Consider the following 104,217-nt stretch of genomic DNA (forward strand, 5'->3'; position numbering starts at 1 on the left):
CCAACCAAACAATGGAGGTGCTAATGGTTCTTATCAGCCTTTCATAACTATTTAGTCTTTAAGGTGCCACTAGACTATTTGTTGTTTTTTAAGTTTTTCCTGTTACTGACTAACTCGACTAACCCTCTCAAGCTTATCTACTCACTGTCTCTGTTTTTTCTTCCTCCCCTCCTTTTTTCCCCCTTCCCCCTCTCCTCCCGTTATTTATTCTTGAATCTGGACTTCTCACACTCCTGTCATCTGACAAAATGGGTTGTGCCCTCAAAAGCTCATGGTACCATCTACATGTTTTGTTAGTCTTTAAGGTGCTACTAGACTATTTCTTGTTTTTTAAGTTTTTCCTGTTACAGACTAACTCAGCTACCCCTGAAGCTTTAGAAATTAATGTGTTGGACATTAGGCCTAACTGGATACAACCTTTTGGGTGGACTTCGAGAATTAAAACGGCAAGTAGAGTTGACTCCTAGGAATGTCCCATTCAAGAGATTGTGTCCTTCATTGGTGACCCTCAGTCATCAGGACATCCAGACCTGCCCATAAGTAACACCACCCTGTTATCTTTAATGGACCAGGAAGTACCCCAGCCTGATGCATGAAAAATCCTGCTTTCTTCCCTTCCTATCTCTCATTATTTTACTCCGGTCCCTTTCCCTGTTTTTCCACCTGATCCAGAGAACAACAGCACTACAAAGCACCAGTATGATGGGATGAGAGTTCACCCAGCTCTGTCCAGCCTGAGAAGGACCTGTAAGAAAGGTACTTGACTAGACAACCCAGGTAGGATCCCAGACTGGGAAAGTAAACTAGGTTTAAGAGCAACAGCTGTAGTAGCTGATCTTCCAGCCCAGAGTACCCATCTATATCTGAGATCAACAAAAACAGTATGCATTTCCCTTACCATTTTGCTATCCTTTCTTCTCCCTATTTGACCGTCTTGTCAAAAAAACAAGAAAAGTAGTAATCGCTCAGAGCAATCCCCATGGAATTCAACAAGACTTTACTGTTTTCTTCCCCACTAAAAAGGATTGCTTGACAGAATAAGAAACTAGTAGTTATTCTCTCTGAAAAAGGGCCTTTGATAGATTTGTAAATGTTTTGCATAATCCATTTCCATATGCTTTTTAAAAGAATTTTCTTCTTGTGTATCCTACTCAAATTTTCCAAACACTTGTAATAATTTTCTAACTTGCTTGCCATAGAATGGTCAATGTTCTTGTACTTTAAACCTCAAATCATGATTAACAGTGTACAGTGCCAGGATCATGCTATCTTTTTACACTCTAGTCGAGACCCCCTTTATTACATTGACATTAATACAACATACCCCACGCCTATCTCTGCTCTTCCACATTAGTTCTATCTTAGAAGCAGGTTTAATAATGTCTCAATGACTTATGGATAAAACTTCATTATACATAAAGGCAAAGAGTTTGAACTTGGCTGCAAACTGATTATACCATACATCATCTTCACCTTACAAAGTCCCTTCAACTACTCATATAGAAAAAGGGTAATGAGGTAATATACATGCTACATAACAGTAATACCATTAGAGAGGCTACTGTAACAGAACCATGAGAAATAATGTAGCTAAATGCTACCACATAGATGCACTGTGGATAGTGGCAATGTAGAAAGAGGAAAGAGAGACAAGAATCAGAGTTTGAATGTACTGTAAAAGAGTAAAAAAAGGACTTCTAAGAGATTAAGAAATCAGCCGTGCTGTAAAATACTCCTGTTGACAGCAGTATAATATTTCCCAAGGCCTACACTATTGCACATTTCCTAGCAATAGGTGCTTAGGAGGTGGAGGAGGAAACATCAGCCCTTAAACAAGTCATCACTAATACGGCATTCAATATCTGACTATAGATCTATTCCAGCCATGGCTCTCATCCTGCCAAGGCTCAAATGTACAAACAAGAACCAGAGTAAGGGACACAACAATACAGAAGGGAGCTGGAGAAAATCAGGCAAATTTAATTTCTTTATCATGTAAAAAGTACTGCTTAATCTCAAATCAAGATACAACTTTCTGATGACCTATTACAGTGCTACATCATAAATTGTAAGGATCAGAGATTTGGTGGGAAGACATACCAAAATCTGCATTTGACTTTTTATACATAAAACAGAATACAAGATTAACAATGGATAAGAATTTCATATAAAATTGTCCCTCATTCATTTTATGTAGGTATTATGCCTTCCATGAGATCCAGGTGAGATTTATTATGTTAATACAAGTACTTTTGGAGATTTCCTTCTCCCCCAAAATTAAGCAGCTGTGTGTATCTTCTTACTGAGTGCTAGAATTATGACATCAGAGGCAATAGCTAAACTGACTAGTTTATATAATGTTCTACTATAATAGTATATATATTTTATATAGTTAAACTATAATAATTTCCTTTTTAAATTTCTCTTGCTTTATGATATTTGTAGCTATTGTACCTTCTGACAACAGTGATTAGAAATGGCTTAGTAGATGCAATGAAATTTTGTTACAGAACATAAAATATGTAACATACAGACAAATGCAGAGCTGTATAGATGCAAGCAAAGATTTACAGGTATTACTGAGCAGCGGGGTTGACATTTATTACATTATATTCAAGTGGCAAAGCAGGAAGACATTTAGTCAAGTATGTCCAAAATCACCTTGTATGTAAAAATAAATGTCAAATGTGATAGCACAGCAACTGGTTATGTGGTTCTTCCCGTCTATGTAATTTTAATTTCTGAGGAGTTACAGTTTGAATGAACCTGACAATCTTAGCATTTTGATATTTTTTTATTTCAACACTAACTAAAAATCATTAACAATGCATTAGTTTACAATCACAGCTCAAGTAGGTTTGTACTGTATATGTTTCCAGAAGGGACTGCACTTGTATCAAGGAATTTAACTGTCATCAAGCCAGTGTAAGCTATACAATGATAATGCCCATTACCTCTGACCTTTCTGGATTCTATTTTCAAACGTAATCCTTGAACACAAAGGAGTGACATTCTAAGGTGCATTTTTTTAAGAAAAAGTTTTACAGAACCCAGCCACTCTGATCAAGAAAAGTTACACATTTAATTAATTACAAAGGAGTTAAAAGTGTATAATAAATTATAAGTGTAGAGACAGATTACTTACATTATACAGTCTGGAAAACAAAATCTTGAACACCAAACCAGTGGCTCATGTAAGTAAGAACACTTTTAGTTAACACCAGATTTCTTAAGAAGATTATTTAAGAGACCTATAAGCCAAACCAGCCATTTGTTGAAAAGAATCCTATTCTCAAGTCTGAGAACTTCTGCTTTTAAAAGTTTAATGCAATTAATATTAATTCTTTATATTACAATAGATTTGCTATAGCCACATGCACCATAATACTCTTGAAGTAAACTTAAACTAGTGAATTTACTATCAGAACAGCTGATTGGGTGCACCACTCATACAAAGTCTGTGTCATACAGACATGTCTCATATCAGGACAAATATTTCTTTGCTGTATTTTCTCTGGAGTTATTAATTCCCACACACTACACAGCAGTTAGTAAAGAGAAGGAAGCTGTCCAAAGGAAAAACAATGGTCCAAAACCCGGTGTTCAGTTCAAAATTTCCAGCCAAGAGCATAGCTCTGAATTTCAGTAAAGTATTACTGATTTGATATTCATTTGATTTTGTCCCTACTTCCATGTGGTGAGCACATGCTTTACTGAATCTCTTGCTCTATTCCCTTTTAGTCCAATGGATTGTCCAGAACGGCTTCTCAAATCACGATCAGCTCCATCGCTTTGTGCCATCTCTTCATCATACCTAAAATAAGATAATTTTTCAGTGTCTCAATCTCCTAATCACTGTATAACAGAGATGATAAAAATGACCTTTCCTAACTTTTTTTGTTTAATATTGAGCATTCACATGTTTAAAGTATCCTATTCCATAAACACTCACCACATGAGTGTGTTGTTGTAAGATGCAATTCCTCACATAAGTTATTCATTTGGTTAAGTGTTCACAGGACTGGACCCTATAACACTATAATAAAATTAACCTTATTATACTTCAGTAGCTATTTATGAAAAACAGGCACCACCATCAGCAACATTTCTACTGTAGCAGGCAAAAATAACTGTAGAGCTTTCAAAACTATTTGAGGCTTATATTTCTGCATTGCTTTTCTTAGCATTTTAATAGATTTGTGTGTAAATAGAAATATTAACTTGCTGATTATTCAGCAATGTTACAATCCAACATATCAAACACAGAAACATTTGTAACATCAGAAAAAACTAGACTCTGGCACCAGTTAACTGAAATAAACAAGAAAAGTGGTCTGATTAAAATAGTCAAGATACAAGATTCAATCTGAATACAAATCTATCAACACCAGAAGTACAGCACATCAATTTAATGTATTCTTGCTGATACAAATTTTGTAAAGTTTGCCACAGTCATGAGTACACCTTTAAATGTACAAACTTAATATGGCCTGAGATAATCTCACTATCCATTGATTTAACAGTTTCTGGATGCATCCAAATGCAGAATTTGACTCTAAATACATAAACATCAATAATCAAAATAGAAAGATACAGCTACTATATTTTTCAGTCAAACAGGATTCCCTCTGTCCTTTTTAACTAATATTAAATGCAGATCTTCATAGTGATCACAAAGCTAATAATAATTATAAATGTATGCTTCAATCTTGCAAACATACATAAATGTTTGCAGAATTGGGGCCCTATATAAAACAGATGGCATGGATTAGTGGGTTAGCTAACATACCCTACTTCAGAACCATTAATTACTGATGAGGGTCTCAAACCTTTATCTTTTGAAACTGATTCCAAATGGAATAGGGAATTTTGATTACAAGTTCAGCATCCCCCTATATGCATAAGCCCGTATCATGCTAACCCATTACATATATTAAAACAGGGGAGCTCTTTTTCTAACTTCCTCCATCACACATTCATTATACCAGGTTAAAAACATCATGCAATTAACTATTTTAACATCCCATCACTAAATCACAACAGTTGGGTAACATCATTCCGATGAATTAAGAGAGTTTTCAAAAATTTTCTTGGGACATATAATGCATTTAATGGTTACTTAGGCCTTATACTCAGTCTAAAATAAATACTATATATATATTATCTATATAGTTAAGAGTGAAATTCATTTAATCATATACCCTAAATAAACCAATCTTTTTGCAGGTGAAGTGTAGGACCTCATCAGAAGGGGACAACTACCCACAACTAAGGCCTAAGTCAGGAATGCAAACTCTTGGGCTGCGTCTAGACTGGCATGATTTTGCGGAAATACTTTTAACGGAAAAGTTTTTCTGTTAAAAGTATTTCCGCAAATGTGCGTCTAGATCGGCAAGTGCCTTTGTGTAAAAGATTTGCTTTTGCGCAAAAGCATCCGTGGCCAGTCTAGACGCGATTTTGCGCAAGAAAGTCCCGATCGCCATTTTAGCCATCGGGGCTTTTTTGCGCAAAACAGTTCTTCCTTGTCTACTCTGGCCCTCTTGCGCAAATATTCTTGCGCAAGAGGGCTTTTTTCCCCAAGTGGGAGCGTGAAAGTATTTGCACAAGAAGCATTGATTTTGTACATTACAAAGTCAGTGCTCTTGCACAAATTCAAGCAGCCAGTGTAGACAACTAGCAAGTTTTTGCACAAAATCTTGCCAGTCTAGACGCAGCCTTGGAAGCAGCTATTCCAGCCTTAACATGGTGATTAAGTAGCACTTTGTTTTTTCTCCCCAGTTGGATGAATTTCATCACATCTACATGATTCTAAATTAATCTTCTCTCAAAAAGAAAAAAATGTTCATATTTACATAGGACACTGCTAAAACTTACAAAATTTCATAATTTCCAAGAACTTCTTTTGGTGGAGATTTGTTCCATTTACAGTCTGGAATTTCACCATTAGGGACAGCAATGTTAAGCGTGTCGTTAATAAGATTATATTTAAGGATACGATCATTGGCTGTACTGGAGGTAAGAGAAGGGGAAGCATTGACCTGTTAAAAACAAAGACATTTCATTTTAAACAACTTCTATGTGTGAGAGATATGGTCCTACAGACAAATGTACAAGGACAATGACTGTTATCCTATAAACTAATCAATATTTCAACACATTGCCTTTTCTTTGAACAAAACCATTGCAAGGAATCTGTGTGTTTCCTTCAGATTTTATTTTTTAAGAATCATTAATTCTCTTTGGAGTCTAAGAGTTTATTTTTGTTGGAAGCAGGTTCATCTATGCTAATCCCCAGATGCTGCTTGATTCATACCTTTAGTTCACACAAAATAAAGAGGAGGCTTTGCTCCTTCCTAACAGTAGTTACACATGGACTTGTGTGGCCAGATCTGCGGAGAGTAATTTCGGGCCCTGGGGAAGAACAGTCAATGGCCCCCATGCAGACACAAACTGTGTCTGCATAGTTACTACCCCCCCCCAACATTTAGGCAGTACTGCACCTGCAGTGGTTGGTGCCCAGTGAGCTACGGGCTATGCTGCAGCCTGTGATTTTCTGGCACAGACAGGGTTTCCACCTATCCACCTGGTAGGGTTGCCAATTGTCTAATCATGCAAACCCAAAGACACTTGCCCTGTCCCTTTTATTAGGCCACTCCCCTTTCCTGCTTCTTCTCTGAAGCCCCTCCCTCACTCCATTCCTCCATCCTCACTCACTTTTCCAGGCTGGAGCAGGGGATAGACTGGAAAGGAGGTGTGGGCTCTGGGAGGGAGTTTGGGTATGGAAGGGGATGTGGGTGCAGGCTCTGGGCTGGGGCAGGAGGTTATGGTGTAGGAGAGCGTGTGGTGTTCAGGCGCTGGGAGGGTGTCTGGATACTGGCTTTGGACTGGGGCAGGAGCGTAGGAAAGGCTGTGAGCTTTGGGAGGAAGTATGGGTATGCCACGCAGATTCAGGAGCCCCCCTCACCCTGTAAGGACCGGCAAGTCTTCAGCTGGCAACATAGGTAAGAAGTCTCACCACAAGCCTCTAAATTGTACTGCATTATTAAGGATCCTCTACTTCATTCAGATCCAAATTTACATGCATCTTACATAAATCTGGTCATGTTTTATGATTACAGGCAGTCCCCAACTTACGTGGATCCGACTTATGTCGGATCCGCACTTACGAACGGGGCTTTCTCGCCCCGGAAGTCGGGGCGAGAAAGCCCCGTTCGTAAGCTGCTCCGGTGCCCCTGGTCTGCTGGAGACCGTCTCCAGCAGACCAGGGCACCGGGCGGGTTCCCGTGCTTCTGAGGCTTTGCCAGAGCAAAGCCTCAGAGGCGCGGGGAACCGCCGCTGCTGCCGCTTCAGTCTGGGTGCCTGTGGTCTGCTGGAGACCGTCTCCAGCAGACCAGGGGCACCGGGCGGGTTCCCGCGCTTCTGAGGCTTTGCCAGAGCAAAGCCTCAGAGGCGCGGGGAACCGCCGCTGCTGCCGCTTCAGTCTGGGTGCCTGTGGTCTGCTGGGGACCGTCCCCAGCAGATCACAGGCTCCCGGACTGAAGCCGCAGCCGCGGGGGGGTCCCGCGCCTCTGAGGCTTTGCCCCGCTGCCGCTGCGGCTCTGCTCCCCGTGTCCCTGGTCTGCTGGGGGAGGGGGGGCGCAGCTAGTGTGCTCCCCCCCCCCCCCAGCAGACCAGGCTTTTGTTTTGGACTCTGGGGCAGAGCAGCTGGGGCGCTGCCGATTGGTCCTGCAGCGCCCGCTCTGGGCACTCCTGGACCAACCCGGCAGCACCCCAGCTGCTCTGCCCCAGGTCCTGATTCAGCCGCTGCTGGTCAGTTTCAGCAGCGGCTGAATCAGGACGCCTGGGGCAGAGCAGATGGGGTGCTGCTGGGTTGGTCCAGTAGCACCGAGGAGCGGCGCTACTGGAGCAACCCAGCAGCACCCCAGCTGCTCTGCCCCAGGCGTCCCCAAGTCAGCTTCTGCTGAAACTGACCAGCGCTGACTACAGGAAGCCCCAGGCAGAGTTGCTCTGCCCCGGGCTTCCTGGAATCATTTGCTGATCAGTTTCAGCAGCAGCTGACTTGGGGACGCCTGGGGTTCTTAAGTTGATTCTGTATGTAAGTCAGAACTGGCGGTCAGTTTCAGCAGTGTCTGAATCTGGACGCCAGTTCCGACTTACATACAGATTCAACTTAAGAACAAACCTACAGTCCCTATCTTGTACGTAACCCGGGGACTGCCTGTACCACTATAAATTCACATCAGAATAATGAACCCATATATACAAAAATAAGATGTAGGGAAACGAATAAGGAAATGATACATTAGATTTGGAGTTTGGATAGGAGTCAACATACCAGAGAAGTTTGTAGAATCACACAATAAATGTATACAATCCTGAACTACTTCAAGCTTATTCTTCTATGATGTTGATCCCTTATTTTCTAGCTTTCTTACTGTTTCAGCTGTGTTATGCACAATTCCTGAGCTTAAGCAAAGGTTAGATTTACGCTGCACTAAGTCAGTGCCAGTCCTCCAGCTACTGGAGCACTAAGGTAGGGATGCTGGCATTCAGACTGTTCCTTGAGTCCAAATGCACCTGCATTTGATTTTTGCTCACCAGACCAAAACACAGGTTTCACCTGAAATCTGATACCCTGCAACTCCCACAACCCATTTTGTTGCCTGTTCCAAGACCCTTCCCAAGTCACTTTCATACAGAAAAGGGAAAACTCAAAATCAAGCTTCAAAGAGCAAATATATACACTGTGAAATGAAACAGTGAGGAGAGCTGTTTACAAAAACATGAATGTTTTACCTCAATAAGCCATGGTTTAAGCTTGTCATCAATAATAATATCATATCCATAGCACTCAAAGCAGTGTTTATCATTGTTCATTACAGGCTGAAACAAGTTGAGAAGAAATGTATATATATTAATTGACTAAGTAACTTGAAAGATTATAAATTATTATATTTCTCTAGGTAACATGTACAAATATAACAATTGTTTATGGCAGTTTTGTTTGTGCAAGTTTTCTGCTCTGACTCTCAATACAATCTCTCTCTCTCGCTCTCTCTCTCGTTTTTCTGTGGCAAAGCTCCATCTATTCCCCATGAGTCTCACGCTACTGGCAGATAACATTAGCCTCACAGGCTTGCCATGGCCCTCCACACAGCCTCTTTCTCTCTACTAGAGGGAGGAGCCACAGCCTACTGAGCCACACTGATCACAAGCTAGTTCATAAGTTTGAGATAAAATTCCCTCTGGAGTCCAGATCTCCCTTCTCAAGACAGAGACTGAGATGTTGTGGGGAAACCCAGGCCCACCTGCTACTCCAGGTTCCGACCCAGGGACCCTAAGGCAGCAGCAACAGGCAGGGATACTACCACTCACAATCTGACAGTTTTTCCCTGGGCCAGTTCCTCAAATAATCCATCCTAGTACCTTTCGTTTGGTACCTGTTCGACTGTCCTTGGCTCACACCCACACAGCACTTCCTGTCCTTCACCCTTTTCTTTCCCCCCTTCCTTGTCTGGGGGGGGAGCCCTTTTAAATTAGCACCAGAGGCCTTAATTGTCTGCAAGTGTCTAATCAATCTGTAGCTTCTAGCAAGCTCTAACTGACCGCAGGTGCCTGCCTGATTATGCTGCAGTTAGGTTATAGGCTTTCCTTTACTCAGGGAAAAGAAAGTGGTTCACCCAAGTCCCAGAATGTCTTCCCTCCATCAATGTGCGGCAGCCAGCTACTCTTGGTCTGTCACAATATATATATATATATATAAAATGTGTAAGTATTATCATACTAATCAGTGTATTAACAGAACATATTTGACTACTTAGTTTCCATTTAATTTCACCTGTGCATCCTACAGCATGTGGAGAGTATGAAAACAGGAATGTTAAGTCTTTCATGCCATAGGTGAAATTAAAAATACACTTGAACCTCCTTAATCTGGGTGTCCATGATCCAGGAACACCTGTGGTTCGGGCCTCCTGCATAGCCCTCACAGATCCCACCCCTACACCATAACTACCTTCCAGACCCCACAGCTTCACCCCTCAATAACAACTGAAATACAGTGCATTAAGGATTTACCTTACATGTTATACTTGTACAGTACTCTACTATACACAAAAGCTTTCGTAATAGACTTTGATTAATCTTCATTCTGGTGAATATCCATGGTCTGGAAAATTTCATAATCTGGCATAGCCTACTTCCCAAGGTTGCCAGATTAAAGAGGTTCAAGTGTACTCATATTTTTAGATATAAAAGTACAAATTTACCTTTCACCGTCAAATTAAATGTGACTTATTTGAAGACACTTGTTTATTATCCCAATTATTGACTAGCTTCTTGTATTTAAAATACTTTATTACTACATCATTATATTTAGCTCAAATCCACTGGGGTCATGAAAACTAAGGGACTGGGATGAAAATTCTCAAGAGAATCACTCAGGCTGCAGCTGCACTGCACTCGTAGCTCGAAATAAGTTACACAATTTGAGCTACACAAATTGCATAGCATATTTCGAGTCAAATTTGAAATGTCCCTTACTCCTCATGGAATGAGGTTTACAGGGACATCGGAATAGTGAGCCCGTTATATTTCGAAATAATGGGCGTGCTCAAAAGACGCAGAATAGCTATTTCAGGCTACCTCTGGTATCCCGAAATAGTGCTGCAGTGTAGTTGTAGCCTCATTGTCCAGCATCAGCTCAGAACGAATATCAGGGCACCTCTCCTGTATAACACTTACCAGATCATTTAAAGCAGTGGTTCTCAACAATAAGTACACACACCCCTGGGGTATGCAGAGGTCTTCCAGGGGGTGCATCAACTCATCTAGATATTTGCCTAGTTTTACAATAGGCTACATAAAAAGCACAAGCAAAGTCAGTACAAACTAAAATTTCATACAATGATTTATTTATACTGCTCTATGTATTACACACTGAAATAGAAATACAATAGTTATATTCCAATTTATTTACTCTCTCATTTTTACCATATAATTATCAAGTAAGAAATTTTCCAGTAACAGTGTACAGTGACACTTTTGCATCTGATTTTCTAAGCAAGTTCTTTTTAAGTGAGATGAAACTTTGGGATACACAAGACAAACCAGACACCTGAAAGGGGTACAATAGTCTAGAGAAGTTGAGAACCACCAATTTAAAGGACCCTTTGGAAAGTTAGTGGAGATTGGTTCCAAAAATTAATATTGAAAGTTTTTCTATCTTGCAGGACATGAGGAAGGAAGGAAAAGCATGTCTCTCATTACGTATAGGAAACAGAACGGGGCACTGAAGCTATCACAACACTTCCTCCTCTGTACATTGTTTATTTTCCTTCTGCTTTTCACATTGTTTCTCTTCTCTTTTACAATTGGGATGAGCTGCCTTTTCTTTTTGCATCTAATTTGGCACTTTGGGAAACTACTATCTGTAAATGCCTACAGTTACCCATATACTATATAGTTCTGTCAAGCTATTCAGGAGGAAAGGAGATACTTGATGGTGCCATAGTTTTTTGGCATGAATTTGGGATAACTATATAACTCACATATCAGAGAGCTGAAAGTAAGTTACACAAATTCTCTAAACAAATGGAAGAAAGAATCCTAACACCTTTGCATTTTGTTTAGCAAATTGTCTTCCCAGGTTATTTCCTCCATTACTACTGAAACAACACAGGTCTGGAGAGTTGTTTGGGCAATACATAATGGCAATATTAATTGACTTTAAATGAGAGTAAGTGTTTGTGATGAATTCAGCACCTCATATATTAATTTATTCATTTAATATACACACAGTTTGCCCACCCAGTCAGGTTTCTCGAAGGGCTCTAGGCTTTACAGGGACACTGAGAAGTAACAGAGTTTTTAAAGGCAACGAAACAACAACAAAATAGCATGAGAATTCAAAGCAACAATCTCCTGATGGGAAACAAATTGCTTTGGTTTTTTTCTTTACTGTAAAATTTCATGACTACTGAAAGCTCGCAATTATGATGATGGCACTGGCCATATTCTATTAGCACTACTCACTGCAACGGCCTTCAGCGACTGCACAATTATCCAATGAATTTCATCAAACAGTTTGCTGGTGACTTCCTTTCCACGTGTACTCTCTAGATACAAGCGCAAGTTACTCACTGTCCATTTGCCTCCGTGGATATGATTGTAGTCGTCCTACAGAATTAAGGAGTTAATTCAGTTTCAGAGTTTGCAATTCATCAGCCCTTGCATTCTTGTCCATATAAACTTACATTTGTTTTTAACCACAATTTTTTAAAACTATTTTGGCTGTATGACATTTTGCAGGATCTGTAAGGCCCAGAAGTCAAAGTAAGGGGATGTGCCTGGCGCGCTGCTTGGCAAGCACCAGCTGAGCTCCGGCAAGACGGTACCCAGAGTGGGGAGGGACAAATTGGTCTCTGTTTGGCCTCAACAGCCCAGCCCTGGTCCCAATCCTGGGGCAGGCCACATGCTCTGGCCCCGATTTGCCACAGGAGGGGCTGGCGGTGGCCCCCATCTGGCTGCAGCAGCCTAGTCCTGCCACGATGAGGGTAGGAAGGGAAGAGGAATTGGCCATGACGATACTGGCTTGGCCCCTATCCGGCAAGCCCCAAGGCCCCTGCCATACACTCTCACCCCTAACCCAAGCCCTCTGTCCTGCCTCCTGCACACACACCCCAGCCCAACTTCCTACCCCGAGTCCCTCATACATGCCAAACTTGACTCCTGCACCTCTCACGCCCCCATCCCCGACTCTGGCACCCCCTATACCTCAATCCTCTGCTCTGAGCCCCCCATGCTCCATCCCGCTCTTAAATTTCTTAAGGTACAGCGGTATCACAACATCTCCCCTGCCCTGAGGCACCCTCTCAAGCAGGGATAGGTTGTGATAATACAGTACGGCTGTGTCTACACTGGGCCACTTATTCCGGAAAATCAGCAGCTTTTCTGGAATAAGCTGCGAGCTGTCTACACTGGCCCTTGAATTTCCGGAAAAGCAATGATGCTCTACTGTACAAAATCAGCCACTATTCCGGAAAAACTATTCTGCTCCCGCTCGGGCATAAGTCCTTATTCCAGAACACTGTTCCGGAAAAGGGCCAGTGTAGACAGCCCAGTAGTCTTTTCCGGAAAAAAGCCCCGATCGCGAAAATGACTCTTGGGGGCTCTTTTCCAGAAAAGCGCATCTACATTGGCCACGGACGCTTTTCCGGAAAAGGGCTTTTCCGGAAAAGCAGCCTGCCAATGTAGACGCTCCTTTTCCGGAAAAACTTAAAACGGAATACTATTCCGTTTTAAGCAGTTCCGGAAATTCATGCCAGTGTAGACGTAGCCTACCTGTAAGAAATGTAAGTGACTTTCACACCCCTGCTAAGATCCCAATTTTTACTTGGCATTGTCTATTATGTAACACAGAACACATTTTAAATCACTTAAATCCAATTACATAGCAAATCACAAAAACAAGTGTTAAAACTTGTCTTATGGTACCTACAATTACACAAGTACAACAATCAAACAGAAGCTGCATTTTGATAGCTAACAATATAAAGAGGACACAGGAAATGTAGCTTGGGATTGGAATGACTGGGCAATCATATATTCAAGACTAAAAGGAAAGGATTACATAAGGGGTTGTTTCACTGAAGAGGAGAAATAGAAAAGTGGTTAATTTAACCATGGCTAAACCATGGTTAAATTAAACTTTAAAAAAATGTAGCACTGAAGTTTAAAAAAATCTATGAAATACATGAAATATGACCAGTCATTTCTAGTGTGAGTAATTAGTCTTTTTCCCAACCGTATTCACTCAGCGACACTAGGGATGTAAAATCATGGTTAATGCCCATGGTATAAATGGTTAACTAATTGAAAGCAGGATGACCGCTCCAGTCCCGCTAGAACAGACCCCAGCCCATGAGGCATCCATCTCCGCTGCCAGATATCAATGCAATGCAGGATGTCAATATGTATAAAGTTCTAAATAACTTTGGACCCAGTTACTTCCAAGACTAATTCTCTTTATGTTCCACCTTATTAGTTAGCTCGCTGGAATATTTTTGGGAGCTAAGTTCTCAGATAACAAGGAATATTCAAGTACTAGAAAAAATTATTAATTGGTGAGTCTTTCAAAATTTACTCCTGCTTATAGCCACTAAAGCCAGAATTAAACTGAAAATATCCACGATATCGCTGCATTATGTTCCATCTATTATCTCATGTGCTTTTAAAGTAACATAAATCAATTTTGTTTTACAAATAAAATACAGAACAAATATTTAGCTCAAGGGACTTAATGAGGAGGAGGGTGAAGAACAGAACAAAATGCACAAACACTTACATTCCATTTATATGCCATTTAAAATAATCCAGTTTACTACTTAATTATCATTTTTAAAGCTCACTTACCCCATGTTTCTGAATGGCAACATTTGTAAGATGTACAAACATATTATCTAATTCACTTGTACTGGGTGTATATTTTACTGTGCAAAACCGGCAAAATCCAAGCTTATACCTTAAACAAAAAAAGGTATTTAATTTGTTAAATAGAACTAGAATAGGGGAAAACAGCATCCTAAAATACTTCATGCTTGAGAAATTTTTCAGTACACTGAGCACAGAATCTTTTGGCTGAGTACATCTTCACTTTTTTTGTTTTTAAGAGCTAGAAATCAGTATGATCTTACATGTAACACCTCAGTGGACGATATGTAGACACTAAAACATACAAACGCAGGTCAAATTTCTTCCCACCAATCAGTAATGGGTTGTTGATATAGAGAGAAATCACATATGCTTCTTTAGAAGATTGAGATACAAACCTAGAAAAAGTAAATATTTTATGTTTCAGAATATGCCGATTAAATGTTAATGTTTTCCCTTCATTAAAAGAAATCTCTCAAAAAGTAATGAAGTTCTAATTTTACTAAAATCCTATATCACCTTTTCACACCAAAGAGCCAAACTACATCAAAATTCAGAGCACATGGTCAACAAAGAGCCCTATAAGAATGCCCATTTGCATGACAGAAAATATACAATGTAATATTATTGATAATTGAAATGATTAATAGCATAAATTAAATATTGTACTCACACACTTTATTTAATGAGATTTCTGCTGCTACATCTTCTTGCACATTTGACTTTTCCAGCCCTGGCCCCCAAGGCTGCTGTGAACAGTTGGCTTCAGCTGCGGCAGCTGCCCACCACATGGTGGCTGCCAGAGCTGAAGTTGGCTGCTGTGCAGTGGCTCAGGGGGATGGAGCTAGAGTACACCCCAGCCCACTGAGCCACTGAACAGCAGCCAGCTTCCGCCCCAGAGCCGCTGCGAACAGCTGGCATCAGTTCCAGCAGCTGAGGGCCACGCATTCGGGGTTCAGCTGAGGATGGGGTTGTGCACTGTCAAACAACCTTCCTCAGGCTGAAAATGAAGTCACTGACTAGAAATGAAAGCTTTCCTCTAACTCATAATTCAACATTATTCCAGTCTGCCCATGCAAATTTATTCTTCACATAGCTAGGTATACAAACACTTCCCCCCCCTCCCATCGTCCTCACAGAAAGTGTATTTATATATTTGTAGCTCACTGAATTAGTGGTTGTGCCACATGGCACCAAATGCAATAACTGGCACTAAACGCTGTTTGAAGCAGGAAGACATTAAATAAGAAATAGCAACTATAATGAAGTAATGCTAAATGATCTGGTGTACAGAAAGAATTATTCATTAGCGAGTTGAAAGAATGCTCCTTTAGCAAGCATGAAAGAATTAGGGCTGCTGATTAACTGCCATTCACCCAAAAAATTAATCACAATTATACTATTAAACAATAGAATCCCAATTAAAATTTAATAAATATTTCTGGATTTTTCTACATTTTCAAATATATTGACTTCAATTACAACATAGAATACAAAGTGTACAGTAATGCCTTGATATTTTTAATAAAAAATGTTCACATTGTAAAAAAAGGAAACAGTATTTTTCAATTTGCCTCACATGTATGGTAGTGTACTCTTTTTATCTTAAAAGCGCAACTTACAAATGTAGGGGGGGTTTTTTGGTTACATAACTGCACTCAAAACCAAAACAGATTAAAATTGTAGAACCTACCAGTCCACTCAGTCCTACTAAAACAAACAAGTTTGTTTATATTTATAGGAGAGAATGCTGCCTGCTTCTTATTTACAATGTCACCTTTTGAAGCCAGCACTGTAAGGTATTAACATGCCGGATATGCTAAACATTTGTATGCCCCTTCATGCTTTGGCCTGCATTCCACAGGACATAATGATGCTCATTAAAAAAAATGTGTTAATTAAATTTGTTACTGAACATCTGGGGTAGAACTGTGCGCCTTCTGTTGTTTTCTACCTACATTCTGCCATATATTTCTTGTTAGAGCAGCCTTACATGATGAATCAGTACTTGTTGTTCATTTTAAGAATTCTTTCACTATAGCTCTGACAAAATGCAAAGAAGGTACCAATGTGAGATTTGTAAAGATAGATTCAGCACTGACCCCCAGGTTTAAGAATCTTAAGTGCACTCCAAAATCCAAAAGGCACATGATGTGAAGCATGCTTTCAGAAGTCTTAAAAGAGCAAGACTCCAGTGCAGAAACTACAGAACCCAAACCACCAAAATATAAAACCATCTGCTAGTGGCATCTGACTCAAATGATAAACATGTATTTGCTACTGGTCCACAATGTTTGGATAGTTACTGAGCAGAACCCATCATCAGCATGGACATAAGTCCTCTGGAATGGTAGTTGAAGCATGAAGGAGCATATGGATCTTTTGTGCATCTGGCATATAAATATCTTGCAACACTGGCTAGGACAGTGCCATGTGAATATCTATTCTCCCTTACAAGTGACATGTAAACAAGAAGTGGGCAGCATTATCTCCTGCAAACATAAACAAACTTGTTTATCTGAGCAACTAGCTGAACAAGAAGTAGGACTAAGAAGTTCCTTTATTGACATGAAGGAACTTAAGTTTTACACTGTTTTATTTTCAAATGCAATGTCGGGGGTAGGAGGTGTTATATACGGTTTTATTTTCAAATGCAGCGCTGGGCTTTTTTTTTTTTTTTTTTTTTAAACTTAACTTCACCTTTATAAGTTCAACTTTCAGATTGCACTACAGTACTTGTAATGGGGGAATTAAAAATACTATTTCTTTGTTTTTTACAGTGCAAATATTTGCAATAAAAACTAAGCATAAAGTGAGCATGTACATTTTGTATTTTGTGTTGTAATAGAAATCAATATATTTTAAAATGTAAGAAACATCCAAAAATGTTTAAATGAATGGTATAGTATTATTTAACAGCATTATTAATCACATGATTAATCACGATCATTTTTTAAATCACTTGACAGTCCTACATATAAAATTACGAAATACAGAAAAACTGGAGAGAAGGAGGTTAAACTTACGAAGATGTTTTACTGTCTCGAGACCACTTTTTAATTTGAGAGAGTTTATTGATGAGAAATATTCCCTTTCCTTGAGCTTTCCCACAAGGTTTCATAATCCAGGTGCTAGATGGATTTTTTCTGAATTCTTCAACAAATAAGTTGTAATCGGCAGGAAGCATAAAGGTGACAGGAACAAAATCTAAATAGGTAAACAAAAAGTAAGATTTAGAACACTAGATATAGCCAGGATACAATGTCTTTGTATTGTTCAGCACAGATTGATTACTGTCCCCCCTTATCAGATTTATCCCTTCCGATATGAGAGAACATAAGACCATAACATAAGAACGGCCGTGTTGTGGAAGACCAAAAGTCCATCTAGCCCAGTATCTTGATTTTCTAGAACAGAACAGCAATAACTATGAATGATCAGTCCAGTATAATCCATTCCAGGATTCTGGCAGTCAAAAATTTAAAGACACGAAGAGCATGGGGTTGCATTCCTGAACATATTGGCCAATAGCTATTGATGGACCTAACCTCTGTGGACTTATCTAATTTTTATTTTAACCCAGTTATAATTTTGGTCTTTACAATGTTCTCTAGCAACAAGTTTCACAGATTTACTGTGTGTTGTGTGAAGTACATCCTTTTTTTTTTTTTTTAATGCCTGCTGCCCATTAATTTAATTGGGTTACCCTCATTTATGTGATACAGGCAGTCCCCGGGTTACATACAAGATAAGGACTATAGGTTTGTTCTTAAGTTGAATTTGTATGTAAGTCGGAACTGGCTCCAGATTCAACTGCTGCCACTGAAACTGACCAGGGGCTGACTACAGGAAGCTGGAGGCAGAGTTGCTCTGCCCCCAGCTTCCTGGAATCAGCCTGATCAGTTTCAACAGCTGCTGAATCTGGAGCCTGGGACAGAACAGTTGGGGCGCTGCTGGGTAGATTCCCACAGGACCAACCCGGCAGCACCCCAGCTGCTCTACCCAAGGCGTCCCGCAACAAAAGCCTGGACTGCTGGGGGGGGCGCACTAGCTGCGCCCCCTTCCCCCCAGAAGACCAGGGAGACCCGAGCAAAGCCGCCCAGGCGGCGGGGGTCCCGCTGCCTGGGCGGCTTTGCTCCCGGGCAAACGAGCAAAGCCACCCAGGTGGCGGCTTTGCTCGGGTGTCCCTGGTCTGCTGGGGGAGTCCAGCGGCTTTGCTGGACCCCCCCCAGCAGACCAGGGAGACAGGGAGAAGCTTTTCTCGCCCCGGAGGACACGGGTGGCGACCCGCCGCCCGTGAGCTCTGGGGCGAGAAAAGCCCCGTTCGTAAGTGCGGATCCGACTTAAGTCGGGGACTGCCTGTATATGAAGGGGTAAATACTTCCTTAGATTCAGGTGCCCATAATTAACCTGAGCTAAGGACTTTCACTTCACAGGAGAAAGGCTTTAATTATACTATTACTGATATATCTGCCTTCAACCACACTCCTGGAAGACCTTTGAGGAGCAGTGGGCGCTGTCCAGGGTTCTCTGCTAGGTGTCCCTATCCGGTTCTCTTGTTTTAGCCCTTTAACCCTCACACCCGTCCCTGTTTTTCTTTTTCCCTTGAATCAGTTGGTGTCTAGGGCTCTTTAGATCCTCCTTGTAAGCTGGGAGGGGTGGGGGTCCTTTAGATGTGGATAAGCTAACACCTGCCCACTTCCCAAAATCCAATAGGACCACACTCCTAGAACTGAAGGGTCTAGTTATGACTAAAAAGTGAGAAAATTCTTGATCTCAATAAAAGGGAAATAATGGCGCTCTCTGACAGTGATTCAGAGCAACATTTAAAAAGAGACTACACAAAGTATTTCTATTTAAAATAATGTTAGCTTTGTTATCAGCACCAGTTTAGAAGCTTAGAACATGTGTCTGCAAATTGGATTTGTTTTGATCTGTACATGTGACTATTAATATACAAGAGGGGCATATGGTTCAGTACTCTGATTTTAGGACCAGCGAACAGAAACACGCAAGTGTTAATCCCAACTATTAACTACCTTTGAAGCACTGAGCAAATTACAGCCTCTTTCTCTGTGTAGAAGATTTATCCACTAACTTTCAAGGCAATGTTTGAGAAGAGGTTTGAAAATTCAATATGCTATTTAAAATACTAAAAGTTATTTGTGTTGTTCTTGCTTGTTGAGTTAACCATGAAAATTTTTACTCCCTATTTTACATGCAAGAATGTAACTATATCTAGGGTAGCCAGGTGTTCGGTATTGTACTGGACAGTCCGGTATTTGCGCGCTTTGTCTGCTAAAAAAATCAGAAAATACCAGACACGTGCAATGTCTGGTATTTTCTGATTTTTCCGGCTGCGCACCGGATGGAAGCCTGGCATGGGCGAGGGGAGTGGCTTTGAGTCCCAGCTAGGAGGCGGGGCCACGATTGCCACCGGGAGCCCTCATCGGTTGAGTGTGAGGAGGAGGGGAAGCCTCCTCCTCGCTCGTGCATCACCGGGAGCCTGCGCGGGACAGGCAGCAAGTGCCCAGGTCAGTCCTGCTCCCTGCCAGCCCATTTGCTCACCCCCACCCCTGGCTAGCTGGTTCTCCGCCACTTCCCCTCCTGATTTTCCCCAGCCAGCCCCTCTGCATCCCTTCCCCCAGCTCTGCTTCCTGCCAGCCCGTTCCTCTTACTGATCTCCCCAGGCCAGCGACACTGCACCTCCCAACCCTGCCAGTTCTGCTTCCCGCCCACCCTTCCTCCCGGCCACTGATCCCCCCCCAGCTGTGCTTCCCGCCCCCCCCTTACTCCCGGCCAGCCCTGCCCCGTCCCATCCAATCCCCTTCCCCCGATATCCCATGGCCAGCCCCGTTCCGACTGACACCACCCCCCCCATGACCAGCCCTGCTTCCCACTGGTTCCCCCATCTCCCCTGGCCAGCCCCGTTCCCCCCCTCCCTTCCTGACTGGTACCCCCTCCCCTCAATGAAGCGTGTCCGGGTATTTGATTTTTTTAAAAAATGACTACCTGGTAACCCCTAGCAGTGATCCAGGTTCCCCCCCATCAACTTTGGTCTCCTCCCCCCCCTTTTTGCTTCAACAAATTTTTTTCCCAGTGGTTTATTTTTTTTTGGGGGGGGGGGGGGGAAGTGTTCGGTATTTTTGTTTCAGCCATCTGCAACCCTAATCATCACATGCTGCCATAGAAATATTTTTGTTATTGTTGCTCTCTTCGATGGTACGTAGGGAATTTAGTGTATTGTCGTCTGAAGTGGCAGCAGTACAGGGGCTGGGGGGCAGGTGGGAATGGGTACATGTGGGAAGCCGGCTTTCAAGCTGGCTCCCTGAACATGTTGGCTCACGTGGAGCTGCCTGCCCTGTCCTGCTGTCTTTATATCAGAGGCAGCAGCATGGCAGGGGGAAGCAGACAGGATGCCGAGCAGCTGTATCAGAGGCAACAGCTCAGGGAGACAGGTGGGAGACGGTCTGCATGGGGAGCCGATTTTTAAACTGGCTCCCTTGCCACCTCATGCTGGATGCCAGGAGGCTCCCCCAGGAGTAGGGATGGGAACCAGGAGCACACTTGCTATAACCACGTAACCAGTAATTTTTTTTGCAACTACACAATTACTAAACTAAATGTTAACTAAAATCTCTAGTGACACGGGGAAGGTTTTTGGGCTGCCATGTTTTCAGGGGTTAACTAAATTAATGTAGTACACTTAATGGTATGCAAACATCAAAAACCTATTTTAAAAATCTGGGGGATTCTTGTTTTTATTTTGCAATTTTGTGCACGCACGCACACACACAAACACACAAAATGAACCCTATAGCTCTCCTGGTAAACCATTCCCAAACACCAACCAGATCCCAGTCCTTTAAAAAAAAATTAAAAAAAAAAAAAAAAAAGCTCCAACTGAATTACCTTCCATCTAATGATTTAACATATCAAACTTTAGATACAGCCACAAAAGCACCACAGATCCAACCCAAACTCTGACATAATTAATCATCAACCAAATACAATATCATAGACACTGGAATGGAGGCTTAGCAGTGAAGCAGTGCAGGGGGAGAAAGTTACAGGATAAATGAATAGGTGATGAAGCCTTTTAACCAAGACACTGGTTCAAAAAAAATCCATCAACCAAAGCGGTATCCTACATCTGTTACCATCTGATGGCCGTTTGAGAACAAAGAAAGAGGAACTGAGTTATTGATTTCAGCTCTGTCACATCACTGAACCACTACTATAAATGTACTATTGATAAGATACTAGCAAAGATATGAATATTGAATTATGGATTCCTTAAAATAGTCTTTAAAGAGCAGCACTGAGGCACTTTGACAGATAATTTGGTGATGCTTGCATTTTTATTGCCCATGCCAAACCTACTCTGCAGATAAAAAAAATATGCAATTTTAGTTTCCACGACTGACACCTTTGAGCATAAATTTTGTGAATACATCATGCTCAAGTTGTGACTTACAAATTTATCTATCTTAGGCAAGAATCCTAGACTGATTCCAACATCCAGTACTGCTTTTGTTTAAAATGCATTAATCTGAAGTTTTAGCCTACTATTATCACAACATCAATTTTCTCACATATAATCCCATACATAATCTATGTGTGTTAATAAAAAGAATAATGCTGGTAGTTAGAAATACATACCTAAATAAATATATTTTCCATTCTCATCTCTCTCAGCAAGTGGACTCCCTTCTTTTTCTAATTCCTTCCTATACCTCTTGATATTTTTCACCATCAAGTCCTTCCTGGTCAGCTCATAGTGGTTCGGGAAATGATTGACAATTTGGTCATCAGAAAGGCGGTAGCCAGTTTCTACACTGAAAACATTTCGGATAGTTTGTACACTCATCCTGAAAGGTGAAACAAATGTCAGATGATTTCCTGCCAACCAACAGCATTCAAAAGGACAATCAAGTTGTTGTCTTCTTTATTTTCTAATTCCACTTTGGTTAATGTACTGAATTTGGAAGATTTAATTAAAAAAAAAAAAAAGGGACTTAACATACCATAATATTAAGGAATACTATTATGTTAAGGCAATCTGTGCCCTCGCTCTGTCTTTAATATTTCTCTTTATAGAATGGATACTTTAGTTATTACTGAAACTTCAACAGACCCTGAACTAATGTTAGTTAGTGAAACCAGATGAAAGTCCACCAAACAAGACTGCAGGCCTATAGGCACTGTTAATTTCCACAACAGGTCTGAAGCCAGGGCTTGGACAGGAAGGAGTCAACTTTTACTCCTCCTATCCTGGCACTATCCGTGGCCAATCAGTGCCCAACAGGGCTTGGAAGTACCCAATATATGGTCGTATGCAAAGGATGGGCAATAAATTTTGGATGGAGTGCCTCGCCAAGATTCTGGTAAATGGGCAAGGGACGCATTTTTCTATGGAGGGGCTGTGGGTTCTGGGACAGAGGTGGGGTGTGGAAGGGAGCTTGGGGTAGGGAACTGGGGTGCAGGAGAGGGTGTGGGGTCAGAGAGTTTGGGTGAAGGGAGGGGGCTGTGACCTGAGGCAGGGAGTTGGGGTTCGGGGTCCAGGAGGGGGGTATGGATGCAGGAGAAGGATTCTGGCCTGAGGGAGGGTTTACGAGGGGTGCAGGGTCTGGGACGGAGTTGGGGAGAGGGAGGGACTGAGGTGCCAGAGGCAGTCTGTGGCTGAGAGGTGCTTACCGAAGCAGTTCCCAACCAGCAGCACTCTTAGGCAGGCTTCCCCACAGCAGTCCCAGACTGCTAGCTAGCCATGCCTGTGGCTCTTTGAGCTATCGGAAGGGGGGAGGTTGGGAGAGGCTTCACATGCTGCCCCCACTCTCAGCAAAATCTTTCAGCTCCCACTGGCTGGTTTCCGGCCAACAGGAACTGAGAGAATTTGCTGTGGGGCAGGAGCAATGTGCTGAAGCCTCTCTCTCCCTGCAGCACAGAGAGAAACATGGAGTAGCTAGCTGCTTTTATTGGGGCTGCTCCCTGCTGCAGGAGTGGGCATGGGTTGGATCTAAAGGCTTGGTGGGCCACATTCAGCCCACCAGCCATATCTTGCCTGCCTCTGCCATATGCCACAGCAGCACCTCTCTGGAGCTAATATGTTCTTCAGAATCTCAACTGCCTTTTTCTATAAAAGGAAAGGAAATCTAATTTATGGTTTGAAGGAAACTTCAAAAATATTAATATTATTCAGAGATATCTGCTTGTCTGCAAAAAACATAAAACAATAGCTTTGAGAGGCGTGAATTTCACATTTCATCTCAGTAAGGTGTGGGTCCCATTTTGACAGCCAGATAGCTAATTATTTCATTCCTGAATTGAAAAATGAGAATTCTTACATGTACTTACCAGTAAAAATTCCAGTCTTCATTTTCTGCCACCTGAATCCAGCCTCTCTTTTCAAAGTTATTTATTAGCACAGACTTTTCTATGTCGGTTACCCATTTCACTTTTCCTGCCATTATCCTAAAGAAAAAAAACTTCTAGTGTTGCATAGTTTCAAGATTTCCTCTTTCGTTTTGTACTTGACACAGATCAGGTAAAACCAAATGGGGAAATGAAAGTGTATCCACATGGTAATTTGCCTTTAACTTTTTTAGATAAAGAAGAATACATTCATTCAGTGTTTGAGAAAGATGGCTCATTTGCACCAGACATTGAAGTCCTATATTTATTCCCAGGATATAGCACTAGCAGCAGTAGTTGCAAGCTTCTTACATACTGCCCTAACAGTGTCCCTCAAATCTCACCTAAGGGACCACATTTAGGAATGAGACAATAATTAAAGTCTTTATGGGCTCTCCATGACTATGAGCAAGAGTAATAATTAGCATTCACTGTGCCAGTTAGGGTACATCTATTCAGCAACATTATTTTGAAATAACTAGCATTATTTCAAAATAACTTAGTCTGCGTCTACACAGCAGGCAGTTATTTCGAAATCATGTCGAAATACTGTCAAGCTGGAGGACTTCTCTGACTCCTGTAACCATTGTAAGGGAGTAAGGGAAGTAAGAGGAAGAGTGCTCTGTTTTGAAATGAGTGCTGTGTAGATGCTCCCAATTTTGAAATAAGCTACACAACTGATGTAGCTCAATTTGTGTAGCTTATTTTGAGTTAAGCCCTACTGTGTAGGCACACCCTTAGAGATCATCTGTCCACTGAACTGACACAACAACCTTGCCTTTATCTTGTGTAATGTTTATAAAATATAGAGCACTTTAAATGTTATCACTTATAAACAATACTTAAGTAAAAATATGTCTCTTAAATGGCAGATATTTCCTGCCCCATCTTACGCAGAAACTATGTAAAGCAGGGGTCTCAAACTCAATGCCCATGAGCATCTGTGGCTCATGCAAGTCCCTAAGGCTCTGGGGGCAGCGTATGTTCCTTTCCCCTCAGTCTAGCCCCTGCTCTGCCCCTCCCTCTTCCACCCCACCTCACCCCTTCCCTCAAGCCCTGCCTCAAGGGACACAACTTTGGGAATTACCACAGGGCCTGTTGAAGGATGGCAGCAGGAGTCGGGCCCCTCGTATTCAATGCAGTGGCAAGAGCTGTGGGAAAGCCAAGTGACACCGTAGTCTCTGCTCTTCTCCACTGCTATCTCCCAGGCCAGTCCCATTGCTCCACTTCACCATAGCAGCGGAAAGCTGAGCACCCCAACCAACCCCAGTTCAGGCTGGCTTGGGAGATAGCAGCAGAGCAGAGCAGGATGATGCCTAACTCGGCTTTCCTGCAGCTCCCACCGCCACACTGAGCGTGAGGGCCCCAATCCCTTTAGCTGGCCCCAGCCCACCAAGGGCCTCATGGGCTAACCTGAGTACAGGGGACCATCCTGTCTATAGGATGGTTGGGGCGGCTGCTGTGGGGCCCAGGAGGGCTACACCTGAGCCATCCTAGACAGGATGACTATGCACACACCTCTCCTGGGCCACAAGGACATATTGGCAGTAGCGCAGAGCTAGCAGCTGGAAGCCAGTCTAGTCCCACTTCACTACCAGTAGTGGTGCCAGGGAGTGAGTGAGTGAATGAGTATGTGTATGAATTGGGAGGGGCAGGGGGCAAATGTTTAACCGGTTAACTGACTAAAAGCAGGATCTGGGCCGGGGACCACTCCAGCCCAGCTGGAGCAGCCCTCAGGCTGGGCGGCCTCCTGTTCCCAGGCACTGTGCTGGGGCTGCCTCCAGTTCCCAGCTCCCAGCCCACTGCCAAAACAGCACCTGACTGTGAAGCGCCTGGGCCCGCTGCGGACTGGGACTGCTCTGGATGGGAGCAGCCCATATCCGCAGTGGTCTCCCTGCACATCTAGAGCAGCCCCCTGCCCACAGAAAGCCTGGGAACTGCTTCAACCCCCACTGGTTACCAGTTAAGCAGAACTGGTAAGCATCACCTGTTTCACATCCTTTGTATTGAGAGATCCTCCTTACTGTAGTATCTGAGTACTTCACAAATGTAGGTGAATTTATCCTTACATCACTATTATGAAGACGGGAAACATCCCTACCAGGAGAAGAGAGATGAGGGAACTTTTTGAAGGTCATAGGGCAAGTGTGTGGGAAAATCAAGCACTTAATTTAACCCCCAGTATCTCAACCACAACACCATCCTTCCTCTTATTTAGGAACATGGGATCACAATGTCCCTATTTTTAAAGGACTCAAGATGCAATGGGAGAGCACTATTACAAGAGATTCACATTAATCTCTCAGGATATTTGGATGATTTCATTATCCTCAAGGATGTGAAATTACCCTGTTTAAAGCTTTGTATTTTTTATCATTTATTTACAAATAACTACAGGCAAACTTATTTACAATTAACTGGTTAACTAATGAAAGGGGATTTTACATCCCTAATTAAAAGGCATAGCATTACCCACATGCAATTAAAAAAAATCAGCTCCAAGATATTAAAGTGAGCGGGCCCTTCAGCGGTGTCTATCTACATAGATAAAATATATTTAGATGTCTATTGTTATCAAATAGGTCACTTAGGATATACCAGGAGTCCAGAGAGAGTGGATGTAGACGCCTCACTATACAGCCCCGTGACGGGGGTTATCGCGACTGCAGCACTGTGGGTGGGGTGGGGCAGAATCTCCCCTCTGCCACTCAGGGATGGAGGAATCAGTAGGGGAGGGGAGGGGAGGGGAGGGGAGGGCTAATCCCCCCCCCCAGGCGGGCCGGGCTGGCGTGGCTGTCCCCGAGAAGTGAGGGGGGGTGCAGGGGAAGACACGCCCCACCCCCAGCCCGCCGCGATGGGCCCCTCCCCTGAAGGCCCCGCGGAGTCTCCGGCTCTCACCTGCCCGCGGGAAGGGCTGCGCCCCCGGCTCCTCCTCACACCCCGCCCGCCGCCGCCGCCCGCCGGCCCCATGCGCCCCGCTGCAGCCTGTGCGGCCGGGAGGCGCCAGCCGGCCGGGAGCATCCCGCGCTGCGGGGGAGGGGAGAGCGGGAGCCGCCGCCCCTACCGCTTCCGGCCCTGCACCCTGGTAACGGGAGACGCGGCCACCCCGCCGGGGGGGTGAACTTCCGGGCTGGGAGGCTTCTAGAGCCCCAGTGAGACAGACCCAGCCACCCCCAACCACCGAGACATCAGAGACCCCCTGGGCCCTGCCTCGCAGCCACCCCCCTCCCACACAGCCACCCCCAAACTGCTGAGTCCCCACAGACTGCTGCCTCCATTACTACCCCTGAACCCCTCACCCTGACCTGCCACCCCTGGATCTCTCTCTCACACACTCACTCCCACATTCATCCTTAGACCAGCAAGACTCCTGGATCCACAGAGCCACCCCTGAACCTCTGAGATCTCACATTGCACAGCCACCCCCTGAACCATAGCAACCTCCAAAGACCCCTGTAACCCACAGCCATCCACTGAATCACAGAAACCTGACACTCCAGCACTGCATCACTTGACCTCCAGGGCTATCCCTAGGGTATGGTGAATCACGGTGACCACTCTAGGCCCCACGCTTTGATGGGCCCCGTGGACTAGCACAATTGGCCAGTGTGGTCAGTCCCCAAAGTGATAGATATGTCACTTCTGCCCCTGCTGACAACCCCCTGCTGAGACCCTCTGCACTGGGGAACTGTCAGATCCCTACATCCCTCAGAACCACTCTCTCACCCTATTTTTTTAAAGTATGCACTTATAAGCCACAGTCACAGACAAGGACCTCATTGTGTTAGGCTCCATAAAAACACAGAACAAAAGACAGTCCTTGCCCCTAAAGAGCTTGCAAAGTGTATGTCAAGATAACAGGAGAAGACAACCAGGCAAATGGGAGAGCTGTCTATCTGCCACCATGATAGGCCACAATCTCTGCGCAATGCTGCTACACTGATTATTTTCAGGAATAATGGCATTGCGCAAGAGGGTTTTTCTTGCGCAAGAAGGGGCAGTGTAGACAGGTCCTTCTGGCGCAAAATCTTCTGCAAAAATGGTGGCTCATTAGGTATGCAAATGAGGCTCAGCAATCTTCCATGCTTAGCCTCATTTGCATATTTCTTGTGCAAGAAGCTGCAAGTGTAGACATAGGCAGGGCTCGACAAATAATACAATCTACTCGCCACGGGAAGAGCTGGGTTCGGGCGATCTGCGCATGCGCAGAATGATTTGCACATGCGCAGATCACCGGCGCAGCTGGCGAGCGGGGCTTGCCGCGGTTCGGCAAGCCCTGGACATAGGCATACAGCCCTTCCTCCCCCCCTCCCGTTACCTCCATGGAAAAAAAGCAATATGTAATAATGTAATTAAAGATTATATCATAATTAAGATTAATATTTTGCATGATTATTTTTAGTAAAAGGGACAGGTCACAGGCCATAAACAAAAATTCACAGAAGCCTGTGATGTAGCCTATCAGGCTAACCTGCTTGCTTGCCTCTATATAACATTTCTTACAAGTTTGACCACTCATTATAGGTTTGTTAATTGTTATTAGAATAGGTTTATCAAGTTGTATTAAAGTATTTTGTCTGTATTTGATTATTTTAGCTGCAATGCAAGAACATTATAGGTCACATCCTGTATGCTGAGCTAGAGCAAGTTAGCATACACATATCTAAGAGAGACAAGGATGAGCTAGAACAGTGGTCACCAACTGGTAGATTGCAATTTAGCTGGAAATCTCCTAAAATTAGGCTTGATTTCAAGGAAGCTCCTGCAGCCAAACTGGGAGATGGGCCACTAATGTCTGGCAGGTCAGTGGAGCTAACGAAGGGGTGGGCAATAATTTTTAACTGGTCTGCCCCAGAAAGGGCGGGGCCTCAGGCAGAAGAGGCGGGGCCAGGACAATTCTGTGCTTCCCCAACCACAGACCCTGATTGGTCTGGGGGTGGGGAAGCATGCAGTGTAGACAGCTCCTTTTTGCGCAAGAGCCTCTTCTGCAAAAATGGTGGCTCATTAGCTATGCAAAGGAGGCTCGGCAATATTCCATGTTTAGCCTCATTTGCATAGTTCTGGTGCAAGATCGCGCCAGTATAGACATAGCCCCAGACATGCCACCACTTAATGGAGTGAACTGGGGCCTTAATCCACTGCACTGCCATCCAGGAAATGTCTGAGGTAAGAGGCACCCGGCTACAACCCATACCCCAAACTCCTACTGCACTCCGACACCCTGCCCCAGTCCTAAGCCCCTCTGTACCCAAACTCTCAGGGCCTATGCCTTGCACCCCAAACCTGTGACTCCTCTCCCAGAGACGCCCCCCAGCTGCTTGTCCTGAGGCCCCTGACAGAGCTCACACCCTGTTATTTCTACATTTTCTTTTAAGTAGATCCTATGTTACACTTAAATTCAAAAAGTGATCTTGTGCTGAAAAATGTTGCCGGTCACTGAGTTACAGCATGCAGTATATATCCTTGGGACCTTTAACGGAGTTAAGCTGGCAAGCTAAAGCAAGATGTCAGATAAAGCCACCCAAGTTCATGGCCTTTTTCAGACTGAATAGACACACCACAAAGAACATGGAAACAACTGTAAAGTCAGAAATAACACAGGTGAGGAAGAGTTAATGGTCACTAATACTAAGAGCCATCCCATCCATAAGATGGTCCAGGAAAGCGACACCGGGCCCCATGGCGACCACCTCAACAGTCCTATAGATGGGAACTAAGGAGCCCAAGTCACCTGGGCAATTACTTGGGGAGAGAAGGGGGGCTGTGCGGGGTGCCAGCAGCAGGGGTCACCCTCTCCTGCACTCACCATGGTGGCAGGAGCCAGACCAACATAGCAGCTCCGCTCTGCTCCCTTCTCCCCGCCTGCTGTGCTCTGCTTCACCATGGTGGTGGCAAGCAGAGCAACCCGGTCTCAGCCCCAGCCCACTTTGCTCCCGCAAGCGAGGCAGGACTTGAGGAAGCAGAGGGGAGCAGGCTGGAGCCAGGTTGCCTGTTGTCTACCGCTGCACTGACGGGTGGGGGAGTGAAGCAGGCTGGTGTGTCGCTTGGACTCCTGCTGACACAAAGAGTGGAGGGGGGGGGACCTCTGCCAGGCCCCCCAGGTAATCCTCTGGATTGTGTAGCTCGGGGAGAGGTCTTTGTGGAAGGGGTGCAATGGGGGCAAGAGGGAGAGGAGCAGGGGCAGGGTTTGGAGAAAGTAGTGAAGTGGGGTCAGGAAGGGACCTTAGCTGAGGCAGTGGGAGGTTGTGCCAGGCCTCCAGGAACAGCCTTGCTAATACTTATATGTCACTAATACGTACAAACATACCCAAAATAATATTTAACCCTAACATTGTTGTGGGTGAGGAAATTACATTTGGACATGGAAGGAGGGCACATAAGGCTCCCACCATGTAGGGTAGGTTCAGCTCATTCATTGTTAGATTCTATAGTTTTTCTATAGCTTTTAATCCTAGCTTCTTCTAAGTTCTTCACCTCTCCTTCAAAAATTCAGGGACCTGGAACATCAATCTTTTGACATGCCAGATCTGTGATCAGCAGGTAATCTGGGAAGGGTGTGTTTTTTAAACCACAGAAAATTATATTAAATTACAGGGTTTATTTTCACGAGAACAGGAACAGTTACATCCCTGACATTAAAGCAGCCCTAGATAAATTTCAAGTCCCCACTCCAAGGCATGAATGCATTAGAGCTTCTAAAAAACAGTTTAAGTAAATTTTGAACATGACCAAAAAATTGCATTTTTCCTGAATCTTGTTCTGAGAAATGGCTGAAGCATTTGGACTGAAATATTAAACAAATAAACTCAGCCTGAGGTGAACACTCTGTCTGGAAAATTTCAGTCCACATGGTCAAAGTTCAGCAAATGTATTGCAACTGAAAACATGGTTTTACACTGAAAGGGTCACTACATGTTCCTCTTCCTCCTTCAATATATTAATTAGATACTGCTTTGTATTATCTAACATAGAATATTTTGCTACTTACATCCATTAGCTGGCCATCTTAGAAATATTTACATTTCAGATGAAAGAAGTGGGTTGTGCCCATGAAAGCTCATGATACCATATAGATTTTTGTTAATCTCTAAGGCTACGTCTACACTGCCCAGTCTTGTGCAAGAACATATGCAAATGAGCCACCATCTTGCACGAGAGCCGTTCTGCCTGAAAATAAGCAGCAGACCAGCTCTTGCGCAAGAGGGGGATTTTGCGCAAAATGGCGGCTCATTAAGTATGCAAATGAGGCATGGCGATACTCATTGCTGGGGCTCATTTGCATATGTTCTTGCGCAAGACTGGGCAGTGTAGATGTAGCCTAAGATGCTACAGGACCATTCCTTGTTTTTTTAGTTACAGACTAACATGGCTACCCCTCTGAGACTTTTAAACAAATAAAGAATAACACACGCACTTGCTGACATGAATAGTCAGCTGTGCTATGGAGGACCGTGAAAGAAAAGATGCCAGTAAATGGGTGAGTCATGCAGCTAACAGATTAGTGGCACCAGTGCCAGCATATGGCAAGCAACATCTATTTTAAGATTAGACGCTATATAGTGGACCTCCTTGTCAGAATGTCAGTAGAATGATAAAGAATCTGACCTCCAGTGATAAGGTTAATAGAAAACTAAGCAGATAAAACATAACAGACTGTAAAGGCTTGAAGAGTTATAGTGGAAATAAAGGGGGAAATTAATCATTAATAGTAATGGATGTAGACAGTTGATCACATTTAAAAATAGAATATCCTGGCAATAGCTGAAATAAGTTAATTGCAGTATGCTGGAATTGAACAGCTACACTACTAGATAAATAACAATTTCTAAATTCATAAATTAATCTGAATTTAATATTTTTACTTTTTGTTCAGGTGATAAGGTCAGTCCAGGGATGCAATTGTGAAGCAATAATTGAGTCCAATTATATGAATTTTTGGAAGACACAAATAATACTCCATATTTTTTTTAGAATCTACGGGTCTACAGCTTACAAAGCACTTTATTTTCTTGGTTGTGTCGTATGCAGTAAAAATGACATGATACAACAGTCCTGGGAAGCGGGTATCAAAGGCTAGGGCAGCTAAACCTCCCCTAATCTAGGTTGTGGCCCCACCCATGCTATATACCCTGGGGCCTCATGGTGCCTTCCTCTTTACCCTCAAGCCAGCTGGGGCTTACTCAGCTCTAGCCAGCAGCCTAAATCTCGGGAATGCTGGAGGCCAGCAGTGGCCCAAGGTAGCTCTGGGGCTGGCACTGAGGCCAGTGGCTTGATTCAGTCCTGGGGCTGGCAGTAGGGCTAATGGCTCAGCTGGCCCTTCAGGCCAGCCTGGTGCTGGCAAACTAGCTGTGGAATGCTTGGTCAAAAAAAGTCTGGTTGATGGTGCAGTGGAGCTAAGACAGGCTCCCTGCCTGTCCTGGCTCCACGTGTCCAGCATGTCCAGCTCCTAGGTGTAGGGGGAGCTACATGTATTGCCCCTATCTCAAGCAGCAGCTCTGTAGCTCCAGGAACAGTGCTTGTGGGCTGTCCCCTGGCACCGCTGCATAGGAGTCAGACATGCTGGTCACTTACAGGAGTTGCCTGAGGTAAGTGCTGTCTGGTCAGAGCCCTCACTCCAAACCCTCTCCCACATCTAAACCCCCTACTCCAGCCCTGAGCTCTTCCTGCATCCAAACTCCCTCCTGAAGTGTACACCCCACACCTCTTCCTGAACCCCAACTCCTCATCCCTCAACCCACACCGGAGTTCGCACTCCAACCCCCTAACCAGCCCTGAGGCCCTGCCTATACTCCAAACCTCTCAGCCCCAGCCCAGGCCCCCTCCTGTACCCCAAGGCTCACAGCCCACCCTGGAGCCTACACCTCCAGCTAGATCCCTTGCCCACTCCCACACCCCAGCCCTCTACCCCAATCCATCAAAAGTGACCAGATAGTGACTGGGTAAGGGTGTTTGGTTTTGTGTGATTAGTAAATTGGCAACCCTAGGTGGGGCCTGGTTAGAAAGGGCAGTCCTCACAGGCTAGCCTCCCCAAAGGGGAGGGCTTTATCTGCCACCCATGACAACAGTAACTCTAGCAAGGAGTGATAACAGTCCTGGAGAGGAAGTCCTCTTAACCATTAAAAAATCTCTACTGTGCTTCAAGACAGAAGCAGACTGTGAGGGACTCCAAGAAGATCGCACCAAACTGAGTGATTGGGCAACAAAATGGCAAATGAAATTTAATGTGGATAAGTGTAAAGTAATGCACATCGGGAAAAATAACCCCAACTATACGTACAGTATGATGGGGGCTAATTTGGCTACGACAAATCAGGAAAGAGATCTTGGAGTTATCGTGGACAGTTCTCTGAAAACTTCCACGCAGTGTGCAGCGGCGGTCAAAAGGCAAATAGGATGCTAGGAATTATTAGGAAAGGGATAGAAAATAAGACCCAGAATATCTTACTGCCCCTGTATAAAACTATGGTACGCCCACATCTGGAATACTGTGTACAGATGTGGTCTCCTCACCTCAAAAAAGATATTTTGGCCTTGGAAAGGGTTCAGAAAAGGGCAACTAAAATGATTAGGGGTTTGGAACGGGTCCCATATGAGGATCATAGAATCATAGAATAATAGGACTAGAAGGGACCTTGAGAGGTCATCGAGTCCAGCCCCCCGCCCTCAAGGCAGGACCAAGCTCCGTCTACACCATCCCTGACAGATGTCTATCTAACCTGTTCTTAAATATCTCTAGAGAGGGAGATTTCACCACCTCCCTTGGCAATTTATTCCAATATTTGACCACCCTGACAGTTAGGAATTTTTTCCTAATGTCCAATCTAAACCTCCCCTGCTGCACTATAAGCCCATTACTCCTTGTCCTGTCCTCAGTAACCAAGAGGAACAAATTTTCTCCTTCCTCCTTGTGACACCCTTTTAGATATTTGAAAACCGCTATCATGTCCCCCCTTAATCTTCTTTTTTCCAAACTAAACAAGCCCAGTTCATGAAGCCTGGCTTCATAGGTCATGTTCTCTAAACCTTTAATCATTCTTGTCACTCTTCTCTGTACCCTTTCCAATTTCTCCACATCTTTCTTGAAATGTGGCGCCCAGAACTGGACACAGTACTCCAGCTGAGGCCTAACTAGTGCAGAGTAGAGCGGCAGAATGACTTCACGAGTTTTGCTTACAACACACCTGTTGATACAACCTAGAATCATATTTGCTTTTTTTGCAACAGCATCACACTGTTGACTCATATTCAACTTGTGGTCCACTATGACCCCTAGATCCCTTTCCGCCATGCTCCTTCATAGACAGTCGCTTCCCATCTTGTATGTATGGAACTGATTGTTCCTTCCTAAGTGGAGCACTTTGCATTTCTCTTTATTAAACCTCATCCTGTTTACCTCTGACCATTTCTCTAACTTGCTAAGGTCATTTTGAATTATGTCCCTATCCTCCAAAGAAGTTGCAACCCCACCCAGTTTGGTATCATCTGCAAACTTAATAAGCGTACTCTCAGAGAGTTAAAGCAACTGGGACTTTTCAGTTTAGAAAGGAGGAGACTGAGGGGGGATATGATAGAGGTCTATAAAATCATGAGTGGTGTGGAGAGGGCCGATAAAGAAAAGTTATTTATTAGTTCCCTAAATAGAAGAACTAGAGGACACCAAATGAAATTAATGGGTAGCAGGTTTAAAACTAATAAAAGAAAGTTCTTCACACAGCGTGTAGTCAACCTGTGGAACTCCTTGCCAGAGGAGGCTGTGAAGGCTAGGACTATAATAGAGTTTAAAGAGAAGCTAGATAATTTCATGGAGGTTAGGTCCATAAAAGGCTATTAGCCAGGGGATAAAATGGTGTCCTTGGCCTCTGTTTATCAGAGGCTGGAGAGAGATGGCAGGAGACAAATCGCTTGATCATTGTCTTCGGTCCACCCTCTCTGGGGCACCTGGTGCTGGCCACTGTCGGTAGACAGGATACTGGGCTAGATGGACCTTTGGTCTGACCCAGTATGGCCGTTCTTATGTTCTTATGTGGCAACTGACACATGAGAAAAATTAAACTGGACTTGGTGTGGCAGTATCAAGTCCCTGAGCAACGGCATCCATCATTCTTATGAAAATTGTGAGAACATAAAATAATTCAATCAGAACAAAATTAATTTTTATTGTCATACTAAGTCTTGAAAGACCAATCTTATGGTCCTGCATCAACAACATTAGACCCTTTCATGACAGTGCAAATTTGTCATTTTGCAGTCTTGCTGAAAATTGAAAATATTAAAAATTCATTTGTCAATATACATTATAGCTGCAATTTACCAATGCATTTATTCAACTTTCTATCGTATATACTTTCATTTTAAAAATTATAGGAAGTATTGCAAAATTAAGGCCAAACTCAGCTTTGTTACCAGGATGCTTATAATTATTAAAGTAGTTCTACAGCATCAATGCAATTCTGCAATCATTTACCCATGTGTTTAGTTTAAAGCATGAATAGTCTCACTTACTTGAATGAGACTACTTATAGACTTAAGTACGTGTAAAAGTGTTTGTCTTATAGGGTACGTCTACACTACAACGTTAATTCGAACTAACGCGTCTAGAACTAAAAACTAGTTCGAATTAGCGTTTTGCTAATTCGAACTAGCATGTCCACATTAAGTGGACCCTGAACAGGGCTTAAGGATGGCCGGAAGCAGTGCCGGCAGGGCATCAGAGGAGGACTTAGAGCGTGGAGATGCTGTCTCAGGCTAGCCGAGGGCTGCGCTTAAAGGGACCCGACTCCCACCCCGGACAGACAGTTCTCAGGGGTGCCCCGCTTGAAAAGCAGTCCTGGCTTGGAGTGCCCTGAGTGCCCACACTGGGCACATCACACCACTCGGCCATCAGCCCGGCTGCACTTGCCGCAGGCTGCCATCTGGGGAGAGGGGGCAATTGGGGGGCTGCAAGAGAGCTTCCACCCCCAGAAGCCCGTAGAGCCAGCCCAGTCCTCCCCATCGGGGGCTCGTACCCCATTCCTCCCTCACCTCCTTCCACTTACCCTTCCCTAGCCCCTTTTCTTGATGTACAAAATAAAGGACAATTGTGTTCAAAAATGGAATCTGTCTTTATTGAAGAAAACTGGGGGAGACTGGGAAGAGAGAGGCTGGGAGAGGGGAGGGCAACTACAATGATCAGGGGTTGGGAACAGATCCCATATGAAGAGAGGCTAAAGAGACTGGGACTTCTCAGCGTAGAAAAGAGGAGACTGAGGGGGGACAGGATAGAGGTCTCTAAAAGCAGGAGTTGGGTGGAGAGGGTGCATACAGAAAAGTTCTTCATTAGTTCCCATAAAGAAGGACTAGAGGACACCAAAGGAAAGGAATGGGTAGCAGGCTTCAAACTAGTAACAGAAAGTTGTTCTTCACAAAGCAAAGAGTCAACCTGTGGAACTCCTTGCTGCAGGAGGCTGTGAAGGCTAGAACTAGAACAGAGTTTAAAGGAAAGTGAGATCAAGTCATGGAGGCTGGGTCCATGGAGTGGTATTAGCCAGGGGGTAGGAGTGGTGTCCCTGCCCAAAGTTTGTGGAAGGCTGGAGAGGGATGGCACGAGACAAATGGCTTGGTCACTGTCTTCGGTCCATCCCCTCCAGGGTCCCAAGGGTTGGTCGCTGTCGGCAGACAGGCTACTGGGCTAGATGGACCTTTGGTCTGACCCAGGACGGCCATTGTAAGGTCAGGGCTCAGGGTCGGGGGTCTCAGTGGACCCCCTTGATTTTCATGCACACCTGCTCCTGGGTGGCCAGGCTGGCAACTCTCCTGCCCAAGCCGGCCACTTTCCTGTGCCTAGTGCGGAGATCGTGGACAAGGTCCACGATCTCCGCACTAGCCCAGGCGGGTGCCCGCCTCTTGCGGTCCCAGGCAAGCTCCCGGGAGCCGCCAGCCTGGTCCCGGGAAGAGGGGGAGGGCTGGGGGGCATCGGGTGGCTGGCTCGATTCGTGCCAGGTGCAGGGTCTGCTGGCTGGGTGCTGGCAGGCTTGCACCTGGCACGGGCACCGTAGCCAGCCCGTGCCCCTTTAAGGGGTCCGGGGCCGGGAGGGGGGCATAGAGTTTCCCTGGTGTTGGCCAGAGTGGCCACCAGGGAAACCTGGGGAGGGCTAGCCTCCCACTAGTTCGAATTAAGGGTCTACACAGCCCTTAATTCGAACTAGCTAGTTCGAACTAGGCTTAATCCTCGTAAAATGAGGTTTACCTAGTTCGAACTAAGCGCTCCGCTAGTTCGAATTAAGTTCGAACTAGCGGAGCGCTAGTGTAGCGCCTATCAAAGTTAGTTCGAACTAACATCCATTAGTTCGAACTAACTCTGTAGTGTAGACATACCCATACTTAGCAAAACAAAACCAAAATAGGGTTCAAATCAGGGATGGGGAACCTTTTTTGGGTCGGGGGCCACTGACCAACCCACAGAAAAATGAGTCAGGGGCCACACTCAAGTGAGAAGCAAAAAAACCAAACCAAACCAAACCAAACCAAAAAAGCCCTCACTGACGTGGCCCCTGAGAAGAAGACACTCCCCACATTCGGCTCTCACACCAGAGCCTAGGGTGCCCAGCCTTGTGCATTTCTCCAGCCCCAGGGGGGAGGCATTGGGGCGGGAAGGGAGGAGGCTGGAGTGCCAGCATGGGTTCTCCAATAGTGGGTGGGTGGGGCTCTGAGCTTCCTGGGCCGGATCCAAGCAAGCCAGGGGCCACATTCGGTCCCCATCCCTGACTTAAATTATCAGAAGATTAGGAGGCACATTCATAGCACTTTTTATCTGAGGATTGTACATTTGAAACATTAAATAGTTATAAGTCTCATAATTTTATAGCGTTAAGGCCTGATCCAAAGCCCCTTGCATTCTTGAAGGCAATGGAAAAACTTCTGTCAAGAAGATCTTTGGGGATCACTCTGTAGGGATAAGAAAGGAAAGCATCTATTTCTTTTTTTTTCTTTTACATTTAAAAACATTGTGTGTATATCTCCAGACACCCACACTTTATTTACAATTCTGTATCTATGATACTGTTTTGCCTTTTCATGCTGTTTACCTTCTGTGCCTAGAGATGATATCACACAATAAATAAAGGGCAAAGTCCTTTTACAAGCACGAATTGATCCAGTCTCCCTATTTGACAGAATAACAGTTTTGTTTTGCCCTTTTACATTTTTTTCCTGGAGTGAAAAAGTTCACCCTCACTAACCTCAGTGAGATCGGTGTGAGGAGGGTAGTCAGAGGCTGATAGCTGGAGTATAGCAAGTAGACTCCATCTTTCTTACCCCCTCCTTCAAGTAGGAGAAACATTTTAACTTTATTAGCACACACACAATAGAAAGGATTAGTTGCAGCCTGAGTGCATATCTGAGTGCAGCTTCTCTTTCCCGCTTAAACTGGAAGGCAAGAAATTAACCAACAACATAAATTTACTGTCTTCTCTAGGCCATAGGAATAAAGCTTGCCTCTTCCACGCCCTCCTTTCTGGTAATGTCGTAACTGCAATAAGAAAACACACCACTATTATCTCTGGAGGGTGAAGAAAATCACTACTCCCAACTCCCTTTCTACCAGTGGGACCACAAAGAGAAACAAAACCCACAACTCCATTCACAATATGGGAGAAGGCAAGTCTCAAAATAGCTAGATAACGCCATGCTGAATGTGAATTGTCTGCAAACTTGCAGTTAGCATGAATATTAACCTTGCCTGAGTAAATTCTAATATATATTTTTATTGCAAAAAGGCCTTTGTGTTTGTATTTATATATAAACATGCATAATTTATGAATAGTAATCTTTACTACCTCAACAATTTCCAAGACTTTGTTCCACCATAAGAAACATCACCAAAAATGTTAAAATGTGTATTTTCATGTTACTTTAATATTACCTTCTCATGTATTCCTTGATTCCTTATTTTTCTAACACAGCTTCAATCTATCACTAGTCGTTCTTAATTCATCTCTGCTCTTAAAAAAATCCTTCTCTTTTCCATTACTACCATAAAAACCTTAGGAAAGTCTTTTCATACTTTGCATCTTGACAATATGACTTTTTTATCCTCAGAAAATATGGAAGGATGGGTCTCAAAGATGTGAAAGTAATCAACATCTCCAAACTTTATGGCCACATGTATCCCCTCCTAAAGATCAGTCAGAGATAGGATTAAATGTACCTCAGAGTTGCTTTCTTTTGACACCAGAGACATTCTTCAGACTCCATTTTATGTCCCTATCTTTTATTTTGAATAAGCAATTAGAAACTGAAGGTCATATGCTAAGGTCATGCATAGCTCTGAGGTAAACAAAGGCAGTAAGCATGTGCTGAGTGATTAGAATATTGGCATGCATCCAAGAATGAAGCAATGTTGGCATGCACTCATAGGGATAAGACTGTTTGGCAGGAACATGAGCAGAAAAACTCTGGTTAAGACAATGAGCATGTGCAGTAAAAGGGATAGTTGAGTGGGGAGTGGATGAGGGGATCAGAGATAAGTTAAATAGACAAGAGGTAGAGAGTGGATGAACTGGCAAGATCTGAAGAGAACTAATTAAGAAAGGTAGCTATAACTGCAGCAGCAACAGAAATTGCAGGTTGGAGGAGTTGGCCTGTCTCTACTGATATGCAAAATACACAGTTGCGTAAGACACCATGAAATTTGCTCCAAATTTCACATAACATAACTTAGGGCTTCAGCAGAAAGTGTGTATAGTTTATGTATGTATGTACCATATGAGAGTATGTTAACTGTAATTTACATATGTAAAACTAAATATACTATTTAAGAACTGCTGCCAGCAATCTGTTGCAGACTGATCATCCGTAACAGAGGGCAACAACTTAGAATCACTTGGACTATATGGAATTGAAGTTTAAATGGTCTTTAACCTCAAAAAAGGAATCTGTTCTATTTAGGTTTTTAGATTTACTGTATTAGGGATTATTAGTTACAGTAATAAAAAGATACTTTGTTTTGGAAAGAATACTGCCTATGTCAATAACTTATCAGAAGATTGCATGTGTCTCCCCAAGTTTTTTTTTTAGCTACCTGGAAATCCATACCGTAGAAAAATCAGATCAAGGGGGTAATAGGTTATTCAAGTGGCCAGGATTGCTCCCAGAAATGTTGGTGCCCTTTGAGGTGGGTTGGGGAGACTGCACTAAGAGCCGCAGAGGCAGGAGCTATTGGAGGCAGGAGCAGGTCAGGGATGCAGCAGGGGTTGGTCCTGTCCCTACACTCACCAACAGTGGAAGGAAGCAGCACAATCTGGCCCAGACCACTCTGCTCCCCTAGCTCCCAGACTCATCACTCAGGGAGGGGGTTTAAGGGAAGGAGTGGGACCATCGCTCCAATCACTGGAGGCGGGAGAGCGATGCAATTGGGAGCTGGGAGAGCAGAGCAGGCTGTGGCCTGGTTGCTCCACTCTTCCTTCACCCCCTCCCCCGCCAATATTCCCTCTAATCTTTTCCATCCATGTGTGGAATAATTTTTATGTGCGCCAAGGCATGTGTGAATGAGCACCACCAGTAGAAACAAAACAACCTAGCTGGGAAAACTCTGTTAATCAGCTTAGCGGGGGCATTTGTTTCTTTCCTGAGCAGCCATACAAGCTCAGAGCTTAAAGAGAATACTGCCCCTCAATAGCTCCCCTAGCCATGTCACATGGGGGAAGAGGTGTAATGGGGGTGGTCTGGGGGCAGAGTAGGGAGGTTTCCCTGCTCCTACACCCCATCCCACAAGTGATGGATCTTCTGGGTCCAGACTGCAGGGGGGATGCAGTGGAATGGGGGTGAGCTGGGGGCACAGCTAGGAGATTTCCCAGATCCTGCACTCAAGGGCCGCTCTTCTGGGTGCAGACATCAGGTGGAGACACAGCCAAGGGATGGGGCTGGCCACTGGAGCTGGCACTACCCCCCACACAGCATGCAGCTGCCTAAGGCACCATGGAACCGAGGGGCAATTTGGTGCTCCAAATGTTGCGGCGCTCCCTATGTGGTTGCATACTTTGCCTATTGGTAGAGACAGCCTTGCCAGTGGCATCCTAAAAAGCCTAGTTTTGTGTGTAAGACTCCAAGCAAAGCAGGTAAAAAAGTCTGTGGAATAAAACCCTTCTCTCACTACATGTAATCTTCCTTGAATCCTGTGGGAATCCTGTGAAGTGATGAACTTTTAGTACTTCTGACTGTAACAAAAGTCTACGGCTTGACAAGCTGCCAGTGTCAAGTCCTTGGGACACAATCCAGCAAAACACTTAAGGCATCTGCTTAATTTTAAACAACCAAGTAAGACCACAGAAGTTAACTGGACTATTCCTATGCTTAAAATTAAGCACTTGTGGTGTATTGCTGGCTCCGGCCCAGTCCAGGCTACAGCATGTCAAGGTGCTCAATTCCTATTTTAAACAAACGTAAACACAAATAGAAAGTCAAACTGGAAAAGCTTCCTCCCCAAACCCTGCTGCGCTCCACCAGCCCCCACTCCGCTCCGACACTGCTCCCGCTGGCCCCTCAGCTCCTCCCCACCCCGCCACTCCGTGTCGCGCTGGGAACATTTGGGGGCAGGCTCGGCCACGCTCCGTGCAGCCCCGGGTGGAGGGGTGAGGTTCGCAGCCGCTCCGAGCATGGGCAGAAGCACCGGCGGCACATGCCGGGGCTGGGCAGGCGGCTCCGCGGCGACACACAGGGGCGGGCCGGGGAGAGGTGGTTGGAGCTCCGGGAGCAGGGCGGGGCGCGGCGCAGGAGCCTCCCTGGGCGAGTCGGCGGCAGGCGCAGCGCGGGCACAATAGGGGCCGTTCTGCAAGTGACGCTGCGGTGAGTAAAGTGGCCCGGGAGCTGCCCGCGGGTCAGCCCCTGCCTTGTCCAGGCCGCAGGGGGGCTGGGGCGCGGTGCACTAAGGCCTGTGTCTCTGTGTGTCTGCAGGGCAGCGGTCGCTTCCACACCGGCCAGAGAAGGCGGGCGCAGCCAAGGTAGGGGCAGCGGCACCCGAGGGTTTCGCCTGCCAGGCGGGGCGCAGGGAGGGGGCTGGGGCTGGAGGGTGCGCTGGCTCTGGAGAGGGGCTTGCTTGTCGGCTGGCCCCGGAGCTACGAAGAGTGAGGGGCTCAGCCCCTGCCCTCAGTGCACATGCAGGAGCGGAGACCTCAGGAGGGCAGTAGGCGCTGTCACGCGGGACGGCGTGTGGAGCGAGTTCAGCTCCCTTCCCTTCACCTTCGCAGAGCTAGCGCCGCGTCGCTGCAGCGCCTTTGCTTGTCTCGAAGTGCGCTGTGCACGCTGGCGCACTGCGGGCGGCGAGTTTGCTGGTGAGAGGAGCGACTGTCTAGAACTGTGATACGTTGATAAGCTTTCGTTTTAGTCAAATCTCAGCAGGGTCAGTTTATTTTTCAAACCCATTCTTATTGGAGAGACACTAGAAACCTTAAGAAAGTTTTTTTTTTTTAAACAGCGAAGGCAACATCAGTAGAAACCTATCACCTGTTACAACAATTAAAAAGCTTTTATTTTAAAAGAGGGGAAATAACCGAGATGTATGGCTTAATATATTGTGTTGAACTGCCTTTAAGGATCATGTGCATGTCAAAGACGTTTCCTCTGAGAATCCAGTCCTGCATTTATTTAAAGCAACTGGTATTTTTCAGTAGACTTTAATAGATGTAGAATGAGGCCTTTAGTGCCTGGAAAATAAAATCTTTATAGGATTAAAAAAAAAAACCCTAGAGTGACTGACTTTCATTATTAGTAACTTGAGTGGATCTATTAAATTTTCATAATGCAAAAGGTACGGACCCTTTTAGGCAATAAATGTGTTTGTTTTTAAGATTGATGGGTAGAGGGCAGAGGCCTCGATCTGATACTGCTGTATGGAAGAGGGAGGGGTTGAAGATTTTCTTGGATTGTTTATTTTTACAGCAGGGTTTTAAAAGGGAAATATACTGTATATTTTTTCAAAAAGTGTTTCTGGTAGTTTTTTTTAACTCCACTACTATAGTCGAGGTGTATTCTAAACAAATTCGTTGAGAATTTGTACTTTCTCTCAGCACACCAGGAAATAAAATTAAAATGGCCTGTTGAGGAAGACTAAAGTTTGTGGCTACATTTGTACCTAGAGATTGTCCCTGGAAATGTAAAAATATATTGTTCAATAGCTTTTTCCCTGTCTTCCTCTTTAGTTTGTAAAAATGTGTACATTTCTTGAGTGCTGAAGTTATTGACAGCAGGATTCTTGAGCTGTTAGAATTAATAAATTCACACAATCTTATGGACTCTTGAATCCCTGTTATGACTGCAACTAAAACAAACAATCTTTTGACTAAATGCAGGCAGTGATATAATAAAGTCAGTGTGGAGGAGAGAATTCAGATGTCTAGATCATATCAGAAAGTGCTGTTACACAAATGTGGTGAAAACTGATAGCAGGCCTATTATAAATCATATTCACATGGGTTTAAGTTGAGATGTGACTATTAACCTCTAGTTGAACTGTACTATTTTATGTCTTATCAGAAATCCTCTTTCCTTTTAGAAAAACAAGACAAGTGTTCCTCATCTTCATTCCCTTCACACACTGCCATGCATAAAAAAGTGCTTTGGATAATGTTGCATTAAAAGTTTGAGTGTTCTATAGCCTATAAGATTAAGTTACTTACCTGTCATATTGGCTAATTTATACTAATTTATCAATGTATTAATTATTTAGATACAGTAGGTATTGGTATTAAGCTGTAATGCAAGAAACCTACAGGCCTGTATCCTGTATGTACAGCTAAAGCTTATTTCAGTAAGTTTGCATAATCAACCTCTGTCCCAGCTATAATGCTTACTCAAATGTCCCTCAGCTTTGGGGGAACCAGATAGGTATAGTTCCTCTATTTTGAGCTGGTTCACCCGACACCAGAACCAGTCAGTAACCGCAGAGACAGCAAAGCAAAGAAGTTGCTAGACAGTTCAGCGTTAATGGTTTTGGGAATGAGATAATCCTCATTAATATGTGGAGTTAAATATCTTCTGATCAAAGACAGCCAGTGGCAAGCCATAACAACTAGCCCACATCACTCAGGTCTAAATTTTTGTAATTGTATAACTAAAAATAAAACGTTCTCAGCCCATTAGCTGAAGGTGCTTTTTCCATTTTGATATTAAAAAGCCAATTTAGATATTCTCATGATCTAACAAAAAGCAAAAAATTAAGAAAGTCTGCTGCAATTTGGTCAACTTGTTTTTCCAGAACTATCCTTAAATGGGTTTTGGTGCAGATCATGTCAACATAAGACTGTCTATAAGGTGACAAAAGGCATAATTATGGTTTCAGTTCTGCAAACCCTACTCATGTCGCACTGGACAATGGTGTTATGTCTACACAGCAGCATTATTTCAGAATATCTGATGTTATTCTGAAATAACCAAATCCGCATTTACACTACAAGCAGTTATTTTGACATAATGTCAAATAATGTCGAGCTGAAGGACTTCTTACTCAGACTCCTGTAACCCTCGTTGTATGAGGAGTAAGGGAAGTTGGAGGAAGAGTGCTCTCAGACTTCCTGCTGTGTAGACAGCGCCAAAAGCTGAAATGAGCTATTTCCGCTTAAGCTGTGCAATTGACATACCTCAAGTTGTGTAGCTTATTTTGACTTTAGCCCCGCTGTATAGACGTGCCCTGGGACCACTAGCAGATTAGGTTCTACATTATGGGCTTGATCCTGCTCCCATTGAAGTCAGTGGTAAAACTTTTATTTGTTTAAGAGATTTAGGATCAGACCTAAGGTGAGTAAAGATGGCAGCAGTGGATCCATAGATATCACATTCAAATCTAATCCTTCCGTTTATTAAGGATGAAATACCCTAATTTTTTCCTGTTTTTAAAAATAATTACAAAAAAAATTGATTAAAATGGGAGTGCCACTTTCTTTGGTTTGTCACAACTGATTTGACTGAGTTAAAGACACGTAGTTATCTTATTTTTCTTTAAAAAATGTTGTGACTAAAATGGAGGAACTGTAGCTTTTCAAAGTTTTACATTATTCAGAAAACAGTTTGCCTTTCAAGTGACATTTCTAACAGGTCCAGTACATTAAATAAAATGTGGTTTTGGAGGGTTTTTTTGGCTTCAATTAGTTTACAATCATTATGGAATTGTTGCTTACAAGTCTATGGTAACATGACTTAAGGTGGTGGTTATCAGTAAAGCCTCTAAATTGATCTATCCTTAATGGAGGACGCAGCAAAATGTACAATGAAATAAAACTTTCTATTTCTGTTGTCATCTAAAGGTGCTTTTGTGTTTGAAGTATGGAGATAGATTGTAATGAGTAATTTTGACTTTCTCTGCCCAAAGTTGAAAGGATTAAGGCCCTAATTCAAAAAGCATCCTTTGAGGAAGGGAGCTCAAACAAATGCTGACATTACTCACCTGAGCCTTCTTTGGATAAGTGACAGAAATTTACTAAGTATAAAGATGGACATGACAACCACCACAGTGAACATGATGGTGAATTCCAACACTGGTGAATATTGTGTTTAAAACAAGGGGCTATGGTAATAGCTGTCCTGACTTCTCTTCCTGTTTGGAAACTCAGGTTGCAGTTACTTCAATTAAGCAATGTTGGCTTCTTCTTAAACCAAAGACTTTGATTTACATACTGTGTCTCTTGAGATGCTACACATGCTGCTAATTTGAATACCATTGGAGAGATGCTTTAAAATGCTTTGACTGGCAAAAATGTGTAGCACAGAGTTCCCTCACAGTTAACTACCAAAAAAATCTGTTCTTTTCATGTGGTCATGATAAATTCAAAGAGCTCAGTGCAGATTAACTGAGAGAAGATTAAGGGTGACTTGATTAATATACATGGGGATCAAATATTTAATAATGGACAATTCAGTCTAGCAGGAAAAGGCATAATATGAGCTGATGGCTGGAAGTTGAATCTGGGCAAATTCAGACTGGAAATAAGGTGTACATTTGATTGTATTAACAAGGAGGAATCCTGTGGCACCTTAAAGAATAAGCACATTTATTTAGGCATAAGCTTTTGTGGGTTGGAACCCACTTTGTTTCCAGCCCATGAAAGCATATGCCCAAATAAATTCCTTATCCTTTAAGATGCCACGGGATTCCTCCTTGTTTTTGTTGAAACACACCAACATGGCTACCACTCTGAAACTTCTGACAATGAGAGCAATTAACTGTTGGAACAATTTACCAAGGATTCTGGTAAATTCTCCACCACTGACAGTTTTTAAATCACGATTGGTTGTTTTTCTAAACTATCTGCTCTAGGAATTATTTTGAGGAAGTTCTCTGGCTTATGTTAGTCCAGTCTGCCTATATATAACAATGGTCCTTCCTGAACTTAGTATTATGACCATGGTTTTTTTTTAAAAAAACTAAACCTTCAATGTGAAAAGATACCACCACACTATAAAACTCTTTATTTTAGAAGAAATGTATACCCTAATAGAAGAAAAAGTATTTTCTGCTGCTTTGTGGTCTACCCACATTACCAAAAAAACATGTTTTCATGTCTATCTTCCACAGCTTGTATGAAGACAACTTTGATAATTGTTTTTATGTCATTTTAAAGATTTGCATTTTGGGGGGGCTGAGGAAAGCAAAGGACAAAAGTAACAATGCTAAAGCAAAACTTTCTGGGGGGGGGGATAGAAAAATAATACTAGCATAATTCTTTGATAGCAAGTAGAATAAAGCAAATATAAAAAGATCAGTGATATTTCTGTAACACATATAATTATCACAAAACAAAGGAAATTCTGTGTCTGCCAGTGAGATACCTTTTTCCATGTAGTTATTGATCATATTAGGGATATAAATGACTAGTCCAATAGTTGACTACCTGATAAGCCTAGGCACTAAACTACTTGTTTTTCCTCCCCGTTCTGCCTTTACATCAGAGGCAGCAAGGTGGGGGGGAGCAGGAGCTGGTGCCGGGGGAGATGGCTTAAAAGCCAGTTCCCCCCAGTACTGTCTCCGCCATGTGGGGCAGGAGGCAGAGGTGCAGCAGTCCAGGACCCAACAGGAATCAGGACTGCTCATTCCTGGCTCTCATCGGCTTCCAGGCTGCTGTGGCTCTGCATTTTAAATGTCGTAAGAGCTCGTGCCGGGTCTGGGACCTACCCCCACTGTGGCTCTGCAGTTTAAATGCAGTAAGAGCCGGGCTGCCTGTGCACCCAGCTCCTACTACATTTAAACTGCAGAACCGCAGTGAGGCCCCTTATCGACTAATTGTGTAGTAGATACAAATTGTATCGACTACGCGATTAATCAGTTACGCGATTCTTAACATCCTTAGATCACATGTGGGATTCCTTTATAGGAATTCAGTATTCTTGGTTCATCGCCTAACATCCCTTAGAAATTTCATTTTTCTACCAGTATGGAGGTTATCATTGTTATTTTAGAAGTGGGCTCCCCCCTCCCCCTCCCCCGTCCATGGAATTAACTGGTTGATTCATTAACTTCTGAGGTAAAGGCTTTTATATCAATATTAGTTGTACAAAATGTTGCAGGAATGATTAAATTAGTGAATATAAAAATATAATGGAAATGAAAAGAATAAAGTAAACAATGCATATTATAGTTCTAGGAAAAAACTGTGTCTTTATAGAACAGTTTGAGGCTGTGTTAACTACTATTTACATTTAAACAGTGGTCAAGATCATTAAAGTTGCCAGAGAAAATGGTGGGAAGCAAAGGACGAGCAGATCATTGCTTCTGACCAGTTAGGGAACTGAGACTCCTGAAGCTTAACCAGAAAAATGAGTAGCGGTCACTTACCCCTGAATTTTAAGCATCAATAGTATCTAGAACTTCCTAAAATGTAATAACTTGGGGCTTAGAATATTTTCCTACAGAGAGAAATGCTAATATACTACTTTTTCTTTTATGTTAATTAGCTTTTAATCTTCCATTGTACAAAAGAGGTGCCTGTGTAAAATGAATAGGATTTGTATTTGCAAAGTTGAGCATGATGTCATGTTTTGGAATAGTAGGCTATGTAGTGGAGACATGTATGCAAACAACCAACCCTCTATTTGTTTTCCATTTAAATTTCAGTTTGCATACACAGATGGTGGAATCTGAAACAGTTTGAGATATGCCTTGATACCTTACAGTAAAGAGTAAGGAGTAAAAGGTCCCATCCCACAGTCCTTACTTACATGGGTAGGCACCCGGAAAAATATCTGAACTACTCAAGTGAGTAAAAACTGCAGGATTGTCTCCATGACTTGCACTGGATCTGTCAGCTGTAGTTTACTATTTTCAGGCTATGTTTCCTCCACCTATGACTGACACATCACATCATCCCTTTAGTTTCATTTTGTTTTAGCAAGGCATAGCTCTGTTAAATAGAATTTTGAAACTGCTTCAATTGCAAGATCAGGGTGACTCTCTTTTTCAATTGGCTTAGATTTCTTGTTGGCAGTATCTTTTAAAAAGAGTTCAAATTAATTTCAGGTCCTGTGTTTATCCCCAACCGCCTCTGCCCTAACCACATTTCCTATTTTTAAATAAATGTTTTCCTGTCCCCTTTTGCTGAGTGGAAATACCACAAATAGAGATAACAGACTAACCACAAAGAGTTGTCAAGTCTACAAAAGGAAAGATTTTCCCCCTTAGCCATCTAAGATTACTTGAAATCTTAGATGTTACTTATAACAATAATAGGTAGTATATTCATAATCATTGTGCGGTTTTTTTAGTTGTCCACTAAAATTCAGGAGACAGAGTTCAGATACTATCTCTTCCAAAGGTTCTATGTTATGTAACTATAGTTATGTTCATTCAGGGCCTTTATACCAAGCCTATAGAAGTACTGATAATTTAAAAAAAAACATCTGGGTTTAAGCCTTGATTCAGCAAAGCACGTTTAACTTTAAAAAACCATAATCTTAGCCATTGGCGTCCATGATGCCATTAAAGTTAAGCATATGCCTTGCTGAATGAGGTCCTTGCACAGGAGAATGACATTTGGCAAGTACTCTAGTTTGATTTTTTTTTTTAAACACACTTTCCCCTCAGAGTTGAAAAGGTTAGATAATGTTTGAAATGTTAAGGTATTCACAGTGTGCCTACATTCTACAAGTCAAATACAGTTTGCTTCTTACACACTTATGTACCTGGAAAAAAGGAGGGACAAGTGGAAGTTACGCCATTCATTCATTGGGCTCACCAAAGTCTCTGCAGACTCTCCAAAGTCATTTCAGGAGTGTTCCAGCAAAAGGAAATTTTTCACTTGCCCAGTTCTCTGTAGGGCTGTAGTCAGGATAGAAAACAGGCCAGATTAACACTGCTTTTGCAGAATTAATATGCCATTTTGTGACTTGATTTTTTTAATCAATATAGGGACTGATTCAGAATATTTGTTTTTAAACTTTAGGACTGTTAAGTCTGACACTATATAGCGTATTTGTATCACATGTCTTTAGCATGTCAGTCATGGTAAGTCTGCCTCTGACAGGGCAGTCACAACACCATGGAATACTATTATAAATACCTTCTTTGTTATAGCTTCCTTGCTCTAATATTCAGACAAGTTGGTTGGCAAAAACAGCATACCAGGCTGCAGCTGAATTCTGAGCAGCATGATCTAATATATGACAGTTTCTTTTTTAGCCTGTGGGAGGAAGGTATTATCATAACAGGTGTGAGGTAGCATATGTTGTGCTTTAGGCTTTTGTTAGGATATTGTATGGTTTGTTTACATGTCTGATTTCTGTAATGCATAGTCTTATTATAGGTCATTTTCAGACCTCAGTTTTCATCTCCTATAGATGAAGAGCCATGCAGTGGAAATGTCTGTCTGAAACCAACCTCTTTCTATTCTAGATATGGAAAAAAAAATTAGAGAAGTTTCCTCGATGCACTATTGTTCGGTCCAGGGATAGTTACTGACATGCAGTTTTAATATCAGCATTTAATGCCTTTTGTATTTTACTCCATATAATAATCCTTTACACCTCCACAGTACCTTATTCAAGAATCTAAGTGCTTTTAAGTATTGCAAAGACACTGAACTTAAATTTTCAAATGGAAGTATGATTTTTATATCTTAGTATTGCAAGAAGCACTGCTGTTTAGAAAGTATTTTTTCTCTTGTTTTACAGTGTTCACTGTGTACATTTGACAGTACTTTTTGGACAGTTAATCTATCTTTAAGTGATTTGTACAAGATAATGCAACTCAGTGGCAGAGTCTGCAATAAAACTCAGAACTGCTGCTTTTATTACCATATATTTAAAAAAATAGTGAATAGTTTGGCAAATACAAAGCATATGATAAATTGTGTAGCTATATTGAACTTTAATATTTGTCATGCATAACTGAGCCATCACATTCCTTTCTATATAAATATGGAAATCATTAAGTTTTATTAATACGAAGATTCTTTAATTTTGTAGAGTCAAATACTATTAGCTGTTCGTTGGCAGGTTCCAGTTATATTTGTGGCTATTTATGCAAGAATGTAGATGTAATATTGTTAAATATTTATGGTTGTACCCATTAACTACAGAGGCATTTTCCCAAATACTGAAGAAAGACATAGGCCATGTCCCAAAGAGCATACAATCTAGAAAAAAACAATTGCATATAAGGAATGCAGATTTTTCACATTTTATTAGCATTATGTGAAACAAGTTAACATGATCAGCATGGCAAATACCTTTGCCTCCTTTAGTTCTGTAACTGAGTAGTCTATGTTACTGTTTTTCTGTGGGACTAGTAAAATGTACCTAAAAGGACAAAGAAATCGGGCTTAAGGAAAAGCAATTGACCAGCCAGTCTGCCAACAAAAGAAATTCTCAGACTAATTCAAGATGATGTAGTTTGTCTCCTCCCTTACCTTTTAAGGCAGTAATAGGGTAATCTTAAATATGTTATCCAAAAATAAATTATGTCCTAAAGGCAGCTAATGACTTCAGTCAAGAGCCCAAAGGATCAAAGAGATCCAGCATAGCCAGCTTGTCTGTAGAAGTAACAAGGGATGACTTAAGTGAGCGAGGTGGCTGCTCAACTGTTTGTACAGTTTCTTAAATAGTCTCATTGCACAGCCCTATCATCTTACTTGGTAATTTCATTCAAGTTTAAAAAAACCCACTAATGAAAACTGCAGTAAAAGCATATTCTATACTGTTGGGCTATGTCTACATTGGCAAGATTTTGCGCAAATACTCTTTAACGGAAGAGTTTTTGCGTTAGAGTATTTGCACATGAGAGCGTCTATGCTGGCACGTGCCTTTGCGCAAGAGATGTGCTTTTGCGCAAGAGCATCTGTGCCAGTGTAGACATTCTCTTGTGCAAGAAAGCTCTGATGGCCATTTTAGCCATCGGGCTTTCTTGCGCAAGAAATTCATGTTGCTTGTCTACACTGGCCTCTTGTGCAAGAACAGTTGCGCAAGAGGGCTTATTCCTGAGCGGGAGCATCATAGGTCTTGCGCAAGAAGCACTGATTTCACACGTTAGAACGTCAGTGTTCTTATGCAAGAACTCCACGCCTGTGTAGACAGGCAGCATGTTTTTGTGCAAAGGTGGCCGCTTTGGCGCAAGATCGCGCTAATATAGACACAGCCTTGGTGTCTTGAGTGCTGCTTAATAGAGAAGATCTTTAGCATTTTTTGGTAATTAGGTAAAGCTTCCAAAAAGTACTTAAGGGCTTGTTCCTGCCTCTTCTGAAATCCATGGAATTTTGCCATTTACTTTAATAGGAGCAGGACCAATTTCTGCCATGGGACCTAATTCTGCAGAGACTTAAGCATACTGGTAACTGTGCATACAAGTAGTCCCGAGAGAGGGGGAGCTGGGGGGGGAAGGAGAACTATTTCTACACTAGGGATGTTAAATTTCATTTAATCAACTAATGGACTAGTCAGTAAGTGAGAGAGCCACAATGGGGTTCTCAGAGCCAGAAGCTAACCCCGCTGTGGCGCTGCCTTTTAAATGTATTGAGAGTCTGCCAGCTCTTAATGCATTTAAAAGGCTGGTGCATAGTGTGTGTGGAGGGGGCGGTGGAGGGGAGAGGGAGAACCTGGTGCGAGCCAGGCCAGCTGATTCCTGGCTCACGCCAGGTCCCCCCTGCTGCACTTCTGCTTTTTAAACATATTAATAGCTGGCAGGCTCTTAATACGTTTAAAAAGCAGAGGCACGGCTTCTCTGGGCACAAGTCGGGAATCAGCTGATTCCAAGCTTGCACCTTGTCCCCGCTACCCTACTGCCTCCCGCAGAGATGGTGCTATGGGAACTGGCTTTTAAGCTGGCTTCCCCTAGCACTGGCTCCTGCTCCCCCCTTTGCTGCCTCTGATAGAGTCAGCAAGAGGAGAGGGAAGCAACTAGTTGAAGGACTAGTCTACTATACAATAAGCTTTGGCATATCAGATAGTCAACTAGTCGCTTACGTCCCTAATCTACACTGCAATTTAAAAACAACTATGATTGGCCCATGTCAGTTGACTCAGGCTACTGGACTGTTTAACTGCAGTGTTGATGCTTAGGCTAGAGTCTGGGCTCTGGGACCATGGCAGGTCGAAGGATCCCAAAGCTACAACCTGAGCCTGACCATCCACATTGCAATTAAAACTAACAAACAGCCCTGTAGCCTGAGCCCCCACATGCTTGAATTGGCTGATTCAGGGCAGTTGCAGGTATTTAATTGCAGTGTAGATATACCCCTGAAGTCAATTGGACTGCTCATATGCATGAAGTCACTCATATGCTTTAATCTTTGCAGGGCTGAGACCCTACACTCTGATTCTGTAATGAGTTCTTTGTAGCTTGGATTGCAGCCTTAGGGCCCAGCTCAGGAAGATACTTATGTGCCTAACTTTAAGCATGTATGTAGTAGGGATGTAAGCGACTATCTGATAAGTATATGCTTAACGGGTAGTCGAGTAGTGACTCTACTAGTCGCTTCCCCCTACTTGTTCCCTCTGTCAGAGAGGCAGCAAAGGTTGGGGGGAGCAAGAGCTGGTGCTGGGAGAGCTGGCTTAAAAGCAGGTTCCCCCAGCACCATCTCTTTGGGAGGGCAAGGGAGGCAGAGGCTGGAGGTGGAGGGAGGGGGAAAGAGACCAGGTGCGACCCAGGAATTAGCTCTCCCGGCTCACACCTGGTCCTAGACTCTGTGCCTCTGCTTTTTAGAAGTATTAAGAGCCACTAGGCTCTTAATACATTTAGAAAGGTAGAGCTTCAGTAGGGTTAGCTCCCTAAGTCTGGGAGCTAACCCTGCTGCGGCTCTGCAGTCCCCCCCCCCATCGACTAATCGAGTAGTAAATGAAAATTCCATCAACTACTCAATTAGCTGTTTAAACACAATTTAACATCCCTATTATGTAGTCCCATTAAAGTCCGGTGTGTGTTTAGGTATCTTCCTGAATTGGGGCTTTAATCAGGCCTTGTCTATACTGGCACATTTTGTTGCCAAAAAATGTCTTTGAGACAAAACAGAGTGTTTACACTGCAGTGTGACTTATCGAAAAAACACCCAGTTTCAGTGAAAAAAAACTTCCACCCCACAAGAACATTTTTTTTCTTCCTCTTTATTGTCAACAAAGAGCCATTATAGACTGCTATTTGTTTGTAGCAAGGTTAGTTTTTCATAGTGCCTGCCTTGGTGTCTGTGTTCAGAGTTTTGTGATCTTTGCTGCCTTGCAGGGATGCACTCCTCCCATGTCAAAACTCCAGGAAGTGTCTGACAGCTGAGTAACCTGCTCCATTTGGGGAACAAACAATAAATAATTAGAATACTCCTGTTCTGCCCTGCTAGGAACATAGAGGCAGGTAGGCCGCTGCTACAGGGGGAGGGCTGGAGAGACTGCTGTGCTGCTTTGACATTCCTTAGCACAGAGAGCTCACAGAGCTACAAGGGAATCCCAAGAAGAACAGGGATCAGCTCTGTTTCCCCACAACACTGCACTGTGTGATGCTTACCCATATTACCAATACCCTGTCATCAGAGCAAAGCAACGTGGCCATGAAATGCCGACAATGGGAGGTTTAAAAACTGGTTTGACCGGTTTTGATGTTTGGCAACTTTTGCGTGTCATTAGTACTTCTGTCCCAAACCTTTGCAGTGTAGACAGAGCATCAGTTGGAGTGATTTGTGTGTGAAGGAAGCTCCCTGTAGTAGGTGCTGCAAACGTAACAGGAGGGCATCCTGATGTATGTAGCCTATTTCTAGAATATTCTGTTGCAGTTCGGAATTTCATACTGTTTCAATTTCAGCTAACTGAAAGCTACTGAATATACTCGTTTATTTAAGTCTTCTGAAAATTGTCCATGGTTCTTTGTCTCTGCCTTGCAATGTAGAAATACTTATGTTCTGAAAGAATAGCTAAATATTTAAAACAGTATTTGTAACTAAAATGAAAGATATTCCCCATGACAACACATTTGAACACAGAATGTTAAGGCTTTTCCTTTAATTTCCTTTAGAATAAAGTATGTCTCAACCAAGAAGAATCCCCAGGCATTTTGTTCTCTCTCGTAACCAAAGTGGAGCAGCAGTACCAAATGAGGAAAGCCACAGTAGACTCTTAACGCTTCCAGACACCATAGAGCAAATGGAGTTGAATATCAGGTATCATATTGTACTAATTCTCCCCACACAGACCTCCTCCCCCCATCAAGAATATTTATTGAGCTAAATAATTAGTGAAAATTCATGATACACAAAATAAACATGGTTGTAGGTGACCTGTAGCCCTGTTATGCATTAGACGATTTCACCTTTCATGTTCAGCATGAAGTCACAGATGTGGCTATTCATTAGGAGCCCAGCTGTTGTAATAAGCAGCTGAGGAAGCCATGTTTTTACAGTTTCCTAGCCACCTCTTGTGAGTGGAGATTTGGGGGAAGAGACTTGGCTTTTGTTAATGGCTTCTGAGATATATTTTGTTTCTAGGGGTCGTAATCTGTCTTCTGTGCTTGTGAATATTTTTCTATGTTGTTTGAGAAATAAAACAAACATTCTCCTCCAAAAAGGAATTGTAAACTGAACACCTGTGTCAGTGGCAAACATCTACCTGCTTTCCTGCCATGGATTTATCCTTCTTGCCTTTGAAACCCTGTTTCAAGTTTTCCTGAGATTTTTTCCATAAATCTTCCAGTGCAAGACTCCATAATACAGTAGATATTTGCATACCCCAACTACTGAATATATACCATTAGCAGAGGGATATAAAAAACAATTTCCCCCCAATTTCTGTGATCCAGTATTTTACAAGTTTCCTGACAAATTATTTTAATGTCCATTTAGGAATATGCAGTATTTTCAGATGTTTTGTAGCATAAGGGTAGCATAATTTATTTGCTAGACTGCACTTGCTTTCCAGAAGCTAGCATTGGCAGAACTGTCCACAGATAATAACAGTATCAGTAATAGACTAAGACATCACTCATCAAAATGCTGCACAGAGTAAGAATCTGTACTATAACTTGTTTTGAAGATTACTTAATTCTGATAGATCACCAAAGGAAATTGATTTGAGCCCACGGTCTACAAAGAGGTCTGTTCAGCCCCAGCAATTGTCTCTGGAAGTTGGCAGTAAGACATTTACACTGTCATGACTGGTAATTTAAAAGGTCAAGAGAGGCAGCCTTTTAAATTACAAAGGGTGTGATTTTCAAATGTGCCTAAATGATTTAGGACTTCAACCTGGGTTCCTAAGTCATTTTTAGGCACTTTTGAAATTCCTACTTCAAATCCCAAACCATCACGCTTTGCACTTAGTTACTCCTTTATATAACAGATATTCAGGATGCTTTATAAAGACTGATTAACAAGATACACAGTCAATCATGGATGTGTATCCAAGGACAGGATTTCATCATATGTATATGCACTTAGAGCATGGGTTGTTGTTTTTTTTAAATTAAAAAAATGTATGATTACAAGTAGGCTCCTAGCTCTATATTTACTGGGAGTTAGCTGAAATACTTCAAATGAAAATTTATCCTGTCCAAGAAGCACCATTTTCTGACACCATTTTTTTTTCCATGACAAAAGTTAAAACTTAACTTAGTCTGAAACTTTGACATGGCAAACTTGCCATGTTGGAGTTTTCTGATCTCTGGTCCAGAAAAAAGTTTAACTTTTTCAACTTTTCATTCCTATTCAAGAAATGTTGAGATCACAATTTCCCAGGGGACAAAAGTTCTGTTTTTTCTAACACCCTCTGATAGTTCTACCTAAATAAGTGACCTAATTCCAAATGCTGAACACGCAGATAAAATACCTGGTTTTCTTAGGTACCCAATGGGATTTAGGGGCCCAATTCTGGATATACATTTAAAAAGTTCTTGGGGATAAATATTTGTGTCCTACTTGTATGCTTTGTTAGTGAAGTAATTATAAAGTAAGTTGTTTGATAATCAGCACTTGTTTGTAATGTTTTACATCTTGAGTGCTTTTTGACGTATCATAACTGTTTTCCTTTTTGACAAATGTGCTGACTACTTCTTACAGCTCTGCCACCCAAGTTGGCCATCATCTGGCAGTCATTGGGGATGAATTCAACAGCACATACACGAGGAAGTTAGAGGATATGCTGTTTCATCTTGCACGGGGGTAAAACATGTTGGATATTTTCAGTGTTCAGATTGTCATCTGCGGTACTTGATGAAGTCAGTGCGCTGTAATGAGTCATTTTTCTATTGAACCACTAAATTTAAAAATTACCTGTTATTTACTACTGTTAATGTACATAGAATGTCTTAAAAGGAATTGTCCTGGATGTTTCTACTTCTGGTATATTTTTGGGGAGAAGGAAGAGTGGGGGGGGGGTAAGGGAGAAATAAAGAGTTTAATGATACCTAATGATTTCTTTGCTTCAGTCTTCACGGCTGAGGACGTTGGGGAGATTCCCGAATCTGCACCGTCCTTTGTGGGTGGTGAATCTGAGGAACTGTCCCGGGTTGAAGTGTCATTAGAGGAGGTTTTGGAACAAATAGAAAAACTTAATGTTAACAAATCTCCGGGACCGGATGGCATTCATCCAAGAGTTCTAAAAGAACTCAAATGGAAAATTGCGGAGCTATTATCTGTAGTTTGTAACCTATCCTTTAAATCGGCTTCCGTACCTAATGACTGGAAGGTAGCCAACGTGACACCAATATTTAAAAAGGGCTCTAGAGGCGATCCTGGCAATTACAGACCGGTAAGTCTAACTTTAGTACCGGGCAAATTAGTCGAAACAATAGTAAAGAATAAAATTGTGAAGCATGTAGAAGAACATAATTTGTTGGACAAAAGTCAACATGGTTTCTGTAAAGGGAAATCTTGTTTTACTAATCTATTAGAGTTCTTTGAAGGGGTTAACAAGCATGCGGATAAGGGGGATCCAGTAGATATAGTATACTTGGATTTTCAGAAAGCCTTTGACAAGGTCCCTCACCAAAGGCTCTTGTGTAAATTACATGGCCATGGGATAAGAGGAAAGGTCCTTTCTTGGATTGAGAACTGATTAAAAGACAGGAAACAAAGGATAGGAATAAATGGTAAATTTTCAGATTGGAGAGGGGTAACTAGTGGTGTCCCCCAAGGGTCAGACCTGGGACCAATCCTTTTCAACTTATTCATAAATGATCTGGAGAAAGGGGTAAGCAGTGAGGTAGTAAAGTTTGTAGATGATACAAAACTGTTTAGGATAGTCAAGACAGAAGCAGACTGTGAGGGACTCCAAAATGATCTCACCAAACTCAGTGATTGGGCAGCAAAATGGCAAATTAAATTTAATGTGGGTAAGTGTAAAGTAATGCACATTGGGAAAAATAACCCCAACTATACGTACAGTATGATGGGGGGCTAATCTGGCTACCACAAATCAGGAAAGGGATCTTGGAGTTATCGTGGACAGTTCTCTGAAAACTTCCACGCAGTGTGCAGCGGCGGTCAAAAAGGCAAATAGGATGCTAGGAATTATTAGGAAAGGGATAGAAAATAAGACCCAGAATATCTTACTGCCCCTGTATAAAACTATGGTACGCCCACATCTGGAATACTGTGTACAGATGTGGTCTCCTCACCTCAAAAAAGATATTTTGGCCTTGGAAAGGGTTCAGAAAAGGGCAACTAAAATGATTAGGGGTTTGGAATGGGTCCCATATGAGGAGAGGTTAAAGCAACTGGGACTTTTCAATTTAGAAAAAAGGAGACTGAGGGGGGATATGATAGAGGTCTATAAAATCATGAGTGGTGTGGAGAGGGCCGATAAAGAAAAATTATTTATTAGTTCCCTAAATAGAAGAACTAGAGGTCACCAAATGAAATTAATGGGTAGCAGGTTTAAAACGAATAAAAGAAAGTTCTTCTTCACACAGCGTGTAGTCAACCTGTGGAACTCCTTGCCAGAGGAGGCTGTGAAGACTAGGACTATAATAGAGTTTAAAGAGAAGCTAGATAATTTCATGGAGGTTAGGTCCATAAAAGGCTATTAGCCAGGGGATAAAATGGTGTCCTTGGCCTCTGATGGTCAGAGGCTGGAGAGAGATGGCAGGAGACAAATCGCTTGATCATTGTCTTCAGTCCACCCTCTCTGGGGCACCTGGTGTTGGCCGCTGTCGGTAGACAGGATACTGGGCTAGAAGGACCTTTGGTCTGACCCAGTACGGCCGTTCTTATGTTCTTATGTAATGCAATTTGTTTCCCTTGACTGAAGCTATGTGAATGCCACAATTAAAACAAAGTATTTAATTGTTTTTTAAAAATGGGTACCACATGGCAAGAGGGTCTTTAACCATACTGCTGAGCAGGAAGAGGTGTATAAATGCATCACCCCAATACATTTATACTTCAGGCACCCCTCAGATACAATTCTGCCTCTTTCCCTCCTTCCTGATCCATAGTAGGAAAGTAATTGCAGCCCTTGAAAGCATGTAGCTGACTTACTCTCCTCTCCCATAGCTGGATGGGTACTCAGCAGCTAGAGGGCACTTGACTATATCCACAAAATAGGGCCTGCACTTCACACCAAACCTGGAACCAAGATCCAGACAGGTCTGACTTGACCATGAAGCTAGCCTGATTACCCATTTAATAGAAGAGCACAACCCAGTCCTAGATTGCTGCCCTGGGACAAGGTTCATTGGGAGTCAAGAGTAAATTGTTAAAATTGCTCAGCTATATGTTTTAAGGAGTAAGTTTGGTCATGTGGTTAAGAAACTGGATGCTACCCTCCACACCACTGCATACTTCGTTGTGCAACCTTAAGTAAATCCCATTCTTTCTCATCTATAAAATAGAAATGCTTCCTTACCTGGGGAAGGGAGACATGAAAGGATAAATACATTAAGACTGAAGTGGTAAGATACTATAGTGAAGGGGACTAAATAAGCCGATGAAAGAATATATGAAGTACAACAAAATCTATTCTCCCTGTTTCCAGATGATCACGTTTTTGGGGGGTTTTTTGGGTGGAGGTTGTTGGATTTTTTTGGGCGGGGAGTGCACTATTGACTTTCCAAGGTAGAACATTGAGAGGAACTCATCCTTATCCCTTTGCATATTATGTGCAGAACTTCTTTAATTTGCTGAGGGTATTATATAATATACAAGATTGGTCAGTGAGAGGAGGGGAAAAAAGCTTTTAATTTTATGTTCTGTTCACAAGTCTTCCTAATTTTTAGGGAAGTGATGAGGTAGTTTAGATTTATTTAAAAACAAATAATTGTTCCTCCATTCCACTCATTTGTAAATTGAATCTCAATTAGTAGGATAACTCTTATCCCACTCTTGTTTTGTGTGTTAGCAGGATGGCTGTGAATGTTTTAAAAATACTCCACATGCATGTTTGGGAAAGTTTCAGAAGTCTTTTGAACAATGGTTGGACTAAGAGAACTATTGCCCATGGAAGCTGGGTAAGGTTTGTTTGTTTTTTTACATCCTTCCAACTTTCTGTTTTAGGAAAGTGAGTAGTAACAAAAGCAGCAACTGGAGTTTGACTTTTAGGTCCTGTCTTCTTTGAATGCCTAACTTGTTTAGACATCAGCAAGCTAAGCATGTAATGTGACTGTGGAATTAAGCCTATTTTTTTTAGCCTGTGTACTTTGTTCAAGCTTTCCCTGAAAATTCCTTTTGATACAGAAAAAAACCCACTCTATGTCCAAGTGCCTTTAGAGCACTGACTAAATCCTGATTCTGCAATTGGATTCGTGAGGGCAGATCCTTGTGCCTGCCTAGAATCCCTTTGACAGCAATCTAGATCCTGTCTGGATTAATTCATTTGGATGAACCAAGGGACTTTTCAGTGTAAATGGGTGAAACAATTCCTATTCTGGATGAAAAGTTCAGCTGTTGGTTATATTTGTATATATCTTGGGTCCTGAAGAATCCTTAAGTACCTGACAAATTATGGTATACACATTTAATAATCAAAAACTAAAACCCAGGAGGTCCCAATTTTCAGTCCCTTGCTCCAGGTGTTTGTCTACTCTTACTTTCTATTCTGTGTGAATATTACCTTTTCTGTACTACTCATGATTTTTAATTAAGCTTCTGTTTCTTCCCCTTCCCCCTTCATTAACAGATTTCTAGGCTTCTTCTTAAGTCCATGTGCCTGAGGTTGATGCCGGCAGCCCTGTTTGTCATCTTATTTTGGTGGACTGTCAGTTATGGATTGCAGAATTAATATGAAGCATTGCAATAAGAGGTCACTGCTGGACTCTGACCATTGTACTTAACACCCAGGTGGTGGCATTTTAGTTTTTTTTTTAAGTGTTAATGAAATCCCTATTATATTTAAAACCTAGGCTAGTGCTGGGCCACTGCTGTTTCATACTTTTTTAAAGAAAAATGTTTAAAATAATATGGGGTTGTTGCTGGATAACTGCCTGAACTGCTAGTTTTTAAATATATAAGTCTAGGTGATTAGAGAATTTGTCTCTCTATGCAACAAATTACATAATATTTTTAAAGGTAATGTTGGTTTAGAAGGAATGCTGGTCATCCTTTAACATGTACATTGTTAATCTTACAGCAAAGATGAAAATCTTAAAGATTTTTTAATTAAATGAAAATTGTTGCTTGAAATAAGTTTTTCCAGAGTCATTATTTTACTTCTCAAACTGTGGAAGTGTATAGTAGAAGATAAGACAGCACAGTGTCCTTATAATGACTAACATCTTAATTTGTCATCTAACTCTAGCATATAAAATGACAGTTATGTAAGCAACTAAGTTGTCTGAAGCTCTGCCTCTTTATCTTCAGTCCAGTCATGTCTTGAATAGTCCTTTCCCACTGGGCCTGCAAGGATTCCCTGGTAGGACATGGAACAGAAAAGTTTTATATAGGTCAGAGCCTATAATCTTGATGTGAAATCATTGGTGCTTTAGAAGTCAGTGGCAAAACTCTGAGTTTGCTAAGGGCTAAATTTTACCTGTCTGCTTTGAGGTGTCTTCCCCGCATCACTCCTCCCAAAAATTAAAGGGATTATGAAGAATCAACTCCTGGGAATTTATTTTGAACTATATCCTATTATTTTGAAAGCCACAACTGTTTAGTGAGTACAGTTTATGCTAAAACCAGTCCAGTTTAGCAAGTTCCCCCTGTTTTTCCCCTCCCCCATTAAGGCACAGGTGTTATTAAGGAAATTTTACTGAAATGAATAAGGAAAAGGATACTTACGGCATGGTGGCTGTTCAACCTTTGATCGCTCATATGTTGTTGTGGTTCACTGAAATTCTAAACATCTCTGGCTTTAAAGAATTTACACAGCTGGGGCAGAATAGGAAATTCAATTTGTATCAGGTTTCTAAGCATGCCAACTTTTCTCAGTGTGAGGCCTGAGAATGTAAGTTGTCTAAATGGATCCAGGATCAGTGAAATTCTGGTCCATAACCAAAAAGAATGGAACAACATTTTGTTCAGGAACTACAGGCAGTCCCCGGGTTACGTACAAGATAGGGACTGTAGGTTTGTTCTTAAGTTGAATCTGTATGTAAGTCGGAACTGGCATCCAGATTCAGCCGCTGCTGAAACTGATCAGTTTCAACAGCGGCTGAATCTGGACACCAATTCCGACTTACATACAGATTCAACTTAAGAACCCCAGGTGTCCCCAAGTCAGATGCTGCTGAAACTGATCAGCAGCTGATTCCAGGAAGCCCGGGGCAGAGCAACTCTGCCTTGGGCTTCCTGTAGTCAGCCGCTGGTCAGTTTCAGTAGCGGCTGACTTGGGGACGCCTGGGGCAGAGCAGCTCGGGTGCTGCTGGGTTGGTCCAGTAGCGCGGCCGCTCCTCGGCGCTACTGGACCAACCCAGCAGCACCCCAGCTGCTCTGCTCCAGGCGTCCTGATTCAGCCGCTGCTGAAACTGATCAGCAGCGGCTGAATCAGGACTCCTGGGGCAGAGCAGCTGGGGTGCTGCCGGGTTGGTCCAGTAGCGCCAAGGAGCGGTGCTGCGGGACCAACCGGCAGTGCCCCACCTGCTCTACCACAGGCCCTGGGCTTTGCTCCACGTCTCCCTGGTCTGCTGGGGGGGCACTAACTGCATCCCCCCCCAGCAGACCAGGGAGACGCTGAGCAAAGCCGCGGAGGACCCGGGGCTGGACCCGCGGCGCTTCCAGCTGATCTGGAAGCGCCGCGGGTTCCGGCCCTGGGTCCTCCGCTGCTTTGCTCCCCGTCTCCCTGGTCTGATGGCTCCCCCAGCAGACCAGGGAGACGGGGAGCAGCTTTTCTCGCCCCGGAGGAGGCGGGCGGCGGGACCAGGCGTCCTGCCGCTCCAGTCCTCCGGGGCAAGAAAATCCCCGTTCGTAACTGCGGATCCGACATAAGTCGGATCTGCGTAACTCGGGGACTGCCTGTATTTGCTTTATGTATAGTAAGAGGACTGTGCAGTAAATTCCATAAATAAAATATTTTCAAGTAAATATTTAGTGGAAAATTAAAAAATTCCATAGATGGATTGTGCTCTTAGTGTTGTCTATACTAGAAGAGTTCAATCTGCAAATTTGACAGTCTTCTTGGTCAAAACATTCCAGCAGTATACAAGATTGCATTTCTTCCTGCTGGCTCCGCAGAGTTTGTATGGTAGCTACTGTTTGCACACATCAGGGATGCATAGAGGGGAGACTTGTATGGTCTCTTGTGTGAAGACCGCAAGTAGAATGAATTTAAATGGCTTTAAAATTATTGTATTGTTTGCTGCAGTCACAATAAAGGAGAAGCAAGCAGCAGAATTGTTATCAAGTATGAACAATTAAAATTCACAGAAACAAGGAGAATATATCTAGATTCCAAAAGTTACCAGCCAATGGCTATTTTTAAGAAAAGCTTGTTAGCAGCATTTTCAGGGGATTATAAGCTCAAGTCATTTGACTCTCTAGTACACCTTTTTGCAGCCTGCTTGTCCTCTCTCCAGTGCAGAGGAATTACACTGCGTTTGATTCTTGTGCTTTGTGTCTGTGAGGTGGAAGGATTGGAGTATACCAGTGGTCTCCAAACTTTTTAACCACAAGATCACTTTTTCAATTTAAGTACAATGTAAGATCTATCTCAAACCCAAATACCCTTGCCCCCACTTCCTTCCCACTCCTTTTCAAGGCCCTGCCCTTGCTCCACTCCTTCTCTGAGGCCTCAGCCTGCTCACTCCATTCCCTGTCCTCCCTGAATCTCATTCGCTTTCACCAGGCTGAGGTAGGAGGTTGCAGTGCGGGCTCTGGTCCAAGGAGTTTGGAGTGTGGGTGGGGCTCCGGGCTTAGCCCAGAGCAGGGAATTGAGGTCTGGGAGGAATTTCAGGGTGCAAGCTCTAGGAAGGCATTTGGGTGCAGGGGGACTCATATCTGTGGCAGGAGGTTGGGTGCAGGAAGAAGTTCAGGGCTGGTACAAGGGTTCAGGAAGCAGGCTCTGGCGGGGCATTGTTTAACTGAGATGGCTTCCTGGTGGTGGAGTAGTGGGGTTAAGGCAGGCTTACTCCTGTCCTGGCCCTGTATCATTCCTGAAAGCAGCTGGCATGTACAACAGTGGCTCCATGTGCTGACCTCATCTATAGGCACTGACCCCACCGCTTCTACAGGCCAGTTCCCCATTACTGATCAATGGGAGCTGCAAGAGTGGTGTCTGCAGGCAAGGACAGCACGTGGAGACCCTCTGCTCTGCCTTTTCAGGGGCTGCAGGGACATGCCAGCCATGTCCAGGAGCAGCAATTGTCACAATGATAATTACTCCAGCCATGACAGGTATTTTAGAACTCACTGCTCAAAGAATTAAATGTAAGTGTAAGAGCCAAATGAAAACTATGAAATGCACAGACCAGTCAAAAACCTAAAATAACCCACTTTGCAAGCAGTAAAAGAAGTAACAACCCCTCATGTATGTATTGGGTCGGGAGATGAGAGGGAAGGACAGTGTGTGTTTGTGAGTGACAGAGGCACACACATTGTGTGAAAGTGACAGAGATTTGCATAGCCAAGCTCCCTCCATCCTATTCTCTCTGTGTGGAGACAGGGTACAGAAGTGGGGAGAGGAGGGACATGCTGATATCAGCATCTCCCTTCTTCCTCCCACAACCTGCCCAGAAAGTAGGAGGTTCCCTTGGGGGCAGCTCCAAGGCAAAGGGCTGGAGCAGCATGACAGGGTGGAGGGGCAACTGAAGTGCCAGCGGTTGGCCAGAAAGCTATCAAACCAGTCAGGATCACCTGTCAGAGGCTCCAAGATCTACTTTCTAAAAAAAAGTTGAGAAACACTGCTCTAGGCTAAGTCTATACTGCAGCCTTCTTCTGCAAAAACTTATGCAAATGAAGCATGAGGTGGAAGATTGCTGCACTTCATTTGCATAATTAATCAGAGGTCCTTTTTGCACAAAAAGGAGCTGTGTAGATGGCTCCTTTTTGCGCAAAACCCCTCTCTCGCGCAAGAGCTGTTCTTCATTTTTTCAGGAAGAATGGCTCTTACGCAAGAGGGTTTTTTAGTGCTAAAAGGAGCCATCTACACAGCTCGTTTTTGTGCAAAAGCCTCTTACACAAAAACGACTGCTAATTAATTATGCAAATGAAGCACAGCAATATTCTACTCCACACGTCATTTGCATAAGCTTTTGCAGAAGAAGGTTGCAGTTTAGACTTAAGCTCGTTAACTGACACAGGCTAACAAAACATAGGCCAGGTAGCCCACAACAGCCTTCTTAAAACATAGCCTGCATAATCCCCACTGCACAGTTCTAAAAATCCTGCTCTTTTCATCAGGACCCCCCCCCACTCCCTCTCCCAGCCTCACCATACTTCAGTGTCATCCACCACAGGCAGGGTTATCATCCATCTTTTTCTGTTCCTCTGCAAGGACAGCCACCCAGTCCTTACAGTTAGAGGACAACCCTGCTCTTACCAGTGAGAACCCCCTAAAATTTCTATGCTGGATGAGAATCTTTATAGGGAAGCATTCCTTACACCCCTTGGCCCTTTTAACACTGGGGAGCTGAGTCTAGAAGAATAGTGAAAGATATCCACAGTAAGTTTCCCCCCTACTCCATCCCTACCTTCAGACCTCCCCACTACTTAGCTCTGGCAAAGGGGAAGAAGACAACTCCTCCTCCTCTTGCTGCTGCTACCACTGCCTCCAGCATTGTCCAGCCTTAACCTGGGAGGACACCACCTAAGCAAACTCCTTAATCTCTTTACCTTTCACTGGGATCCACTTCTGTCTCTCACAGCTGTCATCACCTGACTCCCGAGAGCCCCTTTTATAGCCTCTGGATTGCTGCCCTACCCTCTTAATTGGCCCAACTGTAAGCATCTGGACTGTAACAAGAACACTGAGCCCAGCTTCATTTAAGGAGCCACCTATCCTTTTACAACCCTCAACAACTGAATAACCCTATCTTTGTAGGCAATGGGATTTTATCAGGAGAGCTACTACCTTCTGCCTAACAGCTATTAGGGGCCTGGTGCATAGACCAGCCTTCATGGAAGAAAAAAAATGTTATGGACAGTTTTTAAGAGGGACAAGTTCTTCAAGCAAGAAAGTCCATCAAAAGAAATACAAGATAGTGTGGAGGAGCACTGCCTTTCCACAAAAATAGTTACAAAATCCCAAGACCCCTCTGGAGCAGTGCATTGGGGGGGAGAGGAGGGGAGAGATTGTGTTCAGGCATTCAGTGCCTTGCATAGCTGCGTAATTCTCTTGTGCCATCTAAGGATGTTAAGTGTCAAGTAAATGACTAATAATGTACATGATATAACTTGTATCCCGTACATACCTAGTCGATAAGGGGCCGCTGCGGCTCTGCAGTTTAAATGTAGTAGGAGCTAGGCATGCAGGCAGCCCTGCTACATTTAAACTACAGAGCCACAGCAGGAGTAGGTCTGGGACTCTGCCCAAGCTGGGACTGCTTCAGTCCTGGCTCACACTGGGTCCAGACCACTGAGGCTCTGCCTTTTAAATGTAGTAAGAGCCCACTGGACCCGATGTCCCATGCTGCACCTTTGCCTTTTAAATGAAGTCAGAGAGCTGAGCAGTTCTTATTACATTTAAAAGGCAGAGCCACTGTGCCTCTGCCTTCTCTCCCCCACCCCTGGCACCACGAAGATCAGCTCCTGTCTCTCCACCCCCCGCTCCTGCTGCCTCTAATATAGAACTAGCAAGTGGGAGGTGGGGAAATGTGAGTACATAAGAACGGCCGTACTGGGTCAGACCAAAGGTCCATCTAGCCCAGTATCCTGTCTACCGACAGTGGCCAGCACCAGGTACCCCAGAGAGGGTTGACCGAAGACAATGATCAAGCGATTTGTCTCCTGCCATCCCTCTCCAGCCTCTGACCAACAGAGGCCAAGGACACCATTTTATCCCCTGGCTAATAGCCTTTTATGGACCTAACCTCCATGAACCTATCCAGGTTCTCTTTAAACTCTATTATAGTCCTAGCCTTCACCGCCTCCTCTGGCAAGGAGTTCCACAGGTTGACAACACGCTGTGTGAAGAAGAACTTCCTTTTATTAGTTTTAAACCTGCTACCCATTAATTTCATTTGGTGTCCTCTAGTTCTATTATGGGAACTAATAACTTTTCTTTATCAGCCCTCTCCACACCACTCATGATTTTATATACCTCTATCATATCCCCCTTCAGTCTCCTCTTTTCTAAACTGAAAAGTCCCAGTCTCTTTAGCCTCTCCTCATATGGGACCCGTTCCAAAGCCCTAAACATTTTAGTTGCCCTTTTCTGAACCCTTTCCAAGGCCAAAATATCTTTTTTGAGGTGAGGAGACCACATCTGTACACAGTATTCAAGATGTGGGCATACCATAGTTTTATACAGGGGCAGTAAGATGTTCTGTGTCTTATTTTCTATCCCTTTCCTAATAATTCCTAGCATCCTATTTGCCTTTTTGACCGCCGCTGCACACTGTGTGGAAGTTTTCAGAGAACTTTCCACGATAACTCCAAAATCCCTTTCCTGATTTGTCGTAGCCAAATTAGCCCCCATCATACTGTACGTATAGTTGGGGTTATTTTTCCCGATGTGCATTACTTTACACTTATCCACATTACATTTCATTTGCCATTTTGTTGCCCAATCACTCAGTTTGGTGAGATCTTCTTGGAGTCCCTCACAGTCTGCTTCTGTCTTGACTATCCTAAACAGTTTGGTATCATCTGCAAACTTTACTACGTCACTGTTTACCCCTTTCTCCAGATCATTTATGAATAAGTTGAAAAGGATTGGTCCCAGGACTGACCCTTGTGGTACACCACTACTTACCCCTCTCCAATCTGAAAATTTACCATTTATTCCTACCCTTTGTTTCCTGTCTTTTAGCCAGTTCTCAATCCAAGAAAGTACCTTCCCTCTTATCCCATGGCATGTAATTTACACAAGAGCCTTTGGTGAGGGACCTTGTCAAAGGCTTTCTGAAAATCCAAGTATACTATATCTACTGGATCCCCCTTGTCCGCATGTTTGTTAACCCCTTCAAAGAACTCTAATAGATTAGTAAGACAGGATTTCCCTTTACAGAAACCATGTTGACTTTTGTCCAACAAATTATGTTCTTCTACATGCTTCACAATTTTATTCTTTACTATTGTTTCGACTAATTTGCCCGGTACTGAAGTTAGACTTACCGGTCTGTAATTGCCAGGATCGCCTCTAGAGCCCTTTTTAAATATTGGTGTCACGTTGGCTGCCTTCCAGTCATTAGGTACGGAAGCCGATTTAAAGGATAGGTTACAAACCACAGATAATAGCTCAGCAATTTCCCATTTAAGTTCTTTTAGAGCCCTTGGATGAATGCCATCCGGTCCCGGAGATTTGTTAACATTAAGTTTTTCTATTTGTTCCAAAACCTCCTCTAATGACACTTCAATCCGGGACAGTTCCTCAGATTCATCACCCACAAAGGACGGTGCAGATTCAGGAATCTCCCCAACATCCTCAGCCGTGAAGACTGAAGCAAGAAATCATTTAGTTTCTCCGCAATGGCTTTATCGTCCTTGATTGCTCCTTTTATAGCTCGATCATCTAGGGGACCCACAGGCTTTTTAGCAGGCTTCCTGCTTCTAATGTACTTAAAAAACATTTTATTTCTTTTTGAGTTTTTGGCTAGCTGTTCCTCAAAATCTTTTTTTGCTTTTCTTATTACATGTTTACACTTGATTTGACAGTGTTTATGTTCCTTTCTATTTATCTCACTAGGATTGGACTTCCACTTCTTAAAAGATACCTTTGTCCCTCACTCGATTACCTCATAAGCCTAGGCTTATCAGACAGTTGACTATTCAACTCCTCTTTTACATTCCCTAGTTTGGTAACCCTCTACTACAAGGACTCAGCTAAGATGTGACAAGAACTTCCCAGTTTTTAAACTCTTCCATTTTGATGGACCTAATTAGTCACTTCATCTGCCCATGCCAGAATGGCTCTTGAAAAGAGCTACAGAATGTCAACAGGCTGATATTACCATCTTGTAGTTATACCTTAGTAGCGATTCAAAGCTTCCTGTTCAGGAGCTTTTAGTAGGTCTGCCTTGGAAGAAGAGATGATGTCCTTAACCTTTCCTTGCAGCTGTTGCCACCTTGTTAACAAGTCTTTTTGCCTTCAATAACAAATAGAATTGCTTAAGCATTCTATTTGTTTGACTTTGGTGGAGAATTTCTCGTCAGTCTTTAATTACAAAAGCATGCACAACTTTTTTAATTGGATGGACATACTCCATTGCATGTGGTTTGGATAACCCCCCTGCTTATGCTGAAATAATCATCCTGGGCATTCAGCTATCTCAATACTTGCCCAGGAAATAAACTTGTCTTTACCCTCCTCTTCTTCCCCTAGTTCAGGATTCATGGGTATGTCTGAAGAACCTTTAGGATAATTAGGATGATTTGCTATTGACAGATTTTTTGTCAACTTACTTTTTTCTGGGGGCAATCTGGTACTGTCTGAGGAAGATAGCCACCAGATTCTTTTCTTTAACAATAAAAGCTTCAGTATCCTGTTTCCCTGTGGCGATGCAGCTAGACTGAATTAAATGATTATTTTGAGTTCAGCACTGTATTTTTGTGGTTTTGGATTACATTTAAAGTTAATAGATTGTGCTTTGAGAGGACTGGCTTCCAGAGGGCAAGATTAATTCCTAGACACTCTGGCTATGTCTACACTGGCAGCTTCTTGTACAAGAACAGCCATTCTTGCGCGAAAACTTGCCTGCTGTCTACACTGTATGAGCATTCTTATGCAAGTAAATTTACAGTATAGCGTTGTAAAATAGGGCTTCTTCCGGAAGAGTTATTCCTTTCCCCATGAGGAATAAGCCTTCTTGCACAGGAGCACTTCCACAAGAGGGCAGTGTAGACAGGCAACATGAATTTCTTGCGCAAGAAGCCCTTATAGTTAAAATGGCCATCAGAGCTTTCTTACGCATGAGAGCGTCTACACTGCCATGGATGCTCTTGCGCAAAAGCACATGGCAGTGTGGACGTGCTCTTGTGGAAGATTTTTTGCAAAAGCGTTCTTGTGCAAGAAGCCGCCAGTGTAGACATAGCCAATATGTTTTCATTTAAATGAATGTGTGAAGCTGGACGTTCATTAATACACTAAGAAACAAGCAAAGAGCCTGTTTCATAGAAGGCCTAACGCATCTGCTGGTTAGAAATGCTCCCTACGGAATATGGGTAAAATTGGTGGGTGCCACTGCCTAATCCAATATGCCTGAAGTATAACAATCACTCACCCCATAGAGTAGAATGCCATGCAGGGCTAGAGGGAAAGTACCTCCATAACAAAAGAGAGAGGCTATAAACAGCCACCATAACACCTCCAGTGACACCTCCACTAGTTGGAGAGGGGGGCTAAGACACCATTATTTATCCTCAGTGTTCAGAGAGCCTAGCCCATCTCCAACGTAAGCCTATGGTCTCACTGAGGAAAGCAGCAGCTGCAGTGATGCTGTTTCAGTTCCTTAATCTGAAGTGAAAACTTGCAGAAGAGGCCAACTGTTTGTTTCAGCTGCACCTACTATGGCATAAAGCAGTGTTTCTCAACCAGTGGTACGAGTACTCTTAAAGGTACTTGAGAGAAGTCTGGGGGGTACATCAACACAAATGAAACTGAGAGAAAACTGAATTTGTTAAGTTTTACAGCGCTTTATTATTTGTGTACTTTTTACACCCAAAAATTTCATCGCCCACCCGGGTACAATTAAGTTGTTTAAACAAATGTGATGCAATGGTAGAAAAAAAAATGTGGGTCTGAAAACTGTAGGTAGTAGTAGGGGTACTTTAAAAAAAAGGGGTACTTTATAAAAAAAAGTTGAGAAACTCTGGCATAGAGGACGCATATGATCTATTCATCAACTTAGTAACCTCCAAACCACAAGTAGAATGGGATGATCATTTTAGGGTTGCTAGAGGGACCTACCTCTCCTACTGCACCTGAATTCCTCTTCTATTGCTATGGCAAAACACTCAAGATCAGGGCTGTAGCACATTTTCTAGCCCTAACCTTCCAACTCTGTTCTAAGCACAGGGGTAAAGAGAGGTAGATATTTTTCTGCTTCCTTAAAGGAAGTTCAAAGGGTCATTTGGCCCAATGAACTAACTAACTGGCTAAGGACAGGAAACTTACACCTACTATTTACACCTATCTAGTGGTAGAGAATTTTGGTAAATCTGACTGACAGGGGTGGCTCTAAGGTGAAATGTCATATCTGCCTTAGACAACTTAGGAAATGAAACCCTGTATAAGGATTCTGAGACACAGTGAGCCCAACAGAAGGAAAATACTTCCTTCCATAAATGGACTAAGTGTAATTACTACACCAATGATACTAATTCATGGAGAAAAGCCTCAAATAATTTATTAATAATTCAACATAAAGAAAATTGTATCTTTAGTAATTTAACTTGACTCGAAAAAAAAAAAAAAAAAACTTTGCCTGTAGAAACAAAATGTAAAGAAAGAGCATTTCAGTTATTTGTTCCACTGATTAGATACTTATAAAACAAAACATAGTCGTGACTGAAAGTTATAAACCAATAGTTTATCTAAATGAATTCTTGATCCTAGTTAACAGATGTTTACATAAGAAAATACTATTAAAAAGACCTAATTCTGCAATTAGACCCAAGCAAAAAGACCTTTGCACATGAACAGAAATGACGACTTCAGCTTGACTCCATAAAGATAAAAGGGCCTGTATGTGTGGATTTGCTTGCAGGACTGGGCACAAATTTAATAGTAAACTGGCCTCACTGTTGGCCCCTGAAGGAAAAGACAAGCTGAATGGCTGAACCTTACAAATAGTCCTTCAATGTGAAGTCTGTCACATGCTGGCACATCATATGAGGAAGGAAACCCTTGCATTGCAATTGAGTGTGCCGAGTTCTTCTGGGGATAAGATAGAGGCACTTAGTCTTCAGGGATGTCACGTCTGCCTCTTTCAGGAGTGAAAAAAAATCAGTTAAAAGTATGTAGGGGAAAAAAAGTATTGTGGATTTTCCTTCAAAACTATGTTTCCTCTTCTTCCTCATCTGAAACATCAATATGTTTATAGAGCTTCCAGGCCTTTAAATTGCAGTTTTTAAGGATTGCTCCTAGCTGCTTCCCAGGCCCCACTTCATATGTATAAGGAAACTCTACTCCTTGTTTTCTTTCATATATAGCATGCATAGTCTGTTCCCACTTAACAGGTGAAACAAGCTGCTTTACTAACAAACGCTGAATATGTTTTGAATGCATATATTTTTTGCTATCTACGTTTGAATAGACACAGATGAATGGTTTCTGTATCTCAACTGATTTTAGAACGTCAGCCAAAGGCTCTGTTGCTGATTCCATAAGTCTTGTATGAAAAGCACCACTGACTGGAAGCATTTTTGTTCGCTTAAAATTATATTTTCGGGAATTCTCTTGCAAGAACTCCAAAGCCTGAAAGAAAAAACCCCCCCACTAATTATTCACTTTACACAATTCTGGGCAAAATTACATTAATCCAATTTGCCTTATTTGGAAAAAAAAAAAAAAACCCACCGACACATACTAAACTCATCCTCCCCCACAGACCTAAATCAGACAGTTCATAGAAAAGTACTACTTGTCCACAACATATGATTGGACAAGGACTGCAGCAACCCAAACCATATAGCTTGTTTGATGTGTTAATATTGGCAAAAGTTGAGCCAAAACTTAACTTCCTACAGATCGACAGAATGGTAAATTATTAAAATGTGTTTAGATGCTTATTTTAAAGTAATACCTGCAAATGTCCTGCAATGACTCTGCTATCTGGAGACAGGTAATTTGAAACTTCACACACAGGACTTTCTATACCCAATGATTTGCAGTGTTCACGAGCTTCCAGGCAGGCAAAGTTGTAATTTGACTCACAGCGACCAATAACTGATAGCATTCCACTTGGCACAGCTTCTGATGCCTTTTGCATAGCTTCAGCACGCACTTTCACTGCATACAAGGCTAGAGAGAGAACAAAAATTCTAAATAATCTTAAACCTCAGAGAAAAATGGTTAAGATCATTAAAATAAATTGTATTGTAGTTTTTAAAGATTGCAAATAATAACATTAATAAATTGTATTTATCCCTCATATATACACACACACACACACCCCTCTTTGCTGTACAGAAGTCCAACAGTGAATACTTTTTAATAAATAACAACAACATGCTTTTCTATGTTAAATTACTGGTAATTTAACAGATATATAATTTACACTTCTCATGGTGTTGAAGTCAGTAGTCAGATGTTCTAAAAATATGGAGTTTAGCATTTCTGAATTTGATGGTGGCAAGTTTAAGACAACAAAAATATTTAACTATGTAAAAAATTTTAATTTTCACAAGTGATCACATTTTAAATGTTTTAATATTAATATAATCCTCTTTTATGGTAGTAAAATACAAGTTTCCTAGGCTTATAGTAAAATTAGTTTATTTATACTTATAGCTTATTTAATTTTTTTAAATAAATAAAGTTAACATCTTAATAGTCTATCACAAGATGAATCAATAACTAAGCTAGCTTTAAACGTAGGGACCAATTTTTTTCATTCATACGCAACAGGATCAGGGGCTTAAAATATGTTTATTTTATTACTATGTATATAATATGTCGTTTCTACTTACATGTGAAATATATATTAAGTAATTTAGACAAACTGAATTTAGAAATTTATATTCAGAAGAAAAGGAAGAGAAGCAGCAAGGAAAAGTTGTCATAGATGAGTGTTTTGGAAGGGTAGTATGTGTGTGTACAGCTGGGATGGGCAAAGGGGCTGGCAGTTCTCTCTAGGCCGGGGGGCGCGCAGGGGCAAAGACATCACATGCTCCCCCAGCCCAATCAGGGTCTGTGGGAGAGGAAACATGGAAGGGTCATGGTCCTGCCCATCCATCAGAGGCCACGCCCCTTCTAGGGTGGGCCAGGGCCACTTCAAAAATTAGTGAAGTGGCCCCCCATCTAAAATTATCCCTGGGATGGGGAAAGCTATGCAGAAATAGGATTCCTAATTTCTTTAAGTACCTTCTGTATAATCTAAGGCTCCAGCAAAAACCAGAGCTGCAAATTCTCCAACACTGAAGCCAGCAGCTGCAACACAATTCTCAATTACCTGAAATGATAAAGCCAATAAAAGCCAACAAATTAGACCATATCAAGATGTCCTGAGGAAAAAAAAAGAACTCAAAATTTCAGAAGTAACCGTGTCATTTTTGGATGCCCAACTTTAACAACTTGGGCCTGATTTTCCAAGGTGCTAAGCGCACACATTTCCCATTGACTTTCACTCAGAACCAGTACAGGCACATCATATTTTCACTTAAAAAAAAGAGAAACCTAAAGTGAGGCCTCACTTTGGAAGATTTGGACTTACATGTGCAGAACGATCCCCAGGTGACACAACCCTTGACTAGCTCAGGGAGGGATCTTCTTTAGTGCCCAATTTACACCATAGGCATAGCATCTTAAACTCCCCCCTGCTAACCTTCATATTGCACACGTTAGGGTGCATCTACACAGCAGCCTACATTCAAATTAAATATGCAATACGCACTATGCAAATTGCATATCTTATTTCAAATTCTACTTCAAAATAGCTTATTTTGAAATTTGGCACCTAGCGCATTATTTTGAAATGTGGTGCTATTTCAAGCCTTTCCTTATGCCTATTTCAATATTTCAAAACAAGTGGACTGTGTAGACACTGGGGTAGCTATTTCAGGATACCTTCAGTATCCCACAGTTGCCATGCTGTGTAGCAGCCATACCAAAAGCAAGGCACCTGCCTACTGTGCCTAACTGGAAATACAGCTCTGGTCCACCCAACAAGGCATGCAAACCCTGGCGATGGATACCCCTGCCTAGAGAGAGCCGTGCTGTCCTGGGCCCCTGTGCATCGACCCCCGCACCTCGTGATGAGCCTGGACCTGTTGCTAGTGACAGGAATGTGGAGGGGAGTCCCCCGGCCGGCCGGCACTGGGAGCCAGGCGCGCCCCAGCCACTCACGCTGGGCTGCTGGTGGTTGAGCTTCTCGACGGCGGCCAGCGAGGTGACGAAGACGGCAGGCTGGCAGTGCAGGGTCCGGTCCAGCTCGGCCTGCGGCCCCCGCAGACACAGCGAGAGCAGGTCGTAGCCCAGCACCTCCTCGGCCGCCCGGAACAGCTCCCTGACGTTGGGGTAGCGCAGCAGCCCCTGGCCCATCCCCACGAACTGGCTGCCCTGGCCGGGGAAGAGCAGCACGGTGCCCTCCTGCGGGGGCCGCCGCCGCGCCGCCGCCGGCTCCTCCGGCTCCACCGAGCTCTGCAGCAGCTCGGCCAGGCTCACGGCGCGGCCGCCGGGCCACGAGCTGCCCCGGCGCCCGGGGAGGGCGGCGCGCGCGCGGCGGCAGCAGCAGCAGCAGCCCCGCGGCAGCCGCCCCCACCACATAGCGAGCGGGTCCCGCGAGGGAAGCGAGGCCGAGTCAGGACCACGCCGAAGCCCGCGTTGCCTCGGCAACCGGGCTCGGGGGCACCGCTCGGCGCTGGCGGCCCCACATGGAGTCCCCGGCGCGTGCTGAGGCCGGTGAGAAAAGGCTTCCCCGCCCGGGAAACAGGACCCGAGAGAAAGGTTCCGCCCAACTAAAAGCCCCCCCCCATACGCTCCACCCACCGGACTCGGAGAGCCCCAGAGGCGCACACCAGGAGCAGCCCTCCCCCACCCACTGCCTCCCCTGCAGCTTTCCTTGACCACGACAGGGCCTGCCTCACGCCCAGTCCCACTTTGTATCAGGGTCACTCACAGTCTCCTACAACCAATATTCCAATTAAAGTGGGGGTAATAAGGGCTCCCCCCAGACCAGGCAGTAAAAACCACAGAAATGAATCCGAGGGGCACACTCTGAGCACTACTTTACTAAAGTCCCACTCCCACATTATGACAGACCCCCTCACTTTTTTCAGACCACTGTAAACAATATAATACTTACTGTGCTTATAACACACCAAGGACTATCCAGCACATGGAGTCCGTCCCCCTCCAGCCTACACTAAGGGCTGGCCTTGACTTCCAAATTGTTCCTGTAAATTATTTATTGGGACAACCTGTTTACCAAATGACTGCAGAACATTTACAACATGATTTATTAAAATTCACAATCAGGCTTCAGGGCAGGACGCATCATAGATAGAGCAAGGTTGGAAGTGTTACACAGCGTTGTTTTGGACAGAAGCCACCACCACACATTTGATACTGTTAGGCTACGTCTAGACTGGCATGATTTTCTGGAAATGCTTTTAACGGAAAAATTTTCCGTTAAAAACATTTTTGGAATAGAGCGTCTAGATTGGCAGGATGCTTTTCCACAAAAGCTCTTTTTGAGGAAAAGCATCCGTGGCCAGTCTAGACGCGCTTTTCCGCAAAAAAGCCCCAATCACCATTTTCACAATCGTGGCTTTTTTGTGGAAAACTAATCTCTGCTGTCTACACTGGCCCTTTTGCGCAAAAGTTTTTCAGAAAAAGACTTTTGCCCGAACGTGAGCAGCATAGTATTTCTGCAAAAACACTGACAATCTTACATGAGATCGTCAGTGCTTTTGCGGAAATTCAAGCGGCCAGTGTAGACAGCTGGCAAGTTTTTCCGGAAAAGGGGCTGATTTTCTGGAAAAACTGGCCAGTCTAGACACAGCCCTAGAGTCACTGATGGCTCTCAGTTCTACCCAAGGGAGCCAATAACATGATGGTATTAAGATGTCCAAAGAGTAAATGGGGATCCACTCATTCTTCTAAGATGCTCAGAAAAATTGATTGTAACTATGTCTCTTAATTCATCTTAATGTAATAGTTTAGGCAAGTCCTGAAGGTGAGTTCTGTGTCATAGAAACCACAAATTCAAACAGACTTACTAAGAAGTACATGGTTGCATAACTGGCCCAATAAAGTGGGCTTCAAAGAGAGCTGCAGCTTTGATTTTCATAATCCCCTCGGACATATTCCTATTATTGCTAGGTAGTTGCTTTTTCTGAGGTATTTATTACATAAGCCTTAGGTGTTGTGCTCTAAATATTGGAGCGATTGGATGTTTTTATTGGTGAACTAATGTTTTTCTTTGTTTTTATGTCTCCTAGGATATGGAGATGGAAGTAGGTAGGGTACCCTTCACAACTCCTTCTTCTCTTTATTGATAAACAGAGGATTCATAGAATCATATAACTGGAAGGGACTTCACGAGGTCATCGAGTCCAGTCCCCTGCCCTCATGGCAGGACCTAGTGTGGTTCACTGTCCAATGCAGTGGCACTTAGACCACAGCAACAGATAAGAATAAGAGACCTCTACAAAAGTGGTCACCAACCAGTAGATCAGGATCTACCAGTAGATCTTGGAGCCTCTGACAGGTGATCCTGACTGGTTTGGCCAGGAAGTTACCAAATGCTGGCACTTCAGTTGCCCCTCCACCCAATGTCATGCTGCTCCTGCTCTCTGCCTTGGAGTTTCCCCTCCTGCTTTCTGTGCAGGTTGTGGGAGGGAGAAGAGGGGAGGTGCTGATATCAGGATGTTGCTCCTCTCCCCATTTTTGTGCCATATCCCCACACAGAGAAAAGGGGATGGAGGGAGCTTGGCAATGCAAATCTCTGTCACTCTCTCACACACTGTATGTGTGTCTGTCGTTCTCACAAACACACACTGTCCTTCACTCATCTCCTGACCCAACACATATGTGGGGGATTGTTGTTACTTCAAAGTATGGTATTTTTGTTTTTTGACTGGTCTGTGCATTTCATAGTTTTCATTTTTCTCTTATGCTTAATTTAATTATTTGAGTAGTGAGTTCTAAAATGCCTAAGCTGTCATGTCTAGAGTAATTATCACTGTGGTAATTACTGCTCCTGGATGTGGCTGGCATTACTGTACATGCCAGCTGCTTAAGCCTGCCTTAACCCCACTACTCCACCACCCAGCAGCCGTCTCAGTTAAATGGTGCTCAGCCAGAACCTGCTTCCTGATCGCCTGTTCTAGCCCTAAACCTTCTCCTGCACCCAATCTCCTGGCCCAGATATGAGCCTGCACATAAACATCTTCCCAGAGCTTGCACCCTGAAACCCCGCCTCAACTCCTGTCCCCCACCCTGGGATAAGTCTGGAACCCCTTCCACTCTTCAAACCCCTTGGCCCAAGACTAGAGCCTGCACCCTAACCCTTACCACAGCCTGGTGAAAGTGAGTGAAGATGGGGGAGGAAGGGAGATGGAGTGAGCAGGTGAGGCCTCAGAGAAGGGGTGGGAAGGAAGTGGGGCAAAGGTATTTGGGTTTGAGATAGATCTTACATTGCACTTACATTGAAAAAGTGATCTTGTGGTTTCAAAGGTTGGAGACCATGGCTCTACAACATGGATTGCGCACCAGCTGGCTTTTAGCTCAAAGTGTTGTACTTAAAAGAAGTACTCGGGATCTTTTTCAGGGGGATAAGGCAACACGCCACATTTATTGATCACACATAGAATAATTAACAGTTATCATATGCATATATATATATATATATATATATATGTCACTCATGCACTCACACACACACACAAGCACACTCCGTCTTGCTGTTGTTACCAACAAGTTGCTCCCCTTAACTGCACTGGCCAGGTGAGTTAGATGGGGGAGGGGTGGAGCCGGGCTTCTGCTGATCTGGATCGATGCTCCGATGGTGACAAGACGAAACCCGGGGTCCTCTGCAAGACACCTCACTTTTATAGCATCCCTCTCATATGCAAATATATATCCCAGATTCAAACTCTGGGTCTGTGTCCATTGGTCCCTTTGTGCTGCAGAGAGGGTGTTTTCCAAAGAAGGTGCCTGCTTCTAATCCCCAAGGCCGTCAATATGTCTGGTCTTCTTTCTTCAGCCCACTTGACACCTTGGGTCTGGCTTCCACCCCCCCTTCAACTGTTGTAGCTGTCTGGAGGTGCTTGGCTCCCAAGTCTTACTCATTCACACCTCATTCATTCAACAGGGCAATTAATTACAGAGTGGGGGAAAGAGAGTGGGGGAAAATCTTATTCTGCTACAAGTTTTCTATATAGGGTTCTAATACAAAGTTACAAGGTTATATGGATTAATACAAAGTTACAAGGTTATATGGAGAGGCACAATGTCAAGTCATATGCAGCAATATATAATACATAGATTTATATGAAGCAATATGTAATACATAGATTTATCTACAAAAGGGTAGAGGCTTCTTTACTATGTTTCAGAGGTCCCAGGTTTAAATCCCAGGCAATTACACAAACACTGTCTTAGATCATCCCTGACAGGTGTCTGTCTAACCTGCTCTTAAATATCTCTAGTATAGAAAATAACAACCCCCCCACAAGTATTTTATTCTAGTATTTAACTACACTGACAATTATAACTATGACATTTTTCCTAATGTCCAACCTAAACCTTCTTTGCTGCAATTTAAGCCCATTGCTGTTTGTCCTATCCTCAGAGGCCACGATTAATTGTCAAAGCTGTTTAAAATAGTTTTGGCTTTTAGCTTTTATTACCCTTCTGCCAGCTGTGGTTTAAAGTAAAAAGGTTCGGAAATGTGGCTAATCCCAGGGAGGCGCAGAAACAGGCAAACTATTACTAAATATCTTTTAAACTTTTATTAAAGGGCTTCTACGTATAAATTATGATTTTATCAATTTCTTACATACGTAGGCACCAAATAATTATTAGAATGACCAATAAGCAAAATGCAATACAGTAAAGAAAATTCCCTGAGGTTTTTCTAAATCCCAATAGTTGTTAACAAGGGACCAGGGATTATTAACAGTTACATTTACATCAGTGTTATTTATAAGACTAATTATGTATCTAAAAGTTTTAACACTACTACTTAATAATACCGCTAAACAATTTCAGATAACAATACTTACATTTAACAGACACACAAACTACAACAACAACAACATATTTGGTATTCGTTATGTTTGGTATACGTTACGCTCTACAGGAACTTGTTTGGTTCGGTGAGCGGGAGGTGGCCCTCGGGTGATCAGTCCTCGGACCTGGCTCATATTCTGCCATCCAATGTTTATTCGGGATTCCTCAATTTGATACAGGAGGGGAAGCTGTTTTATAGAGAGAGCTTTTGTGTGCTTTTTGTGATAGGCTAGCAGACCCTGTCTGTTAAGTGACAGGAGTAAGGGGGTGAGATGGTTTCCTCTGTTTTTCCTTTTCTGCCTTATCAGGCATGGCACGGTCAGCACAACCAGCACGAACTTTACGTGAACTTTTGGGTCTGGTTTTGGTTCCTGTTCGTCGCTGATCTTTAAGTTACATAGTGTAAGGGTTTTTCATCAAGGGGAAGTTGACCTTTTGCTTGGATGGCAATACGCGCGAGAGGCCCGGCCAGCAAAGAGCCTGCTTCCACACCAGCAGAGCCATCAGCAGCCAGGGCCAGGTTCAATATAGGGTTCTTCTTCATCCAGCCAACATAGAACTGGCTTGAGGTCCCACCAAGTAACATGGGAAATTCACACACCACTCCTGTACTCTTCTAAGAGGCAATACTTCCCCACTCGCAAGCACAGAGTCCAAGTGTAGAAAAGAAACTTAATAAAAGGAGGGAAGTAATTTGGCATTAACTTGGGAAAATCACCACAAACAATTAATAAACAAAACCATGAGTAACAGTCCCGCTCAAAGTAGATCGGGCAGTGTCCTTTTCCTCTCAGGTTCTTAAGTCCAGCAATCTAAATGTCCCCTTCACATGTCCAACCCTTCTTTGCACCCCACTCACAGTTACTGCCCTTGGTCAGTGCAGACCTAGAGTTCAGAGGTGCATTCACCGAGTTCAGCTCCCATTCCAAGTGGGGGGAAGTAAAGAAGTATCTTGTTCACTCCGCTGGTCACTCACCATCCACCTGCTCACTGCTCTCTATCACAACCTTGATGGTCATTCATCTCACCACCTATCTGTCATCACCCTGCTAGCTGCTCATTGAAACTTTCAGTCACCACCCTGCTAGCTGCTCCTTGTGGTGCTATCATTCTACTGGCCACTCTTTGCATCTTCCCTATTGGGTCTCAATCACCAGGGCTTGACGAATGCACTCACCTGCTCGCCCGTGGCAAGTAGATTTTACCAGCTGGCAAGTGCAGGGGCGGGCTGGCCGAAGCCTGCACTACAGGCGGCACGGCCCCATCCGATCCGCTGGCCGGCGGAGGAGCACAGTGCTGCTGGGAAGGGGGAAGTGTGGAGATTCTTCCCACTGGGCTACCTGCATGCAGCTCCGGCACGAGAAGGTGGGGCAGGATGCTAGGACGCTGGCGTGACCTGTCCCTGCTGATTTTAAAGGGCTGCGGCAGCTCAGCTCTGGCCGCGTGTCTCTGGGAGCTGGCTGCGGCGCGCGGCACAGCCAGGGCCCGCCCCACCGACTCCAGTCCTGCCACGGCCCCAGACCCCCTTTGTCTCCACGTCGCCTGTTCCCCTGCACCCTGGACCTCCTGCTCTCCCTCTTCCCTGTGACTCTTTGGCTCTGTGCCGACCTTACACCCCACACACTGCTCCCCCCGATCCCTGCCCCCCAGCTCTGTGCTGCCCATTTCCTGCACTGCCCCTAGACCACGATCCCTCTGCCCCTCCCATTCTTTGCGTCCCATTCCCCGTGCCCCTGCATTTGAAGACTCTTTCACTAAGGCTGTGTCTAGACTGCAGGGTTTTTTCAAAAAAAGTAGCCTTTTTTTGAAAAACTTCACCTGCGTCTAGACTACAGCTGTGTTCTTTTGAAATTAAATCAAAAGAATGTGGCTTTTCTTTCAACAGTGGTACTCCTCATTTCACGAGGAAGAACGCCTTTTTTCGAAAGTGCTCTTTCGAAAAAAGGCATTGTTGAATGCAAACAGGGCTTTTTTGAAAGAGAGCAGCCAGACTGCCTGGGTGCTCTCTTTCAAAAAAGCGGCTCACTTTTTCGAAAGAAGAGGTTGCAGTCTAGACGCTGTCTTTCGAAAGAGGCTTGTAGTCTAGACGTACCCTAAGTGTATGTCCCCTTTAGTTTGGGACAATTTAGCACAGATCTACTTTTCTGTATTCCCACAAAATTACAAACATTGGTCACCATATTTCAGCTGTCCCTGCATTTAATACAAACATAGCTGGTAGTGAGTCACGAATTAAATTGAGTACAATGAGTAAAATACCATTCTATCTGCTGAATATCTAATAGGGATGTTAGAGTTTAACCAGTTAAACTCCTGGCCACCAACAGGAGCCCGCAGGTCTGGCAAGCGCCAGCAGCATGCGGGGCCAGCAGACATGGGCATCCTCTGGTTCCAGGAGCTCACTGTGTAACCGACTGAATTTTAGTTGATTACATAGTGTTTTTTTTAATTACATTCCTAATATCTAACACCTAAGCAAAGCAGGAGCAAATTGTATTTACATAGACACACCCAGGGTCTTGCACAAGAGGTGGTTTTTGCGCAAAAAGGAGCCATCTACACAGCTCCTTTTTGGGCAAAAATGACCCCTAATTAATTATGCAAATGAAGCATGGTGATATGCTAATCTGCACTTCATTTGCATAGGCTTTTGCGCAAGACCAGGTGCAGTATAGACTTAGCCATAGAATGTAGGGGTTCTTTTAGGGTCTGGTTTATGTTGGCTTTGTTTTGAAATGGGATTGGCTTGATTTTTCACTTATTGTGAAAGTTGGACACTTATTCACAGTGTGTGAAAGTTGGCAAGCCGACTCAATTAATTATCAGGAGATTAATGGAGATTTTCGTGTTGGGTGTCGAACATATAAGAGCACGTGTAAAGTTTCACAAATGTTACAAGTAACAATTACAAGTACAGCAGATAGAAGAAGTCTTATAACCACCTGGGGGCCCCTATTGCCCAGGCTCTAGGGCTGTCCCTAGAGGGACCCAGGGCTACCACCCTGCCCTGTGCCCCACCCCATTTCACTTCCCTCCCCCCCCAAGCCTGCCCCTACTCCATCCCTGCACAGCCTTTAGGTTTGCCAGATGGTTTCAACAAAAATACTGGACGCACTTGACATTACATCACAATTTACATTACAATGTTATTTAGAAAATATGGGACATTTTTATTTTGTCATTTATATTTTTTCAGTTTGTTTCCCAAATAGAAAGCTCAAATACTGGACTGTCCGGTTCAAAACCAGACACCTGGCAACCCTACCAGCCTTTGCCTTCACTGCATCCCTCCCCTATGCAACCTGAGCTGGAGGGTTACCAGGTGCAGGGTGGCAGCAGGGGTTAGCCTCCTTCCATACTCACCACAGCAGAGGGAAGTGGAACTCCATGGTCCCAGTCCGCTCCCCCTAACCCTACATCATGCAGTGGAGCGAGGCCAGGATGTCCGCCTCCTGCTGCCATGGTGAAGCAGAGGGTAGCAGGCTGGGAGATGGCGGTGGGATGAAGTAGGTTGTGGGGTCACTTCAGCTCCTACTGCCATGGTGAGCGCAGGGAGGCCCAGACCCCTGCTGTCACTGCATGTCAGACCCCCAATACTCTTCTAAGCCACCCTGGGCCCACCACGGATGAGATGGGGGACTGTCTCATGGTCCATAGGATGGCTGAGGCAGCTGCTGCAGGGCCCCCCAAAGTGCAGGGCCTGGAGTGGCTGCCCCCAAACTATTCTATGGATGGAACAACTCTGCTGGACTCCACCAATATCAGGGCCAGATCTCTTCCCTGGCCCCATCTGTCACCCCTGTGGGCCTCTCTTTGCATGTCCCTTAGCTCCACCAAATAGCCCCCCGCATGCCTCCCCAACCCTCACTTGATCTGTGCCCTGGGCAGCAGGCAGCTGCTCCTGGGCCCCCTGCACTCCCTCACCAGCTGCTGCAGCCTGGTTGGCTGTAAGGAATGGGGCCAGCGATGGCAGGCTGACTGCTGCATTTGCAGAGAAAAGGGGGAGTAGGAGCATGCACTCCCCCCCCCCCCGCAGGTGACTCAGAGTGGACTTCTTCTGAGGTTTGAGAGTGCCAGGAGGGGGAGGAGGATCCGCCCTCTCTGGCTTCAGCCCCAGGGCAGCCTGCCTCCTGGACTTCAAAGTTTGAGCTCCTCATTCCTGTCTCATCCCCATCCCAGAGCCCTTACCCCCTTGGCCCCAACCCTCTGCTCAAGGCTTGAGCCCCTCCCAGACCCCAAGCCCGTCATTCTCAGCCCTCCCTCACTCCTGGCCCATTCTGGACCTCACCAAAAATTATACAAACCTGTCCCCCTAACCACTGCAGTCTGCGCTGCTTCAGTGGGAAGAAGCATTTTTCTGCTCTAGACTGAAGCGAAGGCAGCCCTGTGATGAGTTCAATTGCTCCTCCAAATAGAGGTGCACGATATTACTCCCCTTCCCCCCATTTTTAGTGTAAGCTTAGAGCACTTGCTGTCTAACCTCCCACCCAGACCCAGCAGAAATCGTGACTGTAGGCAGCCGAGCGTGGCTTAGACCCCTTTGCATCAAAATCAAGCCTCTTATTAAAAGTCAAACATGGAGCTTATTATTTTCACTTTCATTTTTAAAACAGGAATTCTTCCTTTTATTTTTTTAACCCACCACGCCTCCGCCGCCCGGAACACGCACTGCAGGAAGGGAAGAACGAGGTCTGGAACTGCCCAGGAGCTGCTGCCACTTTGAGCGAGCGCCCTTTTGCCCGCGACAGTGTGAACAGAAGGGGCTCGGGATCTGCGCGTGAAATCTCCGCGCACTCAGCCAGGGTCGCTGCAAACGCCGCCGCCTCCTCCTGCAGCGGGACAGACTGGAGCCAAACAACACAAATTGTGAGTCTAAGACGCTCCCTAACCCTCCCCCCCCCCGTGCGCGCTGGAGCTGTGCAGGGCCGCGCCCCGCTCCCCCCCAAGCACACAAGGCAGAGGGTGCAGCCAGCTCCGCCCCCGGTTGCCCTGCTGCTCCAGCTCCCGCCGCTCCGACGCGCGTAGGAGGGACACGCGCGCTCAAGCCGCACCCCTGCTGGGTCCATAGAGCAGCGCCCTCGGCCTGTCCTCTGCTCTGCTCCTTGCCGAACTCCGGGCTGCAGCAGGTGAGTGAGTCTCCCCCTGCCTTCCCCGGGCACGAGCTTCTGCTTGAGACTCTCCAGCGATTCCCTATTAAGGCGGCGGGAGGAGGGAACTGCTAGTTTCCAAGGGAAACGGCGGGTCTCTCAGAAACCACAGTTGCGCCAGGAGGAAGCAGGGAGAGTCAGCGGTGCCACTCTATGGGCCTGGATCTAGCAGCAGGGGCGGAGGAGCACTTTCTCCACCACACCTCGTGGCCGAGGAGACATTGGGAATAGCACGAGGGGGTTAGCCCCTGGGTGCCACACCGAGTGCTCGGAAATAGCAACCGGGAGGCGGTGTTTTGTAGTGCCACACATTGCCAGGCAGCGTTGGGACTGCAGGAACAGCCCTGTCATGCAGTGCCTGATAGGCTATGTCTAGACTGCAAGCCTCTTTCGAAAGAGAGCGTCTAGACTGCACGTGGAACTTTCGAAAAAGCGGCTTGCTTTTTCGAAAGAAAGCACCCAGTGAGTCTGGATGCTCTCTTTCGAAGAAGCCCTATTTACATTCAAGAACGCCTTCTTTCGAAAGAGGAACTTTCGAAAGAAGGCGTTCTTCCTCGTGAAATTAGGTTTACCGCCGTCGAAAGAAAAGCCGCGTTCTTTCGATTTAATTTCGAAAGAACGCGGCTGTAGTCTAGACACAGGTGAGGTTTTTTTCAAAAAAAGGCTACTTTTTTCGAAAAAACCCCTGAGTCTGGACACAGCCATAGTGAAAGAGCCAAGGAGTGGGATTCCTAGCCTCGGTCCAGTCACTTAACCTCGGTTAGTTCATCTGTAAAACACACAGTATCATTTAAGAGGCACTTTATTATTATTAATACAAAATGCTATACTGTACGGTGTATGCTAATAAAGTTTCAGATAGATCAGTAGTTAATTTATAGGGGGCTTGCGATTTGTCACTAGCATTTGACATTTTGCAGTTAAAATGTTAAAGAAAGTTGTTTCCTTTTCTCCCACGTTTATGTGAACACAGAAAGAAAACATTTGGGAAGGCTCGCTGACTCTAGGAAAGAATGGGAAATAGTGCTTAGTAACCTTTCCTTATGTAATACAGGCTTCTGCTGGTGGAATTTGGACTGTAGCAAAGTATCTCCACAAGTGTATTTATTCCAGTCTAAATGCCCATGATACCTGGAGCTGACCCATGAAGCACAGTTAGTGGGAGGTGTCAAACAGGCAAATAGCCAAAAGATTTACTAAACCAGCCTTTAGTGCTAAACCCCATAGTAATTTAAAGCTGCTCTACCATTGTAGAACCCCTGTGCAGTTTGGGTCCATTCATTCAGCGGCAATGAGCCAGACCCTAGCTAGTGAACTATTACACATTTAACAAAACTAATAGCATTTACTCCTGTTCCTTCTTGGCCCAGTTGTATCTCATTTGGCTTCATAGGGGCCTTGAACTTTATCCTCACATCCAGAATTTCATGTGGTCAATATTTACTTTTTTTCCCCAGTGAGGTCGAGATAGTTTTGAGTATGATTTTAAACTAGTAGCATTTACCCGTCAATAAATCTCACAACTGGCTATATTTATTGCAAGCTTATTCTACCTGTTAGTAAGAGGGGGAAAAGAATATGCTTGTTTTTGCTCTTTTCTGTGACACTATGTAATGAAATAGAGTAAATTCATGAAAGGCTAAAGTGAAACAGACTTTAGTTAAGTGATCCCTAACTGAAGATTATAAGAAAAAAGTATAAAAGTCTGCATTTGCACTTGTGTAATCAGTGGGCGTTACTTTGGTGTTCTGAAACAACATCAAACAGTGAGTCACATTTCATGGAGCCATTTAATAAAAGGAATTGGGTCATTTAACTCACTGGAGTGAAAATGAACCAGAATAGCAAACAATACAGCTGGACCTTCAGAGACCAAAGAGTCATTACGGGAAAAAAGTTACTTTACCGCCAGCACCTTCCTCTATGCAATCCCATTATGTGAAATCTCAGTCTTCCCTTCCATCTTATTCAGCATTGGAGAAGCCAGTGAGACAATGTGGACTGAACTGACAACAGAACAGAGACACCACACAGCTCTTCTCTTGTTTTTTTCCCCTGCAAGAGGTATAAAGAGCAATGCTCCCCTCTGAGTTGAGATACATTGGATGAAGAACAGCACTCAGGCCTAACTGAGGCAATGCTGGTGGGAAGAGACATGCTCTGAATAACTCACTTCTCTTAGCATCCCCCATTATCAAGGGCATCTACTCTCAGGTTAAGCCAAGCTCAGCCAGAGCTGTCTCTTGGGTAGGGCAAATTGGGGAGACTGTTCCAGGGCCTGCACATTTAGGGGCCCCCATTTGCCAGTGTGATTGGTCCCGAAAGACAAAGCCATCACGTCCACAGGTCCCACCATCTTGTTGGCAGTTGAGAGACAGTGCTCAATTTGGTCACCTGCGTTTCATTGCAGTGAGTCCCCCATCCTGACTGGCGTCCTAAGGCACTGTAGCGCTATGGTTAAGAATATCCCTGTAATAGATGCCAGGAACTGCCAGCAGCAGTATGTGGCCTAGCACCAGGCTGGATCCATCCCAATGACCCATCCATCAATGGTTCCCCCTTATTGGTGGGGACCTATTTTTTCCTAGATACTCTCCCTCCCCCAAACCAGCAGTAGTTGCTTTGTCCCAGGCCCCACTAATCCCTAAGGATGGCCCTGTCTACAGTCTAGGGTTCCTAAACTCCTCTCTGCTGTTAAATGACCACATAGCTACAGCACAAAAGCTACCCATTTCTGTTTGGATGAAGTGTAATTTTTTTACTAGTCACAATTAGACGCCAATCTAGAGATGGTGATTCATCCCTAATGAGTGTAACCAACTAACTGTGTAACAATTATCATTAAGCTTATCGGTTAAACTCAAACTCAGCTGGCAGGGACGCAAAGCTTCCTCCCCAGGGGCAGGACTGATGGCCCCGCTCTTGTGGAGGCTTTGCTGTGGCCTTTGCAGTATAAAGGCATGAATACTACAGCTCATATCTAGGAATTAAGTGTGTCTCAAAAGTATCCAGCTGGTAGAAAACATCACAGAAGCATATCTACATAACAACAAGAGTTCACAGTAAGCAGAGCCCTGCAAATCCGTGGATATAAATTTTGTATCTAGAACCCTGTAAATTTGTGGACATCTTTATATCTGTGGTATTCACATCTGCAGATATTGATGCTGATATCCACGGATAATTTTTGCAGATATGGCTATCAATTTTGTATCCACATGGCTCTGACCACACAGGTACCTCTCTCCAATGTCATTCTCTCCGCACTGGTCCCCACTGAATACAGAGTCCAGTTCAAGGTCTCTGCTCTGATAGTCAGAGAGACGACCTACCCAACAGAAATCACATCTATTTCTAAGGCTATTACTTTCTAAAACAGTTGCATTCTATTATAGGCAGGCTCTTGAAGCTGGGAGAAAAAATTTCCATGCTTCTGCAGAGGCCAGCTCCTGTGAAACTCCCAACCAGAAGAGATAAGATTAATAGTCTGTGTTACCACATTTAGCACTAAGTAGTAAACACCCATTTTAAAACCTACCTTCCTCTCTAAACCTGATTCCCATATTTCTTAAATATATTTTACATCAATCTTAATTGTTATCCAATCTTTGCCATCAAATTAGGGATGTAAAATTCCATTTAACTGGTTAACAGATTCAAGGGGTGAGTAGAGGGACTTCTGTGTCCAGGCAGGAGTGGCTCCCTGCCTACCTCCCACTCATGGATGGCTAAAGCAGATGCTGAGTGCAGGATGACTAGGCTCATCATAGACAGAAGCTTACTGAATTTCATCTAATTGATTCCAGACCAATTTTCCAAGGTCATTTTGTATTCTAATTCTCCAAAGTGCTCCAATTCCTCCCAGCTTGGTGGTATCTACAAATTGTATAATGGCTCTCCACTATAACTCACTAATGAAAACATTGAATTGTCTGACTAGTCTATAGTTGTCCAGGTCCTCTTTGTTCCCCGTTTTAAAGATCATTACTCTGATTGTTCATCATCAGTATCACCTCAATTAACTTGCACCACCTGATAAGCCTTAGCTTCATCCTCTAAAATTTACAAAAAGTAACAAACAAATTTACTGTGAAGCTATTAAATCACTAACCCATTCCACAATACAATTTAGTAAAAAGGGAACATAGTTTAGTTGCTACACCATAGTTAAAAGATACATACTTTCAAGATTTAGATACAAAGCTACACACACCAAATACCAGTCATTCATAGAATCATAGAACCATAGAGCTGGAAGAGAACTCAGAAGGTCATCAAGTCCGGCTCCCTGCTCTAGGCAGGACCAAACCCAAATAAATCAACCCAGCCAGGGCTTTGTCAAGCCGAGACTTAAACACGTCTAGGGATGGAGACTCCACTACTTCCCTAGGTAACCCATTCCAATGCTTCACTACCCTCCTAGTGAAATAGTTTTTCCTAATATCCAACCTGGACCTCTCCCACCACAACTTGAGACTATTGCTCCTTGTTCTACATCTGTCACTACTGAGAACAGCCTCTCTCCATCCTCTTTGGAACCTCCCTTCAGGTAGTTGAAGGTTGCTATCAAATCCCACCTCACTCTTCGCTTCTGCAGACTAAACAGACCCAACTCCCTCAGCCTCTCCTCATAAGTCATATGCTCCAGCCCCCTAATCATTTTGGTTGCCCTCCGCTGGACCCTCTCCAATGCATCCACATCCTTTTTGTAGTGGGGGGCCCAGAACTGGACACAATACTCCAGATGTGGCCTCACCAAAGCCGAATAAAGGGGAATAATGACATCTGTGGATCTTCTGGCAATGCTCCTCTTAATGCAATTCATATTATATTAATAAAAGTACTTTACTACAGGCAGTCCCCGGGTTACGTACAAGATAGGGACTGTAGGTTTGTTCTTAAGTTGAATCTGTATGTAAGTCGGAACTGGCATCCAGATTCAGCCGCTGCTGAAACTGATCAGTTTCAACAGCGGCTGAATCTGGACACCAGTTCTGACTTACATACAGATTCAACTTAAGAACCCCAGGCGTCCCCAAGTCAGCTGCTGCTGAAACTGATCAGCAGCTGATTCCAGGAAGCCCGGGGCAGAGCAACTCTGCCTCGGGCTTCCTGTAGTCAGCCGCTGGTCAGTTTCAGCAGTGGCTAACTTGGGGACGCCTGGGGCAGAGCAGCTGGGGTGCTGCCGGGTTGGTCCAGTAGCGCCAAGGAGCGGTGCTGCGGGACCAACCGGCAGCGCCCCACCTGCTCTATCACAGGCCCTGGGCTTTGCTCCATGTCTCCCTGGTCTGCTGCGGGGGGAGGGCACTAGCTGCATCCCCCCCCCAGCAGACCAGGGAGATGTGGAGCAAAGCGGCAGAGGACCCGGGCCGGACTGCGGCGCTTCCAGATCAGCGCCGCGGTTCGGCCCGGGTCCTCCGCAGCTTTGCTCAGCATCTCCCTGGTCTGGACCCGTGGCGCTTCCAGATCAGCGGGAAGCGGGTCCGGCCGGGTCCTCAGATCTGTAGACCAGGGAGACGCTGAGCAAAGTGGCAGAGGACCCGGGGCTGGACCCGCGGCCGCTTCCAGATCAGCTGGAAGCGCCGCGGGTCCGGCCGGGTCCTCCGCGGCTTTGCTCAGCGTCTCCCTGGTCTGCAGACCAGGGAGACGCTGAGCAAAGCCGCGGAGGACCCGGGCCGGACCGCGGCACTGATCTGGAAGCGCCGCGGTCCGGCCCGGGTCCTCCGCCGCTTTGCTCCACATCTCCCTGGTCTGCTGGGGGGGGGAGTATGCAGCTAGTGCAGGAGGGGATATAGGACCTGGGAGGGAGTTTGGATGAAGGAGGGGGTTCAGGAATTTGGGTTGTGATCAGGTAGGGAATTTGGCTGCAAGGTCTGGGAAGGGTTTGTGACCTGGAGAAAGGATATAGGAGGGGTGCAGGGTCTGGGAGGAGGTATGGGTGCAGGATTAGGGGGGGCAGATGGTTTGGGTTGGGTGTAGGAGAGGGATAGAAGTTTGGGGGATAGAAAGGGCTGGGGTACTGGATGTAGCTTCTGGCCAGGAGGCTCTTACCTGGGCAGCTCCTGGCCAGAAGCCCAGCTGCTTCGTCAGTCAGGGTCCCTGTCTTCCATGCCCTTGCACTGGCTGCAGAAGGCAAGTGAGTGCTGTGAATCTGGAGGGAGAAGGAGTATTTCTTGCGCTGCCTGCCCTGCAAACAGGCAGCTCCCTTTTGCTGGAAACTGGCCAATGGGAGCTGCAAGATCTTGCTGGGGACACCTCATTCAAGAACATAGTTTATTGTGTCAAGTATCAGAGGGGTAGCTGTGTTAGTCTGAATCTGCAAAAGCATCTGACGAAGTGGGTCTTTGCCCACAAAAGCTTATGCTCCAATAAATCTGTTAGTCTATAAGGTGCCGCAGGACTCCTCGTCGCTTTTATAGTTTGTGTGTTGTACACTCATGTAGTTGCTATTGGGGCATTGAGTGCATTATAAGCATATGCACAACTAATGGATCTTGAAAGGCATTTTTTGGGAAAGGTTCCTAGCCAATGGGAGCTGCAGAGCCAGCAGCTGGGGAAGGGACAGTGTAGGGGGCCCCCGTAGTGCTCCTGTGCCTAGGAGTCAGAGATGCCAGCAGCTTTCCAGGAACTGAGCAGGCATGCTGCCTGCCCCCCTGCAAGCTGCTAGCCCAGGGGTGGGCAGAAGGGCCTCCACAGGCCAAATTCGGCCTGCCAAGCAGGTTGATCTGGCCCATGGAGGCCCTACCGCTCCCCCATCCCAGGCCAATTAAGGCCTGGGGGTAGGGGGAGGGGCACAAAGTTTCCTCCGCCCTGTCAGGAGCACGTGGTGCTTTGAAGTGCCATGCGCTCCTAGCAGGGCAGGAGGAGACTTCTCGCGCTTCCCCACCCCCAAGCCCTGATTGGCCTGGGGGCGGGGCAAGTGCGTGCAGTTTCCTCTGCCCTGCCCCCGCCCTGCAAGGTGCGTGCGGCACTTAGAAGTGCCACTCGCTCCTGGCAGGGCAGGAGGAGGCTTCATGTGCTCCCCCGCCCCCAGACCCTGATTGGCCTGGGGTGGGGGAGCATGGGAAGTCTCCTCCCACCGCTGGGGACATGGGTGCTTAGTGGGGAGGAGGGGGAAAAAGGGGCTCCTCCACTCCCAGACCAATCAGGCTCTAAGGGTGGGGAAGCCCAAACCATCCTGGCTCACCCCTTCCTTTTGAGGCCCTGCCCCTTCTGATGCAGCCTGGGGCCACAGTAAAAAATTATTGTCCACCCCTAGGCTAGCCAGACTTGCGACATCTTAGTCAGCAGTGCTGAATAGAGCTGCTAGGATCCCTTTTTGACTAGATGTTCTGATAGAAAGCCAGCCATCTGACATGTTTAGCTGCAGTCCAAGCCTGAATATCTACACTGCAGTTAAAACAATCTGTTAGCCTGAGTCCTGTGAGCCTTAGATAGCCAGCATAGGATTGTTTGTAGCAATGGATCTATGGCCACAAAATTTGGGGTAGAGCTTTTCCAGCCTATTTATTTATTCATTCTTAATGCTACTTTTGCTAATTTAGCTAGGGCAACATAAGGCAAGATGCAACACCTCAAGGATTCTTTCCAGTTTTTCTTTTACTCAGAGTTTTAATGTGATGTATTGTTTATGATTCTACCAACCAAGATATCTTGATCAGTTATCCAGTCCGTCAATCACTGCACCCCCATACCCTGCTTGCTTTTCAATTCCATCTTAAATAGACTCTTCAGTTGTCTGGAGCAGATCCTTAGCTAGTGTAAACTGTTTTAGCCCTATTGACACAAGCTGTTTATCTTTCAGTAAAAGGTTTCAGTGTTGTCAGGCACTGAACATCCACAATTCCCTTTGAGCTCAATGGGAGTTGAAGATTAGTGCCTTGTTAGATCAACCTAAAAGACTCACAAATCTGTATTTGGATGAATTGTCACTCATTTCCCTCTTACCCCAATTACTTGTACACTGGTGACACTATTCGTTTCTGTTGGCATAGCATTTTACCGAGATGAACGGTTGTTTGGTGAAAAAGATGAACAATCCTTAATAAAGTTTTAGAAGTACAATTTATATAGTGTTGCATTATCCCTCACTTTATTTATCCATGAATGAACATCTGTGTATGTGAAATTCACCCATGTGCAGAGGGTAGCACAAGAGTGAGGAGCAACACAAGGCCTCTAACCAACAGTGGGTGTAAGCATTGGGGGTGAAGTTTGCCTTGTGGGTCAAGTTTCTTTGTTAAATGAACTCTGGATCAGGCCCTAGAAGAATGAAGTATTACAATAATTATCTTTAAGTCTCTTGAAATTAGTTTTATTCTAAAAATCACCTTGCAAACAAACATTCAGGTATTTGGGATTTTGTTTCAGATTCAGCATCTACCGTGGAAATGGCACCAACATGGGCCCCGGCTGTTGGTTTCACGCTCTTGCCGCATGTTGGAGGGTTTTTGGGAGGCATGATAACAAAGAGAGAAATCCCCATATGGTATGAATCACTACAGAAGCCATCCTGGCGCCCACCTAACTGGATGTTTGGCCCTGTCTGGGGAACTTTGTATACATCAATGGGGTAGGTCCTTTGCTTGTGTATACACTTATGTAGTCTGATAGTTACTTAATATACAGTAGCAAAACTAGATTATTAAAAGAATCATACCTTATAATGTCAGACAACTGTCTTATTGCTTATATAAGATACACGAGCTTATAAGTAGCAACTTAATGTACAACTGTTGTTCCTGCACTGTTCAACAGGTAAGGATTCACTTAGGATACACTGCCATTTATCTACACTTATGCACAAAGTGGTGTATTACATGCAGGAATCCAGAAAACTGCCATTAATTTGCTTCTGCCTGCCTCAATAAAAGAAAACTGAGTAGAGTGCTGACTGATTGAAAAAGACGGTTATTCATCATACTTCAAGGTGTGTTATTCATATCTAGTGTAGGGATGTTAAGGACTAGTCAACTGTCCGATAAGCAAGTACTTATCAGATAGTCAGTTGATTAGTCGATTTCCCCCTCCCCCCTCTTGCTGCCTCTATCTGATAGAGGCAGCAAAGGGGTTGGCGGAGGAGAAGGGGTACTTCAAAGCGTCCGCACCGCACAGCTGAGCCTGGGATCAGTTGTGTGGCGCTGTCCCTTTGAAATGCTGCCTCAGCGTCTGAAAGGGACAGTCCCACACAGCTGAGCCTGGGATCAGCTGTGGTGTGCTGCCACATGTGAAGCCCGGGGTCCCCAGCTGACCCTGGGCTCCATGTTGCACTGCCTCTTTGAAATGCACAAGAGCCCCCCGCTGTGGATTCTTGCACATTTCAAAGCTGGCACCTGCGTGCAGCCCGGAGTCAGCAGGACTTCCCACAGGCTGCATGCAGAATTCTGCATTCCTCCTTTGAAACGTAGAAGAGCCCCAACTGGGAGCTCCTGTATGTTTCAAAGGAGGAATGCGGAAGTGCCTATCGACTAGTTGAGTAATCGATGGAAATTCCATCAACTACTTGACTAGTAAATTAGCGGATACTTAACATCCTTAATCTAGTCCAGATAGGTGTGTGCACGCCAGATGCATGGCTGTCTGAAGTTTTTCCCTTGCAACTATCCATTGGATTGGCGTGGAGTCCCCTGAAGTGGTGCTGATAGGCCACTCTGTGTATGACCCTGCTGATCCAGTGCCTTCTCCCTCAGTTCCTTCTTGCTGCTACTCAAAGAGAGGGTGGCTATGGAATAGATATGAGCACCACCACTAAGAACGAGTTATGAGGAGGTTAGTAACCATCTACTCTTGAGTGCTTGCTCATATCGATTCTAGTTAGGCAGTTCCCAAGCTTTACCAAGGCAGAGGGGTCAGAGTCAACAAGTCGCTGACTACAGTACTGCTGTGCCAAAAGCCAATCCTCTCTGGCCTGATGCACGATGGCATAAGAGCGACATGAAGATATAAACAGACAATCAGGTTGCCACTCTGCTGATCTCCTGAATAGGGTCGTGAGCTAGAAATACAGCTAAAGAGGCCTGCGGGCGCATGGAGTGTGCAGTGATAGTAGATGGGATGACCTTAGCCAGATTGTCGCATATATGGATACAAGCCATGATCTAGGAGGAGATATGCTGCGAGGAAACTGGCAGCCTTCTTGTGCATTCTGCTACTGCCACAAACTGTTGTGTTGCCTTCCTGAAGGGGTGAGTACAGGCGATGTGTAAGGCGAGCATCCTTCTGATGTTGAGTGACTGCAGCTTCTTTCTCATGGGTCTTTGACGGTCTTCGGATAAACTGCTGGCAGGAAGATAGCCTGACAGGCATGGAAGTAAGTGAGACACCACCTAAGTAAGGAGGCCACATGGAGGAGTTCTAAGTTGGACCGTGTCTTTATGAAAGACTGTCCAGGATGATTCTGATGTGAGGGCTTGAAGCACCGACACACGACAAGCTGAGATAACATCGTAGAAGGTAGCCTTCCCGGTGGCTAGGTACAGAAGCAAGCTGCTTGCAAGGGGTCCAAAAGAAGGTCCTATGAATGAAAAGAGAACCAGGTTAAGATCCCATGTAGGCATGGGGTGCTTAATTGGTGGAGTCTGTCCTGGCTTTTCAAGAAGTACCTAACTAAGGGGCTTGGGAATACTGAGCAACCTGCTTTGCCTGAGTGGGAAGTGGAAATTGCTGCCAATTATACCTTGAGGGTGAATCCTTGTTTGAGGAACATAAGGTACTTCGATATGTCTGGAATGGAGTCATGGGCAGGGTCTGTGTGTCGCTGGGAGTACCAACATGTGAACCTTTTCCATTTTGCCAGGTACGTGGCCCTAGTGGAAGCTACTGAGGCATATGTGCTGGGCCTGCTCTGAGCAGCGAGTGCTGCCATGTTCAAACCATAGTCTCCAGGCTGTATGATGGATTGCAGGTCTGGATGGTGAAGGCGACCATGGTCCTGTGTGATGAGATCAGGCAGCAGAGACAGCTGCATAGGTGGTTGTACTGACAGGTTCAGTAGAGTGGTAAGCTGAGGCCACCAGAATGTCTGCCCTGTCCTGGCGAATTCTGAGGACTGGTGGGAACATGAACAGTAGGTGCCAATTCCAAAGGACCAGGAAGGGATTCATCAGCAACCCCTGGCTGTGCTTCCTGAAGGAGCATAAGTGAAGGGGGCAGGGGGATGTTGTTGCAGGTGGCAAAGAGGTTGATCAGGGAAACCCCTACCTGTGGAAGTATATGTGGATGATATTTTGATGACTCAACCACTTGTGGTTGAAGAAGCACCTGCTGAAGTGGTCTGACAACTGGTTTTGAACCCCTGGTAGGTATGAGGCCTCCAGGCGGATTGAGTGGTCTATGCAGAGCTCCCATAGCTGGAAGGCTTCTTGGCATAGGGGGTGACAAGCGAGCTTCGCCCTGTTTGTTGATATAGAACATGATGGTTGTATTTTCTGTCATCACCACTATGCACCAGGTCGTGAGATGGGACAAGAATGCCTGGCACACCAGGCAAACCACTCTGAGTTCACAGACATTCTTCCACGGTGCCTGGGTCATCCCATCTGAGGTGCAGACACATCTGTAACCTGAGTGAGTGTGGGCTGCAGTGCGTGGAAGGGAATTGCACACACTGTGTGTGGGTTCAGCAGCCAACAGAGCATCTTGAGTATACAACGAGGAAGCGTAACTACCAGGTCTATGCTGTCGCAGTGCACCAACGCTAACCAGGCTTGCAGTGGTTTGGATCTGAGTCTGGCCAATAAGATGATCTATGTGCAGGCCAGCAGTTGGCCTAGAAGTTTGAAGCATTGTCCAGTCGTGGCGACGGGGAACTTGGAGAGGGACAGAATCATCTGTGATATGGCCAAGAAGTCAGAGGAAGGCTGCAGCCCCCACCATGCATTTGGTAAAGATGCAGGGTGCTGTGGAGAGCCCAAAGGGGAGGACTCAATGTTGGGTCCTGCCTCCGCTAGGGCCAAAGGGCAGACTCCATTAGGAGCTGCTTGTGCAAGGTTTAAAAGCTTTGCTGATCCTGCATTTCTCCCAGACATCAAAGACACAAGTCATGGGGGTGGGGGAGGCATGCATAGGCACAGCCTTCACCCAGGAACTGCAGGGCTGAACCCCTGAAATCTGGGAATGCCCTAAGTCCTAGCGGGGACGTGGCCAGGAAGAGGAAACCCCCTCGCATGCTTTATGAACAAACAGACTAACTAGAAGCTACTAATAACTACTAGGAACAAGATGAATGAACTAGAGAACACTAGGGAAAATGTAGAACATGTGTGATGCAAGAGAGCGACTGTTCCAACAACCATCACTAGCAGGAAGAGGGAACAGCGGGAGTGGGGGGGGGGGGTATCAGCATGATCATATATAGAATGCCCCTCCAAGGGGCTCCATAGCCAACCCAATGGGTAGTTGCCAAGGAAGAATCTTCCAACAGCCGTGCATGAAGCACATGCAAGCACTCACAGAACAGTTTTAATGTTACCCCCTATGTCCTCTTACAGTTCTAGCCTAAAATTAACTGTAGAAGTACACAAAGGGTTACTTATTGAGGTTTGTACAGCTCTAAGTAGAGAGTAAGTTAAATTTAACTGGAAGCCACAACCCTTATCTTATAAAAACCTATAAAAAACCCTTGCTTTTGAACTGTGTCACATGGTCTGGTATAATCTGCTACTCTCTAACAATTAGTCTAAAGTGTTGATGCCAGCATAGGCTCTTACTGTCAAAAGAAATGGGCAGTGTTGAAAGGCATACATTTGTGTATTGGACCAAATATCAGACCTTTTTAAAAGAAAAGCTGAAGAGTAATACAAAAATATATTGTAATCACAATACCTCATCTAAGAATAGCTAAAATATTTATCAAGTAGATTTTTTTTCTGGACTGTTTTGGACAGTTATGAACTCACACACACATTACCCCAGAAATAGCCCAGCCAAGAGACTGCTTTTCTCCCAGTCCCATTAACAGATGTCACCAGGAGGAGGCCAGGGTAGAACCATAGCAAATGCCCAATCTCCAAAGTGACATTCAGTCCTTCTAGTTTGTTTCACTTTCAGGCTAAATCATCCTCTTTATGGAGGACTACCCCGTATACCTTGTTTAGTGCATTTGTGTTCAACCATAGTTGCATTATTGTGGATCCCAAAGTAATTTTTCTTTTAAGCGGAGATGTTTCTCTCCCCAAAAACATGCTACAATGCCCAGCTTCTCCATAACTCACATATATCCAAAGGGATTTTCTTCAAATTAAAAGTGTTATTTTCCCCCTCCTCATGCACACAAAGTATTTGTTATTTTGTTCCCTCCCATATATTCAATAAGTTCTCTTTTAGTTAGCAGCAAAATCACAGTGATGTCAGATTAGACAGGAAGCAGCTTTTTTTTGAAAAGTAAGATAATAGACCACTGAAATGAGACCAGATAGTCTTTCTATAGAAAGATTGTCAGATGGCCTCCTGGCAGAACATGCCCTAAGAGTTATGTAACCAAAAGGACTATTTGTGAACTATGCCTTTGAATGAACTATACAGTATGCAAATAATGGTATCTGCGTTTCTGACTATAAACCAAGAGAGCAAGGTGCCAGTTTTTGTTTAAAGATCCGCACTTTGAAGTGCTCCTGTATGTCCTCATGAGAATAGTACATTCTGAGATACTTAGACGTGGTTAACATCCTAAATCATACCTGTTCTTGGTGAACAATCACACTGATGAGCCTAATCCTACAGGCAGTTAAATGTTTCTTCCTAGAACCTAAATCATACTCAAAACCAGATAATTGTGTTCTGTGTATACTTAACCCTGTAGAGATTCCTCAGAATGTGCACCAAATTCAGTTCCTCTATTTGCATTTGACACATGCGAAATTCTGGTGACTCTGTTATGCAATACTAATATCACATAGCAGAACACTAGTGCTCCTGAAGAATTGTGTAATGAAGGGGCTGGACCTGAAATAAGCTTTGTAAATTTGCCAGAAAAATCTAAGTAAGGATCAAAAGCAGAAGCCAAAAGTCGTATCTGAGTGCAATTGCTTGTTAACAGTAGTTCACAAATCATCTGGAAGCAGAACTGTGTTTAGGTATCTCCTAGTGATGGAAAAACATGAAACTTTTTTAAAAAACATTTGTTTGACAGGATAGTGATCAGATTGACAGGATATCAAATTGTACCCTTAAGAAAGGAACAGCCAGCATGTAAACTTGGATTATTTACTTCAAAATAAAAAAAAATTAACTCAGGGTACAGCTAGACAAGTTTTTGTCAGAAAAAGGTACGCAAAATGCACTCCGCGTTTTGCATACCATTTCCAATTCTTTTGTCAGAAGAGGCTTTTCTGACATCGGGCCTGTCTAGACTGGGCCAAATGTCAGAAAAAAAACTCTCTTTCAGAAGCCCCCTTCTTCCTTTTAGAACGAGGAATATAGGGGCTTCTGAAAGAGTATGTTTGCTCTTCGACAAAAAAAAGCGGAAGAGCAAAATACGTTCCCTGGATGTGGCAGAGTTTTTTCGGGATAACCCTGCAGTCTAGCCATCTAGCCATACCCTCTGCCGTCCTACATTTGAGTGAAGCTGAATTCTGGTAAAAACATGTGGAGGACTAAAATGTCTGCCTGCAGCTAAACAACTAAAAATCTCTTGCTTTAAAATGTGCGGGTGAATTTTTAAGAAGTCAGGAGTATTCATGGAGCAAAGCTTGCAATGCAGAGCTCCAGAGCCTAGCTAGGTGCACAATTCAATTTGCATTCTTATCTATAAATGTAGATTTCATCTCCACATAATGCTACATTGACACAGGTGGCAAATTACTAACAGGAGCAGACTGTCTTTTGGAATATATACTTGGCTGACCCTAAAATCAAACATTCACTAATATTTAAAGTTGAACTCCAAAGCAAAAAGTAAAAAAGTTAGAGGAGCAGGGTTATGTGTTGAATGCTCCAGCTAACTAGGCTGTGGGAGGCTTTCAGCAAGCAAACTTTAGCTTCACATATACTGCCCCTCAGTGATCCTGTCTTAACTTTTTAGTTCACTGCATATATTCCAGAATTAATGCCATAGAATGGTGCAAAGGGCATTGATTGCAATAAGAATTCTAGTGTGCTTTCAACTGAAAAATTGTATTCCAAGAGAGCTTGTAGTAATCAGTATCAAGAGGATTTCACTGTCAGGAAAAAAGCTCTTCACTTTTAGTTCTCTTCACTCTGATACCTCCTTTCCAAAATCACATGTGGTTATGAAAATATCATTTCGATGCAGATGCTACCCAAATCTATTTTAACGCCTGTTCTCGCCTCAATTTTTTTCCTGTTTGCCTTAACTTCCATTAACTCATTTTAAAAAAAAGCAATACCATAATAATTACCAACATTTCATTAGAGGGAGGTGAAGTGACTTTTAAATCTAACACTTCATTCTCTAATTAGGAACCTGCTCATTCAACTTAACCACCAGATTATCTCCTACTTTTGAACATTTGCCAATGTAACTTTGGAAATAACAATCTATGTTCGCCACACAATGAACAGTTTGTTACTGAAACTCTTACTGATGCTCTCAGTTCAAGACCAATGCAGTTTCTTCCTTTGTAGTCTTCAGGTCTCAACTCAAATTTATATTTGTCCTAAATGCAGTTCATCTTCTTCCGTAGCCCCAGAAATTGAAAAAAAAATGCTGTGGCTGTTTTCACTTGCTTCTTTTATTGGATTGTTCAATACCACATATTCTCTGATTTTTTTCTGAATTGCACAGGGGTGTGAAAGCACTTACTGAAGGTCCCACGGTAAATCAGTTCTTCGGTTTTGGATTTTAACCCACATCCATTGCTGTTACCTCTAGTTCACGCTTTCAAAATATTTTCAAAAATCACTTAGACAAGCCCACGTCTCTTGCAAGTCAATACACTTAGGCTCCTGACTGACTTTTGAAGATGAAGAATCCTAAGTTTCAGAGGTCTTTGAAAAATTTACTTGCCTATGAAAGTCTTTTATTTATAATTAGGTATTGTATAATTTGCCAGAATACATGCATTGTCACATTCATTTTATTCAGATATGGTTCTTACCTGGTATGGAAAGAGTTGGGAGGTTTCAATGAAGATTCAGTGGTTCCACTTGGGCTGTATGCAGGGCAGCTGGCATTAAATTGGGCCTGGACTCCCATCTTCTTTGGAGCTCACAAAATGGGATGGGTAAGTAATATTGACATTTAAAGTTTTATCAGCTCCTGACACCGTCAGTTATAAGGTGCCATCTTTGGAATTTTTTATTCTGAAAATGAATTTCAGTAGATCTAGAAAAGAAATATCTGGCTTAAAGTAGCAGATTTTTAAAACTCCCTTATTTATGCTCTCATGCAAGATTATGCACAAATGTATCTATAGTGTCATTAGACTAAGCTCTCAATTGAGTGTTTCTTCCACTCTTTGATGGTAACAGAAGTTATAATTTATGCGACAATTATGTCAAGGTAAAATGTTTAGGGATCCTGTAGACAAAAACTTGTGAAAAGGGATTTACCATGAGATGACTCATGTAATAGTGTGTCAATTTTAAACAATACTAATGATTTTTTGCTGTGTGGGGGAGAGAGGCTGGTTTGTGACCTAAAATAACAAAACAACCACCCTGTGACTACGTGGCTGGTTCTTACAACACAGCTCTAGCTTAGATATTTATTAGACCTCTTTACCATAGTAAGGTAGCACCTTTCAGTCTTTAATGTATTTATATGCATAGCCCCCCATAAGGTCAGGAAGTACCATTATCCCTATTTTATGGATGGGGAATGGAGACATTAACTTGTCTCAGGTCACAGAAGAAATCTGTGGAACAGCAAGAATTTGAAGCAGTCTCTTAAATTGCAGCTGACCACCCTAACACCACCTGAACAGTTAAGACATTAAAACAAAAACTTACCTTTTGGAATTTTGTGCATTATTTAATTTAGCATTGATGAATAGGAATGCTATGAATTTAATACATGAAATTTCAGACTTAATGTTGCATTAATTCTAGCTTTGTACATATATTCTATCCTCCCTGCTCCAGCACCCTGGGGTCCTAACCAATCCTGGATGAAGGATTTTGCTGGACCAGGGGAGGTCATTTCTTGCCCCCTATTTCTGGCCTGATCATTGACCCAGCTCTCTGGCAGTGCCGCTGCCGGCTGAGCTCCCAGCCTTCCACCAAGACTTTCTGGTTCTGGAACATCCGTGATCCTGCTGGACCTGCGCAAATACCTAAGTACTGTCTTGAACAAAAAATGCAGCACGTAGAACCACACTAACCACCTTATTTTATTTCAGGCATTGGTTGATCTCCTACTCACTAGTGGTGCAGCAACAGCTACAACTGTCACCTGGTACCATGTCAACAAGAAAGCAGCATATTTGATGTTCCCTTATTTAGCTTGGTTAACTTTGGCTTCTGTGCTAAATTACCGCATTTGGAAAGACAATCAAAATAAGAAGCAATCTTAGTACAGAAGCTTCTTGCAGCAAATATCAAAGGCAGAAGGTATTTTTTAAAATGCATTTTTCCAAATAAAATTACAATCCTGTTTTACTATGGCTTGAAGTACTTATTGTATGAGAGTTTAAAAAACCCCAAAACAGCTATCTACAGTCTGATAGGGCAATATTTATTTCAACATTCAAATACTAGCTTATTACACAATTGGGCTAAGTCTACACTACTGATTTTTTTTGGAAAAACTTCACTTAGGTCCACACTACACTCATGTTTAAAAAAAAAAAAATCATCAAAATCAAAAGAACAGAGGGGTTTTCCTGACATTGGTAAACCTCTTTCTACGAGGAAGAAGCCTTTTCCCGAAAGAGCTCTTTCCAAAAAAGGCATGTGTGGAGAGGAAGTGGGAGTTTTTGAAAGAAGAGGGAAAAAAGCACAGGTGCCCTGGTGACCACTCCCATCCATAGTAATCACAGCTTAAATGCGAGATAGCGTCCATTCAGTATGGACGCTATCTTTTGAAAGAGCAGATGGCTTTTTCGAAGCACTTTCTCAGTGTGGACACTCTCTTTCAGAGGTAGTTTTTTTGGAAGAACTCTTCTGGAAAAGCTTCTTCCGAAAGCCTGCAGTCTAGACATAGCCTCGGAATAGAATGTGTGCATGAGTGATTTGAAAGCACAGTAAATGAAGTGGCTTAAGCTGCCCCCTTTCATATTGCCCCTGCTGTTGATTACATATAAAAATCATTTAATTAATAATACTTTACCTATTATTGGCAATTGATGTGAATTGGGGGCTGATCATATCCAGAAACAAAAGTACATTATGACTTTCAAAAGATTGTTCCTCATGATAGTTTACTCATAGTGGGCCTGATCTTTCAGCCATATATCACTTGGCACAGTGCTTATTCAGTGTCTGGTTTCAAAGGGCCGTGCATAGAAATTAGGAAGAATTGCCATATTTGTGCATATAAACTTTGAGAGCATTTTATAAGTTGCAGCCTTGATCATTAGAGTTGAGACGTACGGAAGGTTTCCAACCTATTAACTAACTTACTATGTCTTATACCATTTTTTTAAAAAGATGCGTAAGCCAAAAGAATGTTGCAGTCTAGAACAGGGGTTCCCAAACTTTTTGACATGGGGACCAGTAACATTCATTTGCATATTCAATAAGCAAATGATGAATATTCAAATAAGTTGTTTCTGGTCCTCCCAAAGCCCCCCCAGTGCCAGCGTTAGCAAAGCTTTTGATACAGTGACCCACAATATTCTTGCCAGCAAGTTAAGGGAATATGGATTGGATAAATGCCTATAAGATGGATAGAAAGCTGGCTAGATCAGGGTTTCCCAAACTTTTTACTTTAGTTGGAACTCGTTTTTTTTTCTAGTACTGTCTTTTGCAGCCCAAAACCATACATGCATATGAAAAAAAATGAATATGAAAAAAATGAATAAATTTTCAGTTTTACCTGGCTGCATCCCTCCATCCAGCTTGGGCCAGGGCTTGGGGGACCCGGTGCCATATGAGCACTTCAGGAGGCGGGAATAGGAGCAGATTGGGGGGTAGGGTAGCTGGCTAAGAGGGAGGGTGCAAGGAAGGGTAGGGTTGCCAGGTGTCTGGTTTTGTACTGGACAGTCCAGTATTTGAAGGTTTTGTCTGGGAAAGAAATTGAGAAATTACCAGACATATAAAATGCCTGGTATTTTCTAATTACTGTATTTTCTGGCGTATAAGACTACTTTTTATACTAAAAAACATCCCCCAAAAATCGGGGGTCGTCTTATACACCGGGTATAAACATACAGGCAGTCCCCGACTTGCAGGTACGAACGGGGCTTTTCTCGCCCCGGAGGACACGGACTGTGGGACCTCGCGGTCCCGCTGCCCGTGTACTCCGGGGCGAGAAAAGCTGCTCCGCGTCTCC

At 43.9% G+C, this 104,217-nt stretch overlaps 4 protein-coding genes across 6 annotated transcripts; 2 read left to right on the forward strand and 2 right to left on the reverse strand.

The window, feature by feature from the left end:
• Positions 1-1,960: 1,960 nt before the first annotated feature.
• Positions 1,961-26,907, reverse strand: TTLL1 (TTL family tubulin polyglutamylase complex subunit L1). 2 transcript variants are annotated; one of them, XM_075899368.2, is made up of 11 exons: positions 26,740-26,907; positions 23,785-23,901; positions 22,093-22,301; positions 17,457-17,637; positions 14,694-14,828; positions 14,413-14,521; positions 12,034-12,177; positions 10,744-10,857; positions 8,797-8,883; positions 5,875-6,038; positions 1,961-3,814 (listed from the first exon to the last, which is right to left on the reverse strand). In XM_075899368.2, exons 2-11 carry the CDS (start codon positions 23,895-23,897, stop codon positions 3,685-3,687), a joined length of 1,386 nt encoding a protein of 461 aa, XP_075755483.1. In that variant the 5' UTR covers positions 23,898-23,901; positions 26,740-26,907; the 3' UTR covers positions 1,961-3,684. The 2 variants fall into 2 exon arrangements, with proteins under 2 accessions (XP_075755483.1, XP_075755492.1); XM_075899377.2 differs by lacking the exon at positions 10,744-10,857 and having other exon boundaries at positions 26,740-26,904.
• Positions 26,908-41,500: 14,593 nt separating this feature from the next.
• LOC149525628 (uncharacterized) lies at positions 41,501-61,730 on the forward strand. The gene is made up of 6 exons (XM_089770043.1): positions 41,501-41,661; positions 41,770-41,816; positions 54,287-54,431; positions 56,319-56,420; positions 59,599-59,707; positions 60,376-61,730. Exons 3-6 carry the CDS (start codon positions 54,295-54,297, stop codon positions 60,475-60,477), a joined length of 450 nt encoding a protein of 149 aa, XP_089626169.1. The 5' UTR covers positions 41,501-41,661; positions 41,770-41,816; positions 54,287-54,294; the 3' UTR covers positions 60,478-61,730.
• A 9,948-nt stretch (positions 61,731-71,678) lies between these two features.
• On the reverse strand, positions 71,679-75,225 carry MCAT (malonyl-CoA-acyl carrier protein transacylase). The gene is made up of 4 exons (XM_075899382.2): positions 74,791-75,225; positions 73,810-73,897; positions 72,530-72,747; positions 71,679-72,201 (listed from the first exon to the last, which is right to left on the reverse strand). The coding sequence occupies exons 1-4, from the start codon at positions 75,208-75,210 to the stop codon at positions 71,782-71,784; spliced, it is 1,146 nt and encodes a 381-aa protein (XP_075755497.2). The 5' UTR covers positions 75,211-75,225; the 3' UTR covers positions 71,679-71,781.
• A 9,112-nt stretch (positions 75,226-84,337) lies between these two features.
• TSPO (translocator protein) lies at positions 84,338-102,383 on the forward strand. 2 transcript variants are annotated; one of them, XM_006127711.5, is made up of 4 exons: positions 84,338-84,546; positions 93,198-93,399; positions 100,870-101,008; positions 102,125-102,383. In XM_006127711.5, exons 2-4 carry the CDS (start codon positions 93,218-93,220, stop codon positions 102,296-102,298), a joined length of 495 nt encoding a protein of 164 aa, XP_006127773.1. In that variant the 5' UTR covers positions 84,338-84,546; positions 93,198-93,217; the 3' UTR covers positions 102,299-102,383. The 2 variants fall into 2 exon arrangements, with proteins under 2 accessions (XP_006127773.1, XP_006127772.1); XM_006127710.5 differs by lacking the exon at positions 84,338-84,546 and adding an exon at positions 84,648-84,806.
• Positions 102,384-104,217: the final 1,834 nt, after the last annotated feature.

This window comes from Pelodiscus sinensis, chromosome 1 (assembly GCF_052426305.1).
Source record: "Pelodiscus sinensis isolate ZL-2025 chromosome 1, ASM5242630v1, whole genome shotgun sequence".
NCBI classification, from domain to species: Eukaryota; Metazoa; Chordata; order Testudines; family Trionychidae; genus Pelodiscus; species Pelodiscus sinensis.

What these genes read in the sequence shown, in the direction of transcription:
- TTLL1 (XM_075899368.2), bottom strand. Translation starts at nt 23,897, where the DNA reads ATGGCAGGAAAAGTGAAATGGGTAACCGACATAGAAAAGTCTGTGCTA. An exon ending in CGAGACAGTAAAACATCTTC is followed by an intron (nt 14,829 to 17,456) that starts GTAAGTTTAACC and finishes TACTTTTTCTAG; the next exon opens with GTTTGTATCTCAATCTTCTA. An exon ending in AGTCGCTGAAGGCCGTTGCA is followed by an intron (nt 10,858 to 12,033) that starts GTGAGTAGTGCT and finishes CTTTTTATGTAG; the next exon opens with CCTATTGTAAAACTAGGCAA.
- MCAT (XM_075899382.2), bottom strand. Translation starts at nt 75,210, where the DNA reads ATGTGGTGGGGGCGGCTGCCGCGGGGCTGCTGCTGCTGCTGCCGCCGC. An exon ending in TCAACCACCAGCAGCCCAGC is followed by an intron (nt 73,898 to 74,790) that starts GTGAGTGGCTGG and finishes TTATCATTTCAG; the next exon opens with GTAATTGAGAATTGTGTTGC. An exon ending in TCATTGCAGGACATTTGCAG is followed by an intron (nt 72,202 to 72,529) that starts GTATTACTTTAA and finishes TTTTTCTTTCAG; the next exon opens with GCTTTGGAGTTCTTGCAAGA.
- TSPO (XM_006127711.5), top strand. Translation starts at nt 93,218, where the DNA reads ATGGCACCAACATGGGCCCCGGCTGTTGGTTTCACGCTCTTGCCGCAT. An exon ending in ACTTTGTATACATCAATGGG is followed by an intron (nt 93,400 to 100,869) that starts GTAGGTCCTTTG and finishes CATTTTATTCAG; the next exon opens with ATATGGTTCTTACCTGGTAT. An exon ending in GAGCTCACAAAATGGGATGG is followed by an intron (nt 101,009 to 102,124) that starts GTAAGTAATATT and finishes ATTTTATTTCAG; the next exon opens with GCATTGGTTGATCTCCTACT.
- LOC149525628 (XM_089770043.1), top strand. Translation starts at nt 54,295, where the DNA reads ATGTCTCAACCAAGAAGAATCCCCAGGCATTTTGTTCTCTCTCGTAAC. An exon ending in CTGTTTCATCTTGCACGGGG is followed by an intron (nt 56,421 to 59,598) that starts GTAAAACATGTT and finishes TTTGTGTGTTAG; the next exon opens with CAGGATGGCTGTGAATGTTT. An exon ending in CTATTGCCCATGGAAGCTGG is followed by an intron (nt 59,708 to 60,375) that starts GTAAGGTTTGTT and finishes CTTCATTAACAG; the next exon opens with ATTTCTAGGCTTCTTCTTAA.